Consider the following 121,768-nt stretch of genomic DNA (forward strand, 5'->3'; position numbering starts at 1 on the left):
TCAGCCACTTTGGAAGACAATTTGGCAGTTTCTTACAAAACTAAATGAACTCTTACCATATGATCCAGTAATCACACTCCTTGGTATTTACCTAAAGTCGCTGAAAACTTCCATCCACACAAAAACTTAACACCCGCGTGTCTACGGCAGCTTCATTCATAATTGCCAGAACTTGGAGGAAACAACACGTCCTTTGGAAAGTACAAACTGTGGTACATCCAGACAGTAGAATGTTATTCAATGATAAAAAGAAATGAGCACTTAAAACAAAAAGACATGGAAAAAAAACCTTATGTGTACTATACATTTTTTAATGTTTATTTATTTATTTATTTTTAAAATGTTTATTTATTTTTGAGACAGACAGAGACAGAGCATGAACGGGGGAGGGGCAGAGAGAGGGGGAAACACAGAATCCGAAGCAGACTTCAGGCTCTGAGCCGTCAGCACAGAGCCCGATGCGGGGCTCGAACTCACGGACCGTGAGATCATGACCTGAGCCGAAGTCGGACGCTCAACAGACTGAGCCACCCAGGCGCCCCTATTTATTTATTTTTGAAAGAAATAGAAAGCATGAGCAGGAAAGGGCAGAGAGAGAGGGAGACAGAGAATCCCAAGCAGGCTCTGCGCTGTTAGCACAGAGCCTGACCCGGGGCTGGAACTCACGAAGTGTGAGATTGTGACCTGAGCTGAAATCAAGAGACAGATGTTCAAACTACTAAACCACTCAGGTGCCTCTTAAGCATATATTATTAAGTGAAATAAGCCAATTTGAAAAGGCTACAGACTGCCTGATTCCAACAATGAGACATTCTGGAAAAGGCAAAATTAGGAAGACAGTAAAAAAGGTCTGTAGATGCCCGAGATTCAGGAGAGAGGCAGAGAGGGTCAAACAGGTGGGATGTTTAAGGCAGCGAAACTGTTCTGAATGATACTATCATGGTGAATACAGGTCAGTATACATTTGTCAGAATCCACAAAATGTACAACACCCAGAGTGAACCCTAACCTAAACTATGGACTTTAGTTAATAATATATATATTGGCTCATTGATTGTGACAAATGTACCACACTAAGGCAAGATGCTGATACTCGGGGAAATAAACAGGGAAGAAACATTGGGAGGGCATATGGGAATTCTGCTTTGAAATTTTTCTTTCCTGTAAACCTGAAGCTGCTCAAAGAAGGTTAAATAACTAAGACTTAGCAGTTTCCCTTGATCTCATGAATAAAAGGCTAATTTGTTAGGATATTCACAGCAATAAATGGCACAGATTCAGATGATTAGAGCATTCACCTGTAAACCTATTTGCATTTCGCAACTATAAACCTTTTCAGGAATTATTACTGTTTTGCTGTTATTTTATGGGTAATATCACTTTCCATAATGCATTCTAATTTATCAAGAGATCTTATCCACTACCTTATCTTTATCTTCCCTGTAATCCTGCAACACAATCATGGTCAATATTGTCATCCCTATAGGTGAGCAAACTGAGACTCAGACAATCTAAGTAACAGGCTTAAGGGGTAAATGATATATATGGAATAAAGAACCCAGATACGATCTGTGTTTTCTAATTGGAGGTTCATGCTATTTCCACTACACCAGATGCACTCCGTATGAAATATCCAAACTGAATTAGTTCATTAACAGTGTCTGACTCTCAACTTCTGGCTTGGAGAAGACAGAAGTGAAACTTTCTTCAATGGTCTGGCATCCAGATTCATCTGACACCAGCCATATTTATCACCACACCCCAAGGAAATCCAAGTTGTTCATTCTATCTGTGATGATAGGGAAGGGGGTACCACATCATCACTGGATCCCAAATCAACCGCTAAGTGCCCCTAGAGAAAACCTGGTGGTGACATCAACATTTCCAAGGGAATCAGCAACAGGAATCATCTGGGTTCCAGTGAAATTGATCCTTCAGAATGGGAAGACCCCAAATGAGGTGGCACCTGCCTCCTCTGCCTCGGCCATCAAAACTCTGGAACCACCCAGAGACAGAAAGGGACAGTTGCACATTAAATACAATGAAACCATCATCTTTTTTTTTAGTCCTGGAACTATCATCTTTGATGATATTTTCAGAAGCACCTGACGGATGCAGCATAGGCCTTTGTGCAGAGAATTCTCCAGCATCAGTTAAAGCAATCCTGGGGACTTCCCAGTGTGTGGGCTTCAGTGTCGATGGCTCCGTCCTCATAACATCGTAGATGGTATCAGCAGTGGTCTGGTGGACGCCCAGTTGGCAAAGAGCTGTAAAGAAAAGGATTTTATTAAAGGATAATTTCACAGCAACAAGAAAGCAACAAAAAGAATAAATCCAAATAATCTAAATGTGCTCTGCCCAAGTTTCATCATATAAATTCAAGGTTTTAAACAGCAATTAATATTCACTAGCTCTTCTGTTCCCATAGGAGCGACAGTGTATTTCTTGGCTCTTTATGTAAACACTTCCAAGAGAGAACAAATCTGAAACCCAAGTGAAATCCCTTCCCACAACTGTAACCCAAAATAACTACATGGTATTTTAAGAGTTCAATAAAATTGTACTAATTCAATCAAAAAAGGATTGTGAGTACACATCAAAATATTAGCAGATTAACATTATGTCTCTGGATAGAAGCAATATGTATAATCTTTATTTTCTTCTTCTCAGCAATAAATGTATTTTGTTGTTATGTGAAAATTTATTTCTTTAAGTGTATTTCTTTTGAGACAGTGTACACGCAACAGCAGAGGAAGGGGCAGAGAAAGCCAAGCAGGCTCCGCGCTGTCAGCATAAGCCTGACGGGGGGCTTAATTTCACTAACTGAACCCTGAGATTGTGACCTGAACAAAAATCAAGAGTCCCATGATTAACTGACTGAGCCACCCAGGTGCCCCATGAGAAGTTATTTTTAACAGCATTCAAGGAGCTTTTCAAATAATGAAACCTAGACTTATTTCTGAATTATGGTGTATAATATGCACAGAGGCTCATGGTGTAGACCTTGTCACAATTACTGTGGTCTGAATTTCTTGATAAAATTCAATAAGCATTTGAGGAAGATTGATTGATTGATTGATTGATAGTAATCGTTACACCCAATGTGGGGCTCAAACTCATGACCCCAAGATTGAATTCCATGGTCTTCCAATTGAGCCAGCCAGGCATCCCTCATTTGAGGAAGATTTAATATGTTCTAGGCTAGCATTTCCCAAATTTTCCTCATTACTGGGTTTATGCCTTTTAAAAATATCTACTCCCAGGCTCTGTCATGGCAGTGACTCAGTAGGGCTGAGATGGGCCCAGGGTTTTGTAGATTTAAATAAGAAATACTAATGCCTATGTGCAGTGTTTAGAGAATTGTTGTAAGGGAAGACTGATTATTTCACTGTCATGAAATAGTTGACTCTTGAACAATGTGGGGGTTAAGGGCACCAACACCCTCACTGACAGTCAACCATACACATGTAACTTGATTTCCAAAAATTCTTAACTACTAATAACCTACTCTTGAGTGAAGCCTTACTGTTAACGTAAACAGTTGAGTAACACACACTTCATATGCTGTATGTATTATATACTCTATCCTTTCAATAAAGTAAGCTAGTGAAAAGAAAATCTCAAAATCATAAAGAAGAAGAAATACATTTACAGTACCGTATTGAAAAAAATCTGCACAGAAGTGGATTTGCACAGTTCAAACTTGTGTTGTTCAAGGTCAACTGTATTGTGGGTGGGAGGAGAATTCAGGCTTAAGATAGCAGAATGATCAACTTTATATCACTAAGCTCAAGAGAGGGATGAGTAGATTAGAATCACAAAACCATTCAATGGGTCCTTCCTGGGCCTTTTGGTTCCCCCACTGGGAGAGACAGAATAGTGCACAGAATTTAAGAGCCAGACTTCCTGGATCCCTAGCCTGGCTCTGTCCCATTCTGATATGGGACTCCAGTAAAGTTACTTAACTAATCCGTGCCTCAGTTTCCCCAAATATGGTACATATGTCATAGAATGTTTTGATTATTTAAAGACTTAATATAAGTACTTACAACAATGCCAGGAAGATAATAAGCACGGTGTAAGTAGAAATTATTATTTCGAGGGGGCAAAAACATAGGGGAAACCATACCCAAAGGGTATCTAGAGTTAGAAGACCTAGATTTGAATCGTGATTCCATGCAAGTTTACACTAGACACTTCACATCCCCAGCCTCAGTTTTGTCATCAGAGCAGGGGTTGACAAACTTTTTCTGTAAAGAGCCAGAGAGTAAATATTTTAGGCATGGCAGGACATTCATGTCTGTAACAATGACTCACCTCTGCCATCTCTGTTGTCGAAAGTGACAATAGACAATATGCAAACTGATGGATGGACTCCAATAAAACTTTATTTACAAAACTGTAAATAAATAAGCACAGCTGTATCCCAGTAAAACTGTATTTATAGGTGCTGACATTAGTGTATCATACAATTTGGTGACAATATGTATCACCAAATAATATTTTCCTTTTGGTATTTCTTAAGGTTCTTTGAGATACAATTGACCTCTAACACCATATTAGTTTCAGGTGTGCATCAAAATGATTTGCTATTTGTACATATTGTGAAGTGATCACTATAATAAATCTGGTTAACATCTTCACCATACATAGTTACCGATTCTTTCTCTCGTGATGAAAGCTTTTAAGATCTACTCTCTTAGCAACTTTCAAATATACAATACAGTATTATTAACTATAGTCACCGTATTGTAAATTACATTCCCAGGACTTATTTATTTTAAAACTGGAAGTTTGTCCCCTTTTGATATTTGTCAACTATTTAAAAATATAAAATCCATTCTTAGCTTATAAGCTACACCAAAACAGATAAGGGGCCAGTTTTTCCTGATGTTTATAGTTTTAAGACCCTTCGTGTACAGAATTAACCAACGTCAAGCATGGGATAACTCAGAGTTTCCTAAACTGGAAAAATGTGTGTGTGTGTGTGTGTGTGCGCACGCGCGTGTGTGTATCCTTTATAACTTCACTTATATAGAATTTTAATGGTTTTGTACTATATGTTTATAGTTGACTAGATTTGACATATGTGTCCCCATTTCTGTAATAACTTAGACATCAGTCTCTGGGAGAAGAATGAACTTTTCTTTAATATTCTTGACTATGGGAAATTATATTTATCTTCTATTTCAATATTTCCATCTTTCCCAAGAATAATCTAGGACTAATAAAACCCAGTTTTAAAACTTGTTACTACAGTACAGTTAGATGTATTTCAACACTTTAATAGTAGTCTAAGGAAAACATGAACTTCTTGTCAGCTATAAACATCCCAGTATCTACCCCAAAGGACAAGAATACTCCCTTCTCTAACACATAGAATAGTGCTATCATACCAAACAACAGCCCCCACAATTGCCTGACATCATTAAACATCCAGATAGCATTCAAATCCCCAATTTCCTCACAAGTGTCTTAAACTATTTTTTCAGTCCATTTTTTAATATATATTTTTTTAATTTTTTGAGAGAGAGAGAAAGCGTGAGCAGTAGAGAGAGGCAGAGGGAGAGAGAGAGAGAACCCCGATGCAGGGCTTGACCCCACAATCCTGGGATCATAACCTTAGCCAATTTTAAGAGTCAGAGGCTCAACCAACTAAACCACCCAGGCGCCCCTCATTTTTTTTATTTTTAATCAAGACCTAAACAATGTCCAAATATATGAGTGGATGCTATTTTTTTCTTACATTTTTTAAATCTATAGATATCACCTCCAATTCATTTTTTGGTAATTTATTTATTTTAGAAAGCCATTGAGCTCCCACAATTGTTAAACATGATTCCCTTTGCTCTAGACTCCCTGTAAATTGACAGTTGGATCCAGAAACTTGATCAGATTCAGGTTTGATTGATTGATTGATTGATTATTACCTTTTTTTTTTTTGGTGGGGGAGAGGGGAGGAAGGACTTCATAGGTAGTCAATACTATTCTTTTTTTATTAATTTTTTTAGTATTTATTTATTTATTTTTAGAGAGACAGAGAGAGTGCAAACAGAGGAGGTGCAGGGAGAGAGAGAGAGAGAGAGAGAGAGAATCCCAAGCAGGCTCTGCAGAGTCAGTACAGAACTCAATGTGAATACCATTATTTTAAAAGAAAAAAATATTCTCCAATAGTGACTTAGATCATTTTGATAAAATGTTACTTAAGTAAGTACAAGCATAAAACTATGGGTAAGCTTCTTATGAAACTCTTATTAAAACCAAATTGATGAAGCACTTATAAAAACAAGTTTACAAATTAAATACAAATAAAGCAAAGTTAGAATAGAGTTTAACCACATCAATTTAATGTGACAGAATGCTTTCCTGGAAATAAGAGAGTACACACAGCTTGAATATAGTACTCATTCTGTGGGGTATGATTCATCAGGGTTCCTCCCATCCACAATGCTCCAAATGACTGGTTGCTTATGGACTCTTCCTGTGTGACCTGCCTGATTGTTGCCCATGACTTCGGTCCTCTGTGACCACTCATGCCTGATTGTTGCCCATGACATCCTTGCCCTTCACGCAATAAGTACACATGATGAAGAATGTGCTGAGCATCTGGTGTCTGCAAACATTGGTCTCCTTTTGTTTCTAACCACAACTTACTGTTTCTTTTGTACCATATTAGCCCGTGAACACAGCCTGTTAAAATTAGAAGGGCTAAACCGATATATCCTGAATGCCTTTCTGACATTTCTCAAACGAGCTTGTTTTAAGGTCTTTACTGAATTTATTAACAATTACTAATTAAACAGACTCACTGAACTATTACTAAAAATCCCTGACACTGAGCTGTATGGTCCATTAATGATTGTGGTTGTCTGTCTTCTTGGTGTATGTCTTTACTTTGAAAGCCTCCAACTGGGAGAGTGGACCAAATGCCAGTCCAACCTCCTGTGTTATTAAGGGGAAAGAAAAAAGAAGTTTTAACTTTAAATTAGGCAGGATTCTTTCGGATATAAGAGTCAAAATCCAATTTAATATTGGCTCAAATAACAAAAGGTATTTATTGGCTCATCTAACTAGGAAAACCAGGGACCTTCTCATTTAAGAAGTGGATTTATCCAAAGGCACAGAGACATCAAGAATCTGTCTCTCTTCACCTCCTGGGCCATCTTTCTCTTGTGTTAATTCCATTTTCAGATGGAGTCTGCCCCTGAGGGGGCATCAGCTTTCTAAACTCACATCCTATCAGCTTTAAAAACTCAATCAAAAGAGAGTATCTTTTCCTCAGAATACTTGGGCACAATAGTCATTGGCCAAGTCATTGGCTATATCCATCACTGTAGACCGACAAGGAGTAGAGTATTTGGACAGGTGAGGCCTGCATCACAGGCCCACCCAGAAAGTTGGGTAGAGAAGAAATTATTACCCAAACTGATAAATTGATGTTGGATATACCGCAAAATAAAGGAAGGAAAGAAAGAAAGAGGGAGGAAGGGAAAAAAGGAAAGGAAAGCAAAGGCTGCTTAAAAATCCTATGCTAATACTTATGGAAGTAGGATGTGTTAGTGTCCCAAAAGGCACTCGGATTTCAAGATGTTGGTGAAAATGACCTTGATGGGGCAATAACTATATTCCAGACACTCAGCTAGCTTCTTTTCATACACATGACATCATTTAATGCTCAAAACACTTGTTTAAGATACCTACTGTCATTTCTGTTCTACAGAGGAATAAATTGGGACTCAAAAAGTTTTAGTAATTTGCTCAAAGTTCTGGAGCTAATAAAGTACTAGACTTTTTTTTTTTTTTTTTTTTTTTTTTTGCCAAAATAAATCGCTTCATCTACAAACCAAAATCCTGTTCAAAGTATATGGCTAAAGTTGCCTTTGTAGGAGATGCCTTTTCCCATTACCAGACTGGAAGTCTCAAAAAGCCAATCCTTTATGAAGGAGAAATGCAAAGTCTTGGAATATACAAAGTATTAGCTCATTAACAATACCAACAGATACAAATCTGTTCACCTCATCCAATGAATTAAATGAGTTATTTCTTCTGCAAGGAATCATTAAGAAACCTCCATCATTAGCATTCAGAGAAACACAGAATATTAGACTAGACTAGGATCTTTATCTCCTTCCTGGGGAAACTGAGGCCCAGGAAAAAAAGGGTATGCCTTTGAACGGGAGAACAAAAAGTAAGGAGATAAGCACTAAAAGTTCACACCTGTTCCAGGAGCATCATCCTCTTTATGAGCTCTAATTCATATGGGAGTACAGATATACCAACCAAATAGTACTTTTGAAAGCAGAATAGAACTCTTATAAGGTAGGGATTTAGAACATTTAAATTTTGAAAGAAAGAGGTGAGGCAGGAGAAATTTCTAATCTCACTGATCCTTCTCACACAGGACTTCCTTTCCCTCACTTCTGCATGCAGAACTGATCACCAAATTGGGTGATTTCTTCCCAGCTATGTTTCACAACATCCAGGTGGTGACTCAGTCACTGAAACTCCTACCTTGACTCTCCTCTAGCTCATCTGCACACAGTCACCTTTTTTCACCTTCCTTTAAAAAGAGGAGGGGGGCCTGAGGCTCCTGGGTGGCTCAGTTGGTTGAGCATCCAACTTAGGCTCAGGTCATGATCTTGCGGTCTGTGAGTTCCAGCCCTGAGTCGGGCTCTGTGCTGACAGCTCAGAGCCTGGAGCCTGCTTTGGATTCTGTGTCTCCCTCTCTCTCTGCCCCTCCCCCGCTCATGCTCTGTCCCTCTGTCTGTCAACAATAAAGAAACATTAAAAAAAATTTTTTTTTAAAGAGGAGGGGGGCAGGCTCCTGGGTGGCTCAGTCCATTAAGCGTCTGGCTTCATCTCAGGTCATAATCTCGTAGTTCATGAGTTCGAGTACCGTGTCAGGCTCTGTGCTGTCAGCTTTAGCTGGAGCCTGCTTCAGATTCTGTGTCTCCCTCTCTCTCTGCCCCTCCCCCGCTCACACTCTGTCTCTCTCTCTGAAAAGTAAATAAACATTAAAAAAGTAATTTAAAAAAAAGAAAAAGAAAAGTGTGAATCACTATCATACTCTGGTGAAAAACATCCGTTGAACAGAGGCAGCTTTTGGGAACCCTCACTCCCATAAACTCCTTCCAAGAACCTGGAAGGGGCCCTTACAATGGGTTCACATAGTCATAACGTCTTTGTAGAATCTGCAAAAGTGAGATCGTTTAACTGCGCTGGTTGAGATTTCCACGTCTTACCAATCCGACTTCCCCTCTGTCACACTTCCTCTAGGGTTGAGTGGAAATGAGCTACGGTGGGAATGTGGCTAAAGGGAAGTTGAGTTAGAGATACATTTATTATCCATATATGTATGTGATTCCCTGTCTCAGTACAGAGGATGTTTCTGGCTGAGCCAGTGTAGGAATGTCTTCCATTATTACCCCACCACCAACTCACAGTGCGACAGCATCATCGTACAGAGCTACTGGTCATCTCATGGTATTAGTGTGCCCCCCGAGGGCACGCATGATTTTCTAGACTATCTCTCCAACAACACCCATGAACTTCAAGCCCTACTAACCAAGATCCACACCCCTACCTCCAAAGGGACTTTAGGTAAAGATGGCAGCTTAAACATTTTCTATTTCTAAAGCCCTACGAAAATGATATAAAGTTTTGTTGTTGTCATTGGTTTTTCTTTTTATTGGTTTTGTTTTTGGTTTTAGGTATAAATCCACAAGGATGGGGAAAATAGGAAAAGACACAAGAGGAACAAAATTATGCAAGGCTGGAAAGTAGGTGGAAGAGGCCTGGGGAGGCCTGAATCAAACTTTAGCAGGGAAAGTTGAGAATCGAAATAGATTATAATCCTTGTAAGCGGAGGAAAAAAAAAATAAAAGAATCAGTGGTCAGAAGTGTTTCTGGAGCTCTCAGTAACAACACTGAAAACCACAAGGAAATGGAGCTAGTCTTAAATATTCTAAAGAAAGAATTCTTTCTAACCTAGAATTTCATATCTGACCAAACCATCAATCAAGACTGAGGATCAAGATCATAAAAAAATAATTTATATCCCGTGCGCTTTTCCCAGAAAGCTACTGGGGTAAACCAGAAAAGAGGAAGCCTTGGATGCTGGAGACACAAGAGAGAGTAAAATACTTTCAGGATGACAGTAAAGATTTAAATGATCTTCTACGTGCAAGAAGCAGAGGGCTGTCTCCAGTCCCCACAGTGGCAGGTCCAAAGCCCACAGGAATGGCTCCTTAGGAATAGGAAATGGTTAGACTTTATTGGGACTATATGAGAAGAGATTTATACCATTGGTGGAAGGGCAAAGACATTTAGGGTTGAGTTAGTGACAATACATGAAAAGAAAAAGCAAACTAACAAGAAAATGAACTCAAGAGGCAGTCTGTAGCAAAGTAAAAGTAACTGTAGTTGACTATTTGCCTCTTCTGTGACTAGCATTTACATGACCTTAATAACGTAAATAATGAATATTTATTTAACCAAAATCCTGCTGTTGGAAAGAGGCGGTATAGGAAGGGTGCTTGTGCACATGATGGCATCAGGGTGCAGAGAGAAAAGAGCCAAATCCTCATCCTCCATGGTGGGAAGCCAGCAGATTATGGCAGAGACCAAAAAATGCAAGAAACTGTAATGCAAACACAATAGGAATGAGGAGGTAAAGACCAACATCATTCTAGACAGTGGATACCTCTGAATGGAGAGGAAGGGAAGGAGGGCTGCTGGAGGGGTTTGCAACAAGCCTTGGAGAACTACTTGACTTTTCAGTGTACAAGCATGTCAAACTTTGATAAAAATGTCTAAGTTTCCATTTGTGGACTGAGCCTTGCCTAGAAGATAACATTCAGCATTCAAAGACCTTCCCAATTTGGCCTCTTTGCCTGTGTTCATCTCATGTACCTCTCCCCACCACCACAAGGGGGCCACACTGAGACATTAGTGTCCTGAAACATAGCTACAGGGGCGCCTGGGTGGCTCAGTCCCTTGGGCGGTTGACTTCAGCTCAGGTCATGATCTCACAGCTCATGAGTTCCAGCCCTGCGTCAGGCTCTGTGCTGACAGCTCGGAGCCTGGAACCTGCTTCGGATTCTGTGTCTTCCTCTTTCTCTGCCCCTCCCCCTGCTCACGCTCTCTCTCTCTCTCTCTATCTCTCTCTCTGTGTTAAAAATAAATAAACATTAAGAGAACAAGGGAAAAAAAGCATAGCCTTGGTACCAACGTTGTGCCTTTGCAGATCAAGGCCATTTCTGCTGTCACCTCCTCTGTGCAGCCATTCAGCTCACTATTCCCAGAGCCATTTGTCCCTTTGCTAAAGCTAAAGGGACTAAGCTAAAGCACTCAGCAGCACCTTGTGGTTTTGTTCTCTTTACACCTTTGTTCCCTTCCCGCATTAAACCACTAGTGCAAAGGCACATGCACGGTGCCTGGTTCATAGCAGGAGCTCAATAAATATTTCTGGAACTAAATCGAATCCGGGCTACAAGTGTCTAGTGGGGACAGCACCCAGAGAAGCCAGGGGTATTAGGAGAAAAATTAAGAGATATCAGTTGACTCTGCCAGCATCTCCAGTTTTGTCTACTGCCAGACCTGAATCCAAGATAACCTCTTAACTTTAGATCTGTTGCTGTGAAGAATCAGTAACCAAAAACCCACAGCTATGACCAAATGAATTGAGGCACCCCTGCCCTTAAAGTCGTGCATAAAGAACATACCAGATCATTGTTTACCAGGGGCCTTTGTTTTGCTGAGCAGCATAGAGTAGTTCCCCAACTTATCACCACTTTTGCTTTCTTTGGTTTCTGTTAACCCCCCAGGCAACCATGGTCCAGAAGCAGATGATCTTCCTTTTGACATATATCATCAGCGGGTCAATGGTAGCCTAACGCTACGCCCCAATGCCTGTGTCATTCACTTCACCTCGTCTCATCACATGGGCATTTTGTCATCATCACAAGATGGGTAAGTGCAGTACGATGAGATTTCGTGAGAGAGAGAGACAGCATTCACATAACTTTTATTACAGCATGTTATTATAATTGTTCTATTTTATTACTAGTTATTGTCATTCATCTCTTACTGTGCCAAATTATAAATTTAGCTTTATCATAGGTATAGGAAAAAAGCATAGCATACATAGGATTCGGTACCATCCGTGGCTTCAGGCCTCCACCGAGGGTCTTGGAACGCACCCTCCAAGGATTAGGTGGATTACCATTCACTCTTTAGGCCAGAGCTGAGGGGCTCCAGAAAACAAAGGGAATTGAAAAAGCTGTGTGAGAAAGAGGAAGTGAAGAAAGGGACCGAAAACAGGATGCCAAGAAGAGAAACATGAGATTCCCAAGGGACAGTGTACGTTTTGGGGGGCAGTATGTGATGAAATCATTCTCTCTATTTCCCTAGGAAACATTCAGGAAAATCCACTTCTTGATTAATTAAATACCACCACTACCGTCAACCAGTATTTCTGGACGTGTGTATTTTGAGGATGTCAAAAAGTAGTGAGGGGGCACTTGGACGACTCAGTCAGTTAGGCGTCTGACTTGGGCTCAGGTCATGATCTCACAGTTTCATGAGTTCCCACTTCAGGCTCTCTGCTGTCAGCACGGAGCCTGCTTCGGATTCTCTCTCTCTCTCTCTCTCCTCTCTCTCTCTCTCTCTCTCTCAAAAATAAACATTTAAAGAATAAATAAATAAATAAATAAAATAAAATAAAAAAGTAGTGAGTCTGAACTGAAAGGTGCTTGTGAGGAGACAACAGAGATTACCCAATGGGTACGGTCGCTTTGGAGGATGACACTATTCCTGAGTGGTATCACAAAGGCCAATGACACGGAAAGCTGTAGGATTCATCTAAAGGGGAAGCTGCTGGTATGGAAAAATGTCGTTAATGGTGGTGGTGGTATTTAATTAATCAAATCGCCAACTCAAACTTTTCCATTTGATTATCGGCTCATGTAGATTCATGTTTTCAGAGGTGGGAGGAAAGTAAAATGACTTGGAAGTAAGGTAAGGATGAGAGTGGGATATGGCTCAGCAATTTGCCTTTTTGTAGAAAAAGTCACCAAGGCAAGAATAAAGGAAAAAAGGAGTCCACAGAGTGTTTCAGTAACCTTTTCATCTTGGTTCCGCCTCCCACTCACTTAGCCACATCGAGATGGTTACTGCACATCGCTGGGCTACAGTTTTCCTCATCCGGAAAGGAGAGATTTAAATTTTAGGCTCTCTAAAGTTCTTATAACTCCAAACCGTTCATTTTAGGAGAGAGAGCAGCCCCCAAAAATGAAACAAATAATTATCCTCAGGATTCCTTCCCCAGTTTTGAGTAGTAAAGGGTCAACTGGTTTGTAATAAACCAAAAATACATTTTACAGCAACTGTCAAGAAAAGAACAGAATGAAGATAATCCCTCTTCTTTTTCCTGTTGAAGCCAGTTACCAACACCACCCCCAATTTTACTGCCAAACCCATTTAGTCATCAGATATTTCATACCCCAGCAAAATCCATTCAGTCCCTGATTATACTGTGAAACCGGAGGAAAGTGACAAGGAAGAGATCATGTTTTGTTCATCAAAACATTTTTCAAATTAAGCCATCACATCCCAAAATAGTGGACTAGAATCACCCAGCAGGACTTCTTCCTGAAAACATGCAAATGCACAATCCTTGTTTAGAAGTGGAGTGTCACCTACTTGTGCAGATACAAAAATGACTAATAGCTACAGCCTAATGAGACACCTGTCAATTTCCCTTTTTTTAGCTTAGCTACTTTCAATTCATAGAAGTCGCCCAACACAAACAGCACTTTGCTGACACTTCTGTGTGTGCTTAAGCAGTGATAGCATTCAAACGAAAATGGAGTTTCAGATATCTCCATCCACTTCTTAAAAATACGTCTTAAGAATTACAGTATTAGCCACAAACGAATGGCGGCCTAGCCTCTCCAATGAGATGCAGAAATAGCATTGTTAAGTCCATCAGAGAAGCGACAGCTTCTCATCATTGTTCCAGCTACATGAGAATGAAGAAAATTTCCTAGAAGAGTCTACAAATAGAAACCGACATGTTCCTGGAACTGAAAAATCCTAATGAAAAACAGGAGATGATCTCCTTTTGAGATTTGATTATATATTAAATATAAGAAACCTACCAGTAGTTACGACAGAGTTCACAAATGCATTTGTGTTGGTGATAAGAGTTTGCATCATGAACAAAAAGCCTTATTCAAAGTGAGCATGACCAAGACAAGAACCAAAGTGATATTTCACAGGTTGCCAAATTAGTCCAAATAATTCAAATTAGACAAGTCGGTAGTACAGAGCCTTTTATGGCCTGAGTTCCATGAAAATGGAAGTTATTTATCAGGAAAACATTCCTGAACATTAAAAAAGCTTCTTGCTCTTTTTTTAATTTTTTTAATGTTTGTTTATTTATTTTGAGAGAGAGAGACAGAGACAGAGAGAGCATGCAAGCAGGGGAGGGGCAGAGAAAGAGAGAGAAAGAATCCCAAGCAGGCTCCCTGCTGCCAGTGCAGAGCCCGGCATGGGGCTTGAGCTCACGAATAATGATAACATGACCTGAGCCAAAATCAAGAGTCGGATGCTTAACCTTCTGAGCCACACAGACACCTCCCAAAAAAGTTTATTGCTTTAAAAAGTCTTCTGAACTAACTGTAGCTACTTCATACTTTGCATGTTAAAATTACATATATATATATTCAAACTTTTTAATTTATTATTGATGTCTAGTTGACATACAATATCAATTATTAGTTTCAAGCATACAACGTAGTGATTCAACAATTCTATACATCACTCAGTAATCCCTAGATGGGTGTAGTCAATTTTTAAAGAACTCTTTGCAAAGCCTTATTAACATGCTTTTAGGATTCCATTTCCAAATTTAGATTCTGAAACTCACATGAATCTGAATTATATTCCCTTTACCAAGAAAAGGAGTAAATGAAGATTCATGAGAATATAGAATGAACAGTATTTTGTATTCCACTTAGGGTCTTTAGACAAGATTTTAAGAAAATTTTATCTGCCATTGATCTGAGATGTTTTTAATAATTTTCTTTAAGGACACATTAAGAGCAAAACAGAGTAATTTTAACTAGGTCTTTGCAGTTGTGTCTACATGAGCGTTAACAAATCTGGAGCACATGTGATTACATCACTAATGCTGGAACTAGATTTCTTTTAAATCATCTAAATCATCCCCTGGTTGAACCCATGAAGAGACTGACCCACCATTTATATTTACATTTATATTTTTTAAATAATTTACACTTCTAAGTTCTGTTTATATTTTGAGGACAAGATCCCAGTGTCGTTTAGCTGACTCTTCTAAATTGATAAAGCTTAATAAGGTAAGAATCCCAAGGCCCAACCAATGACAGTTAGTATAATTGAGGTCTAGTCTAGAGTGCTATGCACTGTAAGTAAAAAACAAAACTCATGAATGACGTACTGCTACAATCTCCCACTGTGCATGGAACATTAAAGCATTCGAAAATGCTGATTGAATGAATGACTTTCGCTGAAAAAAAGCATCGAGCATATTATGTAAATAAACTATGAAGGAAGCAATTGGGCAGACAGAGCCTGAGCCTCGATTTACCACCAACCCACTGTTTCCCTGAAGTAGTGACAACCTCTTCAGTTCCCAGATCACCCAGCTGTCATTTTTCACATCTAATATTTACATAGATGGTATATATGCCAAATGCTACTTTAAGAGTTTTAAGAACAATAATTCATTTTATCTTCACAACAATCTTAGATCAGGGCCAGCTTCCTGCAGTGACACAGGGTTCCGTGCTCAGAAGGACCCCATGCTTGGTTTAATGCTCTGCTGTCGCTATCTTGAAATTGGAACTAGAGGCCCAGCATTGTCATTTCACTGAAATTTGAACAAGGGACTCTGCAAATTATGTAACCGGTCATGTCGATGAGGTTACCACTCCCATTTTACAGATGCGGGAACTGAGGCAAAGAGGTGTTAAGTAACTTGCCCAAGGTGAAACAGCTAGTCCTCACTGAGCTGGGATTCACACGCTGCACACCTCTGAACTCACCGGGGAGACACTGGAAGCCATTGTGCTCAGTTCCTAGCTAGTTCTACAATTCTAACTTAGGTCCTTTACTAAGAGGAATGTTGATTTCACTCTTCCCTCCCTCAATCAAGGCTTTTTATAGATGCAGAATTGCAATGGAAAAAGAAAAAGAGATGTTGCATTCACAAACAAGCTGAATTTGAAAAAAGAACTGCTTAGCTAAATGAAAGGCGAGAGGGTTTGAAATGGTCATGGCAGGGGCTTAGCTATTTAAATGACAAGCTAAACAGGATACCTTTGGGGCTATTTTGGGCTCTGATCCCCAAATTAGAGCTTTTAGGAGTGGGATCCAGAGCCCTACATGGGAAAGACCAAGTTAGCCAGCAATGGCGATGCCACAACAGAGGCGGAACACATCAAAGGAAGCACTCTGTGCTGCCTTTTATAGACGTGAAGACAGACCAACTGCCCCGTTGTCCAATGGGCAAACATAAATAAAAGGTTTGCATCAGCTGAGGATCAAATACTCAAGAAAAGGGTCATGATTTCCTGAGGACTCTGAGTCAAAGGTCGAGTGTCCTGTGGGGAGAAGCATCTGGCCTCCTTTGGCTGAGTTTCCTGCCAACCCCCTCCTATCCCCGTCTTCTATCTAAGGTAACTGTGGGTGTTTCACTTTGACTAAAATCTGTGAGCTCAAGGGTATGGACTGCAGACATTCCCCATTAATCTAGGGCCTGGTCCATACCACCTAAACTCTGAGAGTTCTTATTGTTTTTATTATGATGATTATTTGCTATTATTTAGTTTTCTGTCTGCATTCTATGTTTGATTTTTTTTAATCAGAATAAAACTCTTGTTTTATTATTTGCAAAACTAACTTTGAAATATAGGTCAACAAAAAAGGCCACCCAGATTTGAACAGAAATGGTGAGAACCCTGGAAACTGCTGTTTGAAACTCTGCACACTTCTTATTGCTAAATGCCCTTGCCCAGTGCCGACCAGAACCATGATATGAATGGTTTTAAAGCATGTTCAAGTTCTCTGATAAAACTGCATGTTTGACGATTGGATTATGTAAGGGCAACAGGGTCCCATAGTTCTTTGACTATTGTGATTTTCTGATTGGTCAACAGGGTCTCTACACCTTGTAATATTTAGTCAATTGGCCTACAACAGTCTTCTTAGGAGGTCGCCCAACCTCTGTCTCCCTTCTCAGAACTACCAAGGGCCAGATCAAAATTCCCAAAGAGGCTTCCCTGTCCCCAAATACAATCTGCATTTGGCTGTTATCAGATAACCTGTCCCTCCCTCCTGGAATTCCTTTCAGTGACATCATTGTTCCATGTGCAACCAAAAGCCAGAAGCACTGACCCTAAAAGAGCAAAGTTGAGGATGCACCTGTGAAGGCCATAGTTGGCAGCAGGGGAGCTTGGAAAGATGGTGCCTGACCCAGACCCCTGAACACAAAAACCATCCGCATCCACACAGGTCATTGTCTACATCAATGTCACATTACTATTCCAGGAAACTTGAAAGATGAAGTGTAAAGAAGTTGAGTGTCTCAGGAACTTCCCTAAAATTCATTTATCCAAACACCTAGACGATTCATTGGTCCTCATTAGAGTAAATAACTACCTCTCGGAACAGTACGGCCCTCATCCAGACTCATCAAATGATTCTTTATGCTTTATTACAACTTTCATTTTCAGTTTGTCCACCAGTTCTGAACTATTCTATAACAAACTTTGCCCAATCCCATCAATCCCCGCCATGTTGAAAGACTCACTTTAAACCAGAAGCTATAAATATTCCACCTCTACCCTCTCACTGCCAAGAGGCTACAGACTCTACTTTGTTTATCAACATTTTTATATTTGAAGGCTCTTTTCAGGGAGTCTGTAACCAATACTCCCTTCTCCTCCACGACCAACTCCAACCCATTTGTCTCCCATCATGGCACAAATGCCACATAATCAACAACTGGATACAAGGAAGTCTTTGGGCTCTGTGCAAGTTGCAGAGGAGAGAAACTGATACAGGCTTTCTCTCCCATGGGTTGGGAGAGGATCTGGGAATCAGCACTGCAGGGATCTATGGAACCACAAGGAATGGTCTCCTTATCCCTCGAAACAGTGAGGTAAGCCCTCCCCAACCTGGAAAGTAGGAACGCCTAAGAGAAAAGGAAGAGAGACTTTCCCTCCAGGTGTCTCAGCAATGAGTTAGCAACCTGCCTGTGTCTATTCTACCTTCCCAGGACATTTGGGGGCCACCATTTGGAGGCCCCAGTGGGCAGAACTACCCCACAGTGAGTGGGCAAAGAAATACAGACACACATATAAAGAGGTTCAGAGGGAGAGAGCAATCAGATTGTTCCAATTTAGCACATGCCAAGAGAAATAGAGGTGGAGGAGAATACCAAGAGAAAAAAAAGAAATCCCAATTCAGGTCCAAAAACAGGTTGGTGGGGTGCCTGGGTGGCTCAATCAGTTGAGCGTCCAACTCTTGATTTCAGCTCAAGTCATGATCCCAGGATCGTGGGACTGAGCCCAGCATCGGGCTCTGTGCTGAGCAGGGAGCCTGCTTAAGATTCTCTCTCTCTCTCTGTCTCTCTCTGCCTCTGCCCCTCTGTCCCGCTTGAGCTCTCTCTCCCTCTCTAAAAGAAAAGAAAAAACAAAAACAGGTTGAAGCTAAAAATTGTACTTTTCCAACTAACATTTAATGAGATGAGCTGGAGGAAAGGAAGGCCATGTTGATATTCAAAAGAGTGGTGTAAAATATCTAAGGAAATGAATATCTTAAGGCACAAGGCAAAACTATAAATAGAATCACGAAAGGAAAATACAGAATTTTGAAAGAAAATGGTTAGAATCCAAGAATCCTATGCCCAAACCCCTGTGAGTACAAATTATAATGAGGTTTCAAGGCACAGAGGGAAAAGAGAGGAGGGAATAAGAAATAAACCTTGAATATAGACACGCATTCAAACAGATAGATACACTCAAACATACACACATGTATATAGATACATTCATGTATGGCTTGATGATATACATGTAAATTAATAATGATATAATATTTAAGAATGTGCATGAATGTATGAAGAAGTTAACGTTTATTAAAGTATGAAAGAGGCAGTGTTTCAAGCACTTGCCATGCAGTAACTAGCATAACCCTCACAGATTCCTCATAAGAGTGGTACTGGTATGAACCCCATTTCACCAAAGAGGCACAAAGTGATTAAGTAACTGACCCTATAGACATAAAACAAGGAAGGGGCAAAACCAGGATTAAACCCAGACAGTCTGGGGGCCCCTGGGTGGCTCAGGCAGTTAAGTGTCCAACTTCAGCTCAGGTCATGATCTCCCTGTTTGTGAGTTTGAGCCCCGCATCGGGCTCTGGGCTGACGGCTCAGAGTCTGGAGCCTGTTTCAGATTCTGTGTCTTCCTCTCTCTCTCTTTCTCTCTGCCCCACCCCCTGCTCACTCTCTATGCCTCTCTCAAAAATAAATAAACATTAAAAAACAAAACAAAACAAAACAGCAGTCTGGCTCCCAGATTCTAAGTTTTTAAACATAATAACCCTGAATTGTTCTCAAATAGGGACTTTTGAAGAAGAAACATACTGCAAGGAGAAATTCTAACAAAACCATAGAATCAGAAGTTAAGTGTTTCATTAAAGAAATATTGGCATTGAGAGTTATATCGGGGGGGGGGGGGGGTAGGAAAATGTTAAAGTTCCAAAGGTCTCCTTTGTCAGAAGAAAAGGCAGAAGGAAGAGTAAAAAATATTCTAGGGGCCCCTGGGTAGCTCAGTCAGTTGAGCGTCTGATTTCGGCTCAGGCCTTGATCTCACAGCTCATGAGTTCGAGCCCCACGTCAGGCTCTGTGCTGACAGCTCAGAGCCTGGAGCCTGCTTTGGATTCTGTGTCTCCCTCTCTCTCTGCCCCTCCCCCGCTCATGCTCTGTCTCTCTCTCTGTGAAAAATAAATAAACGTTAAAAAAAAATTTTTTAATATTCTGGAGTCAGCTAATCAAGATGGGAGGGACATATAGTGAAGTATAAAGAGCGTCTTGATAAGGGAAATTATTGGTGTCTTGTTTTTAGCAATGGTAGAAAAATAAAAAACAATTATAAGAAACAAAAATGGAAAATAGAATGGAAAAACAGTAATTTTTAGAGTAAAAAGAATGAATTACGATTTGATCAGACCTACCAAAGAAGGGAAAAGAAGAAAATAAGCATCTAACAAATGTAACAAATATAAAATCAGAGGTAAGGAATAAAATCTAATACCTATCAATCCTTAACCTACAAAGCAGAGAATGTCCAACTGGGTTAACAAAGAAATCCTAACTGTATGGAAATAATTACAAGGAAGACACGTAAAACAAGTGATAAAGAAAGATTTGCGTTCATAAGGACAGCGGACTGCATTTAATTTCCATCTTTCCAAAACTACAGCAAAAGATTTTGTAACGAAAAAATGCGGAGCCTTAAGGAGACAGAGAAGGAGAGGAGGCAACCCGAAGTTTGGGTCTGGAAATATCCAGACGTCAGAGTGACAGATTCTGTGTCTCCCTCTCTCTGCTGTTTCCCCACCCCTTAAAAATAAATAAACATTGAAAATATTTAAAATAAATAAATGAATAAAATAAGGTGGATGGGTTGAAATCTGTTTGAGGCAGTCAGACCCTGACATTTCCTGTTCTACCCCATGCTGCCAGTAGAGGACAGTTGTTTTATTCTCCGGAGAAGGGAGAGGAGAGGATGAGCAGGGTCACCAGCAAAGGGGGCAGGGCAGGGTTTGGGGGGGTGTGAGTTAAGTGAAAGTATGGGTCTTCCTGTCCTCCCCTCCACAGTACAGGCAGGCAGGAGACTGGAAGATTCTTCTCAGGAAGATGTGACAGGCCCAAGAAGACAGGTCTAAAAGATACTAATACCAGGAGGAGGAAGAGTTGCCAACAAACACAAAAGCCAGATCACCCTAGGGTACACAGGTCCCCCTGTGCCTTCACAGCTTCCGGCCAGCGTTTAGCTCCTTATTTTTATTTCGTTTCGTTTTGTTTTCTCTTTCATGTTTTGCTTGTTTACATTTTTTGCAATGTTTATTTATTTTTGGGAAAGAGAGACAGACAGAGCACGAGCAGGGGAGGGGCAGGGAGAGAGGGAGACACAGAATCCAAAGCAGGCTCCAGGCTCTGAGCTGTGGGCACAGAGCTGGAGGCGGGGCTCGAACCCCCGAAACCGCAAGATCGTGAGCCCAGCCAAAGTCAGTCGCTCAACCAACTGAGCCATCCAGGTGCTCCTTAAATTTTAGTTAGTTGGCATACAGTGCAATATTGGTTTCAGACACCAGAGACCAGCAGACACCTCAAGAACATCTCTAACATGGAAAATAAAGAGGAGAAAAAAAAGCAATTTGGAAGGTACAGAGACTGCTGAGAAAGGAAAAACATACTTCTTAAAATATATGTAGCTAGGGCAGGGGGATGGGTGGAATAGATAAAGGGAATTAAGAATACACTTATTATGATGAGCACTGAGTAATGTATAGAACTGTTGAATCATTATATTGTGCACCTAATATAACTAATATAACACCATATGTTAACTATACATCAATAAATATATGTTCAAATTTGATATACATATTCAGAATATATATATATATATTTATTTATATTCAGATTTAAAAGAGGAAACATGCATGAAACAAAAGTAGAAAAGCATTTTTTTTTTTTATTTTTGAGACAGAGAGAGACAGAGCATGAGCAGGGGAGGGGCAGGCACAGAATCCGAAGCAGACTCCAGGCCCTGAGCTGTCAGCACAGAGCCCAACGTGGGGCTTGAACTCACAGAGTGTGAGATCACGGCCTGAGCTGAGGTCAGACGCTTAACCGCTTAACCGACTGAGCCGACTGAGCCACCCAGGCGCCCTGGAGAGCATTTTTAAAAGAAGCATTAAGGGGCGCCTGGGTGGTGCAGTCGGTTGAGTGTCCAACTTCAGCTCAGGTCACCATCTCGCGGTCCGCGGGTTCGTGCCCCGCATCGGGCTCTGGGCTGATGGCTCAGGGCCTGGAGCCTGCTTCCGATTCTGTGTCTCCTTCTCTCTCTGCATCTCCCCTCTTCATGCTCTGTCTCAAAAATAAATAAAAACGTTAAAAAAAAATTTAAAAATAAATAAATAAAAGAAGCATAAGAGGGGCGCCTGGGTGGCTGAGTCAGTTAAGCGCCCGACTTCAGCTCATGTCACGATCTCACGGTTCTTGAGTTTGAGCCCCGCATCGGGCTCCATGCTGACAGCTCAGAGCCTGGATCCTGCTTCGGCTACTGTCTCTCTGCCTCTACCTCTGCTCATGTTCTGTCTCTTTCTCTCTCAAAAATAAATAAATGTTAAAAAAAAAATTTTAAAGAAGCATTAAGAGAAGGAAAAGAAGTTCTTTGAAAGTAAGAACATGAGAGGTGCTTGGCTGGCTCAGTGCATAGAGCATGTGACTCTTGGTCTGGGGTTGTGAGTTCAAGCCCCATGGGGGATCTATAGTTCACCTACCAAAAAATTAAGCACATGAAAGTCGAAATGAAAAACTCGATAGAAAGGGTGGAAAAGAAAATTAAGGGCCCACCGGCAAGTAGAAAAAAAGGCACAGAGAAAGAAAATGGAACACGGGAGGGGGGGAGATAAGGAAATTAGAGGACTAGACCCACTTTCAGAAAGGGAAAAAGTAGAAAACGTACTTCAAAGTTAATGGCTTTAGTTAAGATCTGGAACTAATTAATCATGGGTGATTAAAGTACATAATGGCAGAGAAATAGGAATGTATGTTCATATAATGGATGTGAGGTTTTTTATGAAGGAAAAAGATAAATTTTGCGTTTAAAGTAAAATGTCTGGGCCCAGGATATAATTTAAGATAGTAAAGGAAAAAAAGCTGAATGAGTACAAGTTGTAGAAGTTTTGAAGAAAAGTAAAAGTGCGCTCAAATTTATTGAATCAAGGAAATTTAAATCAAATACACAACATCGTGTCACTTTATATGTCATTGTCCTGAAAACCTCTTAAAAACAGATAGCATGGCTTATTGGCAGGAGTGCAGGAAAAACACACAGCTGTGCATTGCTGGATTAATGTCTTCTTGGAGAGCAACCTGACAACATCAACTGAAATTAAAAATTCTGTATACCCTTTCACCCGGAAGTCCCGCCCCTGGAAGTCTACCTTACAAAAAATGAAAGCAACAGTACAGAGAGTAAACGTACAAGATTATTTGTTGGGGGGCGCCTGGGTGGCTCTGTCGGTTAAGCGGCGGACTTCGGCTCAGGTCATGATCTCACAGTTTGTGTGTTCGAGCCCTGTGTCGGGCTCTGTGCTGACAGCTCAGAGCCTGGAGCCTGTTTCATTCAGATTCTGTGTCTCCCTCTCTCTCTGCCCCTCCCCCACTCAAGCTCTGTCTCTCTGTCTCAGAAATAAATAAACATTAAAAAAAAAATTATTTGTTGGAGCATGGTACATAATGGCAAAAATGGAAACAAAGTGAGGGCCCATGAGCAAGAGAAAGCTAATTCAATCACAGTACTGTCATACAAGGGATTGTTATACAACCATTCAAAAGAATGAGCTAGAGCAGTGCCTACGTGGCTTAGTTGGTTAAGAGGCCTACTGTTGATATTGGCTCAGGTCATGATCTGGAGGTTGTGATGTCAAGCCCCAAGTAGGGCTCTGCGCTGACAGCAGGGAGCCTATTTGGGGTTCTCTGTCCACCCCTCCCCTGCTCCCATACTCTCTCTCTCAGAAATAAATTTTTTTTTTTAAAAAAAAAGGATGAATTAGAGCCATTGAAGCTGGCTTTGAGGGATTATTCCAGAGGTTGTTGAGTTAGAAAAACAAGATGCAGAAAAGCATGTATAATACAATTTCTTTGTGTAAAACATATAGATACTCCTAAGTAGGCTTATACATAGCTATGTTTGAATATGATTATGTGGGCATGGAGAAAAATTTGAAAGAACACTTTTATTAACATGAGTTGGTAGCAGGAGCAGTGGGGAATGTGGGGAATCTAAGGATGGGGAGAGAAAAAGCCAAGCCAAAAAAAGAAAAGAAATTTACTTAAATACGGAGGCAAGTTTTGATCATATTTATTCATTTATACATAGGTATATGAAGGTTTTTTTAAGTTATATGGAAAAATATTGTTTTATTTTCAACAAAGGAAAAGCATTATTTGATACAATTAATTGTCACTTTGTGAAGCACAGTCTGAAGAGGTAGACGTGTTTCCAAAGACGTACGATGGCCAGCAGGTGTGTGAAAGAGAAGGCATGAACACCTCCAGGAAGACCGAGAACCATCAGCGAGAAAGGCCTTCTTGAAGCACAGAATTCCCCAGGACAAGCTCTACTTCCTAGAGACAGAAAGCAAAAGATCTGGACTGGCCCAGAGGCTAATCCGTAACTTGGTCCCACCATGAGGCCAGGACCAGATACCTGTGTAAAAATCAAACGGCCCCTGGGACAATAAGAGGAAGCCAATGAGAGCTCCTTCCCTTCTCTTCAAGAATCACGCACTTCTCAGCGTGAGAAGTCCAATCTCCAGACCCCTGTGGGTGGTCCTTCATGGGACCCAGAGTTTGGCTGGGGAGAGCTGGTTATTCACAAATAACTATTAAGTGTATTGAGTCAGAGGCAGAGACAGGCCGGTGTGCCACCACGGGATTGATCAATGAGTCGCCAAGGCATGAGAAGACTGTAGGAAGCACCGGTTGAGAAGCCGCATGCAGAAAGAGAATCTCCACCTCGGTTAATGAGGATTAGCTGGAGGACATGGTGTGGTTCATAGCAGTCGTACTTTCGGGGTGATGCTTCCTGGAGTGCTGTAATTAGAGATGGCCACACACACATTCTGTCATTTAGGCAGGTCAACAAATACGCAGCCCTTTCCTGTGTGTGATTCCAAATACTCCCGGCTCAGGACAGTGTCAAGTTTCTACGCAGGACTTTTCTAATCCAGACAAGCTTTCCCTTTGAGCAAAGAAGGTTCTCAAATTCACGGTGTGTGGGTAAGGCAGGTCAGCACAGAGTGGAAAACAGCAAAGCTCGCCTCCACGTGGAGGAGTTGATTATTGTTCAGACCGCTGTGCAGTTGGAAATAAAATGACCGCCGTGGGAGTCCCAACGCAGACCACACACAATGGGAAGGGAAGAAGGGAACACATTTAACTGTGGAAAGGGGTATGTTCTGCTGGGACAATGAGAGTTTAAACATAAACCATCGCTCTTTGCTAAGAGGAGACCTGGAGAATGTTTCTGGAAGGAGAACAGAAAGAACCTCAAGGGAAAATAGTGTACTGTTTTTAAAGGATCATCTGGCACAGTGCTGATGCTGCTGATCCAAGGACCACCCTTTGAGTAGCAGGTCCTTGGGGGACACAAGCCCTTGCACAAGACTGATTTGCAAAAAAAACATGTGTCAGAAAGAAAAACATGTAAATACACAGCATCATGGCTGGAGTTTGTGCTGAAGGGAGCTCAGCACAGTAGGCCCGTTGGGCTGCAAAGCCATGAAGGATGAGGATAGAATGGCCCTTTTGAAGTAACTTGCCCCACAGTAATAAGTTCTTAATACAAAGGAATTTGGCAAAAGTTCTTAAGAAGAACATACAGAAATAGCCTCATTACCTTGATTTTGTCATCTGACCCACAGAACTCAGAGTCAGTTACCAAGAAAGCAAGCAAGAGATGCCCTATGCAAAAGAAGAAATCAAGGAGCTGCTTTGTGTCAAAAACGAACCCAGAAATGAGAAGAGGAAGTACATAATACAAAGCCCATCCCCACTTGGTCAATGCCAGGCTAACGGTGGGAGTGAGTCCCCACAGCACAGTTTTGATCCCACCAGACCAGGCCCACTCTGCACTCCCTGGACCACTCACTGGTCAGACTGGGGGCAGGCGATGAGGCCATCATGAAAGCAATGGACTTGCCACAGGCAATCAGTGTGTTCTTTGGGCCCATTCTTCTTTGGGTCAGATCTTTAACTTATTGTGAGTGGCCTTCAAGGCACCAGGAATCCAGGGCAGTCCAATGTGTCCGGGCTCCCTTCCCTGAGACTGGTGCAGATTTGGAGGGGAGGAGGAAATGATGGAAAGTGGGAGGTGATTTGAGGTGGGAGCAGTTGGAGTTTTGTTACCAGGAGCCAAGCTCCCCTGACACATTCCCCAGTTGCCTTGACAAATTAATATGCTTTTGAGAGGGTTTAGGCTCCTTTCGCTTGCAGAGCCACTTTGTACAAATATGCGGTCACATAATTAAGATGATTTTAGCTGCAAGTAACCAAAACCCCAACTCAGAGAACTAAAACAGTAAGAAAATCTGTTGGGTACAAGACAGAGTTGAGGTAAGCTAGTTCCAGTATGCGTTAATTCAGCGGCTTGATGACTTCATCACAGACCCGGTGTACTAACCAGGATGCTCCAGAGGAAAAGAACCACTAAGATTCAGAGATATATAGAAAGGAATTATTATAAGAGATTGGTTCATGTAATTATGGAAGCTAAGAAGTCTCACAATTTGCCATCCACACGCTGGACGCCCATGGGAGCTGGTGATGTAGTTCTACTCTAAACCCAAAGGTTTGGGATCCAGGACAGCCAGAGATGTAAGTTCCAAACTCAGACTAAAGGCCCAAGAACCAACAGCACCAGTGGCCAAGAGCAGAAGATCCATATCCCAGCTCAAGCAAGACAGCAAATTTGCCCTTCCTCTAACTTTTTGTTCTATTCAGGATCTCAGAAGATTGGATTATGCCCACCCTCATTGGTGAGGGTGATCTTTACTTAATCTACAGATTCAAGTGCTAATCTCTTCTGGAAACACCTTCCCAAACACATTCAGAAATAATGTTTACCAGCTATCTAGCCACCCTACCCCAGTCAAGTGGACACATAGAATTAACATCACACCCAGGTTTTTGCTATTCTCACTGTGTTGGCTTTATCCTTCAACTGACTCCTGTCATGATCACAAGATGGCAGTAACTGTTCCAGAGATCATAGCTAGATATGCCAAAATCAATACAAAGAAGAAAATGTCTATTTTTGTCTATCTCTCTTAGGAATCTCTTCTATATTCCTCTGTATTACATATCTACACTTGTGTTTAAAAAAAAAAAACGAAAAACGAAAAACATTACTCCAAAAATTAACACTTATGGCAGAGATTGGCAAATTTTCTTTCTGTAAAGAACTAAATAATAAATATCTTTGGCTTTGTGGGCCACATAACCTCTATCACAATTATTCAACCCTGCCATTGTAGAGGGCAAGCAGCCATAGACAATATGTAAATCAATACACATGCTGTGTTCCAATAAAACTTTATTTACAAAAGCAGATAGCAGGATGGATTTGGCCTTCAATTTATAGTTTGCCAATTCCTGGCTTAAAACAACAAATATCTGTTGCCTCACACTGTTTCTGTAGGTGAGGAATCTAGTTGCAGCTTCGCTGGGTGTTTCTGGCTCAGAGTCTCTCATGAGGTTGCAGTCAACCAGTTGGCTGGGACAGTGGTCATCTGAAGACCTAACGAAAGCTGAAGGATCTGCTTCCAAGATGGCTATTTCATATGGTTTTAGCAAGAGGCCTCATTAAATGTACCTCTCCGTAGGGCTGCTTAAGTGTCCTCACAACATGGCGGCTGGCTTCCTCCAGAATGTGAGATCCAAGAGAGAGTAAGGAAAAAGCCATGATGTCTTTTTATGACCTTGTCATACATATTTTGCCATATCTTAGTCTTTGAAATTGAGTCATTTGCCCAGCCCGCACCCAACAGGCAGAGGATTAGTGTCTCCCTTTCGAGGGTTCAAAAGATAAAAACAAGATGATGGCATCGATTCAGTCTTAATGTCTCAGGCCAAGTCTGCTCCATTTCTAATAATTGAGAATTAGTCTTATTCCTGAGGATTGTTTCTACGATGTACTCGATTTCTCTGTTCCCTGGGCCTCAGTTCATTTACATGTGCTCCTGGGAAGCAAGCCACAGGTCTGCCATGCCTGGTTGTACAGTTTGAACGCTGTGTAAGGGGCCCAGATGAGATAAAAAATTGGGGCTGAAATCCAGCCTGCACTCAGCTCATCAAGCCTTGTTCCCTGAAGGAAACAACTTTTGTCATTCTTTTGCTTGGAGGGGCCACCTCTGCAAGGATCTACATAAGGTGACTTATGTGCCTGGGATATTGATTTTGTACATGATTTGTCCCCAATCTTGGTATATTTGTCTGTTACTCCAGCCTGTTGAGATTTATTAGGATCCTGGCTCTGACATTCACCACCTTCCCTATCTCTCCATCACTTTCTTTTTTTATTTTTTTAATGTTTAGTTATTATTTTTGAGAGAGAGACAGACAGAGAATGAGCAGGGGAGGGGCAGAGAGAGAGGGAGACACAGAATCCTGAGCAGGCTCCAGGCTCCGAGCTGTCAGCACAGAGCCCGACACAGAGCTCGAACACATGGACCACGAGATCATGACCTGAGACAAAGTCAGACACTCAACCAACTGAGCCACCCAGGTGCCCTGTCCATCACTTTCTATGTCAGTGGGTTATACATACCCAGAGAATACACGAGACAATCCTTTCAGGTTCAGGTTTAGACAAAAACAAACTTCTATTTCTAAGAGTTGTTTTGCTTTGTTTTGTTTTTATGTAGAGAAAGAAAAAAATTAAACCTTACTATTAGTTGATTAATGTTGGCAGATGTTTATAAATTAATATTGGTAGATCTTTAAAATTTATAAATAAACATGTGTATATTGAGGTAGATGCTGTGAAGTTTTTATAGATGCATGATCAAGAATTGCTTTGTATCATCATCTAAGTCACTGATAAAATTTTAAATGAGGTCAGGCTGAGAACAGAACCTAGAGATGAACATTGATCCTATAGGCTGTCTGGGTACCATTACAATTTGACCAGCATCTAACCCAAATCAACCATTATGTAACCATTATGTATGTACTCCTTGCTGGGCAGCCTCTAAGATGATCCCCAGTGATCCAACCTCCTGCTTTTCACACCCACGTAAATGACATTCTGCACGACATATCATGCAGCTTTGTAAAAATCCTGAGCCAGACGTGTCCAGCTAAGCCACCCCCAGATTCCTGACCCACAGAAACTGTGAGATCAAAAATGTTTGCTGTTTTAAGTTGCTAAGTCCAGGGGTTATTTGTAACATGCAATAGATAACTAATACACTTTTCTAAAGGTTTGTAATAGGTATCTCTAAACTTGCGACATCCAGCAGCCCCACAATCCAGATATTATCATCCTGGTTTCATAGATGAGGAAACAGAGGCTCAGAGTATTTAAGTGACTTTCCCAAGTTTAAAACAGCTAGCAAATGACAGGATTCAAATGTTAAATCCAGTTTGGCTCTAAAATCCACACTCTCTCCACTAACAAGAAATGATTCCCTTATCTAGCTCTATGACCCTGGGCAAGTTACATCAATCTCTTATTTTCCTCATCAGCAAAATTAGGGACTGAAACAAATTCTTCATTTCTAATATTATACAATTTCATCCCCCTCCTCTGCTTCATGCACAGCCCAAGAAGCAAGCTAAAATAATTTCTATACTGAGGAACGCCTGGGTGGCTCAGTCGGTTAGGCGTCTGACAGGCTCAGGTCATGAGCTCACGATTCATGAGTTTGAGCCCCACATCAGGCTCTCTGCTATCAGCACAGAGCCTGCTTCGGATCTTCTGTCTCTGCCTCTCTCTCTCTCTCTCTCTCTCTCTCTCTCTCTGCCCTTACCCCACTCATTCTCTCTCTCCCTCCCTCTCTCTCTCTCTCCCCCCTCTCTCTCTCTCAAAAATAAATAAATAAATAAAAACATTTAAATGATTTTTATAGTAGATAATGTTGAGGGTGAGAGGCAACGGTTTGAAGATCACTTGATTTAGCTGAAGAAATACATAGAAGTCAAAACCCACTGAGGCTTACGTCTCCATTTTTATGTCGCTGATGCCAGTGGCTTCTCTGATGTCCCAGGGCTGCCACTCAGAGGATAGAAGGGGGACGAGGTCTATTTCTTAGGAGGAAAGAAAGAGGCTTCTGCTCTAACAGAGATCCCCCAGCTGCAATAAATGTAATGAAAGTAGTAAAACTTATACATTTGCTGTAACTCAGTGTACACATTCTTACTAGAGCGATGTGACAGAACGTGTGAAACAAAGCAGGGAAAGAAGCAGTGTGGTCTCAGAGAGGGACGCCATGATGAACAGTGTGATAACGGTAGATTTATTTACATGTTCCGAGATTCTGCTTTACCTCATCATACTTTGCTATCATTTTTACTGGCTTTTTCTGTGTTCCATTTTGACTCTTCCAATCTGTCCCAGTGTGCCTTCAAAAGCCAATATTTTCAGCTAAGCCTCAAACCCCAAACTGTGGAAGCCACTGCCCTAAGCCCTAGGACAATGGCCCAACTTGGTCAGAATGGGGATCCTTCCAGTAAAAGCCACTTCAAAACTCCATTCACTGCTTTGGCATCTTTGGAAGTTAAAGGAATAGAAAACTTCTACTTTAACCCGATGAGGAGACTATGGTCCTCATAGCTGAGGGTGCAAAGTCCAGATAAACAAACAGGTAGATAAAGGTAGATAAAGATATATATAGTTCCTCTCTTCCTCGATGGAAGGAAGCCCAATAACAAATCTCTCTCATGGTTTAATAGTATTTGGCAAGACAGTCTAGTTGGAAGCCTATGGACTTTGCTGTCTGATCATTCATTAGCTTCTTCAACGGCTCTGCCACTTAGCTAGGTGAACACAGACAAGTTATTTGCCTTCTCTGAGCCTTAATTTCCACCTTGCAAAAATGAGGGCATTACGAGACTTCCCTCATGTATCACTGTGAAGGTTAAAGAAGATAGAACAGTGCACAGTGGTGCAAATAGTGGGGATTCAGTAAATGTTAGATTTTCTTCTTTTGCATGCTTTTTTTCTCTCAGGGAATGTAAATTTTTAAAATCACCATGACTGCTCTAGGAAACCATATATACATGCAAAGAATGGAAACAAGGAGATGAGTCGGAAGGCTACTGCATTTGTACAAAAAGGGTTATAATAATGGCTTGGACTCAGGATATCAGTGGAAAAGAGGAGAAGTGGGTAAATCTAGGATGTGTTTTAGGAGTTGATAGCACTTACTGGAGGGCACAAAGAAAGAGAAAAACCGCTGTTAAAATTTATATTTAGCTTACTTCATCCCAAAGAAAGGGAACTTGACCCAATTCTGTCTAGATTAGTGTTGTCCAATAGAACTTTCAGGGATGATGGAGATGTTCTTTGTAGGCACTGTCCAATATAGTAGACATTAGCCCATAAGCTTATTGAGCACTTGTGGTGTGGTTAGCATGACTAAGGAACTGATTTTTTTTAAATTTCATTTAATATTTGTTATTAATTTTTTTATTTTAATTCCGGCATAGTTAACATAACAGTGCTATATTAGTTTCCAGTGTACAATACAGTGATTCAACAATTCTATACATCATTACTCAGCACTCATCATGATAAGTATACCCTTAATCCCATTCACCTATTTCACCCATCCCCCCATCAGCTTCCGAACCCCCTTGAAATTAAGCATTTTTCTTAAAGGCACTATGGCCAAGTTTATGTATTTACCATATTGCACAGTGCAAGTCTAAGTAATATACTCCCCAGATGGTTTCCCCCATAATCCCTTCAAATTATACTGACACAATTTACAGAAACTACAATTTGCTCTCACATACATTCTTATGATCTTATCCAGTTTTAACTACTTGACCAGTTTCTACTGACTGAGGTAAAACCTAGAAAAAATTATCAAGACTCCACTACTTCTGCTAATCTCAATATTATAACATTAATAGGTAACCCATTTTGATCAACTGTAAGCATCATCATAAAAATTCTATCTTTGCATGTTTTAATTAAGCTGGAATATTACTCTTATGCCTAAATTATGTGAAATCAAATACAGTGGAAACTATATATCATGTTGCTTGGCCATGGTGCCTCTAGGAAAAATGATTAATTTCAGGGGATTCAGAAGGATGGCTGTGACCTAAACAAACTGGTAATAAATTTCACTGTCTTCTAGCCTAAGAACTGAAGGTGTCATCATATCACAGGTACTTACCAGGCATCTCAAGGTTGACTTACAGGGAATTGCAGTGGTGATTGTTAGCATTGAGAAATGTTAATTTTGTTTACCTCATATTTTATTCATAATAGTAATATTTCCAATTTCCTTTTCTCCTTTCTTCCTTTCTTTTCTTTTCTCATTTTCCTTAGGTGAGTTCCAAATATCTGTTGGCTACCATTTAGTCCATATACACGCAAACAATGTGTTCAAAATCAAACTTATCATCTAAGCTGCGTTAAAAGTCCAAGGTCTTATCATGACAGGCACACTCCCTCCATGTTCCTACTAGATGCTTGTGAATATTTATTCTGGTTCTGCCTGCCCCATATCACTTTGCCCTTTTTTTCTGCTAATTGCATCTCCTTTCTCTCTCAGATGATATCCCTGTCCCCCACCTGTGATTTTGATGGTGCAGCCGATCACAGTACTCCTCCTATTCCCCAGCTATAATCAGTGGCCTAGAATGGTACATGATGTGATCAGAGTTCTTATCTGAGATTTTATACGCATCCTAAAAAAAAAGGGAGACCTCGCTTTTCTTCATAGTAGCTAAATGAGATGCTGTAAACCTTGAGCTAATCACGCCTCTACTCATTCCTTGTCATTCCCCAACCATCTGGAGGAAGATCCTCTGAAAGGGAAGAAGCTAAGGCCAACACATAATGGGAGGTAGAGGACAATAAGAAAGCAAAGAGACAGGCCTGATGGTTTCATTCCCCTTGAGGCCAACTTCACTGATAGACTTCCCAACCCCATAAGCTGGAGGGAGGAAGATAGGAAGGGCTAGAAATGGGAAGGTGAGTCAAGAGAAGTGTCTTAATCAAGACAATAAATAGAGACATCTGAACTAGGAAGGCGGCTGTACATATGAGCATGGGGGAACAGGGGCACCTGAGTCCTTGAATGCATCTCCCTCCAGAAAACTGTAATGTACTATCTGTGCCCCATCTCTGAGGTAGGGAGGCCTGCCAGGCCCCACATAGATCACACAAAGGATTTAGACCTGGAGCCAGACTCCTCGACTAGCTAATATGAACTTTGCACCATTCAACAAGTAAAGACACTGTATTGCTCTATTGACTAAGCAAAGAAGCCTATCAAATCAACCAGTGCTTATTGATGGAATTGTTTCCAGAAATGGTTCTGAAAGTATGGTCCCTGGACCAGCAATATCAGCATCACCTGGAACGTTCTTAGTAATTCAAATTCTTGGCCATCACCTTGGACCTTCTGAATCAGAAACTGTGGGGATGGGGCCCAGCCATTTGTGTTTGAATAAGCCTCCCAGGTGATTCTGATGCATGCTAAAGGTTGAGAGGCACTGCTCTAGAGGAGAGTTTCTCCAACTCAGCACTATTGACATTTTAGGACAGAGAATTCTTTGCTGTAGGGAGGTGTGTGTTGTAAGATGTTTAGATGAGTCTCTGGCCTCTACCTGCTAGATTCTAGTACCAGCCCCCTAACATGACACTCCAAAATATCTCCAGAATAAATCTCCACTGCTAAATATCCCCTAAGGAGGCACAATTGCCCCCAGTTGAGAACCACTGCCCTATAGTAACAAGTATGGCCTAGACTGGTCCAAACCTAAATCATGATATATAAACAATCATGTCAATAACATATATGTATTCGAGCGTTCACAGGTATGTGACAATGTGACATAAACTAAGGTTTGAAGACTTTATAGTTTACAAAGCGCTTTCATATGTATGGCATTTGTTCCTCACTTTAATCCTACACAGAAGATAATTATCGTTCTTGTATTACTGGTAAGAAAACTGAGATTCAAAAATGTCATTTGATGTGCCCAAATTCACTGTCTACTAAGTAGCAGAGCTGGAACTCAAACCCAGATCTTTCCTTTTCATAGACAAAGAGAAATATCTTATTAGAAGGGTTATAGAGGGAATATTTCTATCCTTGAAAAATATTGCTTTTGGAATAAATTCAATATTAGCTGAGACATAATAGGTGTAGAAATACTTAAGCAGAATGTTCAATATGAAAAATGTGCTGTGTATGAACGAGTAGGGTAAGCCCATCCATAAACAGCAAGGGCTGTTACTTAGAAATAAAATCCTTGTGACAGTTTGCATGAGCCTTAGAGATACTAGGGAGATTTACACTCATATCAGAGAAGTAAAAAATAGCACAGCTAAACAAAGTCAGGAATATTCTTCCTCCCCTAAACCACATCTTCTAGGAGAAAGTGAAACAGAATCAGAATCATTGGCCGAAGGAGAAAAGGAAAGAGAAAGCCCAGAACACCAAAGAGCCGTTGTCCCCCTGTGACCCAGGTCCTTGCAGAAGGAAGTGTTGTTCAACCAGCATTAGGTTCCTAGGGAGCAGTGTGCAAAAAGCCTGCAAAGCTCACAGCTTCCAGAGAGTGGATGTGATACTCATCCCTCAGCGAGCTGGGGATTTCCATGGGCACAGTAATAGACTTTGGCTTCTCAGTGAGCATCCAATCACCAACAGCCAACTCGCTGACCTTTGGACGGTCCTCCAACAAGGCCAAACTTGTTACAGAGCATAAAACTGAAATTCTAAATAAAGATCAAGGCCAAATCAAAGTCACAATGAGACAAATGACCCCAAAGAAACCTTTTGATGTCAGTTCTTTTTTGCTCTGAGAATTTGAAACCTCTTGCCTCTTCTTTAGAGAGGATTATTAATGGTCCTATAAACTGGAGTTTAAATCTGGAAATATTTCTAATCAGAGGAAAGAGCACTGGGCCTGGAGTCAGAAGGCCTGGGTTCTGATCCTGGATGTTCAATGGAGAAGCCAATCAGCCTCCTTTAGCCTCAGGTTTGGGTTTTATTTTTTTCCATAAAGCAGAGAGATGTGATTACAGAAAGCCTAGGATTCCTTCCATTAGTATGATTCTCCTCTTTACCAACATCGTAAACTTGCAGTTAATATGCCCACAACTTGGGAAACACCATGGGTAAAGTTTAAAAAGCCAGGCATTAGAGTCACTGAGACCTAACATGAAGTCCCAATTCTGCCATGTTAGCTAGGCCACACAGGACAACTCCCTAACCTTCCCATCCTCAGATACCCCATCTTTAAAATAGAGGTGATGGTAATAGTACCCAACCCAAAGGGCGATTGTAACTTTTAATGTTTATTTATATTTTTGAGAGAGAGAGAGAGAGAGCACTCAAGTGGGGCAGGGGCGGGGAGGGAGGGACAGAGGATCCAAAGAGGGCTCTGTGCTGACAGCAGCAACCCCGATGCGGGGTTCAAAATTGAGAACTGCAAGATCATGACCTGAGCCAAAGTCAGACACTCAACACGCTGAGCCACCCAGCTACCCCCAGGTCTACTATACCTTTTAAATGGAAGACTACAGGGGCGCCTGGGTGGCTCAGTCGGTTGGGCGGCCAACTTCGGCTCAGGTCATGATCTCGCGGTCCGTGAGTTCGAGCCCTGCGTCGGGCTCTGTGCTGACAGTTCAGAGCCTGGAGCCTGTTCCGGATTCTGTGTCTCCCTCTCTCTGACCCTCCCCTGTTCATCCTCTGTCTCTCTCTGTCTCAAAAATAAATAAACGTTAAAAAAAATTTTTTTAAATAAAAATAAAAAATAAATGGAAACCTACAGATAAACAATTAGCACACAATCCTTGGCACATAGGGAGTATAAAATAAATGGTAGTTGTTTGAAAGTGGACACCCAGAAAAATAAAATTGAAGGCTTTGATTAAAATCTATACCTCATATTGTTGAGGCGCCTGAGGGGCTCAGTCGGTTGGACATGTGACTTCAGCTCAGGTCATGATCTTGCACTCCGTGAGTTCAAGCCCCGTGTCGGGCTCTGCACTAACAGTTCAGAGCCTGGAGCCTGCTTCAGATTCTGTCTCCCTCTCTCTCTGCCCCTCCCCTGCTTGCACTCTGTCTCTCTTTCAAAAATAAAGTAAAAACATAAAAAAATTTTTAAACTATACCTCATGTTGTGACAGAAGAAATTAGAGCCACTTAAAAAGTGACTAAGACATATTATTTACATTCTATTAAAAATCTCTCAGAACTGGTAGATGAAAGTCTCTCAAAGGAGCACAGTCCATTTCTCATGTTTCCTGCTTCCTAATTAGTAGATAAACATAAAGGGTCCCTGCATACATAGCACCATTTTGTAATACACTTTTAGTTATGGATACCCCCCTACCCCTCCCTCACACACACAAGTGAGGAAAAAAGCAAGCCCCAAGGATGTAGCTAATTTTTTTTTAAAAAGACTAAGTTCATGAGGGAGGATACAGGCTTGATGATCCTAGCTCCACATAAGGAAAGGAAGACATCAAGATTGATTTTTCTATTAGCAAAAAGGTAATAGAGGTATGCCTTTTACATATTCCATTTTGTAATATTTGGTAGAGGAAAGAAAAGAGAAATTGTACCTCTCTCACCTCTTTTTATTGGATAAGTTTTCTTAATTTTTATTATTGAAGTTGAGTTCACATGCAATATTACATTAGTTTCAGGTGTACAGCCTAGAGTTTTGAAAATTCTGTACGTTACACAATGCTCAGCACAGTAAGTGTAGCAGCCATCTGTCACCATATAGCATTATTATATTATTGACGATATTCCCTATGCTGTGCTTTTCATCTCTGTGACTTATTCATTTTATAAATTGGATATTTGTACCTCTTAATCCCCATCACCTATTTCACCCATTTTCCCACACGCACACCCCTCCCCTCTGTCAACCACCGGTTTGTTCTCCGTATTTATGAGTCCTTTTCTGGTTTTTGTTTGTACATTTGTCTTGTTTCTAGATTTCACATGTAAGTGAAATCATATGATATTTGTTCTTCTCTGTCTGACATATTCCACTTAGCATAATACCCTCCAGGTCCATCCATGTTGTCATGAATGACAAGATAACAGTTTTTCATCTTGTAGAACAATTTGTTCTCGGTGGGTCAGGAAGTCTTTGAAAGGACTAAATTGAGGAAAGTGCGCCCTCTGCAGGCTGTTTAGTAGAATTTTAAAAGAAAAAAATAAGCCCAGGGAAGGAATCTGTAAAAATCTTGTAGAATGAATAAATGAATGAATGAATTACGTGTCACATTATTGCTTTTACAGTTTCCACCATGGATTCAATAATGATGAAAATAAAGGCAAGGGGCGTCTGGATGGCTCAGTTGGTTAAGCATCCAACTCTTGATTTCAGCTCAAGTTATGATTCACAGTTGGTGGGATTGAGCCCCGCATCAGGTTCCGTGCTCACAGCATGGAGCCTGCTTGGGGCTCTCTCTCTCCTTTGTCTCGGTCCCTCCCTCTCTCTCTCTCTCTCTCTCTCTCAAAATAAATAAAATAAACTTTAAAAAAAAAGAAAAAAAAGGCAAGAAAAGAGGTTTGATAATGTAGAAACTAGTTATTAGGTCATGCCAACTCTTTCTTCTTTTCTTCCCTCCTGCCTTTATCCCTCCTTCCTTCTTTCCTTTCATTTTTTTTCTCTCTTTCACTCTGAGCCCTTCAGACACACCTTTTATATAAATCCTGTGTAAAGACAGAAGCCATAAGGTCAAATTCAACTTAGAGATGCAATGTCAAGATACAATGTCTTCCTGAGGTTAATACCTCGTTTATGTTTCCAAACCCAGCCACACAGACAAAGTCAAGACACAGCAAGACCACAAACATTCACCAGCTACAAACTTAATAGGGTCTAGTGCATCTTGGTAAGCAGCCCTCAACTTAGGAAGGGGTTATCCTGTTCCAAAGGCAGCTTACACACTGGCAGTTTACAATTGGAAAACTTTTTCTCATTTACTCAAGGGCAAGCTTGAAAATATACAAATACACATTACACTAATAACACCATTATTTCTACTCCGTCAAATAGTAGTATATCAGTATTTTTTTTTTTAGTGGGGGAGATAAATACAAGGCTCAACTTGGTATCTCAGGAGCCCATCCTCCTTTCCCTGAACAGTATGAGCAGCTCTCACAACTCTTGGATTTAGAGATGAGAGGTACATACCTCTGGGATACCTATAGCAGATACCTTGAGCACCAGTGTCTTGTTAGCTTTCTACATTGCCAAAAAAGGGAGCTCTCTCATTGGCACAACTACACCCCGAGATTTCTAAACTAGAGAAAAAAGGAAACAAAGGGAATTTCTCATCTTAGTGACATCAAAGAAAGCAGAACTACAAAGAAAGAAAGAAAGAAAGAAAGAAAGAAAGAAAGAAAGAAAGAAAGAAAGAAAGAAACTACAAAAGGTAGATTGCCCTGCCTTCTCCAACACACACACACACACACACACACACACACACACACACACACACTTTTCCTTGTGTCACCAAAATTCATCCATAAATTGGTCAATTGTAGGCTAAGACTGTCTGTAATGATAATAATAACTGGGCTTCAGTAGCCTCAAGAAATATAGCATTAGTGTTATGGAATATATTTCCTATTAGCATTTTTATTATTTGCAGTGTAATTTATTTTAAAACCAATTTAATTCCTTTTAACCTATCAAATAAAACTAGCATGGTTAAATTAAACTTTGCAGGGTGTGAAATAACTTAAGGAGAGCTTCAGAGAAGGAGATTGGGAGAGCCCAGAAATTATATTTATTTCTTACACATAATTCAAGACATGATGAAAATGTAATGCAAGGCTGCAAACTTGTACACTTTTTGTCAAATACGGATTACGTATCTTAAAATAAACAAATGCAGAACAATGCAACAAAGATGTTAGCATTTGTTAGTTGGTGTTTCCTGTGCCTATATTTAAACTTCTTAAGCAAGAATATTTAGAACAGCCTAAATTGTGTGTCTAAACATTTCAGCTTTGCTTCCCATCAACTACTGAAAAAAATGAAAGCATCTATCTTGATCAGAAAGTGAAATATTTTCACAGTTTTGCTCTCTCCTGAGTGCACAGTCTTGAAATCCAGCACTTTTGAGCAATATAGGCACTATTTAATAGTGGTTCAGAAAAAAAGTGCATAGCGGTTCAAAAAAGAAGCTCTGAACCCACTCAATTAACTTAGTAGATTAAAACACAACCAGAATCCCCCTCATGGGCATCTAAGTTTTGTTTTCACTATAACCTTTGTATGAGTCCAGGTTTGATGTAAAGAGATCTATTAATCCATGTCATAGCACAGTGGTTAAGAAAACGGGTTTTGGAATTAAGCCTGGATAAATCCTGCACGCGTCTTTAGGATTTGTGTGGCCTAAGACAGATATCTTAACCTCTTGATGGTTCAGTTTTCTTGCTCTGGAAACTGTAGTTCATTCATTTATCCAATACTTACCATGTGCCAAGCACTGTTGTAAGAGCTGGGAACATAATAATAAAGAGCATGTGTGGTCCAAGTTCTCAGGAAGTTTACATTAGAATGGGTGGGGATAGAGAGTTTTGAAATTATCATGAACATTGTCAGAGAGTATTCGGTGTTAGGATGAAAATAAAGCATAGTGACTTGAAGGATGTATCCAGAGGTCCTTTGGATGGAGTTGTTGAGCTAGCCCTCTCTGGGAGGTGAGATTTCATCTGGGACCTGAATGACAAGGTGAGGCCATCTGTGCTGAGGTCTAGGAGAAGAGATGTCCAGAGAGAACAGCTGGTAGAAAGGCTCTAGAGAGGGAATGAGGTTGGCGTGTTCCAAGAGCAAAATGAGGCAGAATGAGTGAAAAAGAAGCAGGATGTGAGATAGAGACAGGGAAGATCATGCCGAGCCTTAGAGCTCCTGGTTTAGGGTCTGGCTTTTGTTTGAAGTCCAATGGGAAGTCACCAGAGGATTTGCATCAGGGTGGTTGCAAAGATTAAATGAGATAACCTCCATGAAGGGCTCCACACAACAAACTCAAGGCACGTAGTGAGGACTCACCTGGAAGTGATGTCGTCATCATCATTGTCACATGAATAACTCTGACACATGATACCGTAAGTGAGGCCCAAAATGTTTATTCCTATAAAAGTCAGGGTCAAGGCTGCAAACTTGTATACTTGGTGGCTCAGTCAGTTAATCAACTCTTGATCTCAGCTCAGGTCTTGATCTCAGAGCCATGAGCATTGGACTCTGCACTGGGCATGAAGCCTACGTAAAAAGAAAAAAGCAAAGTCAGGGTCAGTTTATTGTAAGATTAATTGAGAAAAGGGCCTGATCAGAGGGTAGAAGTCAATTGCCAAGCACCATAAAGTCAAATTCTCATTATAATGAGGCTTCTCATTTTTGTGCGGCCTCTTTTACTGTACTGTCTTTCTCATCATGACTATCATCAATTAAACTGAGGTCCAATCTTAGGCCAGCACTTTTCACCATCCTTGACTTTTGCCATCCGGAGTGAAATGATAATGTGTCTATGGCAAAATCAATCTGAAGGAGCAATACTTAATGCTATGAAATGACATAAACATTCGTTAATTTCTTCCAGAGCATCGTTGGGTAAGTGGACTTTCTATTTCCCAGGTTTGGTGACAATCCTTCTACCCATTTCCCAGAGCTGGTAGGGAGCAAACACTTAACTGGGCTGGGAATATCAAGAAGTCCATTTCAAGTTGCACACATGGGTGTGCCAAAGAATTATTTTTTTTTTCCTGGCCACACTTGACCATCTGTGCCTTCTCTTTCTGTGACACCACCATATAAAGTCATCCTTACTATGTGGACCATTTAGTTTACTAAATCATGGTTTATTTTTTCCTCAGGATATCACATGCTATTTTAGAGAAGGTTTTCAAAAGGTCTTAAATGACTTGGCTGGAAACTGGTTTTGTATTAAAGGAAAGAACCTTAGAGTTTCAATTGGCACTTCAACAAACAGACAACTAACCTCATGCAGATTGCCCACAGTTGACCAACAATGATAGTTGGCTATGAGACTTCTGGGTTCACTTCTCTCTGCTGCTTTTCTACATTTTTCATACCCTATTTTTAATGAAAACAAGACTGTGGCCGAGGGTCTTACAAGGAAGGGGTGGGGAGAGGGCCGCCATACGGTAAGGTCTGTTGTCACATCCCATCTGACTACTAAAGGTGCAGTGATTGAACGACTTGGTCTCTTCACATGCAAGTGATACTAACTACCCCAGTTGTCTTTCACAAAGAGTGGTAAAGAGTTAGGGTTCTACATCAAAGCCATCACAGCGCTGCTTCAAACAACATACTAACCAGTCATTAGCATTCGATACTGTTAACCATAGTCACATTTCACTCATATATAATATGGGGGGGAATGAGGTTTTCTACAGACATGAATTTTCCAGACAAGTGAAGCTTCCCCCCATCAAGGATCAAAAGATGTTTTTTCATCATTTTTGATAGAATTTAAATGTATTTTACATATTCAACAACCACTTAAACAAGATGCAAGAACCATTATTTGTTTTGTCTCATTTATTTATTTATTTATTTATTTATTGGAAGAAAGAGAGTGAGGGCAGGGCAGAGAGAGAGACAGAGAGAATCTCAAGCTAGCAGTGTGCAGCCTGAAGTGGGGCTCGAACTCATAAACCATGAGATCATGACCTGAGCCAAAGCCAAGAGCCAGTCACTTAACCGACTGAGCCACCCGGGTGCCCCTGTTTTATCTTTTAACAGCCAGTGATCGCTGGAAGCATAACACACTGCTGCAAAAGGATGGCTTCACCAGATAGCCCCACTTGACCTCCTCTGTTCCTTCATGTCTCCTTTCAGCATATCAGCTCCTAGGGCACCTGGGTGGCTCAGTCGGTTAGGTGTCCAACTTTGACTCAGGTTATGATCTCTGGGTTTGTGAGTTCAAGCCCCATATTGGGCTCATGGCTGTCAGTGCAGATCCAGCTTCAGATCCTCTGCCTCCCTCTCTCTCTGCCCTTCCCCCACTCGTGCTCTCCCCTCTCCCTATCTCAAATATAAATAAACATTTAAGTATGTCAGGTCCTTGTCCGTCTGGCTATTATCTGTCACTCCTCACTATTATCAGTAGGACTATTAACTTGTGCATTCTCACACCTGTTCCAATTTGCCGTGTGTGAGAACCTGGGCTATGGCACAAAGTTTATGGGAGTGAGTGGCATTTTGGGACAATAATTTTCAGTCCAAAAGGCCCCAGCTAAGGGCCTAAGAGTCATTTCATATCTTAAATGAGAAGAAAGTGGTGGGCTTGAGGTTGCATTTTCCTTGCTAACGTGTTTTCCTCTGTCCTTTGCAATGTTTTGGCACCATTGGAGAGTCATCTGGAGATAAGTGACCGTGTAGTATTGCATTTTCTAAACATATTTCCCGTATCTTTCATTTATGCATAAATTATCTTATTCATCTCAGAAACTTAATTTTGGGGCGCCTGGGTGGCTCAACAGGTTAAGCATCTGACTCTTGATTTTGGCTCAGGTCATGATCTCACGGTTTGTGGGTTCGAGCCCCACATGGGGCTCTGTGCTGTCAGCTTACGATTCTCACTTTCTCCCTCTCCCTCTGCCTCTCTCTCAAAATAAATAATAAACTTTTTAATAAATAGAAAGTTAATTTCTAAGTGTTGTTAGGCTGCATTTTCCTAAGTTGTCAAAAAGATTCCTGTATGGTGATGTAAGGGGATAGATCTTTTAGAAGGGATTTTTGGTAGCCATTACCCTTCTTCTTCATCAGGATCTCTGATGTGATTTAACTCTGGCCTCAGTAGTACAATTTGGCACAGTCTGAAGAGTGAATATCTGTGAAGGAATAGAAAACAGTTAAATCAAATAGCAATGAGAACATGTAATTTCTCTAGCCAACCGCTACATAAATAGACACATGGATCCGTTCTTACTTTTTTCTCCCTGAAACTGACCCTAATGAAAATCCTAGTGGAAATCACTGCAATAAAAATAGCCAAAACATTAAGAATAGGACAAGCAAACATGACGATGGCTGATAAGCATTTGAACCATCAAGCGTCCTTACTAATCCAACCACAAAAAATAAATACTGCCTCATGGGCTAAGTACCCCAAAGAAACCAGGGACCATCTAATATGAATCAATCAGTGTGCGTACCTTGAGGAAAAGAATTCTACAATGTTCCTTTAGCTCCCCTTATTATTTTTAACAGAATCTATATATAGTAATGTGAGAGGTTCTCAAGCTTGTTTTATACCTTGGTATTGTCATACTCGTTGTTGGTTGTTTCTAGCAAAAATTGTAAATTCTTCTCCCTAAACCAGTGGCGAAAAAAAAATTCTGAAGTGAGACTTCTAACCCCTTTAATCATTCTCAAACCATGTGTAAGTCCATAAACTAGCACGTTAAATATATTTTTTTATCCCATTTCATTCCGTAAAGGATTTGTCGTGGCTTATAAGAGCAAATAAAATCAATATTTTTTTTTGAAGTTGAGACAGTCTGGGCAAAAATAGAAAGAACAAGCAAGAAAATAATAAAACTAAGTAGTGGAGCACCTGGGTGGCTCAGTTGGGTAAGCAGCTGACTTTGACTCAGGTCATGACCTCACAGCTTGTGAGTTCAAGCTCCACATCAGGCTCTCTGCTATCAGCATCCTCTGTCCTCCTCTCTCTGCCCCTCCCTGCACTCTCTCTCTATCTCTCAAAAATAAACAAACATTTTTTAAAAAATTGAAACATTGAATGAACAATCATCAAGTAGTAAGAGTAGTATACAAAATGGTGTACCATTGGCCCCTATGGTTGGCAAAGCCAGGTTACACATTTGGCTCAAAAATTCCAGCAGTTTAACACAACAGTTGTAAGACTCATAGAGGACATAAAATAAAAACAATGGTTGAATAATGAGATAAGTTTTCCTGACAAGTCACATAAAAAGGAAATGTAATGGGACGCCTGGGTGGCTCAGTCAGTTAAGCATCCGACTTCGGCTCAGGTCACGATCTTGCACTCTGTGAGCTCGAGCCCCGCATCGGGCTCTGTGCTGACAGCTCAGAGCCTGGAGCCTGCTTCAGATTCTGTGTCTCCCTCTCTCTCTGACCCTCCCCTGTTCATGCTCTGTCTCTCTCTGTCTCTAAAATAAATGTTAAGAAAAAATAAAAATAAAAATAAAGGAAATGTAATGAAATGTTTGACATCCACAAAAACAGTCCTAGAGACAACAGTCCATTACATTTGGCTGTGCCTTTTGCTATTCCTTATTAGAAGACAATGGCATGATACCAAAATGCAATTTGTCAAACTCAGTTCTCCAAAGAACTAGAATTTTGGTGGTCTGGCTTGATCCAATGGCAAATTTATTATCTAAAGGAGAATGAGCTGCCTGGTATTCAGGGGATTTCTCTCAAACATAAATTTTTGCAATTAGGCTTCTGATAAGGATAAAGGATGATTAAAAGTTATATTCTCAAACTAGAATTCCAAGGTGCAGATATTCTGTGTAGCAAAATAAAGCAGAGAAAACTGAAGAACTAACCAACACCCAAGTACCTTTAGAATGGACTAATGTCGTGCCTGCAAAAAATCTCAGAATTCACTTCAAAATATAAATAAATAACAATGATACCAAGGCTCAACAACACAAAGAATGACCACACTAATTTTTTTTTATTTTTTAATGTTTATTTAATTTTGAGAAAGAGACGAACAGAGTGTGAGTGGGGGAGGGGCAGAGAGAGAGGGAGGCACAGAATCAGAACCAGGCTCGAGGCTCTGACCTGTCAGCACAGAGCCCAACGCGGGGGACGAACTCACAGACTGAGAGACTATGACCTGAGCCGAAGTCAGACACTTAACTGGCTGAGCCACCCAGGCATCCCAGCCACACTAATTTTTAGCTTGAATCTTTTCAATACAGATATTACAATCATTCACTGTGGCTCAAGAAAAAGAGAGAAAAATCTGTAAAACACTGAAGAAAACTTTAGTTCAAGTAATAATGCTTTCTAGTGAATCCTACAAAACAAATTCATTCTGATATATTCCTAAGATGACTTTGCTGAGTAGAATTATTGAATAAAAAGCCAATGAATGTTGGAAAACTCTTACCAAAAAAGATTATTAGAGTTTGAGTGGCTATGGTAGACTGCACCATTATCCTCAGTTGTCAGACTTCTTTGCATCTACACTCTCTGATACTGTCCTTCCATACTGATTCTAGACTGGGCCATGTGTCCTACTTCAGCGAGTGAGATAGTAGCAAATTGGACAAAGTGCTTGCACATTTCTGCTTGCTCTCTTGGAACCCTCCATTTCAACGAGCACAAGCCCAGGTAGCCTGCTGGAGGATGAAGCCATGTAAAGCACAGCTGAATTGTTCTAGTTAACCTCTTAACCTGCTGACTCCCAGCCTACCCAACAGCTGACTCACTAGATACATATGCAGCCCTTGCCCTAATACAACAAAGCCTGGCCCAGTTCAGCCAAGGTGCCTAACCAGTCCTGTATGTGAGAGGAATGATAAGTGGCCATTGTCTTAAGCCACTAAGGTTTGGAGTGGTTTGTTATTGATAACTGATGAAGCAATCATTAACTGCTACAGTGCCTGAATTCGAGCTATTCTTTTATGTCGTATTAGAAAATAGGACCAAGAGTTGGTAAAGTCATTTCTTGAGCTTGGTAATATCAGTAGGTAATATTTCCTACTTTTATTCTCAATGGGAGTAGGGAGGGATTCAATTAGCTCATCCAAAAGCAATATTGAATATTAAGAAATGAGTAAAAAGAGGGGCACCTGGGTAGCTCAGCTGATTAGGCATCCAACTCTTGGTTTCAGCTCAGGTCATGATCTCTCGGTTTCCTGAGTTTGAGCCCTACCTCGGCCTCGGCAGCTTAGAACCTGCTTGGGATTCTCTCTCTCCCTCTCTCTCTGTCCCCCCACTCACACTGTCTCTATCTCTCTCAAAATAAATAAAAATTAACTTAAAAATAAAAGAAGGGGCACCTGGGTGGCTCTGTCGGTTAAGCATCCAACTTCGGCTCAGGTCATGATCTCACGGCTCGTGAGTTCGAGCCCCGCGTCAGGCTCTGTGCTGACAGCTCAGAGCCTGGGGCCTGTTTCGGATTCTGTGTCTCCCTCTCTCTGACCCTCCCCCGTTCATGCTCTGTCTCTGTCTCAAAAATAAATAAACGTAAAAAAAATTTTTTTAAAGAAAAGAAAAAGAAATGAGTAAAAAGAAAAGAGGTTCTCATACATCGCTGCTTCACTCATCTTTAAATAATTGTTTAATTGATCAGGAAACTGTTCTTCCAAACCCAGATCTCTACATTGGTAATTAAGATGCAAATTCTATGGAAGATTCAGGACTGGGTCCAAGGTTGTACAGTTTAGACTACAACTGGTTCCTATCCTCAAAGCCAAATACTGAGTAAGGATCAATAAGAGATGTGAATGATCTTATCTTGTTCTTGAAAGATTTCTGCATAAACTATACAGAAAGGAAAAATAATTTACTGTGGAATGGCCTTGCCATAAGCCTGTTCCTTCCATAGAATATTGGTCTGAGAAATCCAGATTTGCAATTTGTCATGAGAAACTACCTAAAAAAATTTTTAAAGAAACACTAATCTAAAAAAAAGAAAGAAAGAAAGAAACAGTAATCTGATAAATCCATAATTAGGAAGGAGTAGAGGATTTATCTTTTTTTTTTAAGTTGGGGTGGAAGGGTGGGACATACTATATTCTTGGTCCATCTGAGCAAAGTTACAGGGGCATCCGGGTGGCTCAGTAACTTAAGTGTCCAACTCTTGGTTTCGACTGAGGTCATGATCTCATGTTTCATGAGACCGAACCCTGCGTCTGGCTCTGAGATGACAGCTTGGAGCCTGTTTGGGATTCTCTCTCTCCCTCTCTCTCTCTCTCTCTCTGCCCCTTCCCTACTTGTATGCTTTCCCTCTCTCTCTCTTAAATAAATAAACATTTTTTTAAAATAACAACGTTAGAAAGGCCAATCATCAGCAGACTGTAAACTATTTTAAGAAGAGAAAATCTTCACCAGAGAACTCATTAATTTGATCTTTTAAATCAGCAAGACTATGAAAAGGAATGTTTTCTGAATATACTGGAGAGAGCAATTTATCTCAAACTATAAATTTGAGAAAAGGAGGACTTGGTCTCTTGCATCATTTGTTATTGGATCTTCTTCAATTATCCACACCAGGTTCATCTCAAAATCTCTCCTGACTCAGCTGCAACTGCCACGTCTGAGCCAGCCACAAGAAATTAAGTTTAACAAAACAAAAATTTTTTTAAATCAAGGGTAAAAATTGGATTTGGCAAGATCCTGAGTGACTTCTGAATTTCATTTGCTATATTAGATCACAAGGCTGGCCATGACTGCTTTTAGCTAAAAATCACATACACAGGAATTTCTCAATCAACATCCCATGTGAGAAACAGAAACCATTCCAGGTGTTCTAAGCAGAAAGGCTTTAATACAAGGAATCAGATGCTTCAAACAACCGTGAGGGGATTGGCCTCTGGGAACCAATTCCAGATGTCACAGAACTGACTCAGCCTTAGGAGCTATATTTTCTAAATGATGGGAAAGTTGGGAATCAGGAAACACCACTGGATGGATGGACTGAGACCAAGAGCATCCCCACTACAGCTCTAATGCAGAGAGCAAGAGGCCAGGATGAGGAAGCTGTCACCCCACCACACATTTTGCATGAAGAGTAACTATGGAATCGGGATGCCAAAAATGCCACCCATCATGACTCTGTCTGCTAAAGGACACACCAAGGACTTGTGAAAATAAACCGGGTTTCCTTCCCACCTTCCAGCCTCCTATGAATGTGTCTAACTGCCGGGGACTCATTTACATCCAGAATCGTAACTGAGAGGGAATCTGGGAAATGCAGTTGGCTTCCTGGCCTCTGCAACACAGGCCAGTCTAGCATGTCTATTGGGAAGCTATGGCAATAACTCCTAGTTTTTCTAAAAGAGGGACTGATGAGCACAGTGTTAGTTTCTCAACAATCTCTTCGTAAAAGCCAAAGGCAAACTTCTCTCCCAGTCCCCCGAGACAGAGGTTTCATCAATCTCCCGAGATCCAAAGCATCACCAATAGAATTTAAACATGTCTTGCTCCATTTCAACCTTCTCATCCCCATAACCTAACCAGTGTAATCCTGGCTAGGTACAAATCAACCCAGGGACAACTAAGCCATCATTTAAAGTAAGGGGAAATGATCAGGTTCATAGCATCCAAGATCTCCATTCTCAGAATGGTAATAATCAGGGAGTGATTATCGCACATTTCATTTCTTTATTCTCTGCTTTGGATCCAGAAAGACTTTAGGGGAGCTATTAACTACAGCACTGCCTTGGACAGATTGACTGGCCTGCTTATGAAACTCTAAATTTGGATCACATGCACACCCCATTTTGGAACAAAACAGCCATAAAGCATCCTTTACACTAAAGTTAACAGATGATCCCAGCCCCTGGTCACCGTTAAGTATGCCAGCAGTTGTTGCTGAGGCCAAGGCAGCCATAGAGGCTTATAGTATCTTTGACTTGAGAATTCAAAAGAGCCAGAAGGCTTTTCTTTAGATAGCAATTAACTGAACCAACCAGATGTTCTCTTTTGGGATGTTTAAATATGAGACACACAGATACCCACCTGAGGAGGGCAGGGAAGCTAAGGGACACATAGAGGAAAGGAAACAAGCTGAAGCTAAGACGTAGAGAGAACAAAAAGTTAAAGGAGGTGAAGAAAGCAGATGCCACCTTGGTAGAAGCCATAAGAACGGAGATAAACTAAGGTATAAAAATAGTAACTCAGAGACACCCAACATGCAGCAGTATACATGAAAAGTCATCCAACTCTGGGACAGATGTACAATTTCTTACTTTTTTATAATCCTTAATAAACACCACCCTTGGGGGGTTGGGGGGTCTCAGTTGGTTAAGCATCTTGATTTCTACTCGGGTCATGATCTCGCCATCATGAGATCCAGTCCCGTGTCGGGCTCTGTGCTGACAGCCTGGAGCCTACTTGGGATTCTCCTTCTCCCTCTCTTCCTGCCCCTCCCCCACTTGCTCTCTAAATAAATAAACAGATAGATAAATAAATAAACAAACATTGAAAAAAACACAAAAACATCACCCTCCAAAGTGATCTTGGCATGTAGATTTTCTTTCCCGCAACCTCAGAAGCCTAACTCCTACAATAACCCTTCCCAGGATAGAGGGAAATGACTTCTCCAGGTTTATGCCTTGTGTTCCTGTTTAGAATGAGTAGCCTCTGTTTGAAAATGAAGTTGGTGGGAAATTTGCCATTCAACATCCCCTTGGGGGCCCCAGAGAAATGGCTCATGGGAAATTAAATCTGTCTTTTGATGTTTTGAGGTTTGAGGAATGTCTCCATCTGTTCTTTCACAGACCAGGTGTTTAAATAGTTCTTCCTGCTAGGGGGTTCATAGAGTAAATGAACATCCAAAGATGACAGAAATGTGGCCCAACACCCAGAAGACGGTGGGAAGTCTGCTAAGGGCAATACGTGCATTGAGGGGAATCTCATCCGATTTATCAGAGAAATTAATCAAGACAAAAAGTTTCTATAAGAATGGAGAATGCTACGGACTGAACTGTACCTCCCTCATCATTCGTAGTTTGAAGCTCTAGCTCCCAATGTAACTATATTCGGAGATAAGCCTACGAGGAGGTAATTAAGGTTAAATGAGGTCAACAGGGTAGTGCCCTGATACAATAGGATCGATGTCCTCATAAGAAGGGACATCAAGGATCTAGCATACAGCAGGATGACAGCCACCTACAAGCCAAGAAAGAGTCCTCAGGATAAAACCTGCCTTGCCTGTGAGAGACTAAGAGAAAAATTACCAGGTGTACTCACAACTGCAAAGAAAAGACCTCCCCCCTCCCCCCCCCCCCACCCCCCCATTCCCAGAACCAGCCAGGGCGTGCCCGGTTGTGGTCTGACCTAAAGGTGGGAACCAACCAAGTTCTGCTGAGTGTTCAAATTTAAATGTCAACCAATAACAGCTCTGTAACCTCGAAAAATCCCTAACTTGTTTGTGCCTGTCTATAAAAGAAGCTGTAAGATCCTCGCTCGGGACCTCTTAGCGTCACCGGTAACGAGTGCGTGGAGGTCCGGGTTCGAACCTGCAATAAACGACCCTTGCCGCTTGGCTTTGACTCTGGACTCTGGTGGTTTGTTCTTGGGGGTCTTTCGAATTTGGGCATATCACCTGCACCTTGATCTTAGACTTCCCTGCCTCAAGAACTGTGAGAAAATAAATTTCTTTGGCTTAAGCTGCCCAGTCTGTGGTTATATTGTTATAGCAGCCTGAGCTAAGAGAGAGCATGGGAGCAATATCCCTGTGCCTCCTGTAAGTTTGAAAGACGTGAACATAAGTAGCACCTCCTTGTCTCTGTGAAAGTTTTTTCCCCCCTCAACTAGGAAAAGAGGGACCTAAAACCTTGGATTTAAGCCTTCCTTCCTTCAAATGACTAATAGTGCGAGAACACATATAGTAAGTTTACTTAGAAGTTTTTAAAATAAGGTCTTAAGGTCCCAATTATGCCACCTGCTAACAGAGGAATTTTATTCATTGGAAGGGAAACAACATCCAGCTAATAGAGAAGAGACACATTGGTCATGGTGTGGGGAATGGTGTCAGCCACAGCTGCCTCTGCCTGTGATAGTGCAGCATCGATCCAGCCCCCCTTCTGATTCCAAACATGGCCTCCCCCACAGCAACTGGATCAAAGGAAATGCACAGGCTCTCTGAACCAATAAACCATTCCTGCTGCTGAGCTCATGGGAGATTTAATCATCTGGAGAGGATCTCCTTTGACTGTCACTAGATAAAGTGTCAGGAGTGACAACTGAAACCATCTCAACCCACACAGTGTGACGTCCACATTAGCATGACTTTACTAGTCCCGATGTCTTCATCAACATAACTATTCCAGGAAACACTGACCCAGGAAGATAAAAACTGCAAATAGCTTTATTGTTTATTCCAGGAAGTTCCTGAAATACCCACCAACTCTTCAAAAGAAAGCATCAAATGACAGTTTATGCTTCGAGATTCTTTGAACACCTTGCCTCTCAAATCCTTACCTTGCTGTGCTCATCAATCCTGTATCATGATCTTTATTCAGACCGACCCAAACCCCTGCACTGAAAGACCTTCATGACCCAGATTTCAAAAACTTATCAACATCCTAACTTTGCAACTCCCCCAACTGAGGTCTTACTAAGACTGTCAAAGTAGTACTCTCCCTGACTGCAGGACAATAAACTGAGCTTTGTCTCATAAACATGTGGTCTTGGTGATATTGTAGGACGCCAGTAAACTACAGGCATAAGAAAATAATCAGGGGTAGCCAAAGGCTATAAGATCTCTCACAACATGGAGCTAGGGAAGTGTTATTTCAGACGAGCAGGGAGGAAGAATAAGCATTCAAAGGATGGAATGGTAAGATGGGCCTCATTGAGGACCAGGAATCCCAGCTGGAGTGAGCCCTCTAAGGATAGCCACAAGGAAAAGCAGTGCCAAGGAACTCTAGGGGAATGGCTCTGCCATGGCACCATGGCAATTTTGCATGTATCCACATAGACCACACAGGCTAAGGCTCATCCCAAACTAATCTGAGTCTTGGCAGTATGCCTTGTAATCCTTTTGGAACACAAGAGGAGGGGAGGCCTGCAAAAAGCTTCTCCAAGGCCATTTCCCTCTCACCTCTGTTTAAAAAAAATTATTAAAGAAGACTATTTAGATGATAAAAACAAACTTTATTTAACACTTCATGAAGCAGTCACCTTTATGAAGAACTGCAAAATACAGTGCAAGACAAGAAGCTCTTATAGGATAAAGAATAAAGGGGCTCCTAGGTGGCTCAGTCAGTTGAGCACCTGACTTCAGCTCAGGGCGTGATCTTACGGTCCATGGGTTCGAGCCCCACGTCGGGCTCTGTGCTGACAGTTCGGAGCCTGGAGCCTGCTTCGGATTCTGTGTCTCCCTCTCTCTCTGCCCCTCCCCTGTTATGCTCTGTCTCTCTCTGTCTCAAAAATAAATAAACATTAAAAAAAAATAAGAAAGAGACAAATAGAAAATTTCTGATTGTATTGTCTGGGGTCACAGATTCAACCTTGTTGGGGGTGAGAAAACCCAGGGTTGGCTTGACATTTGGGGACTGGCTGAAACTGGATATACTGAATTTCTGGTCAAGCAGAGCATTTCCAGGGACACAAGAGCAGTCTAAGTTTCAGGTTGCTGATATGCCAACCTGCACAGGAGTGGCTCCATCTTGGGTCTAGAAAGTTCACCACCTCCCCTCCCCTCTGGGAAGTTGTCATGAGGCAGTTTCTCATCATCTCCAGCATTCTGATGAGGTATGGATCTTCCTATTCTACTCTCTGCAGAATAGAGGGGCAGAATATAAATCCAATTAGTCTAGAGTTAGCACCTCAGCAAGTGAGTATCCCACAACTTCCCAGCCATTGAAATCTCCCAGCCCCTCTGTGGTTCCTTGTATCTTTATCATCCAAATCAGTCAGGACTTGGCCTTGACCTTCCCTTGCCTCAAGTGTGCTTGACAGAAACCGGAAAAGCCGTGAGATTGACATGGTAGTCTGAGGCCCAATCTCGTGCAACCATGCCCCCAACCCATAGATAGAAGGTTAGGAGTTGGAGGTTTGGAGGGAGGTGAAGACCTGAAAGTAACACAGTGGGAGGAGGGTGTTTCTTTGCATTCCTCTGGGTCTCCCCAATCCCCCTGGTCTGCTGTTTCGCTCCTTACTTCCCCTGATTAGAGGGAGTGATCTGGTTTGATAGGTAACTGACATGGAACCACCTCTCTTGATTACATGGAATTAATCCATTAAGAGCTTGTCTTTTGTCATCCTCTTTTCTGCTTCTGCACTGCAATTCAGTGCAATGCAGCAACCATGAACAAGCATGTCTGGGCTTTCACACCAAATCATATCCTCCAAAGTCCAGTGATGCTCCCAATCCCAGCTGCCTGACTCCCATCGGATTATTTCCAAACTTGGAGAGGGAACACAGATTCCCTAAGACCAAAGAAATTTGATTAAAACAGAAAAAAAAAGTTTTAATTTACAAAGGAAAATTAAGAGATTTTAACAAAGAAAAAAAATGAAGGAAAATAATAAGCCAATACAAAATGAGTCATAAAATCCCAAAATCAAATAAAAAGAATTAAATTTTAATAGAAAATAGTGAAAAGTAAGGTATAGTAACACAAAATAGATAATACAAATAGGTGGGAGGGTATAGAAATAAAGCCAGAAGATTAGAGACCTAATGGGAATCGGTAAAATTAAATAAGAATACCAAAAAAGAAAAAAGAAAAATCAAAACACACAGACAAAGCAAAAATGTTAAAACAAGTCTGAAGCAAAAAGGTTAAAACTTTAGGCAAACAAAAGAAAGAGGAAAAAATAGAAGTAGCCACAGGAAACAATTAATGACCTGAGTCTGTATCAAAGTTCTTAGATGGCTTAGACATCCCCAGGCCAACAGTGGAGTTCCTCCTGAATGGGGAGCTAAGGGGGAGGCACCCCTTATCCTCAAGGCATCTGTGGAATGCCTTGGAATGGAAGCAATGTGTTTCCATTGCTACCTAACAAGAGGAACCTGGACTCTTAAATCAAAGCAGAAGAAACCTACAATCTCCTTGACCGTTTGCAAACTCCTGGGCAAACCCTTCTGATTGCTTTTTGTTGTTGCCTGGTTTTACAGCACATTTGTCCAGATGGGACAAATAGAGACTTCACCTCCACGTTCTTTGGTCTCCTATTCTTGACTTGGCATTTGGTCATCCATTAGGTCTCTACGCCATGTCCAGTAAGGTGCTGGTGACACAGCACCACCTACTGGTTAGGAAAGATTATAACTAATTTTATCATTACAGTTATGATAAGGGTGGGCAGCCTGGGTGGCTCCGTTGGTTGAGCCTCAGACTTTGGCTCAGGTCATGATCTCTCAGCTCATGGGTTCTAACCCCGCGTCGGGCTCTGTGCTGACAGCTCAGAGCCTACAGCCTGCTTCAGATTCTGTGTCTCCTCTCCCTGTCCCTCCCTTATTCACTATCTTTCTCTCAAATATAAATAAACATTAAAAAAAATTTTTTAATTCTGATATGTGCTATGAAGGGGAAACACAGAAGTTATTAAAATAACCAATGGAAAATGTCTTGAGCGTCATCAAAGGCTTTCTAACTTGTGTCTGTTTACTGAAGTAGAATGAACTCAGCCAAAAGAGAGCAGAAGCACATTCTAGGTAGAGAGAACAGCAGAGGCTAACACCTGAGGCAGAAGTAAAGCAGACAGGAGGAACTATTCAGGCAGTTGTGGCCAAAAGACAGAGAAGAAGGCCAAGAGGGAGAAGATACATGTGAGATAAGCAGGGACCAGAACCTAGGCCTTGAAGCCACATTAAGAACCTATGTTAGGGGTACCTGAGTGGCTCAGTTGGTTAAGCATCTGACTCTTGATTTTGGCTCAGGTCACGATCTCACAGTTGCGAGTTCGAACACTGCATCTGGCTCTGTGCTGACAGCGTGGAGCCTGCTTGGGATTCTGTCTCCCTCTCTCTCTGCCTCTCCCCTGCTCATGCTCCCTCTCTCAAAATAAATTTTAAAAAAGAATTTGTTTCTTTTCTACCCCGAGTGAAGAATATTTGACCTGCTATTTGGATCCTGAGGAAATGTTGCCCTCGACGTTTTGATTCCATGCTGATGAATACACAGTTTAACCCAAATAATACAAAGACAATGAATTTTCATCTAAAAAGCATTTTTCTTAGCAATTAAATCAATTTAATTTTTTGGTACATTACCATACAGACAATTTTAATTGATTTCAGTTATTTCCATTTCCTTTTCAATTTACTAAAATTAATGTGAGATTGATTTTTTATTACAAACTTTCCATGGAAACTTGGTTCATCAATAGTTGTCCTCAAGTTTAATTTTCCATGGTCCTCATCAAATTTGATTCCTTAGTCATTTTTAATAACATTCATCAGTGTCATTTTTAATCCCTTTAAGTTTTATTTTGTGTTGGTTATGTTTATATGTAATCCTCAGGTGCAGATTAATAAAATTGTTTGTCTATTTTATCTAATCCATGAGAAAATCTCAAATGGTTCTATGGCTCGGGACAGATCTATTGCAATGGGCCTCTAACTTTTCAGTCTCAGGACCCCTTTACTCTTAAAAATTATTGAAGTTCTCAATGAGCTTTTGTTTGTGTGGATTATAGTTATCAATGTTGGTTGTATTATAAATTAAAACAGATAAATTTTTAAGTATCTTAAAATAACAGTGATACCCCATCACATGTTAACCTACAGTTTTTAGGTTAATCCATGTTTATGGATTGGGAGAATAAATACTGTTAAAATGTTGATACTACCCAAAACAATCTACATATTCAATCTACATATTCTATTTTTCAAAACCAAATAATCGGGAGTGGCATTGTTTTATGTTTTTGCAAATCTCTTTTATATCTGGCTTAATAGAAAACTGGCTTCCCATGCACTTTACATTCAAACTGTTTTTGGGGTGCCTAGGTGGTTCAGTCAGTTAGGCATCTGACTCTTGATTTCAGCTCAGGTCATGATCTCATGGTCTGGAGTTCAAGTCCCACATCAGGCTCCATGATGACAGCAGGGAGCTTGCTTGGGATCCTCTCTCTCTCTCTCCCTCTCAAAAAATAATAAACTTTAAAAAATGCTTCAAATTGTTTTAATCACACACACTGTGTATCTCTGGAAAACTCCCAATAAAAGAATGGGAAAGGAGATGTCATAGTCTTATGAAAATAGTTTTGTCCTGATGGACCCTAAAAAGGTCTTGGTGCATTTCAGAGGTCCCTGAACCACACTTTGAGAAGCCCTGGTGTCTTGTAATGTTTCCCAACAGATGGTTCACAAACCATTTGATTTAAGGTGGGAAAAAGTTTTTATTTCAATAATTATGTATTTTAAGTGTTTATTAGAAGTTATAACTGGTGATACACTGAACACATCTGATTATTACATAAGGCACACCAAATCTGTCCCAATTTAAAAAAAAAAAAAGAAGCAATTTGCAAGTGTCCACGTCAAAGAACAAATATTGAACCAAAACATTCTGCTTCACATTTTCTGTATTTTCTACAAGAAGAATGGATTACTTTCACAGTGTGAAATTATTCCTAAAAGAGATTTCTATTTCCAGGAAGAAGCAGAAGAGAGGAATATAGGTAATTGTTAAAAACTTGCATTTTGTGGATGAAAGACCTAAATCTATAGAAGGTTTATGAAAGAAATGGAAGAAAACACCAAAAAAAAAAAAAAAAAGGAAAAATATTCCAAGCTCATGGATTGGAAGAACAAATATTGTTAAAATGTCAATACTACCCAAAGCAATCTACATATTCAAAGCAATCCCTATCAAAATAACACCAGCATTCTTCACAGAGCTGGAACAAATAATCCTAAAATTGGTATGGAACCAAAAAAGACCTCGAATAGCCAAAACAATCCTGAAAAAGAAAACCAAAGCTGAAGGCATCACAATTCTAGACTTCAAGCTGTATTACAAAGTTGTAATCATCAAGATAGTATGGTACTGGCACAAAAACAGACACTCAGATCAATGGAACAGAATAGAGAATCCAGAAATGGACCCCCAAGCGTATGGCCAACTAATCTTTGACAAAGCAGGAAAGAATATCCAATGGAAAAAAGAGAGTCTCTTCAGTAAATGGTATTAGGAAAACTGGACAGCAACATGCAGAAGAATGAACCTGGACCACTTTTTTGCACTGCATACAAAAATAAACTCAAAATGGATGAAAGACCTAAACATAAGACAGGAAGCCATCAAAGTCCTAGAGGAGAAAACAAACAACAACCTCTTTGACCTTGGCCACAGCACCTTCTTACTAGATATGTCTCTGGAGGCAAGGGAAATAAAAGCAAAAATGAATATTGGGGCCTCATCAAGATGAAAAGATTCTGCACAGCAAAGGAAACAATCAATAAAACTAAAAGGCAACCCATGGGATAGGAGAGGATATTTGCAAATGACGTATCTGATAAAGTTAGTACCCAAACTCTATAAAGAACTTATCAAACTCAATACCCAAAAAACAAATAATGAGTGAAGAAATGGGCAGAGGACACGAATAGACACTTTCCCAAAGAAGACATCCAGATGGCTAACAGACACATGAAGATGCTCAACATCACTCATCATCAGGGAAATATAAATCAAAACTACAATGAGGTACCACCTCACACCTGTCAGATTGGCTAAAATTAACAACTCAGGCAAGGACAGATGCTGGGGAGGATGTGGAGAAAGAGGAACTCTTTTGCACTGTTGGTGGGAATGCAAACTGGTTAGCCACTCGGAAAACAGTATGCAGGTTCCTCAAAAAATTAAAAATAGAGCTACCTTACAAGCCAGCAATTGCACTAGCAGGCATTTATCCAAAGGATACAAAAAATGCTGATTTGAAGGGGTACAGACACCCCAATACTTACAGCCATGCTATCAACAATAGCCAAATTATGAGAAGAGCCTAAATAGCCATCAACTGATGAATGAATACAGAAATGTGGTACATATATACAATGGAATATTACTCAGCAATCAAAAAGAATGAAGTCTTGCCATCTGCAACAACGTGGATGGAAATAAACAAAATAAGTTATACTAAATGAAATAAGTCAGTCAGAGAAAGACAAATATATGATTTCACTCGTGCAATTCAAGAAACAAAACAGATGAACATAGGGGATAAAATAAGATAAAAACAGAAAGGGGGGCAAATCATACTCTTAGGTACTCTTACCTACTCTGAAACATAGATAACAAACAGGGTTGATGGCTAGGAGGTGGGGGTGGGGGGCATGGGCTAAATGGGTGATAGGCATTAAAGAGGGTACTTCTTAGGATGCGCACTAGGTGTTATGTGATGAATCACTAAATTCTACTCCTGAAACCAATACTACACTATAACTATCTTGAATCTAAATTTAAAAAAGAAAAAAAAGAACTTGCATTTTGTAGTCAGTCAATCCATAAAAGAATCCTACGTTTAACATTAGTAGCGCTGTGATCTTGAACAAAGTACCATTTATAAACTTTTCTATGTATCAAATGGAGACAGCAATAGTTAACTTGTAAGATCGACCCTTAGCTAAAATGTCGCACCTAAATAACACAGAGCCCGGCACATATGAGCATTCGGTGTGTAGTTATTCTTACAGATTTTATTTACCGCCTTTAAGTCGCCCGCGCTTCTCACAGACAGAGCAGATGCCCAGAGAAAGATTTTGAAGGCGGGGGGGGGGGGGGGGGGGGGAAGGCAGGTGCTCTGCCTGGAGGTGAGGGGGGAAGGGCACACCAGCCCTGACCTTGTGGGTGGGTCTGGAAGATTTCGTGCAAGTTAAATCTTAGGAGGAGTGGGTTTCAGGTCACAGATGGCAAATATCACATATCCCGACCTTGGAGTCTTGGCAAAGGGGTTAAATCGGAACGAGTCATAACGGCCCGACCGCTTGCGCGTGCGCCAGCCAGAAGACCAAAGGCCCGCCCTGCGAGTGCCGTAACCGATCGACAAGATCGAGGATCGTCAACTCAGTTCTGGCTGCGGGAACTGCTTTTTCTCGCGAGGCTTCTGACCAGGAGGCTAAGGAAGGGGCAGGCTCAGCTGGAAAGAAAGGAGGAGCGTAAGGTCGCCGCACGCTGCGTTCCCAGGAGGCTTTGCGTGCCCCTCGCTTCCTCCGGCATCTTCTGAGCGAGCGCGTGAACGGCGATTTGCAGAGGCCATGGCGCTTCACGTCCCCAAGGCCCCGGGCTTTGCCCAGATGCTTAAGGAGGGGGCGAAGGTAAGCAATGGAAGAAGGGAGAGGGAGGAGAGTCGACGTAGGGCTGCGGCGGCTAGAGGGAAGAAGGGCCTGGTAACGGGCCGGGTGTGCTCCCTGGGTACAGCGGTCGGAGGCAGAGAAGATTCCAGAAAGGGAGGTGTTCGGTGAAGGGGGGCGAAGGAGGGGATTCGGCCACTAAGGCGAGCGGGTATTTTCTTTCTTCCCCGATGCAGGGAAGGGTCGACGGGCAGAAGGAGCAAGAGAGAGGCAAGGCCGCAGGATTCGTATTCTGTGTTTCCTCGCTGGGCAAAAGGAAAGCCGTTCGTGCATTTTCCCTCCATCCCTAAAACCGGGCTGACTTGCCACTCTACCCTTAAAGGGTGTTTTGAGGGTGAAGTCGAATAATGTAGGCTTGGGAACCGCGAAGCCAGTTGACACTGTTCAAGGAGGGGGTAATCCGGAGAGAAGAGGGACAGGGGCCAGTTCTCGACGGTTTTCCTTCAGATGAGCATTAGAGGGCTCCCCGTTTCGTTCGCAGCAGTGCGTTGTGGTAGGACAAACGTTACCCAATCCAAATGGATTCTTTCCCAACTAGGTTAGCTGGCTTGATGTAAAACCAACCCCCAGATCTTCCTTGCCTCGTCTTTAAATTGACCAAAAGATGGTACCTTTGACTTGTAACTATCTGACTTTGTAAGTGTAAGAGACACCCTGGGCTAATTAAAACGACTTCGTTTTATGCCCAGATTATGAATGTATTTCAAGAGCATAATTTGTGAAAACATCTTAATATATACTGCTGATAAATTTGTCTCTTGTGTTCAAATCAAATCTTGGCTTTATTTGTCCCCCAAATTCCCTATGCCTCATTAAAGAGATCTAATTTATTGTCGTGCAGTTTACAGTAACAGTTTTAGGGAACTAGGTCATTGTTTGCAGAATACACTTTTGGGATAACAACATATCACATATCAGGGTTTAATGTAAATATTGGTAAAACAGCTTTGCAGGTAATGACATGGACTGCTCACTTTAATTTTTTTTAACGTTTATTTATTTTTGAGAGAGACACGCACAGTGCAAGCAGGGGAGGGACAGAGAGAGGGAGACACAAAGTCCGAAGCAGCCACCAAGCCCTGAACTGTGAACGCAGAGCCCGATGCGGGGCTCGAACTCACGAGCTGTGAGATCATGACCTGATCCGAAGTCAGACACTCAACCTACTGAGCCACCCAGATGCCGCATGGACTGCTTACTTTAAAAAGATTGCAATTTTTTCATAATTTTTATTTTGAGGCTGAAATAAACGGTCAAATCAGGATAACTTCAAATAATGATAAAGGAAATAAAGAATACTGTAGTAAAAATAAATAAAAAGATTAGATAGAAAGTACTGTAGTAGAGAATGAAGTAAACGAGTCTGCCTCCCCCAAAAAAGGGAAGAGTCAGGAATAGATAGAACCAGTAAATAAGATGTTCAAGGAAGAACTTTTAGCTTAGTCCTAAGCGACAGAAAGAATCAGCCAAGGTTGAAGAGGGCAGTATTCCAGGCTGAAAAACCAGTAAGTATAAAGGCCTTGAGGATGAAATGAGTTTGACCTGTTAAAAAAGAAAACAGCAAGAGAGGTAATGAGGTTGAAGCTCATCAAGGGAAAGCAAAAATGGTGAGAGATGACTTCAGAGGAGCTGTAGGTTAGGACCAGAACATATAGGACCTTGTAGCCTTCAGGAGGGATTTACATTTTATCCTAAGAGTGACGGCAGACCGTTGATGGGATCTGATTTATGATCACATTGCTGTTCCTCAGAGAACGGGTAAAGGGAAAAAACTAGAGTGTAAGCCAGGTCAGACTAAATGCTTTCATAAGAGTCCGTCAACCCTTGACTCTGAAGACACTACTTCTAAAGTAATGATTATTCACCTCGTTTGGATGACAGTTCCTTTTATGAGTAGTATAAAAGCCACGTCTTATGGCCTAGGATAGAACTGTCTCCTAGAAGCTCTTCAATGATGGAAGTATTCTCTATTCATTCTGGTACAGTATCCATGAGCCGCATGTGCCTACTGGACACTGGAACTGTGGCTACTGCAGTGGAGAAACCGAATTTTTAATTTTAATTACTTGCAATTTAACCACAGGTGACCAGTGGCTCCTTTATTGGGCGTAGCAACTGTATAAAAATGTTCACATGAACAAACTGGAAGCTCATGAAACCCATCTGAAGCTACATGTAAATCTCAATTCTAAAAGAAGTCCAGTGTAAAATTTGAGAATTTTCGTATTGTGAGCAGTTGCAGCAATTTTTCAATGTGTATGCATTGGAATTGTGTTGCAATTCACAAGAGCGTTCAGCAGTCAGGATACTAAACATTTGGGCAGCAGGTGTGTTAAGTGGGATTTCCCAGTGATCGGAAAACTGATGGTTTTATGATGCTCAGGCTCCTAACAATAAAAGAAATATACCATATTTCAACTTTTCAAAAAGTAATGATAAACTCTGAAGAGGTATTTTTACCTAAAATATCTTATCTTTTGCTGATCGATCGTAGCATTCTTTCTTGTACTTTTCACAACATTTAAAAATATGTACATGCTTTACATTTTATATATATATATACATATATATATACATTTTTATATATGCTTTATGTTTTGACGTGTAAGTAGATACATGTGGTCTCTGAAAATTTCATTATATTCAACCAGTGAGCAAATTTACGGATCATTTGAAGCACCATGCTTTACATACATAAACTTTGCTTGATTTTTTTTCAACAGTCCTGTGAGGTAGGTACTATTATTATCCCCATTTTACAGATGAAGAAGATTATTGTGTTTCACTGTTTTGTCTAATCAGAAGGGTTTTTGTTTTTGGTTTATTTTACAGCATTTTTCAGGATTAGAAGAGGCTGTATACAGGAACATACAGGCTTGCAAGGAGCTTGCCCAAACAACTCGTACAGCATATGGACCAAACGGTAATTTCTAAATTCATGTTTTAAAAGATACAGTACTAGAATTTTGTGTGCTAGCTTCTTCAAACTTATTCTGTGAGAATATGATACATAAACTGAGTTTTAGCTATAATACAAAAGTAATTGTATAGTTTATTGCCACCAGTGTAATGTTTTCAGTTTTTAATCAACAACTCATATCTCTTTAGAAAAGTAGGAATCAAAATGTTAATTTTTATCATATTGAGAGGATAGAAAAATTACGGAGCTTTCACCATTGAGATATGGTACCTAATGTAAGGGAGAAAATCTCTCTTGCCTCCTATCGTCAACTGAGTTTAATTGACACAAATGTATGGAAAGCAGTAAAACTATACTTTTTTTTCTAATGTTTATTTATTTTGTGGGGGGAGGGACAGCAAGAGAGGGAGAGAGAGAATCCCAAGCAGGCTCCACACTGTCAGCACAAAGCTTGATGCAGGGCTTGAACCTACAAACTGAGGTCATAATCTGAGCTGAAATCAAGTCAGACAGTTAACTGAGCCACCCAGGCGCCCCAAAACTAGATTTTTTTGGTCTTTTCTACACGTTAATGTAATTTACATTTATTGAACAAAACTATGAGAAGATTGACATCCTCCCAGGTAAACATTATAGGAGATTAGAAAGGACAGGAATAATGACAGGGGTCCCATTAGGGTGCCAGAGTAGATAATATGTGTTGAGTTTTTACAAAGTTACCTTAAGAAATAGATACAAGTTTATATTTCTTGACTAAATTTTGGGGGGTATTTGGAGACGGATTTGAGCTTATTTTTCCCCCCCTAACTTTTTTTTTCTGTGTTTTGTTTTTTGTTTTTTTAGGAATGAACAAAATGGTTATCAACCACCTGGAGAAGTTGTTTGTGACAAACGATGCAGCCACTATTTTAAGAGAGCTAGAAGTAGGTCATTACTTTGAAGCCAAGAAATGTTTTGGTGATGTCAAAAATTGAGTGTATATGTATATATTTTTAAAGTTTATTTATTTATTTGGAGGGAGAGGGGGAGAGAGAGCACACAAGCAGGTTGAGGGGCAGAGAGAAGGAGAGACAGAATCCCCAGCAGGCTCCATGCCATCAACACAGAGCCCAATGTGGGGCTTAAGCTCAGAAACTGTGAGATCATGACCTGAGCCGAGATCAAGAGTCAGAGAGACGCTTAACCAACTGTGCCAGCCAGGTGCCCCCAAAATTAAACCTATTTTAACATAGAAGAAACCTCTTAGGATAATAAGGGACTATTTTTTTCCCAACTTGAAAATTTATTATGTAGTTTTAACTTTTTAGCTGCTTAAATTTAAAAATCTCCCAAGTTATTAATTCATGGAGGCTTGCTTGTGATAAAAATACATTTGCTAATAATCATATCAAATTGAGTATGCTGTCTCGTTCTGTAGAGTATAACACCGAAGTGAGTTATTCAAAAATGCAGAAACAGCTGATACTTAAAACAGTTGTTTAAAAAAAAAAATTAAACCAGGTCTTTGGCTTTGTGAAAATGAAACACAAAAATGGTGGCATTTTGCTTTGCTTACCTGCAGTTTTGATATTGCAGAGTGTGTAGAATAGATTCTGCAGGCAGAATTACAAGTAAAGTCTGGCACCTGAACATCAGAGAACTCTTCCTCATCTAGCTGCTCTGTAGTTGAAAGATGTTTTCAACTTCAAGAAATTGTCCTGAACTTAGCTCTTAGAGAATTGTAGCTTAATCTTTTCAAATGAAACTATAGGTGTGTTAACATTTCTCTAACTGCTTAAATAACTAAATAATATTGTTAATGTAGTGAACAAAACAAATTTAATTCCACAAGGAGGAATTAGTCTTTGTGAGTGTTAATGTTGGACGCTATGGTGGTCTCAGGAGTTATTCAGCCATGATGGAAATATTGCCTCAATAAAAACCATAGTGTCAACTTTGTAGTATTCTCACCGCTATCAGTGGTTACTCCTTGCTTGGTTTTTAAACCCTAAATCCAAAGGATAGACTACTTAAAATCTTGATACCTTTTTTTTTTTTTTTTTAAGAAACCTCTGTCTTCTAAAAAGCCACAATTGATACTCCTTACAATAGAAATGTACATAGGCATTGAGACTCGTGATTAAATGGGTGGTTATTTTGGTTTTTAATGCCTAGGTTTGGTTTTTGGAATTACTTTTTTAACTTAGTGGACATGTAATTTTCTGCACCTTATGTGCAGAGATGTATGTACTGGGTGACTGGCCATCAAAAGAAGATACGGTTTCAGGTTGTTTGCATTTGTAGTGATGCCTTTGTGCTGATAGTCTCTGAGGGATTGGGACTGTCTTCTGGCCACCGCACTGAATAGTATGTAGCAGTGTGATTTTGGAGTTACCTGGCCCACAGGGAGATTGAAGTGTATTAGCTTAAGAAAAAACGGAAAATGAGGGGCACCTGGGTGGCTAAATTGTATAAGCATCCAACTCTTGGTTTCAGCTCAGGTCACGATCTCGCAGTTGGGGAGTTCGAGCCCTGCATCAGGCTGTGCTGACCGCTCAGAGCCTGGAACCTGCTTTGGATTCTGTGCCTCCCTCTCTGCCCCTGCCCTGCTCGTGCTCTGACTCACTCATTCTCTGTCTCTCTCTGGCAAAAATATATAAATATGTAAAAATTAAAAAAAAATTTTTTTTAAAGAAATGAAAATGAAAAACTTCACATTGCTTTCAGGATCAAATGTTTTGCACTTTAAAATTCAAACCCCTTCTACCAGGTACAGCATCCTGCTGCAAAAATGATCGTAATGGCTTCTCACATGCAAGAGCAAGAGGTTGGAGATGGCACAAACTTTGTGCTGGTGTTTGCTGGAGCCCTTCTGGAACTAGCTGAAGAGCTGCTGAGAATTGGGCTCTCGGTTTCAGAGGCGAGTGTTCATTTTGTAATGTACTTTTATTTAATTTGTGCCTGTATAGAGTCATCGTTGTAGTAATAGTTAACATTGAGCAGTTTACTCTGTGCCAGGCATTGTAGTACATGTGCTGTCTATGCAGTATCTTAGTCCATCCTTACAAGAATCGTGTGAGTAATTAAAAATTAATAAAAATTAATTCTCTTTTATTTTAGATGAGGAAAGTGACACTTAGAAAAATCTTACTCAAGATCTTAACAGCTAATAAGTGACAGCATTCAATTTCGGGCCATCACAAAAGCCTACACTCGTGATGAGCACGTCCTGCCACGAATGCTGTTCTGAAAGTGCTTTGTCATTTTATATGGAAAATAAATACCCATATTCGTTGGGGTCCCAAAATAAGCTATATTTTAAAGTCATGTCAAAATTGTGTCTTCTGAAGAAACACTTTGGGTTTTTACATTTAAGGTCATAGAAGGTTATGAAATAGCCTGCAGAAAAGCCCATGAGATTCTTCCTGATTTAGTTTGTTGTTCTGCAAAAAATCTTCGAGATGTTGATGAAGTGTCCTCTGTGCTCCATACCTCCATAATGAGTAAACAGTACGGCAATGAAGTGTTTCTGGCCAAGCTCATTGCTCAGGCATGTGGTGAGTAAATCTCAGTAAATGAAAAGATCCAAACTAAAAATGTTCTAATGAGACTAAGATATTTTCTTTGTTGTCTCCATCTTTTGACGTGTCTCGTTTTCTTAAACAGTGTCTATTTTTCCTGATTCCGGCCATTTCAATGTTGATAACATCAGAGTGTGTAAGATTCTGGTAAGTCTAGAAAATGCATAAGTGTTGTCTAATAGGTCCATTATATTTTGCAAAAAGAAAAAATGTATGTGTTTATCAAAACCCAAATTTTACCTCAGAGTTTGAACATTTAGGACTTTGTTACATTTGTAACATTTTGGTATTCGGAGGTTGTAATACTACTATTAAATTTTAAAGGGTGTTTGATGTATTATCTCCTTATGAAATCATCATTTTTCCATCACAACTTTGAAGGTTGAGAATAATGCATCAAATATTACGTGTTTTGAATTCTTCATGTGTGCTGAATTAAAACCATAACCTTCAGAACCAGTTTTGAATGAGATGTTTTGTTGATCTACAGTAATAGAACTTACATGTTACTGTTGTTAGTATTGAAATAAGAGTATTTTGTATTTAAAAAATTTAGTGCTTCCTGTAGTAAAACCTGTGATTGCAGTTGAGTTTAGCCTACGTAAATATAAGGGTGTGTGTGTATCTGTGTGCACGCTCATGCATGCATAGATGCTATGCATTTTCTGACACTTGTACTGCTTTGTTCCGTCTCCTGTCCCCAGTGCTAACAGCTGTGCCTAGTACATTGGCACCAGGTATTTGGTGAGTGAGTGAATGAATGACTTAGAAGAGTTATTCTCAGTCCTTGGTTGTTCCGGTACCCTGCAGGCCCCCCTTTCATTAATAGCTCATTCTCAGAGTGGTTTCTACCTTAAGTAGACTGGTGTGTTTTACATCCACCACCCCACTCCTTATTCCCAGGAGTCACCCCTTGGCATATTATGTTATGTGGAAAACGTTATTTTTGGTACATGAAGAATTAACAACTGATCCCTGATGTTATTTTCATGAAATCACTGATGATTTGGGTATTCAATCCCTTAGGGCTCTGGTATCTATTCCTCTTCAGTATTGCATGGCATGGTTTTTAAGAAGGAAACTGAAGGTGATGTAACATCTGTCAAAAGTGCAAAAATAGCAGTGTATTCTTGTCCTTTTGATGGCATGATAACTGAAACTAAGGTATGTAGACTTTAAAACCTTAAAAGTAAAAATTTGGGGTTGCCCGTTCGGATTAACATTTTATGATTTTTAAGTTTTTAGGTGGAGATTGTGCTCTTCAGTGAATACTACATAATTATGGAAGATTGTACCATCACACACACATACGCATACACATATATACACTCATATGTATGTGTATATATATGTTACAGGAGTATTTATTTACTTATTTTGAGAGAGAACAAGGGAGAATCAGAGGGAGAGACAATCCCAAGCAGGCTCTGCACTATCAGCACAGAGCCCGACATAGGGCTCGATCCCCTGAAACCGTGAGATCATGACCTGAGCCAAAATCCAGAGTCAGACACTCAACCATCTGAGGCACCCGGATGCCCCAGGATTATATATCTGCTTTAAAAAAAATTTTTTTTGACGTTTATTTATTTTTGAAGGAGAGAGAGACCCAGCGTGAAGGGGGAGGGGCAGAGAGAGGGGGAGACACAGAATCAGAAGCAGTCTCCAGGCTCTGAGCTGTCAGCACAAAGCAGGGCTTGAAGTCACAAACCGCGAGATCATGACCTGAGTAGAAGTCAGATGCTTAACCGACTGAGCCACCCAGGCGCCCCTGTATCTGCTTTTTAAAGTCAGATTCCCTTTCTTTTCTGAATACCTAATTCAGATACTAAATTTGAAACGTGAAATGGTGGCAGTGTTGTTTATGTTCTAGTATACAGCTCTTCTAGTAGTTCTTACATGCTCGGCAAGTAAAATGCTCACTGAATACAAATACTTGTGTGCTCTTCCTTAATGTATTTTAACATTGAGGTCCTATAGCATCCTGAAACAAAATATGCCAATGTAATTTGAAGTTGATAGGTTTTTTTTTAAAAAATACATGTTACGAAGTTTGAAGTTCTTGTTTATAGGTCACTTCTGTCTTGGTCCCTAGAATTCTTAAAATCTGAGTTCATAGTTGTAAAAGTTCCACAGGTTGGCGATAGGCCAGGAAGAGTCATTGAGTCCATATTCTAGAAAAAAAAAATTCAGAACCACGGTGTGGTTGTTTTGGTACGCTAGTTGATGTTTGTCAAAAGACAAATGCCAAGACACCTGCCCAATATATCTAAAATAGGTGTCAGTATTTCTCCCAACTACTCCATCAAAGTGCCTGTCAAAGAGGAAAATGCATCGGTTTTGGGAGTGGGGGGGTCTAGGAATAAGCTGAGTTTCATACATACTTTGTATTTCATAATGCATGTATAATCTCATTATTTTCCCCAAATATTTCTTCAGTAAAATGTTACCCCCGTGCCTTCGGACACCAAGGTACTAAAATGGTTCTTAAGAGCATGTTTGTCTTACTAGGGAACAGTGCTGATAAAGACTGCTGAAGAATTGATGAATTTTAGTAGGGGAGAAGAGAATCTCATGGATGCACAAGTCAAAGCTATAGCTGATACCGGTGCAAATGTCATCGTAACAGGTGGCAAAGTGGCAGACATGGCTCTTCATTATGCCAACAAGTACAATATCATGTTGGTGAGGTAAGACTGCTGTATTCCATTAACCTGTAAATGGCCCTTTGCTGGTGAAACACAAAACACATTCAGTACATGGAGAATTCATGCCTGTTACAAAAGGGCAAATATAACATCTTGGCTCCAAAAGCAGGACTTAACTTGATCTAGAGAGACAGGAAACACCTGTGAGAATGCTTACATTTGCACTGAGAGGTGGAGCAATCAACATGTTATTTGAAGAGGAAGAGGGAAAAGCATTCCAGACAAAAGAAACATTAGAGACCAGACGCAAGCCTGGTACACACTGTCAGAGTGTGGGATCAGGAATGTCATTTTTAACCTTTGAACCCATTTGTGGGGCACACCAGACACCTGACCTACCCGTTCCCACCTCCAAACCAAATCTGCAGCATAAATCACTCCTCTTCCTCACAGCTCATGCGCTTGCCCAGAGTATAGCAAGTTTTCTGTATCCCAGGCCTGCCTTAGTGTTTTAGAACTAGAACTTGTGACATTCTACTGAAACTTGAATTTTCCCAATTCTAGAACACTGCCGTATACACCTGTGTGTGGATTACACTGTGCTGTCCAAACCTGTTCTGAACTTAAATTCAGGATCAAAAGAATGTGACTTTTGGGGACCAGTGTACAGTTTCCCATTTCATCTCTATTTTATTGTGGCGCCTAATGGTGTTAAAATTTTCATTAAGGTCTTCGGGTTTTTTTTAAGGTTGAATTCCAAATGGGATCTCAGAAGACTATGTAAAACAGTTGGTGCTACAGCTCTTCCTAGATTGGTATGTATTTTGGACAACATTAAAAGATAGTACAATGTATTGGAATTACTTTGTTTTACAATAGTCCCTTTCTTACAGACTCCTCCTGTCCTTGAAGAAATGGGACATTGTGACAGTGTTTATCTCTCAGAAGTTGGAGACACACAGGTGGTGGTTTTTAAGCATGGTATGTGGAGATGGCAAAGTATGTTTATTTAAGTGGGGGCTGTTCATTTGCTTGTAGTAATATTTTTAAATTTATTGACAGAAAAGGAAGATGGTGCCATTTCTACCATTGTGCTTCGAGGCTCTACAGACAATCTGATGGATGATATAGAAAGGGCAGTAGATGACGGTGTTAACACTTTCAAAGTTCTCACAAGGGTTAGTATTAGCAGTGATCTTAATTTTAACTGTTAAAGGTAGTTTATGGTTGTTCTTGAGTTAAATGTACCTTCAGTTGCTTAAGCATGTTCTTAGTGCTGTGGACATGCAGATGAGGTATTGTGTGCTGCTCCCATTCCCCACTTTGGTTCTCCTCTTTCATATACCAGACCCTACGTACAGTAAGGTAATTTGCCCAGATTATTCCATTTTTACAAAATTTGTAATTAGAATTTGAGTAACAGTACCTCTAGTCTGGTTGGAGTACTGGAGTCTGAGAAGATTAGGAAACTATAAATTGCTTCTTCGTAAAAAAAAAAATTTTTTTTTTTTTAACTACATATTGTAGGATAAACGTCTTGTTCCCGGAGGTGGAGCAACGGAAATCGAATTAGCCAAACAGATCACGTCATATGGAGAGGTATAGCTTTCTTTGTATAAATTTCCTTCCTTCGTGTTCCTTGAATAAAATACAATACTAAACACGTTTTTCTTGTAGACCTGTCCTGGACTGGAACAGTATGCCATTAAGAAGTTTGCAGAGGCATTTGAAGCTATTCCCCGGGCACTGGCAGAAAATTCTGGAGTGAAAGCCAATGAAGTAATCTCTAAACTTTATGCAGTACATCAAGAAGGAAATAAAAATGTTGGATTAGATATTGAGGTATTTGGAAAAAAAAAAACTATGAATTTAAACTTTTATTTCGTGAATGTGTAATATAAAAATGGAAGTAGTAAGTTTAAAAGAAAATCAAAAATGTTCTGATTTTTTAAGCAAATGATTTTCATAACAAAGAGCTCTGACAGTTTGTCTATGGTTTTCCTTAAAATAGTCTTTATTTTATATTGTGTGTAGGAGAGGACTTTTGCCTGGCAACATCCAGGCAAAGAGCCCTGGGGTTTTGTTACTGAGTTAATTTTCACATAAGAATTTAGAGTGAAGGAGTGAAAATTGTTTTGTACCAACAGGCTGAAGTTCCCGCTGTAAAGGACATGTTGGAAGCTGGTATTCTAGACACTTACTTGGGAAAATACTGGGCTATCAAACTGGCTACGAATGCTGCTGTCACTGTACTTAGGGTGGATCAGGTGAGTTACAAGTGAAATTTTGATCTTTAAAAGTACTAATTTTCATGTGGGTCAGTAGTGTATTTTTATGGAACCAGAATATAGCACAGTTCTCATTCTACTCAAAAGTGTGTTTCTAAAGTTCCCCCCCCCCCCGCCCACTTATTTTTTTCTGTTACAGTTTTAAATTGTATTTAGTATATTTCAACGAATTTGAAAGGATCTTTCCAGTGAAAGAAACTTCTGCCATTTTTAAACTGGAATCGTTAAAACAAACTTAAGGTTTATAGTTTTCGGACTTTTTTTAGCCTAAGGATCTCTTTATACAAGCAGTCTGGAGAGGGAGTTTACTGTGTACTAATGTGGAATGTGGAAGGCCCATAAAGCCCTGAAACACATGTGTGCCACCAACTTTAAGGAAAACGAAACCTCTACTTGTGCATGGAGGTAGAATCTATGTGTTTAAAGTTCTTCTGGGTGTGACAAATTATATCTTGAAGGAACTGAAAGAAAAGTGTTAAAAATCATAGTATTTTTGACCTTTTTTTTCCAAGAGGGTAGTGGGAGGGAGATTGTGGCACAGAGGAAAATGGTAGGTTCAGATATAAGCTTGAATTCAAAGTTTTTCCAAAAGATGTTTTCTAGTAAAACAGTGAAATCCATTTTCTTGCAGATTTCTCAAACTGATTATTAAGCAATAAACTATTCGTAAATACTTAATGGAAAATTGGAATTGCAAGGGGCCTAGGGCAGATCCATTAGGTGGAAATCATGCCAAATTAATTTTGGGAGAAGCAAGTTGTAGGTAAAAACTAAACGAGAAGGAAATTAGACTTACTCTAGGCATAACAAGGACTAGTTCGTGGTAATTACAGCAAACATTCCATCTCAGTAAGAGAAAGAACAATTTTTTCCTAGCTTGAGATGACCAGAAAATGGAGCTGGATGTCCAATTTCAACCCATTGGAAATAAATTGGATGTTCATGTACTGGATTTACTAATAGGTGTTTTTATATCAGTAAATTTAGGTAATTTTCAGTGGAAGAATGCGGTTTTGGAGTTCTGAAATGATAATAGAAGCCTAAGGAAATGGTTGTTTTAAAAATTAGCATGTGGCTAATAGGGGAAGCTTAAAATAGAAAGGGACAGGGGAAGCTGAGTATATTGAAGCATGAGGTAATCCGGAATTGTAATAGAGGAACTTTTTTGAATGTCCATTACCCAAATGACATAATAATTGTAATAATACAAGTTCCTTGATCACAAAGACACTTGTCAGTTTTGGTTTTAAACTGGGAAGTCTCTGTTACAGTAGAGGATGTTCGTTGTTATGTGTCCCTGGTCTTTGCTAAAATACATGATCTGAAGAACCCATGACTATCAATAACCAGTTTGTTAATAACTATAGTGAACTTGTACTCTTTAATAGTTCTAACTAATTTTGTATAGTATATAGTCTGGAAAGGGACATGTAAATCAAGTTTTAAGTGTTGGATAATGTGGAGCTGGGTTCATCTTTGTTCGAGTGTTTATTTCACTAGTTGTCAAGATATAGTCCCCAAATCAACAGCATCAAGATAACCTAAGAACGTGAAAAATTATATATAAATCCTCAGGCCCCTAAGCAGTCCCACTGAGTTAGAAACTCTGGAAGAAGGCCAGGAGTTTTCTATTTTTTTATTATCTTTTTTTTTAATGTTGGTTTCTGAGAGCATGAGCAGGGGAGGGGGAGAGGAAGAGGGAGACGCAGAATCTGAAGCAGGCTCCAGGCTCTGAGCTGTCAGCACAGAGCACAACGCGGTGCTCGAACTCACGGACCATGAGATCATGATCTGAGCCGAAGTCAGATGCTTAACTGACTGAGCCACCCAGGCACCCCAGGAGTATGTTTCAAATAAGCTCTGCAATGATTGGTGCCTACCAGCTTGAGAACTGTTGTTCTGGCTGTCTTTTTTAATCAAGCTACACTTAGGTTCTAAAATTGTCCTTAGTGCCTTTAATTCAGTCTGAACTTAATCTCAATTAGTAAAATGTTACTCCAAGGATTTCAAGGTTAGATTTCCTCTAGAAGCTTCTGAAAAGGGGTGCTGAATCTGTTGGAAGTGGTGGTGAAGATGTTTTACAGTTTAGTGTTGCTTGAGACACATCCCCAACCCCTTGATGTTGTACAGAAAGATCTCAGTCCTGTCAATTTGGGAAGCAAAGAATACTGTTTATAGTTTTGAGATTCAGAATGTAGATTAGAGTTTGAGAGTTCCACTTTGAGGAAGCTAATTTAGCTTCTCCCAAATTTATTTGAACCCAGAGTTGCCACCACCCTTTTTTTCTCCAAACGAATCCTTTAAAAAATGCTAGATGGTTATATTTGCAAAGTACTTGGTTAATGCATTCTAGATAAATTAGAGGTTTCCTGCTGTGTTCTTTTAAGTTACCAGGGAAGTCTCCCTACTTGGCTAACGTTTTTTGAATACACACTTCCTACCACATGAATGGTTTTCATTTTACAGGTACTAGGAAATTTCAGTATTAAATTTTTATACATATTTGTTTATGTACCAACCACTTTAGATTATAATGGCAAAACTGGCAGGTGGACCTAAAGCTCCTAAACCACAAGGAAATTGGGATAAAGATGGTTGGCAAGACGAACTTCATATATAAGTAGCAAATCAGGTGCCGAGCTGACGGATTTATACTAGTAATGCATGCAGATATTTTTCACATTCGGCTCACAGGGCCATTGAGTTCTTGAAGTGCGTGTCTCAAAATGCCCTTCACTAACGTGCGTGGATCGTGTGGCCGGCTGTTCATGTCCATAAAAGCAGGAAACGCTTTGCTGGAAGCTAACAACTTGATGTTGATAGAGCCTCATATGCAGTTTATAACAGATAGCTTATGTTGAGATGATTGCTTCATCTTGAATCAGCCTCAGAAAAATATTTTCTCTTCATTTTAAAGGTTGAGTTTATAAGTATGTGCTTATGGTTTTGTTTTCTCAGATCATCATGGCAAAACCAGCCGGTGGGCCCAAACCTCCAAGTGGGAAGAAAGACTGGGATGATGACCAAAATGATTGACTGCCTTAGTTTTTACTGTAGGTGAAGACTACGTTTGTAGTAATAGTCTAGGAATTGCCTGATGTTTTCATATTTTCCTTAAATTAAGAAGTGTTTTGTGTTTATATCCTCAGCTGGATGATAAATAAACAGGTTGCTATCGAAGCCTCATAGTCTGATGAGCACCGTTCTTGGATGTAAATGACCTGTTTGTCTCAACCTTGGTAATGAAATTAGCTGTGGGACTGAAGGCAAGCCACTTAAGTAATTAGGGACCTGTTCCTGTGTGTATCTGGCCTGCTGCCTTTTTGGAACACAGCCGTGCTTCTGTATTTACATATAGTCTATGGCTGTTTCCTGCAAGGAAATGGCAATGAAGTAGTCATGAATAGAGACCAAGTGACCTACAGGGCCAAAAATATTTGATATCCCTTACTTTGCAGGAAGCCTGTCAACCCCCAGACTGGATTTCAGGGGTTTTTTTCACATCTCTGCTCTGGGAATTCTAAGATTTGAGAGGACATGTTTTTAATACCCATTTGTTGAATGGCTTAGTTAAAATAGTCTAGCAGTGTAGTATAAAGACAGTTGTAATACCACTGAAAACGTATCTGCTAATAGAAATTCGGTTTTTGTAAAGTAGATCTTGTTTTTTCTTAAGATCAAGTAAGGAGTTTTGAAAAAACTTAACATGAAAGGTCAACTGATTTTATGGGACATGTGCTAACTCCTATGTCTTGGTCACGTAATAATCTTTGGTCTTTGAATAACATTTTGAAGGCGCCTGGGTGGTTCAGTCGGTTAAGCATCTGACTCTGGATTTCTGCTCAAGTCCTGGTCTGTTTGTGAGATGGAGCCCCGGGTTGGGCTTGGGGCTGACAGCACAGGGCCTGCTTGGGAGTGTGTCCCCCTCCCCCGCATGCACACTCTCAAAATGAATAAACGTTAAAAAATAAAAAGTTACATTTTTTAAAAAAATTGTTTTTGGTATTTGAAAGGAAATTTTGGAAGCAGTAAGACTCACTGGGTCTTAGGTAGTAAGTGTCGAGAGTAATGGAAGTTTAGAGAACGGAGGCTGAGCCTTAAGGTTTAGGATTGCACGCAACTTCCAGATGCTGGCGCTCGCTTGGGTAAAAGGACAGTTCGCAGACTTTCTCTGGCATGCTGGCATTAAGGGGACCTGGTACTGAATTACTTAAGAGTCGCAGGAGTGTCTACTTTGGGTCTGTTCACAGAAAAAGAGCAGAGTCAGGCCTACACCCCAGCTTATGTACACTGTATGGTGTCAGCAGAATTGTAGGTAAGAGACTTCTTCCAAGTATGTACTACTGCCATTATCTAATGTCTGCTTATAAAGTCAACACTTTTTAAAAATACATTTGAAGTTTCATTAGCCAAACGTATTTTAAAATGTTACGTGGTAGAGTAAGAACACAACTTTACATCTTCCAAGTAACAAAACAAGGTTTGGGGGTAAGTCGATTTATTGATGTGTTACAACCCATCAACCAGACATATTTAAGCACAGAGGACTGGGGTTCAAAATCCTTTCCAGAAACTGGAAGCAAGAATAAAAACCACTATGACAATACAAAACCACTGTAAATTTTTAGGTATTTTCCCTTCAATATTTTAATAAACATTTCTTCTGGCATGTATTTAAGTGAACATGATCTTAGAGCCTTCGCTTCTTTATTAAACATGATTTTACAGTCAGTCTTCGCTTATTATTAATTAGAGCCACTTTAAAAGCTATAAACTTGTTTGTGGAGAAAGCACTTTTCGAAACGATTACAGTACTCTCTCATAAAATAGGAGGTACGCCTGTGAGTTCAGGACTTTAGTTGTCGGCACAGCTTGCACGTGCGTGTCACTGATGTGAAACCACTGCCCTTTGGTTGACTGCATTTCAAAATCTGTCAGGAGAAAACAAATGGGAAGTTCCGTTATTTTTTGGTTTGGCCATAATCCTCTGAATGCCAGAATTTCCCACGCCCTCCTACCTTGTGGAATATCACCGTGGAGAACAAGATTAGAGAGGTGACTGTTGGCAGCTCTTGCCTTTGCATAGGCAGTATAATGCCCTGACCTCATGGTGCCACTGTGTTCAACGACTCCGTATAAGGAATAAAGTACCCTTGTGTTTTCTTCCGCGACATTCTTTCAAAATGAGAATTCAGAAGTTAGTTCTAGTCCCGTTTATAGATGCCATGGGCAAGGTAATTTAAGCGAAGGCTTTCTAACCTTTGAGAATGTAAAACCATTCATGAGTCTGACCTTGACTACTATTTTCCCCCTACAGAGTAGTGTCACACTTAGGTTTTTATTAGAAAGTCACCGTTGCGGTCTGCCAGAATCACAAACCAGAGGCCACTTGCCTCAATTGCAGCTTCCCGGCCCAGATACTTCAGTAACTGAGCTTGCCAGTTTCCATAGGAGTCCTGGGCTCTGATAATTGCGAAATACCTTAACAGCTCTATCGTTCCAGTTCCTGCCGAGACTGTAAGCCTTTAACAGCAAGAGGATCGCGTTTAAGTCGTGCCCAAACCACCCCTTATGTTTACAAATGTTCCTCAGAGATTTGGCTCCTCAAGGGTTCACTTCCGCTAGCTAGATGGTGGAGGCTGCTTATTTTAAGACCCCATATGCTACATGGTTGGTGACAAGGACAGGCATTCTCTGAGCTGGGGCTGCTTTCAGACAACTATTCCACTTAGGTTCTCTTGTAACAAGTCCCCCTGAATGGGCATCATTATCCGTCAGTAATACTGTCGTCTCTTTAATCTGTGGCCCCCTCTTCACAGAAGAACTTCATCCTGCACTCCAAGTCCTGTCTGCTTCCTTAGGGACTTCAGTGTCCTTCAGTGAGCTGCTCAGGATTTCTCCTGCCATCCCACTTTAAGTGCCAGGCCTATATTCTGCAATTGATTCGGCCCAGAACTGTTCGACTTCAAGTCTTCCCACTTTTCTAGTCTCCGTTCACAAGGCTTCCACTCTTCCAGTTCTCCTCTCACCGATCTCCCCTCTCTCTAACCTAACTGGATCCTGGAGTCCTCACTTTCTCCTGGCCGAGGAAGCCTCTCTTGGCCTCATTCCCCTATCAAGTCTGTGTCTTCACTGCTCAAGATGGCAACAGAACGGCAGTGTCAGCATTTACCTGAGGGCTTATTAGAAATGCAGAATCTTAGACCCCCACCCAAGACCTACTGATGCCCAAAGGACAAGCATATTAAAGCTGGAGAACTTGAACCATGTGTATCAGTCTTACAAATAATCTCTCTTAACACCCACCACCAGCCTTGCCAACACACTGATCCTAAAACTCCAGGGGCGGCTGTGTGGCTCAGCTGGTCGAGCCTCTACTTTGGCTCAGGTCGTGATCTCACGGTCCGTGACTTCGAGCCCCACATCAGGCTCTGTGCTGACAGCTCAGAGCCTGGAGCCTGTTTCTGATCCTGTGTCTCCCTTTCTCTCTGCCCCTCCTGTGTTTCTGCTCTGTCTCTGTCTCTCAATAATAAGTAAACATTAAAAAAAAAATTTTTTTTAATTAAAACTCCTTTCTGAATCCTACGATGAGCCTTCCCAACCACACACCCAAACAGCTGCTGTTTGGTGTTGCCAGAAAGCAAAATTACATATCCCTGCAGACTGATAAACTCACTGAGGACTCATGAGGGTCCCCCATGTGACTGTGTAATCTTGGAACCTGTTCCTTAGTTAGCTCCTTAGTTCCACAGCTATCCTTCACAGCAACGGGCCCAGACTTTAACCACTCCTATAGCCTCTCCTTATCACCTTTATTATTCTCTGTAGCTGACCTCACCTCCCACTTCAGGAAAACAGATAAAACCTACCCAACCGTAAGTTGCCCATTCTCAGGAAGATGAAGTATCCTGTCCCTTTTGTTCGGAAACAACAGTCCAACTTAATGTCCTCATCCCCGCCCTTCTGGCTTCCTCCAGGGTCTTGCTCAGTCAAATCTCTCTCTTTTCTGTATCTTTAACTTCTAGATTTTCCTCTTGCTCTGCAAACCCACCTAAGTTTCCCAGACTTAAAAAAAAAAAAAAAAAAAAAAAAAAAAATTGATCTACCACTTTTCCTTTTCAACAATGCCTCAAACATACCTATATGCTTTATTTCCAATATTGTCATTCATTGCTCAATCCACTGAAGTCACCAATACTTCTTAAAAATTTTACCATGACCTCTATACCTTCTAATCCACAAATACTTTCTAGGTCTTTTTCTCTGATATGCTGACACTTGAGGCCACCCAGTCTTCTCCCTTAAGCTTGAGCGCAGGGCAATGTAGGCAAACAACGGATTCCTAATACCCTTGTGTTCAAACTAATCCAACCAAAGGTATTTCTGCTTACTGGCAAACGTGGCCCTGCACCATGGTGATAATATAAAAACAATTACAATTCACTCTGCCCACCAGCTCTGAAATACCTTTCTTGGAGAAAATTTTAAAATTTTAAAAATTTTAAATTTTAAAAATTTTAAAATTTTAAGTTGGGAGGGAGGATAGGAGAATTTCTATCATTTCAAATTCTGCACACAAATTACTGTTTATACTGAAGCATTTGAAATCCGAATATAAACATACAGCTTCTCCAATTGTCCAAATTCTTCAACACGGAGATCTGTCAAGATCGTTGGTGGTGTCCTCCTCTTGTACATAGGCCTCTTACACCCCTATGCTCACCAGAGTTGTCATTAACCATCTCTTCTCTTTCTCCATGCTCTACACAGGGGATCCTAGCCTCATAGTTTTAACCATCACCTATGTACTGATTTCCAAATCTTTATCTCCAGACCTGACCTCTCTGCCCTGAGCCTCAGACATGCACATCTAAATGTGTCCCCCTGAGTATTTCAAAAATACCTGAAATTCAGTGTATCTAAAACCAAATTCATTATCCTTTCTCTACCTCCCAACCTGTTCCTACCTCAATGAATGGTACTCCCATCTACCAGATGCCTCGTCACTCAAGCCAGGCCTCAGGAATCATGCTCAGCTCTTTTTTGCGCTACCCTTACCATCCATTTCAAGGCCTCTTCCTCAGCTTCCAGAGCCTGTATAAGTCATGAGTCTGGATAATTTTACCCCATGAAATATTCTCTCAAGCTTGCCCTCTCCTATCCTAAATTAAGCTCTCACCATCTATTGACTAAATTAATTCAACAGCCTCCAAACTAGAGAGCTCCTGCCTAAAATCCAACGTCCATGCTTCAGCAAGTAACTCGTATAATAACACAGATCCGGCTGTCGCCCCACTGCTTTAAACTCTTCAGTGGCACCCCACTGCATACCTAATAAAGCCCAAGTTGCTCACCATGATAATCTTCCAAACCTCATTGCATCTCACTGCTCTGGCTTCACCTCCCAACATTCTCTAGCTTTGTACCAGAAGCTCTACAACTGCTTCTACTGCTAGTCCCTAGCCCCCACCATGTCATTTTACTTGTCTTTGCTCTGGCTGGTCCCTCTGCCTGGAAAACTGAACTTCCTCTTGACCCATCACACTAACTCTTACTCCTGTAAAGAGTGGTTAAGGTGTGGTCTACTTCACAGAGCATTTCCTGAACCACCAACATACTGGGTTAAGTGCATACCACCCCCGCTCTGTGTCTATAACACTCAACCATATTAAACTGAAATTACTTGGGGCGCCTGGGTGGCTCAGTCAGTTAAGCCTCTGACTTCGGCTTAGGTCATGATCTTGCAGTTTGTGGTTCGAGCCTCACATTGGGCTCTGTGCTGACAGCTCAGAAACTGGAGCCTGCTTTGGATCCTGTGTCTCCCTCTCTCTCCCTCTTCCCTGCTCGCTATCAAAAAACAAATAAACATTAAAAAAAAATTTCTTTTAACTGAAATTACTTAATGTATCTGCTGATCTTTAGTTTTGTGTCCTCAGCTCCCAAGACAATGTCTGCCACAATTAATAGAGATTCAAAAAATTAACTGAAATTAACAACCTAATGTTCCAAATGATTCATCACAGATCTTGAAATTGTAATGGTACAAAGATCAAAGACCCACTCTATTCATTCTTATCAACCTCATACTTCAGTGAGTTACTGTTGGGAGTATCTGGTAAATAAGCTATGATTTCCCTTTAAAGGATTTTCCCAAAAAGACCACTTTCACCTACCTTACATTTAAGGGTACAAAAAGGAGCCAAATCTAAGATTTCTGGAAATTTTATGTGTTTGTTAACTTTGCGTAGGTTAAAACCAGCCTAAAAAAGAGAGACAACAGATTGAGTTATTTTCCTAGAAAAGTTGTACACATTAAGTAAACTGTAGTCCCACCCAATGCACAAAAGAACACCAACATCAAACCCTAGCTCAGTCTTCTCAGGAGACTCTTTTCTTTCTGACCACTAAATGACTTTTGCGAAGTGCACACCAAACACACACCCCACACCCCAACAGATTAAGAAAGCTGCTCCCAGGGCACACGGGCTCAGTCGGTTAAGCATCCAACTCTTGATTTCAATTCAGGTCATGATCTCGTGGTTTGTGGGTTCGAGCCCCGCCTCAGGCTCTGCACTGTCAGTGCAGAACTTGCTTGGGATTCCCTCTCTCTCTGCTCCTCCCAAGCATGCATGCATGCTCTCTAAGTAAATAAATAAACTTAAGAAAAAAAAAATCTACTCCCATGAGAAAATTCTCAGTGTTTCTGCTTTAGCCATCCAGAAAAGCCACATTAGACCAGAGGTTTTAAGTGCTTAAAACTCAACAACTGGAAAATACTTTCCTGTACAACACATCCTCTCGAGCCTCCCTCCCTACCCAAGCTTAGTGCTTATTTCAGAGACACCCACCCAATTAATCAAACCATATAACAACCACAGGAGGGAATACATTCTTAAGGTTCTTTGGAAATTTGGAACTGAGTTTAAAACTTGTACTGCTTACAGTAAAAGTCTTCCAGAAAAAAACAGGGTCACCAAAATGATGAAAATCCAAGGTATCGATGTCTTTTTTATCAAGGGTCAGTACAAATAACGTACCACACACACAACAGAAAAATAGCACTAATTTCTTAACTGTGAAATACAGCTAGTAAACTGGACTTTTTTTTTTTAACCTGAAATTAAGGATAGAGTGAGATACTAATTTTACTAAAAAGAGCAACATGAATTCTAGTAAAATCGAGGAAGGATTGTGCCTAAGTTTCTCCTCCACCTTGACAGGTATCTTCATCTAAGCTTTTGTCACACCCGTATATATTTCTTCTCTACTTTTTGAAAGTTAGAATTAAGAAATAACAGAAAACCAAAGAAACACAGGAATATAGTGAGACAGTAACAAATAAAGCATTAAATATTTAAAACAAATTTGAGGTAACCAAAGGGTACCTGCTGAAATCTCTTTAAATGGAGAGTGAGAACAGGAGGAGCAACAGAGATTAGCATCTGCTTTTTGGCATTGGTATAAACATGTTTCCTTTCACCTAAAGAAAAAAAGAAATTTTAGCAGTGTGGAAATGGTTTTAGATTTCTAAAGCATTCACATTTACTGTAAAATCATTTCAAACATCTCAAGCAATCATCTTTAAACTTTCTGGAAAGGGCCAGATAATAAATATTTTGGGCTTTGTGGACCAAGAGGCAAAATTAAGTATATGCTGTAGGTATCAGTAAAAATTTCCACAAATTCCCACAACTTTTCACTGATGTAATTCTAAATACAGTAACAAATGAGTACGACTACAGTCTACTGAGGGAAAAAATGAAATCATTTTTGGGCAGATACCATTTAATTGGGACTCATACTTAGTACTACCATCGGATCACTTTCAAATGCTCATCAATAAAAACATGTCGAGACCCCATACAAAAACAGATGGCAGACCAAACTCGGCCTGTGGACAACAGTTTGTCGATGTCTGCTCTAAGGCGAACAGAACTGCTATAAAATCAACACAATTTACTATTTGTATTGACATTCAAATAAATAAAAAACTAGACCTTTAAAATGTTTCAACAACTCTAGGAAGAATCCTTAGGAATCCACAATCCCGCCTTACCCCACTTACTCAAGCTCAAAAAAAGGTGGGGGGGGCTGTTGGGGAGAAAGGGAATTGTCAGTATTTTTCTGTTGTATATTTGAGGGAGGTTAGAAGAAAGCGCTGTCCTCCCAGTACCTGGCACTGGGCATATCTCATGAGTACACTGATGAAGTGAAGCTTCCTGGATACAAAGGAGATGAGGGCCATCACAAATGCTGACAGGAAACTGAGGATGCAAAGAAGTAGCCACTATCTGTAAGGGTAAGGACCCTGTTGTGATAAATCCCAGGGGGATAATTTGGCCACAGAAAGAGGTGTTGGAGAGGGAACTGTCCCGCTCTATCTGCTGTCAGGCTGCCACACAGCACCAGCCACTTCAATCTGTTTGTCTATCCTTCTACCAAAATATTTACACAGGAGAAGGAACTTCCAGATGCCGTCCAAATCCTGATACAACTACAATAGCAGTACTCTACCTATGCGGTGCAAAACGGGCCCCTGAACATGAATTTCACTTTCAGTGAGAGACTCCAAATACCTTTTACGTTTGCCTTTGGTCCACTATACTGTCTCCGGGTGCATACTTCACAAAGCAGTTTATTTGCATCTCGAAGTTTCTCATTTCGGGTGAACTGATATAAACAATGTTGGATTGAACATTCATCAGTATGGAAAGCTTCCCTGTTTGCAAGAGTACAGAAAGCAGTTTCTGGATCTTCGTTTACAACTTCATACACCTTGGTCCCAGGAGAATGACTCTCATTCAGAATCTCTATATTTATTTCATCAGGTCGAAGAGCAGCATTCAAGTTAAGGTTTTTGAAACCACTGGAAATGTCCACTTCTCCACTGTTCCCTTCTGTCAGATAGGCACCCCTTAAATTCCTAGGACATTCAGTGGGAGAAGAGGCCAGACCCTCCAAATCATTATCCATGTTGACATTTCTCATATCTACTTCCTCTGTGGATTTTTGATTGTCAGTTTTGTTTTCTATCATTTTTTCTGGGCCATTCAAATCTTTCTGATTAACGCAATATTCTTTATGTGTGATTTCCTCTTCTGAGATATGGTTGGATTTAACATCCACTTCTCCCTGAAGTGACATTTCAACCTCACATTCATTATCTTCAGGATGGTCAATGGTACAGATATCATTTAAATGAAGAACTTTTCCTTGAATTTTTTGTTGCCTTCGTTGGTTCTGTGCAAAAAGCATAAAACGTTTTTTAAAAATAGGAAGAGAAAGAGTATGCATGTACCACATCAGGTTTTCTTGCTTACCAATCCAAAATAAGTTTATAAGGAAGAGTTCATTCCCAGAATTCTGATCCTAAAAGTTCCTTTACTATCAGGGATCAAAGAAATTGTGAAGAAAGTTCTTTAAAGCAGGAATAAACCATCACCAATCATCAAAATACTATTACACAGGGCAAATAAAACTGTGCAAGGCATGGTCTGTGCTCTAAGAGAAGTGATCTAGACAGATCAGTGGATGAGACGGTAACTGGTACACCCAAGCAGACTAGTATGGAACCAAGCAGGGAGTCTGACTATACACACAACAGGAAGGGGTATACCCGTGCGAGTTATGATTATTGGGTCAAAGGTTCACTGAGGGAAGAAAAAGCAAACTGAAAACTCAAGGATGCACAAGTACAGGACTGCTTTGGGCAAGATGGAGGAGAACATTCCAGGAAACAAATACCCCAAAATTAGGGAGGAAGCAAGGAAGCCTCATGTACAGAGGACGACAAAGGACTTCCTTCCTAGAAGCATTTTATTTCCCATTTGCAGCCTATTTCCACATAGAAGGGGAAGGCATTTCAGCACACTCTTGTCACTGGAATGCCTGAAGACTCTAGGTAAAATGACAGTCCCTGTGAGGCTAATCTGTAATTCCAGACGGCTGAAGGACAATACGCAGGACACATTTTCCAATGTGTTTTGGCTAAAAACAGTTAAACCATGAAAGAAAAATGGAGAACGGACAGAAGACAATACTGCAAAGGAAAGGGAACACAAATGACTCAAACATAAAAACATACTTCACTTATGTTAAACGAAATGGAAAATAAAACTGCACTGAGATAGTATTTTCCATCAGACTGGGAGAAGTCATAGAACATAACTGCTGTTGAGGATGAAGAGAAACAGCAAGTCTCGTATGCTGCTGGTGGGAATATAAATTGGTACAACCTTTGTGGAGGATTACAAATGCAATCCCTCTTCTCAAAATGTGCTCTACAGATGACAGGTGTATAGGATTATTCCCTGCAGAGCACAGGTTATTACCTAACAAAAGACTACAAACTAAATCAACAGAGAACAGTTAAATGAACTATGGTTACATCTATAAAACAGAATAGCATACAGCTGTTTAAAACAACTGACTCTCTGTGTCCTGATGCAGAAAAATCTCCACGAGTCTAATTAAGTAGAAACAAACAAAACACAAGGTCCAGAACAGTGCGTATAATTTTTTAAAGGAGGAAAAACCAAGACTACGTATTTGTATTTAATCCTATTTCCCAAAAAACTGTGGAAGGACACGTATGAAACTAAGTGGTCATCAACATCGTAAGAGGACAGGCTTGGTGGGGGCCTCTCACTGTACATCTTTATAGATTTTTAAATTTTTAAATTTTAAGAACTCAAAAAACTGTTTAAGATGAACTAAAATTCTTAAAAGTTCTCACAAGTAATGCAAGATAAAAAACAAAAAAGCACAACCTTTTCTTTCAGTCACTCAGACTTCAAACGTAACAGTAGCAGATACAAAATTAGAAAAGCATAGTTTTCTTCCCAGTTACCCACCTTGGCTTGCTTTTTGGCTTGCTTCTTTGCTTTTTTCTGTAAGTGCTTACTTGTTCCTGAGGGAATGTCATTCCTCTCTTTCATGTAACTGTCATTATCTTTCTCTTCCTCGCTGTCTTTATCTTCATCCTCCATCGTCTTTTTCAAATTTTTATCATTTATACTTTTCTTACCACTCTTAAAATATGGGCCAAAAATAAAATTTTACAACTACTATTTGGTGAAAAGATTTCATGTTACCTAAATATTTTTCTACTCCTATTTTACACTACGTTTACTTTCCACAATGTTTGAAAATACATCCAAGACAAAATTCATTCATCTCAATTACTAGAAAGCAATCCTCACATACTGAGAAAACAAGCAACCAAACAAAACAGTACAAAAGACAACTTTACATGCAAGTTAACTAGAAAGGAATATAATGAATGTTATTAGGTACATGCTCTATCACACTGTAACTGTGTCTGTTTCTAAATGCACTTCGTGTTTATCAGTGATGTACTTGTCCCACTAAGGCAGCCCTTTTTATCTTTCTCCTTTCCACGTTAAAGAGTTTTAGAAAAAGAGAAAATAAAGTAAGTTTGGTAAGACTTTAATCACTAAGTAACAGTGATTAAAGGGACCCCTCATTCATATTAATTTGAATAATGATTTATCCAATATTCATAGCGTGTTTTCTTTCCTCCAACTACTACTTGATAGGAACCAAATTGATACGGCTGAAAATTGACATACTCTTATTAACATGTATGAACTGAAGACTTTAAAGGATTTGTGTTTATTCTTAAATAATGAAAAGAAATAGTAACTTTTAATATGAAGAAAACACTTCCCTATATGTATACCAATCAAGTTAATTATCTATAAAGAATTCTAGACACACCAACTATCCTCTTTAAAAAAAAGATATTTACCCTAATTTTTATTCAAATCTTTAAAATTCTTCTATCTTAAATATATGTTTAAAAATTCCTACAAGGGCTAATGTACAAACTTGGAAAAAAATTGATGAGGCTTCCGTTATAAAAGCTAACACAGGGGGAAAAAAAATCTACTTAAATAAAGTAAGTTGAGTAAGTCTTACCTGATCATCTAAAACTGGTAGAGACAAATCAAGGAAAGATTCATGAACCAAAGAGACCTTAACCAACCCAAAAAAAAAAAAAAAAAGTAAAAAGAAGAAAAAGATTCACTTTAGACATTATATAGTAAGATCATGGGGGGAGGGGGACATTTTAAAATAAAGACTTAAGAAAATGAAAAATTATACAGCATTGAAAACTTAGGGTTAGGGGAAATAAATTAAAATGTTAAACTAACTCCTTTCAGATCTAAGGGGCGGGTTCATAGTCCCAGGACAGAACTATGCCGATTTGGGCAGCTGAACCAAGAACAGCTTATAAAACTAGATACTTCTGTTTTTGAAGGACACAACTCACAAACTACACTGCATTAATCTTAATGTGTGGATCCAGTCCACACCACAGCAACTTACAGTTCTGCACTCATCACACATGATTGTACTAGTTAGTTCACCACCAAAGATGCGGTCCACAAAACTTGGTACGGATTTTTTCTTTTCATAATCTATAAAGGGAAAAACATTTATCAATTACCCTTATATAATTAACTGAATAAGTTAAAACTATTTACTTACCTAACTTTAAAATTTTATTTTTAGTTCTGATCCCACAGGCTTTTTCCGTTCATAATTACTATAATTTTTATTTTTATGCTATCATCAGCAGGATATATTCCAATTTTGAGCATAAACACAATGTAACACAATCGTGTCTTGTAAAAAGAAAAAGTTCTCACCCTAGATCTAGTCAGTGCAAAATAAACCATGCAAGTCAGTGAGACTTTCTATCTATCAATATCCCCACTAGTGACATGAACAGATGGGGCTAAGCTACACGGTATTCAAGACCACTTCTAGCTCTACCATTCTAATATTCAGCAGCAAACATAGGAGAAAACGCATGTAACTTGTTTTATGAACTCTAAGACTGAACTCCATTTAAAATCAAAACAAAACACAAAAAAAACCATGAGAAAATGTTTCAGACAAAATCTTTCTTTTGATTTTTCTATGTTCCCAGAAATAATCTTGGTAAGTTAGTGTAAGGTGACAATTTTACTACCTGGTCACCCAATTTTCTAAACACAAGAAATGCATCACCCTTATTCAAATGACAGGTGTACCCATTTGTACAGAAACACACTTGATGACAGATAGTGCCAACAGGGCAGGATTCTCTCTGTCACTGGCCTGGCCCTAAAGGACACCAAGGAGGCAAACGGGTGCTATGTGTTGATTCTAAACTGTGATTTACAAGGGTGCCTGGCTGGATTAGTTGGTTGAGCATCCAACTCTTGATCTCAGGGTCGTGAGAGTTCAAGGCCCACATTGGGCATGGAGTCTACTTAAAAAAACAAACAACTGTGCTTTACAATATGGTAGCCACTAGACCTTGTGAATATTAAATTTAAATTAATATTAAATAAAAATAAAAATTTAGCTCCTCAGTCACCCCAGTCACATTTCAAGGGTTAAATGGCCACATGTGGCCAGTGGCTACTGTATCAGACAGCATAAATATGGAAGAGTTCCATTATCACAAAAGTTCTATTGGACTGATCTGTCCTAAACCTTTAAATGCCACACAAAACAGTAATAATGAAGTTGGTTGCACAATTAATAAGCCAGCTACTGACAACTCACAGACAAGTCTAATTCACATATCACTGCTCATTAGAAATACAGTTGACCTTCGAACAACACGGGTTTGAACTGTGCGGGTCCACGTGCGATTCTTTTCAATAAATATAGTACAGTACTGAAAATGTATTTTAACTTCCTTATGATTTTAATAACATTCTTTCCTTTATTATAAGAACACAGTACATAATATATATTACCCATAAAATATGTGTTACTTAACTGTTTATCAGTAAGGCTTCCAGTCAACAGTAAGCTATTAGTAGTTAAGTTTTTAGAGTCAAAAGTTATATAAGTAGATTTTTGACTGTGTGGGAATGGCTAGGGAAAGGACTGGTACCCCTAACCTCTGCATTGTTCAAGGGTCAACTGTTTCAGCTTTTGAAATATAAAACTGTGATGTCATCTTAGCTCTACCTTTAAAAATTTCACTACAATAGTGCATAAAAATACACCAAAAGTTAAATTTTTCCAAAATATTCACCCCTGGAATTCTGAATATTTTTTTTAAATCAATGGTGATAAAGAAAAATTTATGTTAATAACTGTGAATTTGAAATACACGTGCCAATATCTTGTCCTAAGATACAGAAGAATTCAACTACAGTGTTTTAGTTCAAAAAGTCAGACATTACCTTTAACTTTATTTTTTAGTTCTTCATCCAATTTTTCAGTAGAATTACCAAATGCTTTAAGAATTCCTTTACTCACTCTCTAAAAGTAATAAAATGGATATATATATACTATTAAATTTTTAAAGGTTTATAGTTTGTTTTCCTTAGAAAATATGTAATCAAGTCAAGAAAGTGATCAAGAATTAGCTCCCCAAACTTTAATGAATAAAAAATAGTATTTCTAAAATCACATTTTCAAAATTAATTCAAGGAGCTAAAAAGAATTATAAAACAAGCACTAACCCCTGAACAAAGGCACTGTCTTACTTCAAGATTTTAATCTATTCAAACCAAAGCTTTTCAGCACATGCCCACCTCCTTTGGAAAGACCACTGAAATATCATGTCCTAGAAGCAGACTGTTTAAATGAGAGCTACAGGGGACTCTGGTCCTCAAAGCCAAGCACCATCATTACTGGGTGACCCTCAACCAGGTAATGCACTTTTTCTACATCCCAGTTTCACAATCTATGGAGTGAGAAAATGATTAACAGCATCTACCTCACAGAAAGGTTGTGAGGACCAAGTATGGAAATGCACATAGGATTCTGAGAACAGTGCTCGACATAATATAAGAGCAAACTAAATATTATCATTAGTTATCACTTGTTATCACTAGTCTTATTATTACATTCATTAGTTATACTCAACATCCCCAAATACTTTACTTTATATCCTGGCAATCTGCAGAAATTTCTAAATGTAACTATGCTCCCTGACTCTTAAAAGTGAACGCACTTCCTAGATTCAAAAAGCTGTGTTAAATCACACTCAGAACAAGAGTAGGAATGCGCTGCAACTGGGCACTGTTTTGGGAGAAACATTTTCCAACGCTTTGGAGCTCTCTGGTGTAGGCTAGTACGATAGAACTCCCAAGGAACAATAATGCTCTAACCAGCAAGGAAAACAGAGCATCATGAAAAGGAGAATCGTTTCTAATTCTCTTCATTCATTCTAGTGATAAAACATACTGGTTGAAAACACTGGTATAGAAAAAAAATGTTAAATACGATGGCCTCAGTAACTAGTTTTCATTGCTTTAACAATCCTTAAGACCTCAAATGACAGACAAGTTAACGAAGATGGGATCATAAAATATACGGGTCGAAATATGCTAACTTGTTGTTCTTCTGCTCTCATTCCATCCAATAAATAGCGAAGCAGCTCCTGGCTGTCTTGCTGCTGATAGCCTTTAAACCGTACTGCTCTACAGAAAATAAAAGATAAAGAAAGAAAACAAAACAGAAAAAAGAAAGAAAAAAAAGCAATGATGAGTCTATTAAAATATGAAACTATTTTTACAAAAATCTTAAGATTGTATCCAAAATCTCAGAGTGTTCCAGTTTCTCAAAATATCCCTTTAGTTCACCAACATCCTTGGCAGATTTAATTCTCACATAAAGTTCATATTTTTTAATCCAAAAGAAATAAACCACACTATAATACATTTACTGGGTTGACTTCTAACGCTACTAAGTTTTTCATATTAATTCTCAGCATCTTACTGAGGCACTGAAAACAGAATCAAGGCAGATACTCACTTTTTACAGACCTGAGAAAAGAGTTCTTTAGGTGTCACGATTCCTTTTTTGGTCTCTTGCATCTCATTCAGAAACTGGCTCATGGCTAAAGTAAGAGGGCCTGGAGGCTCAAGGTTTATTTCTAAGGGTTCCTGAATATGGGAATAAAAATTGCTTTCTTCAGTCAAATTTTGGAAACATTTATTTTACCAAAATGTAGCTAGTATTGCCTGCATTTGCCAGTGTTCCTGACAAAACTGTCCCATTTCAAAATTCAAAATGTACATCAGGAACAACAGAGAAAGTTCCTGGTCACTGACTATTGATGAAGAATTCAGTTCTACTATTTTAGTTTTAGAGTATCAGGAGCTTACCACCTAAGAACTGAAAGAGCCAGAGCAAAATATGAATAATTAAAAAAGGGTAGGAGACACCTAGGCACCTCAGTTGGTTAATTGTCAGATTCTTAGTTTCGACTCAGGTCATGATCTCACGGTTCATGAGCTTGAGCCCAGCATCGGCCTCCATGCTGACAATGTGGAGCCTACTTGGGATTCTCTCTCTCTCCCTCTCTTTCTCTCTCTGTCCCTCCCCCACTCGCGTTATCTCTGTCTCAAAATAAATAAACTTTAAAAAAAATTGATAGGGTAAAATTCATTTGGCTACACAGCATTTAAGTCACCTTAAAAGCTGTTAAAAAAAAATAACGTATGCCTAGGGCTTCACGCATATCAACAACTTTCCCAAGAAGGACACTGAACGCTAGAGCACAGTAGAATATGACACACACATAGCAAATAAATCTAAAAGCTAAATCTATTAGCCTGAAAATGTTTAACTCAGTAGCCTAAAACAAAAGCAAACAAAACAAACAAAAAAGGTGAAAATGAGCATCAATTCTTTAAAATAGCTTAGAATGGCAGGATGCCTGGATGGCTCAGTTGGTTTAGTGTCCAACTTCAGCTCAGGTCGTGATCTCACAGTTCATGAGTTCGAGCCCCACATTGGGCTTTGCACCGACAGCACGGACCCTGCTTCGGACTCTCTGTCTCCCTCTCACTCTGCCCCTGCCCTGCTCATGCTCTCTCTCAAAAATACATAAACATTAAGAAGTAATAATGATAGTAATTTAGAATGTGTATATTCAGAGAGGAAAATTACTGACTGTAAAAGAAAATCCTGGGGCGCCTGGGTGGCTCAGTTGGTTAAGCGTCTGACACCTGATTTCAGCTCAGGTCAAGATCTCCCAGCTCATGAGATCCAGCCCAACATTGAGCTCAGCCCTGGCAGGGCTGAGCCTGCTTGGGATTCTCTCTCTCTCTCTGTCTGCTCCTCCCCTGCACGCGCCTGCAAGCTCTCTCAAAAATAAATCTATAAACTTAAAAAACAAAAAAACAAAAAACAAAAAAAAAAAAAACTTAAAGTACGTACAGTTAGTGCCAAATCAGGTGGTTCAATTTTTACAATTGTTCCAGACATTTTTACTTCTTTTAGTAGTTCTCTCAGCACTGGTGTTTGTGACAAATTCTGAAATGTAGAATGGAAAAGAAAAGGAAAATTATTTAAAGGCAAATCAAATATTTATTTCATCATTCAAGTATTTAAATAATTCAAGTATTTCTTAATGTTTGTTTATTTCTGAGAGAGACAGAGACAGAATGCAAGTGGGTTAGGGGCAGAGAGACAGGCAGACACAGAATCCGAAGCAGGCTCCAGGCTCCGAGCCGTCAGCACAGAGCCTGATGTGGGGCTCTAACTCAAAGAGCTGTGAGATCATGACCTGAGCCGAAGTCAGACGCTCAAGTGACTGAGCCACCCAGGCGCCCCTAAATAATTCAAGTATTTCTTAAGTGTCCATTCTATCGAAACAGAAAATCACTATCAACACTGCAGCCTTTATTATATCTATCTCAGGAAACAAAAAGTAATGGCATGCTATTCTCCCTACTTTATTTGGCTCATAAGTACTTCAGTTTAGAGTTTACTCATCACTTCAAAAGGGCACTACCGGGGCGCCTGGGTGGCTCAGTCGGTTGAGCGTCCGACTTCGGCTCAGGTCACGATCTCACAGTCCGTGAGTTCGAGCCCCGCATCGGGCTCTGGGCTGATGGCTCAGAGCCTGGAGCCTGCTTCCGATTCTGTGTCTCCCTCTCTCTCTGCCCCTCCCCCGTTCATGCTCTGTCTCTCTCTGTCTCAAAAATAAATAAACGTTAAAAAAAAAAAAAAAACAAAAACAAAAGGGCACTACCTACTATCCAACATGAAGTAGTTACCCTACCAAGTATTTGTTTTTGTACTAGGTTATCCTGTGTTTCCCCCACCCAAGTGCAAGTTCTATGAAGGCAGAATTCAAGACCAGCATGGCCTCTAACACACCCCAATACTTAGCACAGTGTTTTATTGTCACGCGAAGTCAACCTTTCCTTAAGTGTTCTTTAAAAACCCAGAAATAAATTACTTGGGGGAAAAAAATACTGTTAAGTAACAAGCATGCAAAAACATCCTATATTATGAGGGGAAAAAATTTCTTAATAGGGGAAAAATTAACATTGGCACCTGCATAACTGCATTGAAGAAACATGTATTTCCCAAATTACTGAGTCCTTTCACAGTTATTTGGGAAGCAGAATTCGTGGAAGGATTTTCTTTAGCCAAGTTTTCCTTTTTTTCTCGCTCTTGTTCATTTTTACTCTCCTTTTCTAATTTTTTATTTTCAAGTTCAATGTTACCATCTTTTGCTGCTTTAAAAAAAAAAAAGGAAGAAAAAGGATTTGGCAAAATGTGCAGTACAACTATACCAAATGCAAAGTAATACTTGGGACAGAGTGCTAGAATTCGTGAATTTTACCCAACATCATTATTCACCAGCTGTTTCATTTTAAATGTTTTCTAACAAATATAAGTAAATTACCATCAAAAGAGAAAAATCAATAAAAAAAAAATTCAGAAGTGATGTAAGCAACAGTTTGACAAATAAAACCGAACAGTTTATGTCTGGCACAAATCTTTCCTTTCTTACTACACAGAAGCTTTTTGCAAATGAGCAAGCACATCCTACTTTATGAAATTAGAGTATGAAACAATCAAGTGAAGAATGCAGACACGAAATAAATTTTTAAATGAAATTCCATGGGTCAAAAACAAATACTGAAGTTAGGAACAAACAATTCTGGTTGTGCCAAAGATACTTCTGTGACTGTGAAAATCAAAACAAGCTTAAAGCAGCAGATGATGTATGCCAACCCAATTTAACTATGTATGAAGAAAATCTGTGAAATATCTGGCCTTTTGAAGGAGTTACAAGCACTTCACTTGTATATCATCCAAATGTAACAAAATACATTCAGTATGAGGCAGGTGTACCTCGAGGCCCTGACAGGGCATCACTGTTCGTTACTTACTCCAGACTCATCACAGACTCTTCATCACATCTGACTAGGTTGTTCCTCAGATTTCCTTCTGACACATACTTATCTCTATTCCCACTGTTTTACATTCTTAACCAAAAATAGTTTCATAGTTTGAAATCAACCACAATTAATATTATTGAGGTTTATGTAATGCCAAGTAGTATGGTAAATTAATCTAAATACATTCATAAGACAGGTAAGATATACAAGTCAACATTACAGAGTATATTGAGAAATAAATAATTTTACCTGATTTTGGAGTTGTAATTCCAGCTTGTTTTCTAACATAATCAACCACCTGACCCAATCTGTTTGAACTACAATACTGGACCTCATCATCACATAGGTAACACCTGTGTCCCAAAAGATCACAGAGAAGAAAAGTGACAAAGTGTCAACCAAAAAAGGGGACAAATTATAATTCCTGGAACCCAAAGTGTGTAACAACCAATTTATCCTATTAAAGAAAGTGAAAATAAAAATTCTGTGTTTTCTTGAAGAAGACTATCTATAGTGTCCAAGATTTACTAATAGGAGACCATTAGTAAGGTTAGCCAGAACCATGGCTATATACAGACAGGGTGAAAAAAACTCCAAATATTTTACTGAAATGGCTATTTACAATGTTAAAGTCAAAAGTTTTTTTCTACACAGATTTCAAAATATAGATCTACATCATCAAAATTAACAAATCTTATAACTGACAGATGATGTTCAATGTACACCACTGTGTAAATGGTTTTTAAAGATGTGAAAATTTGTTTTGATGATGGTACAATACAGGAAATACACACACCAGCCCCACGTTGATTTTCACGCAAATTAACTGTCAAAATTTTACTATATTCTCACTTCATCTGAAATTTGTTTTCAGTGTCCCAATTTTTAAATAATAACCGACCACATGCCATTTATAGTATCACAAGCAAGAAAAACAAAAGAATGAAAGATTTATGTCTTCCACACGCAACCATTTCTATGTGTGTACAATACTAAGCAAAAGGCACGCAAATATGACATTCTCTAGCCTTCCATAAGTGATGGTATTTAAACAAATTCTACAAAAATTTAAACCTTCTTGCTCCCAAGACATTTCAAACACTCCCATTCTCCAATACTTCAAACAGTTTCCAGTCAACCGACAGGCACAAGAGTTGAAACTTACCATACACTCCAGTTGTCCAAACTGAGAACCAGACAATGAGGTTCGGACCTTGGTGTCATATAGTGCTTCAATGCATGCTGCTCCTGAGAATCTCTGCCACAGCCCTAGAGAATCATAATCATAAACCTCAAAGCCACAGTCGTTCACCAAGAGAATTCATAATCCCTAATGCACAAGGAAGTGGCCTGAGAAACTGTCATTCTTACAATTTTGGAAATAAGGTGTTAGATTCTAGACAGAGTCCAAATTTTGTGAAAACTTAAATAGGAACAGGCAACTGAGGACAACTCAGGAAGAAGGTATTTAGGAACTGTGCACTCAAAGCACTCTTCGTCTCCAACTTGTCCTTTCTAGTCCCAACTACACCACGCTAATGAAGTCTTTCACTAGGTATGGTGTGAGCAACTTAACGGCTTCCTAAGCATTTTCCTCACAATCATATTTTTCAGTTTATTGGTATCTAAAACAAAGCTCTGTTCATACACTCCATTCAAAAATTACAAATTGCTTTGAAACCCCTAATTAACAAACCTGATACCATCTGACCTCAACCTATGTTTCCAGGGTTGACTCCCATATTCTCCTGTATCAAATCCCACCCAGTCTTCAGGATCTAGCTCAAAGGCCACCTCCTCTCAGAAGCCTATGCTTATTCTCCCGGATGAGAAAACACTGTAGTCTTACTGTAAACAAACTCCTACAAAACATGGTGTAAATTCCTTGTGGCATTCTTTATCTTCCACTTTACATTAAAGTGAGCACTGGGTGTTGTATGGAAACCAATTTGACAATAAATTTCATATATTGAAAAAAAATAAATAAATAAATAAATAAAGTTACCAATGTTTGTATCCTTTCCTCCCCTGGACCATAAATATTGAAAGTCCAGAAAACAGAATTAATCTTTCTGTTACCCAAAAAATGTAGCAAATGGAAGGAGGTTAATAAGCATTAACTGAACAAGTAAATGGGAGATTTCCACCTACAAGATGTAGAGGCCTATTCATAAAAGAACTTGACTGGATTTTCTGCTTTTTGCTGGTCAAATCACTGCTAAGATATATCTTCCCTGTGTATCTATCTGAACCAGGCCACCAACTAACTCCACTGGATTGCACTACAGAAGTGGTCCTGTTTCTATAATAACGAAAAATATACTTTGAAGGGGAAATGTTCGTCAATGGTTTCTAATCTTTTAACTATGATATCAACACTAATGATTTAATTTATCCCACTCAACATTCGATTCTAAAATAAATGAGTTGAAATTTGACATTAATTTTGAAAAATATAACACCATTTGAGATCACCTGAAACCTAAGAATGAGATGCCCTGTCTTGAGAGAATCACCTGCTAACAGGGCAAAAGGTAACTAGAGTAGGACAAAAGTCAACACTTGATAGTGATACTGTCTTACCCTTAGGAATTAAAAAGATAGCAAAATAAAATATATAATAAGAAATGTATCCTGGAAAATTTGAAGTAACAATTCTCACCTATATACTTAAGACCTTCAGTGAAAACCTTTCAAATACAATAAATATGTTCTTTGCTAACATTCAGATATCATCAAATTGTCTGACCCATGAGCTATCACTATTCCCCTATTGGAATGGTTAAAATAAAGTCATGACAATACTAAATGCTAGCATGAATGAAGAGAAAGTTGATCACTCATACACTGCTGGTAGGAATAAAAAAACATTACTCTGGAAAAGTTTGGCAGTTTCTTAAAAACTAAAAATTCAATTAATATATGACCTAGTAATTGCACTTTGAGGACATTTTTCCAGAAAAAGGAAATCTTAAGTTTACACAAAAACTTGTACACAAATGTTCATAGCAGCTTTATTTGTAATCACCAAATCTGGAATGGGATCAGCCCAAATGTCCTTCAACAGGAGAGCAGTTAAACAAACTGTGATATACCAGGTATATCCATACCAGGAAACACTACTCAGCAATAAAAAAAAGAACTACTGATGCACACAATTTAGATGACTCTTCAGGTGATTAGGCTGAGTGAAAAAAGCCAATCCAAAATTGCTGTATACTGTGTGATTCCATTCACGTAAAATTTTTGAAATGACAATATTTTAGAAATAGGGAACACATTAGTGGCTGTCATGGGCCTGGGCGAGAGATGGCAGTGGAGAAGTGGGTATGATTTAAAAAGGGCAACAAAGAGATCCGTGTGATTTCAAACTACTTGGTATCTCGACTGTGGTGGTGGATCCATGAATCTACTTAGGTGACAAAACTCTACAGACATCTATGACGTTTGTAAAATGTTGCCACTTGGAGAAATGGGGCAAACTACATAGAGATATCTCTATTATTTCTTATCCTGCATGTGAATCTGTAATTATCTCAATAGAAATTTCAGTTGAAGAGGGAAAACAAAAGTTCTCTGCCTCATCTTAAAGCTTCATGACAGGAATGCCTAGCAGCCCAGTTGCCCAAAATATGAACCTGACTTGCCACCACTAACAGAAACTAAGAGTCCCTGACCTTCAGCACCCTGGCAATATCTGTCAATTGTTCTGTTACCTAGATACCCTCCATCCCCCACGATGAAGTTACCCATCCCACAGCTGCCATAAATGTGGCCTGCTCACAGCTCACAGCTCAGTCTGTCCATCCCCAGGAATTATCCTCAGTGGAATGGAGTTGCCTTGCCTAAAGTTAGTCCCCCTTCTCAGGGGCATCCCGCATCCAATGCTTAGCCTACGCACAAGTACAAAAGCCTGGCCCCTTGCCTCAATTCAGAACCTCTCTGAAGGCCAGAGTTCATCATGGGATCAGGTGAGGCCCCATCGCACTTCCACTTTAGTTCAACTTCTCTCTGTGCTTAACCCTGCTTCCCTAACTCTCCTCCAGGTTGTGGTACCAGGAAACACTCTGCAGTAAACCACCTATACACAAACCTCAGTCCCCAGATTTGTTCTCCAGGGAACAGGGCCTATGCCAGCTGGCAGCCTACTCACCCAAACTGCGATTTTAGGTAATACCTTCGAAAATAAATTCAAAGAGTTTTACAAAACCCATGTTGATCAAAACCTAAGCATACCTGATGGCCACATTTAAGACACAGCCAAACTGAAGGGTTTTCTTCCGTTTCTTCTTCAGATTTATCTTTTACTTTATTGTCCGTCTTACAATCTTGACAAATATTCCATTCCACGTTCAACAAGGCCCTTTTCAAATTACCTTGTTCCAATCCTTTTCTAATGTGTCTGCACGTAGGTTCTATTAAGACAAATAAAAAGGAGTAGGTGAGGTAAAATATGGCTTTCTGCAGTTAATCTCAAAACTTACCATTCATGTGAACATTAAAAATGAATTTACTCCATTAACAGACTGTTAGATAATCTAAAAACTTAAATTCCTGTTTGATGTTTGAATATTATGATTATGTGAGAAAGAGAGTTTACACAAATCTGAAATTTTGTTTTTTGAACTCCTAGGTACAACCATCACCATTCCAATTCCAATCACTTCAATTTATTTAACTATTTCCTTTAAAATTAAGGCTTTTATCATATTAATTATCCCCTTTATCTTAAAAGGTTCACGGAGAAGGTCCTTCATTCAGTCAGCAATAAAACTATCACAGGGCCAGCACTGTGGTAAAGGCCAGGGAACCTAAAAAAGACCAAGTCGCAGCCCTTCTCTTTGAACAGCTTATATTCTGGCAGAAGCAGATAAATAAATAAACACATAAGAATTAATAAAGTTTACATACAGGAGGTAACATCTGTACAGCCTTAATAACAGTAATAAAATGTTCTGATATTAAGTACTTACTATGAGCCTAATACCGTACTAAATGTTTTGCATACACTATCTCATTTAATTATCAGATCCCCCCCTAAAAGTGAGACACTACTATCCCCAAAGACAGATGAGAAAACTAAGATTTAGTGCCCAAGATCACATAACTACTAAGTGGCTATGCCAGAATTTGAGCTCACATCTTTCTGACCTCAAAGCTCACACTTGAAGCTATGAACTCGGGGAGTGAAAAACAACTGAAAAGGCCACATCCCATGAACAGAGTACAGAGGTATAAAATGTCATACTGTCTCCTCAGACTGGCAGTCACATGTGTATAAAAATGAGACCTGAGACCAAAAACCCTGTTGGGACCAGATCAATAAAGAGCTCTGCAAGCCACTCTAAAGCGCTTCAGTTGTTTCAAGGACCCCAGAGGTTCAGAAACCAGTCAAGTGGCACATTTAGCTTACGCACAATGAACTTGCACCAAAAGAAAATAAATATAAATGAGATCATATTAAAAAACTACTAAATCCCAGCAAGTGGCCAAAGGAACACAAACTAAAAAAAGAAAATACTCTTTTTCAACTAGCAAATCAGCAGGTTTTTACAAATGATACCAGCCAGTATTGATAAAGGTTGGGGAAACTGGCACTTTATTTCACTACTAGCGGGCCTGTAAATTACTACAATATTTTTGGAGGGCATTTTGGCAACAGAACCAAAAGAGCCTTGAAAATACGTATGCCATTTATTTCAGCAATTCTACTTCCAGAATATGTACTAAAAAGAGAACTGGATGTGCACAGAGATTTAGCTACAAAAATGTTTAAGATCAACCCATTCGTATCACTGAAAACGTAAAGATTACCTAAATGTATAACAGTGGGGAATTACCTAAATTATGAAATAAGAACCCATGGTCCTTACATCAATGGAATATCATGCCATTAAAAATGTTGTCAAGGGGTGCCCGGGTGGCTCAGTCAGTTAAGCATCCGACTTCAGCTCAGGTCATGATCTCATGGTCCGTGAGTTCGAGCTCCACATCGGGCTCTGTGCTGACATCTTGGGGCCTGGAGCCTGCTTCAGATTCTGTGTCTCCCTCTCTCTCTATTTCTCCCCCACTCATGTTCTGTCTCTCTCTCTCTCAAAAATAAATAATAACCATTAAAAAAAAATTTTAATGCTGTCAAAACTATTAAATAACATATAGATATAAACATTAAGTTAAAATGCAATTACAGAATGATAATGTACACTTTGATCCCATTTGTACATATTAAAATATATGTCCATTTAGGGATATAAACATAACTTTAAAGATTCAATTGGTGAAATATACCTAAAGATTCAGAAGAATCATCAATTGGAACAGTTTTTCCCTTTGTCCGTTTCTTTCCCATGTTGGCACTTTATGGATTACTTACTGACACAAAATAACAATCTAGAAAACAAGATAAAGTTAGCTTGACAAAAAAAAAAAAAAAAGGAGGTTTTATATTTCTCTAGGAGACAGTAATAGTTTAACTAAGCCACATACTTTGCATGTCCATCACACTTTGTAACATACAAAGACCATTCACATATTATCAGTAAGAACTCTGAAGGAGACAGGATAGTATTACCCCTGTTTTTCATAGCTTAGAAAACTGATTCTTAATAAGGTTTAGAGTTTGGCAATGAATGTAAAGGTCAGGAAAGAACCTGTCTTTCTTGAGAAATCTCAGCACGTTCACACTACTGGGAATTCAATTTCTCACTACATAAATGTGTAATGGTGGTAGGCACTTTGAAACAGGATAATGCCCCTTCCTTCTAAACTATGCTTCTTAGGTCTGCAGTCTAAACTGATCATTTCTCCAAGAAAGGTTTAAAACAAGTCTGAAGATAATCTTCTAAAGGGAGTCAGAAAATTTACAAATTTCAAAGCCAAATATAAAAAGCCGAAGCCAGGACACCTGGGTGGCTCAGTTGGTTAAGTGTCCGACTTAGGCTCAGGTCACGATCTCATGTTTCGTGAGTTTGAGCCCCGCATCTGGCTTTGTGCTGACAGCTCGGAGCCTGGAGCCTGCCTCGGATTCTGTGACTCCTTCTCTTCTCTGCCTCTCTCCCACTCATGTTCTGTCTCTCTCTCTCTAAAATAAATGAATGTTAAAAAAAAAATTAAAAAGTGATCCACTGTTCCGCATTTCCCACACCAGGACTTCCTATGGATAATAGCTGAGAATTTATTACAACCACATTCTCGACTGTTTACATTATTATGTTATTGCCAAAATCAGTTTGGATGACTATGACAAATCTAGCTGCACATCAAGTCTTCACCTCCTTAGTCAACAATTCAAAATTAGAAAACATCAAGAGCGCTGAAAGTACATTCAGGTCTACCTAACTAAATAATAATGATTTTAAAAACTTGTTCTTCACATAGGATAACTTAGTGCCAAAGTCAATTAAATGACTATAATTGTTATTTTACCTGGAGTGCTTATTAAAATTCTGATTACGTAAGTGAAAAGTAGGACCTGGAAGATATATTTTGAAAACACTTCCCAATTAATTCTGATACTTAGCTGTCATCCTGTCCTGGCTTAGCATCTTAGAAATATTCGTCTTCTAGCTCTTAATTGGTTAGTGTAAATATAGTTAATTCAAAATAGTTAGTGGAAAATGAGTGCCACATCAAGGAATTATTAAACTTTCCAAGGATCATCTAAAATGTAACAAGTCTCCATGTCCACAATATACGTGAATTAACTAACAACTAACAAAAGAACACAAAGTATATGGATATATATAAAACTAGGGTATACTTTGTGTACATTTTGTCATCCTAAAATAACATGTTACATAATTTATCTTATTCAGAATTGTAGATTTTAGGGGGGAAAAAAATAGTACTCAAGTTCTTGCCTCCAATCCAACTGCTCTAATCTGTGCTGCATCCCAGTACCAGATAGATCTAATAATACCATTTTCATCACATCCATGCTCCTGAGCTGTACATTCACAGTCCTTTATAAACTGTCCCAATGCTCTAGTAATCCTGACTCTCATTACTTCCCCCAAAAAACCACTGAAGTGTAATTACACGGTGCTTTCCATCTTCCAAGCCATTTCATAAACGTTATCTTATTTGATTTTCACAACAACCCTTTAAGTGGGTTATTTTGTTATAAGAAGGAACTCAGAAAGAAAATGATGAAAGATCACAGGGTGGCAGAGACGGATTGAAAACACAGATCTTTCGATTCCAAGACCACCACTATTTACATTCCGGTCAAGCCACTGTCTCCCCTAGTGTCCCCTCCAAAACACCATGGCCCCACCTCAAGGCCTTTGATCTCTAGCTGGGAGTTCTCTCCATCCATCCAAATCTCATCAATCCTCCAAGCTGTCCCTCTCAATGAAACTGTAGACAACCATTCTACTCTAAATAAATCTCTCAACTGAATTTCCCCAATCTTTATAATGTGCACTACTCATTTTGTCCCCTAACCTGATACAATAATGGGCGGCTTCTTAAATCTTTGTTCTGGACATGTGTTATTTCTGTCTGGAATCTAAAGTTCTAGGAGAAAAAGAAAGGTTTTAGGTATTACTTCCGAATTGCCTAAAGCATCTAATGATTGTTAGTACATAGTAGGTCCTCAGAAATACTTCTTGCATCGAAATAGAAAAGAGCATAGTACCTGAGACATAAAGGTGATTACAAGGCGCAAAGGTAGGCACACATTAGAATGAAGCAAACAGGTTCCTGGGAAATCAAAAAGGTAAAGAATGAAGAAGTCTCCAGTAGTGAAGACAACAGAACTAGTAAATCTGGTTTGAGGAGTGCAGTAGCCCAGATTCCAAAGAAAAACTTCAAAGACTAATTGTAACTAGTACAGGGAGAGGACAGTAGGGGGTCACTGCAAAGCTGTGGAAAACGCTGCAGTAAATCTTTAGCAGCTATTAAAGGGCATCAAATGAGTCGAGAGAAGAGAGTGGTGAGTACCATCAGCTATAAAACATCAATAAACCTATTAAGTTTTTCAGGCGAGTCTTCAGAGGAGAGTCAGCTTCTTAGCCAAATTACTCTTTGCAGGACTCCACACAAAATGTAAATCAAAGCTGGTCTTGCCAGCTCGCATATTAATCCAGTTCCCTTCCCTTCCCAGTCTTCCCATGCCTGCTCGATTCCATTAAAAAAAAAAAAAAAAATGGAAGTATTTAGAAAACTTTGTCAGCAAGTCTTTAATATGGCTTTCAAGTTTGGCACAGGTCTGACCTACCCTAGGTTCACTGACTCAGAGAGATGACAGATCCTGCTTTTCCTACTAACCACCATATGGACACGGCAGCAAACCCAACCCCAACCAGTAGGGTGCTCCCGGCCGCGCGGCGCCCATCACACCTCCCCTTCCCTTCCAACTGCTCCGCACCCACGGAGAAACCTTGGGGTCCGGGGTCGAACAGGGCGCCAGCACCGACAACTCATTGGCCAGCTCCTGGAACTGACAGGACATGAAACCAATGAGAACGCGGTACCGGGCCGAGGCCAGGTAACGTGCTTAAGGAAGAGGAGCCTTCGAGAGGAGAACGAGGTCAAGGCAGGAAATTCGGGCTCTCGGAACGCAGGACGTCCTGCGAGCGGTGACTGAGAGTCAGTGGGAACAGAACTCACCCACGGCGACAGCGCCCATAGCTGCATCCCCTAATGGGCCTTTGGGCTGGACAGCCAGCTCCGTCTTCCTCCTGGTGACAGAGACAGCGACAGAGCCGAAGCCAGAGTGACCGCTAGAAAGCAACAACTTCCGGTACGCGGCATTATGGGAAGTAATTTATCCCCAGGGGCCGGCGGAGCCCACGCTATTTTATTGGCGCCTGCGCGCGGCTCCCTCCGGAAGTTCAGATGCAGCTGCTCGGAGGAGTCTAGCAGTTTTCCCCACTCTGGTTAACTATGGGGTTGTTTAAATGCTTCGGAAGCATAAGTACCTGATGGTGGTCAGAGTATTGGAATCTCCTTGATGGGTTACCTTATTCATATTACATCTGAAGGCTGGCCAAGAGGGTGACATTTACATTTCATGCAGTTCCCCTAATTCTGTCCGATCGACTTCTAAAGTTAAGTACGTATAGTGTCTTGAACTAATCTTGCCGAGAGAGGGTAAATTTTTCAAACATTTACTGTGTTCGTTTTCAAGAGATGTACGTGCCGAGCCCCTTGTGAAGTGAGTTAAACACACAGGCTCGCTGCCCTGGGGTTTATTTAGTCTTCTACAGAAGACACAGTTATCGCTTGGGAAAAAAAAAAAAAAAAAAAGATGCAAGCGCCAGTAGAAAAATAGGCAAGGGATATAAACAGGTAATTCACGATAAAAGGACACTTGGTCTTAAAAGATATGAAGAAATGTTCATCCATATTAGTGAGCAGATAAAGTAGGTTAAGATAGTGGCGTCCTAATCTGTCGAATTGTCCAGAGTAACAATGGTTACATTTGGCTCTTGGCGGGGTAGGGGGGGATCTGGCTTTCCTGCTCTTTACTGCTGATATAATTTTTTAAGCTTTATTCATTAAGGTATCTTAGCACACAAGCATTTTTATTTTTTCCATTCTAAAACACAGCCTTGGGGACATTGTACCACCTGCTCTCTCTGCCTAGGAATGCTGCTCCCCATGATATTCTGTGGTTGGTAATTGTAATTCTGTTCACACCTTAAAAGTCACTTTCTCACAGAGAAATTGGCTGGGCAATCTAGGTTATATAGCCACCTGATCACTCACATCACTTTATTTTATGCCACTACCCAGCAGTTGTCACTATCTAGTATTTTTTTCTCATGTTTACTTATATATTTCTCCTCCCCCCCCCCCAATTCCCATACCTACACAGAAATGTGCAAATGTAAGCTTTGAGAGATGAAACATCTTTGTCTTGTTCACGGTTCTCCCTTGTACCAGAAGTGTTGGCAACATAGTAAATGCTTAATGCTTATTGAAGGTCATTAGAAATGAAAAATTTTACAAGAGTATTCATAGTAGCCTTACTCATAATAGCCAGAAAACTAGAAACAGCTCATGTTTTGAACAAAAGAATAGGAAAACTGTGGTATAGTCTTATAATGGAATTCTAAGCAATAAAATTGATAGACACAAGAATATGGACGAATCTTCAAAATATACTGAAAGAAGCCTTATACAAAAATACCCACTAATTCCGTGCATGTGAACAGGCAAAACTAATTATGGCAGGAAAAACTCAGAACAGTGGTTCCCTGTTGGGGGTTTGGAGGGGGACTGACTAGGAAGGAGCATTTCTAGGGTGCTAATAATGGTCTATATCTTAATAGGGTTTGAACTACAAAGTCGTATGCGTTTGTCAAAACTCAACCAATATACATTTAAGATGTGCATTTCACTTTTACCCCAAAATAAAAAAATCAAATATTTAAGTCTGTTATACATGCTGAAGTATTTAGGGAGAAGTGTGCTAATGTCTGCAAATTGCTTTGAAATGGATCAAAACAGATGGATTGGATGAATGGATTAGATACGTAACAAAGCTGGTAGAATAAAATGTTATGATAGTGTGTCTAGATTCATGATAGTGTCAGTGTCTTAACCTTAGCACTATAGACAGTTTAAACCACCAAATTCTTTGTTGTAGAGAGATGTCTTGTGCATTGCGGAAGTTGAGCATCATGGCTAGGCCCTACCCATTAGATGCCAGAAGCACTCCTCCAGTTGTAACAACTCAAAATATATTCAGACATTACCAAATGTCTTCTGAGACATTTTTGCCCCCCCGGGAGCAAAATCGCCCACCCTTTTTTTCCACACCCTTAAGAATTGCTCCTGTTTCACTGTAAAATTCTCTCAACTTTATGCTTGAAATTTTTCATAAAAGTTGGAAAAAAAATACATTTAATGACATTGGAAAATGCCCACAAACCACCAAGTAAAAGATGACGCCATGAAAACACATGGACTAATCTTATTTGGGGGGGGGGGGGGAGTGCGAGTTATTAATACCCGTGAATATCAGCGTTTACCAAAAAATCTTGAGATTTCTAAAAATAAATAACATCACAAAGAAAAAAGTGCATTACTGACATTTAGATTGTGAAGAAAAATCTAAAAATTACTCTCAGGGTGGAGTCGCCTTCAAACTACCCTTTTATTAGCCGAGATAAAGTTCTATGCATGCACATGGCATTTCCTAAGGTCGTCAGCCACAACCACCATCCAGGCTCACCTCTCCCTAATGCCTTGCCATTCAGGGGCCAACAGCATCCCTATTGTGTGGGAAGATGTTAGGAACGCAGAACAGGGGGCCCTATATCTACGTACCGAAACCCAAGCTACATTAAACCGAATGATTCCTACACAGGCTTGAATTTGAGGAGCGTTAGTTACTTTAATAGACCATTCCTTGACCCAGGAAACAGTGCTAATACTTCTCCGTGACAGTGGCAGCAGCTGGCAAATCCCCATAGGGTAGAATAAGAAGAACTCTATGACTGAGAACAGAGCGGAGCCAAGAATCCCAGCCACCCAGCAGGTGCCAGGACAAACCGGCCAGCATCACTGGGCTTCCGGGGCGCGCGGCCCCGAGCGCGCGCATGCGCCAAGCCGGGCGGGTGTCTTCTCACTTCCCGTAGGCCGCCCCGCTGGAGTTTGTGGGCTTCGGATTGCCTAGCTCTGGAATTCTGAGGCTCCTTCTGGATGAGACCTGAGCTGTTCGTGCAGCCAGAAAATCCGGGGTTCCAGCACGGAGGGGATCCAGCGCTCCAGGTGAGGTTTCCGTCTCCTGCCACCCAGCCGCACCGGGGGTTTCCCATGTTGCGGGCCTGTCTTACCCTAAGGCAACTTGGCAACGTAGTGGCACCGCCTTCCAGCGGGCTACACGCTGCTCATTGGTTAGAGCAATTCCTGACACCGCCCACAGCCGGGACCACCCCCCGCTTCTCCATCCTCGCCACTACCCCCCGTGCCGGTCAGGTGTTAGGGGCGACGGCGCCTGCGCACAGGGTTTCGGTTACCGACTCCAGCCGCTTGCCCAGTGTCAGGTCCTGTGCAGCCTGGCCCCCATCCCCTCTGTAAAATAAACATCTGCGAGGTAAAAAGAATGACTCCACTTAGGAAACTCAAGTTGCATTCTACGTTTGTACAGCATTCATTGAAATCTTGAGTCAGAAAATTCTCTTCAAGATTTTTTTGTTTGTTTGCATTGAAATCTCATCTACGGAAATAAGTTTGACAAGTAAATTATATATTTGTGACATCACTCCCAGAGTTGTCCGCACACGGGTCTCAAACTTCTTTGCTGGTTCCATTTCATCTTCCAGACCTCCAGACTCTGTGGGACTTTCTCCCAACTTCACTCACTCCCTGAGTGACCAAACAAACATGCCTTTATTGTATGTTGGTTACTCCCAAAATTACATCTCCACCTGGATACCTCATAAAGTGCATAATTACATCCAACTGTCTGCTGAACATCTCTACTGAATAGGTGTCTTAATAGGCACTTCATTCCATATTTTCTTTTTTTAATGTATTATTAGAGAATTTTTTATTTTTTTAATGTTTATTTATTTTTGCGAGAGAGGGTGTGTGTGCGAGGGGGGAATGGCAGACAGAGGGAGAAAGACAATCCCAACCAAACTCCATGCTGTCCACACAGAGCCCCACACGGGACTGGAACTCACAGACCATGAGATCATGAGCAGAAATCAAGAGTCAGCTGCTTAACCAACTGAGCCACCCATCAAACTCAGGACTGTGAGATCATGACCTGAGCAGAAATCACAAATCACAGGCTTAACTGACTGAGCCATCAAGGCACCCCCATTCCATAGTATTTCTAAAACCAGGCTTCAAGTTTCCACCATTTTCCCTACCTAAATAAACGCCAAATCCATTCTTCCAATCTCTTAATGCTTTAGATTCATTCTTCAGTCCCTCCCAGTCTCTTCCTTGTGGTCACCTTTAGCAGAGGAGTGGTCCCTGACTACCCTGTGTACAGTTGAAAAACCCTCTCCTCCCTCCTACCCACTTGTTCCTTATCCCCTTCATCTTCTTCAGTCTTTATCCACTAGCCATACATATTTGGTTTTTGTTGTCATGGTCTTCTCCCACCGAATTAAGTCTCAATGATAGCAGAGATTTTTGCGTGATTCTTGTTCACTGTTAGAGTCTTAATGCCAAGGACAATGCTTGACACACAATAGGGACTCAAGAAACATCTGTGAATGAATAACAAATAACAATCATAGCAACCACTTTTATAGTACTTGCTGTATTGCCACACATTGTTTTCAGCACTTTCCACACATCATCATTTAATCCTCAAGTGACCCTATCATTCCCATTTTGGAGATGGGGAGATTGAGGCACAGAGAAACTAAGCCACCTGCCTAAGGTCACACAGTTGGTACGGGCACGTTGGCAGTCTAAGTCACAGAGTACATCCTTAAGCCACTATGATAAAAAGCCAAAGTAAATTCATTTCCTCTAATAGCCATCTACCCAGTTGTTTCTTGGATTCCTTTTAAAACAGATTAGGGGTGGGGTGCCTGGGTGGCTCAGTCGGGGGGCGCCTGGGTGGCTCAGTCGGTTAAGTGTCTGACTTCGGCTCAGGTCATGATCTCACGGTTCGTGGGTTCGAGCCCCACGTCGGGCTCTGTGCTGACAGCTCGGAGCCTGGAGCCTGCTTCTGATTCTGATTCTGTGTCTCCATCTCTCTCTGCCCCTCTCCTGCTCATGCTGTCTCTCTCTGTTTCTCAAAAATAAATAAATGTAGAAAAAAAATTAAAAAAAAAACGAACAGATTAGGGGTGCCTGGGTGGCTCAGTCAGTTAAACATCTGGTTCTGACGCACAGGTCATGATCTCACAGTTGGGTTCCTGAGTTCGAGCCCCATGTTGGGGTCTGCACTGACAGCACAGAGCCTGCTTAGGATTATCTGTCTCCCTCACTCTCAGCCTCTCCCCTCCGTGCACTCTCTTTCCTCTCTCTCTGTCTCTCTCAAAAATAAACATTTAAAAAATAAAACAGACTAGAAAAGATATTCATCGAATTCCAGTGAGGTCAGGGATTTTAAATACTTACATGAATATTTTTTTTTAATAACAAAGCAAATCCTTAAGGTAGCATGTCAAATGGAAATAGGGTATAAAATTATACGAAGTCACTAGTAAAGGAAACATTGTGTTTAAGGGAGGGAGAAGTGTTTGCTGCTGTAACAGTTTTTGAAAAGGCCTAAAGATGGTGAGTAGCGCTGGTAATATTTAAACTACTTAAATTGGGGTGGTTTGAGGACAAACCAGGGATTCCTGATCTGTGTAGAAGGTCTAGGGGAAAAAAAATGTTCTGGGGTCAAATAGGTTTGGGACACTCAGTATCCTAAACTTCTTAGAAATTCACAACGCATATTGGAATGTAACAATAAAGACCGAGATGCCACACACAAAAAGTGTGCCCATATAATTTACTTTCCAAACGGGGTTATTTTTGCCTAAGATAAATGCTAAACTAAGTTGGTACAACGGCATGACTCATGGTCACCCTAAAGAAGCTTGTTAAACTTTGTGTCATTCAGCATTTCCAGAACTTATTTAAGCCCAAAATTCTTTCTGTAATTTTTTTTTCCCCCAGCATGGCAGTGACACCCTGATAAACCATGTTTTAATGACTTTAAGTTGAAAAAGCATTGGGATTAGGAATGATGTGTTGGCATTGATTTATACTCTGATCTGTGGAGACAGCCCATTGTGTGCAAGAGTGCCTCAAATTTTCCTGATTCCTATCCAGTTAATCCTAATGAACTTAACACCCCACCACATTTAGTCATTCTCATAATCCTTGAAGTGTTTGTGACAGAACCCATTACTGTTACTGATCTGCCACCTGTGAGTAATTGACATTTCTCTTTAAGTAGAACTTTTTTATTCTTTAAAAGCACCATACAGTGAACTAGCTCAATTGTCAACCAAATACCATTTTCTGATATTAAAGAAATGATCAGTTATATTGGATGGAATAAAGAAGATTTGAATAACGGAAGAGACATGTTGCTAGAGGGCTTGATAATGGATCATCCAAGGCACCTTCGTGACCTGGATCCCCTCTACATGTGCTGGTGTTTTGTGCTACCAGTCTGTGAAACTAACAGCCCGATCACGAACTGGGATGAATTCACTCCACTAAGTAGCTGTCAGGGTCTTGGGCTAGTTTGCCATCAACCGAGGGAAACCTAACACACCCGGACCCCTCCTGTCAGACTGCAACTCTCTCACTCAGTCACAAATTAGGTGAACATTTCTCTGTTAGATAGTCAGTACTCTCTGGAGTGTCTTCATAGACCTCTGGTAGACACTGCATACAATACGTATAATGACAGTTCAGAGCATGAGTTGATGGAGGCAGAGTCCAGGTAAGAGAAGTCAAGGTTCTAGAGGGAAACTGATATACACTCAACTTTGAAATTTTGAAGAGACCGCTTAATGAAGGGGCTGTTTACAGAGGTGTGGCCAGGTTTAAAGAAACGCTTACTATCCCGAGGCCTGAAAGGTCTGCTGGCACTGAGGAAGAAGGACTGCCCACAAAAGCTATGGTCTTAAGGGGTCATAGCCATTGTTAGAATCCCACCCAAACAGGAAAGGGGTAGTGAAGAAGTGCCCTAGCCTCTTTCTCCTGCCATCCTCCTCCTTTCTAACAGGGCATTAGCTGAACCTAACCATAAGAAAAGCAGAAAAGTTGAATGGTATAGGCTGCAGAAGTCAGTTTTTCAGAGTCCAGAGCAGGGAAAAGAAGGACCAAGCATGTGTTTAGGGGACAAACAAAAAGTAACTAGCACAAGAGAAAATTGTCCAAATGATGAGCCCCTAACCAGGCCTTGGTGGTCAGGGTTGTGAGGAAGGGACAGGTTCAGGCCCATACCAATTTAATTGTGCTTTCCTGCCTCACAGACCTTTCTTCTCTCCCCACTATGTCTCCTTCTCCACTGGTCTCAGCCTCTCTTCAGGGTTCGACTCAGATCCTGTCTCCTTCCTTAAATCTTTCCTGATAGCCCATTTCATTGATCATGCACTCCTCTTAATCCCCACGATAATGCCTATACTGGTCATTTAACGCTTAGCCTTTTTATCTTCATTGTTATATATCTTCTTAGATAATACGTCCTGATCCTCAAACTAAAAAGAAAACCCCAGGAAGGAATGAAGGATGAAGCTCTACATATAGTAGTTACTCAATAAGCGTTTATCAGAGGTGAGAAGAATTCCATGAAGACAGACAGGATTAACCAAGATAATGGTGTTTGATTTCACAGAGTAAATTCTCTTGGAGAAGGTAAGCCATGTTTCCTTTGCAGCAGTGGGACTGAGCTCTGTTTTTCTTTTCAGATGTGTAATCTTTCTTTTTTTCTGAATTCAGAAGCACTAAATAGTAATCCTAAAACTTCAAACAATACAGAAACATACAAATCAGTCCTTCCCTTCTTCCCTCCACCCACATTTATCCAACTGTTCATAGTTTGGTAAATTCTCTTTCTGACTTTGTTCATGTATGTGTAATGATATAACAAGAATAGTAAGACCATAATTGTTTATATCCTTCTACAATCTACTTTTTTTAGGTAACCATGTATCATGAACATCAGTGTTAATATACATTTTTTTAATGATCTCATGATTTTCTACTATTTAGATACATATTTATTTAACTGATCTATTGTTGAACACTTAGGTCATTTCTGATTTATTGTAAATAATAAGCAGTGAACATCCTTACAAAAAACTTTTTTTTATATAATGTCTGATTTTTTTCCATAGGTCAGCTTCACAGAATTGGAATATTTAGACCAGTTTTTCCTATAGCAACTTTTTCTTCTGTGACACTTACCCCACATTAACCACCTTTGTGTGTGTGTGTGTGTGTGTGTGTGTGTGAACACATGCCAATTTGATAAGTTAAAATTATCATGTTGGGGTGACTTCCACTTTTGGTACAACATAATAGGTATACTTTTCCTAAGTTGTCCTGCTAAATACAACTAGGAATCTTGAACATTATTTCTAAAGGCAACACAAAAGAAGTGGAGAAGAAGGCAGATCAACTAGGGACCTTGGGACCCAAGGAAAGACACAGTGGTAACTTCCTTCAGTATTCTTTTTTGCCTCAAATATCCCAGACTTGATTAAAGAAGCAGCAAACCAGAAATACCAAGGGTACAGACCAAAAAAGAATTTTAAAGCCCCCAAAAAGCCTGCTCTCTCTAAAGTACCAAGAAAGGTGCAGCCAAGCAAGATGGAAAACATGTAGATAGTTAAATGCTCTACACCAAGCAAATAGCACAGAAAATACTGTAGCCTCTACCTGACCCACACCAGCAAAAGGAGCCTTGATTCCATCGTCACTGAGCTATAATAAGCACTCAGTGCCCACTCCTTGTCAGGATGGTACCAAAAACAATCTGATTAGGGACCCAGGACTTTCCTCCCTGCCTGGTGATAAGAAGGACCTTACCACAGTTTTGGTGTTAGACCTGTGTCACATCCATGTCAGACCACATGGGGAGCCTGTACTTCCACTCTCATGCAGCGATAACAAGGCATCTCTCCTTCACCCAGCTGCAGTGATGTCCAAAAGGCCTAGTGGGGAGTCCAGACTTTCACCACCGCCTGTCAGTAACAAAGGATCCCCTCAACATGGTGTTAGCAGAGGCCACATGGGTAGCAATAAGGAGGCACTCCCACCCCTCCTTATAAGTCCCCCATTTTTTTACCCTCCTTTCTGGAGCAGTGTCAGAAAAAGTATGCTAAAATGGAAGATTTGAGTAGTGTTCAGTCTCACAATACCTAAAATGTCCCGATTTCAATAAAAAAATCACTCACATACCAAAAACAAGGAAAATCTCAAACTAGGTGACAAAGACAAAAAATAGATGTCAATGCCAGGATAACAGAGATGGTAGAATTACCTGACAAAGATTTTAAAACACCCATCATAAGTCTGCCTAGCTGGCTTAGTTGGAGGAGCATGGGACTCTTGATCTCGGGGTCATGAGTTCAAGCCCAATAGTGGGTATAGAGATTACTTACATACATACATACATACATACATACATACATACATACATAAATCTTAAAAAATAAACGAAACACCTATCATTAAAATTTTTCAGTGACAATTACACACTTCAAGCAAAAAAAGCAGGGGGTGGTGCAGCTGGATGGCTCAGTTATTTGAGCGTCTGACTCTTGATTTCAGCCCAGGTCATGATCTCACAGTTAATGAGATTGAGCCCTGAATCAGGCTCTGTACTGTCAGTGCACAGAGCCTGCTCAAGATTCTCTTCCTCCCCCTCTCTCTGCTCCTCCCCCGCTTCTGTCTCTCAAAATAAATAAACAAGAGTCTCAGTAAAGAAATAGAAGATATAAAGAAGAACCAAATGAAAATGTTAGAGCTCACAAATGCAATAACCAAAATTAAAGACACAGTAGATAGACTCAACAACAGAAGGAAGGAGACAGAGGAAAGGATCATTTAACTGGAAAACACAATAATAGAAATTATACAATCTAAACAATGGAGTGAAATAGGCCAAAAATAAATGAACAAACAATTTTAAGAACATGTGGGACTATAACAAAAGATCTAACATGTCATTCCAAAAGGAGAGGACAGAGCTGAAAAAGTACTTGAAGAAATGATGGCTGAAAATTTCCAAAATTTGTCAAAAAGCATAAACAGATTCAAGAAATTGAATGAATGTCAAGCACAAAGAACTCAAAGGAATTCAAATCAAGACATCATAGTCAAACTTCTGAAAACTAAAGACAAAGAAAAGGTCTTGAAAGCAAGCAAGACATGAACCTTAGCTATAAGGTTCAAATAAGAGAATATTTCTTGCCAGAAACTGGGGGCCAAAATAAAGAGGCATAATATTTTTCAAGTGCTGAAAGTAAAGAATTGTCAACCTAGAATACCACATCCAGTGAAAATATCCTCAGGAATGAAGGGTAAATCAGGACAATTCTAACATAAAGGAAAACTAAGAGAATTTGTCACCAGCAGACCTACCCTAAAAAAATGGCTCAAGTAAGTTCTCTATATGGAAAAGAAACAAAAAAAGAATTATTATGGAGGAAATGTCATGAAAAAGGCAACAGTATGGTCAAATAAAATGGGTTTCCCTTCTGTTGAGTTTTCTAAATTATACTTGGTGGCTGGAGCAAAAAGTATAACACTCTTGTGGTTCTAAATGTATACAGAAGAAAATTTTAAGGTCGTTATATTACAAATGGGGGAAGGTAAAGGAACATAAAGTAACATAAAGTGTCTGCACATCGAACTGTTAAAATAAGACACTGGTCATGTTTTACGGGTGTGTGTGTGTGTGTGTGTGTGTGTGTGTGTGTGTGTGTGATGTTTTATATAGGTGTGTGTAGAATAACCACTAAAAGAGTTATAAAAAGAAATGCAAAAACATTATACATTAACCAAATGGAATTCCAAAATATCTTCAAGCTACAAAAGGCAGGGAAAAGAAAACAAAGAAATGAAAAATATAGAAAGCAAACAGAAAATAAAATAGTTGACTTAAGCCTTAACATATCAGTAATTGTATTAAATGTAAATTGTCTAAATACAGTAATTAAAAGGCAGAGATTTTTCCCCCTCACCCCCACACAAACCCATACTTACAAAGAATTATCTGGTCTGAAATATCAATAGTTCCAAGATTGAGAAGTCCTAAACTAGAATCTAGTTAAGTCTAGACTCTAGACTTTCAACAAATTCATGTTTTCTAGCTGCTTTCTAAGGTACTTAGTGCTGGTTCCTGAGCCTTCCTAAAGTTCTGCAACTTCCCTACCCACCTGACCAAGCAGCTAATAGAGGAAAGAAAGCTGAAATCTAAGTTATAACTCACTTGCCACTTTCCACCTTTCAAAATTTTGTTAATAGCTTTTGTTATTCCCTTTCCCTTTGTCTTTGAGAATTTATCCTTTTACTCTCATTTTAATGGGGTCACAGAGAAAGGGAAATATTTATACAAGGCTCATCCTCCATGTTTTATCAGAAGTCCCCACACTTTTTTGGGAAAATGCAATTAAAATTATCTTTTAAAAAATCCTACTTGGGGGTGCCTGGGTGGCTCAGTCAGTTTAATGTCCGACTTTGGCTCAGGTCATGATCTCACGGTTTTTGGGTTTGAGCCCCAGGTTAGGCTCTGTGCTGACAGTGTGGAGCCTGCTTGGGATTCTCTCTCTCTCCCTCTCTCTGCCCCTACCCCACTTGCACTTTCTCTCTCTCTCTCTCTCAAAATAAATAACTAAACATTTTTTAAAAATCCTACTTGATTAGCATCTCAGTAACCTTTATAAGCCTGGAATGAGGAAGACTTCTCTAACAAAGATTCAACATCCAGAAGCTATGAAAGCAAAAGTTGATGAATATGCCTACTTAAAAACTCATGAGTGGTACACACAGACACAAACAAAATACCACAAAAAAAGACTATTAGAATTTTCTTAGGGTTGCCTGGCTTGCTCAGAAGAGTGTGCCACTCTTGATCTCAGGGTCGTGAGTTCAAGCCCCATGTTGGGGATAGAGATTACTTAAATAAATCAAAAAAAGAATTCTTTGTTTTTAAACAGGAGAGGGGTTACTATGTAAAGACTTAAGCTTTAGTATGGCAACTTTTGGAAGACAACTTGGCAATATCTGCCAAAATTTTAAATGTTGTACCTATTGCTCCAGCAAGCCACCTCTACAAACTTACCCTTGAGTACACAGTATTAACAGTTTGCCAAACTGTATATCTAAAAAGAACTTCTATTGTAGAAGCGTTCATAACAGCAAAAGTGTGGAAACAACCCAAGTGCCCATCAATAGGTAAAGAATGCAATAAATCATGACATGTCTGCATGATTCAGTCTGACAGTCAACCACTAGAAAGAATGAGACAAACCCCTATGTACTGACTGTGAATAGATCTGCAACATATATTTGGAGGGGAAGAAGTGGGGGGAGGGGGAAGATATGTATATGTGATCCCTGTGGGTATACTTTGATTATATATCTCACTTTTTACATACATTTAAACTTTATACCACCATCTATTTTCTATAGAGGTATATATGTCATGCCTAAAATGTTTTGTTTCTGAAATACCAAAACTCTTTGTCTTGGACGGGAGACTTAGGCAGATAGAGGAAGAGATCACCAGCAGAAACTGTATCTTCATTTTTCAACCTTCTACCATTGGACTTTTTTACCTTGTCCTTTTTTTTTGTTTTTTGTTTGTTTGTTTGTTTAATGTTAGTAGGGGTTACTTGCACTGTGGATTATTAGCATTTATTTTCTCTTCTTCACAGTCTTCTGCTTTTTAAAAACCAGTAAACACTAATATTAAGAGAAAAATATTTACCATCTACATAACTAACTCTACTCTATTCATTCTAGGTTTCCAAAGTAACCAGTCATAGCCTCTCTCCTGGCTATATCATTGATATGACTTTTGACTACATAATTAGTTTACTTCAAGGAAATTGCTCATTGTGGTAGCTCAAGATGCCAGATCAACTATCTAGATACAGAGGAATTTGGTGCCTGGTTATTATTAGAGTTTTATGGCTTTCACTGGACTGGCCTATGGTTTGGATCCTTAGTATATTACATGTTTAAATTTCATGTTTTATGAAGAAATCAAATACGCTTTCAATAAGTACCTCTGTTGATCTATTAAGTTCTCCCAAGATTGTATTTATAAATTATCTCTCTTATCCTCACCTCCTTAGAATTTTACAGATATCCAAAAATGATTGAGATTGAACAGGCAGAGGCCCAGCTCTCTGAGCTAGACCTGCTCGCCAGTATGTTCCCTGGTGAAAACGAGCTCATAGTGAATGACCAGCTGGCTTTAGCAGAAGTGAAAGATTGTATTGAAAAGAGGACAATGGATGGACGATCTTCAAAAGTTTACTTTACTATCAATATGAACCTGGACATATCTGAGGAAGAAATGGTAATTCAGTTTGCTTTTGGAAGAACTAAAATATATCAAGACTTAAAACAGCACTTAGGACATGTTCTTCCTTTTTTATCAGGTGATGTTTTCTCTGGCCTGTATTCTTCCCTTTAAATACCCTGAAGTTCTGCCTGAAATTACTGTCAGGTATGTTACAGAAATTGGCCAACATTAGACTTCAAATTTATCTGAAAATGAAAGCAATTCTTAAGTTTGTTTTATGTTGCAAGAAAATTGATTTAGTTTTTGTATTCCATATCTTTTCCATCAGATCAGTATCACTAAGTAGATCTCAGCAGACTCAGCTGAACACAGATCTAACTGCATACCTGCAAAAGAACTGTCTCGGAGATGTCTGTATATTGAATGCCACAGAGTGGGTTAGAGACCATGCTTCTGGCTATATCAGCAGAGACACCACACCTTGCCCTGCTCCAGGAAGTACAGTCCAGCCAGTTGATCTCATTCTCACAAGACTGTGGATCTATAGCCATCACATCTACAACAAATGCAAAAGAAAGAATATTCTAGAGTGGGCAAAGGAGCTTTCCCTCTCTGGATTTAGCATGCCTGGGAAACCTGGTGTTGTCTGTGTGGAAGGCCCACAAAGTGCCTGTGAAGAATTCTGGTCAAGGTTTGCTTTCACAAATTTTGTATGCTGGGTCAATAATTTTAGTAGTAAACAGGATACTAGAGATGAGGGAATTAGTATATCCCTGGGATTGTACCTTATGGGGATTCAGTCTCAAGTCAGTGGATAAGACAGAATTTACACATGGTTGGCATCACCCCCCTTCCCTGACACAGTGCACATAGGAGATGTTCTATAAATAACTGTTGAATTGAGCCGCTGCCCAATATGCTATGATCCCCTCCAGTTCCATTGATCTGATTCTTCTTACTGATGTGACAAACTGTGCGTACCTATGAAACAAAGGGATTTCTAATCTTCTCATTTCTGTACTGACTTCCTAAATGAATTTCTAAGACGTCCTCTTGAGAATCTGAGAGCAGATTCCACATTTCTAAAATGTTGATATGAGGCAGTAGCAATAAATGAGTTTGGGGATAGGATGGTGACCAGCATCATATTTGATTAAAACAAATCCCTGTGAGATAAAAGTAGGTTTCTTTACTTCCAGGAAGAGGCATTGCTAAGTCTGTTATATAACTTGTATTTTCAGTGCTCTAGAAGGCAAAACAAATTCTCAGTATTTCTACTTTGAAACTTTCTTTTCAGACTCAGAAAATTAAACTGGAAGAGAATTTTAATTCGCCATCGAGAAGACATTCCTTTTGATGGTGCAAATGACAAAATTGAAAGAGAGAGAAAATTTTCATGTTTTGAAGAAAAAGTATTCAGCGTGAATGGAGCCCGAGGAAACCATATGGATTTCGGTCAGCTGTATCAGTTTTTAAATTCCAAAGGTTGTGCAGATGTTTTCCAGATGTTCTTTGGTGTGGAAGGACAATGACTGGGCAGAGGAGTAGTTGAAAGTATTTTGTCACTGTTGGCCTTTCGACTTTTCCCCCCACTGTCTCTTGAAAGATGAAGTAATTCTTTTTTAGCCCCCTTCCAGAATGTTAGGGGGGAAAAAAGAGGGGAAAAAGGTAGTATAGCTGAAATGTATCTGTTAAAAAGATGTCATAACTGAAAGGAGAACTGTTTTAAGTATAATCTTAAAATCGTTGATAGAAAGTTCTTGACATAGAAATTACCCATTTTGAAAGAGAAATTAATTACACCAGAGGGAGAGGCAGGTCCAGCTTGCCATCTGCTCCCACCTGTGCCCCCAGCCCTGCTTCCACTAAGAACCTGGAAAAGCTAGATGTTCACTCTCCCAGCCTCTCTTCCGCTAGGGGTGGTCTCAACACAAGGCTTTGGGTGGGGGACTACTGGGGAAACTTCTGCTTTCCTGGTCAAAAGCGCAGATGCAGTGAGGGCACCTCTTCTTCCCCTTCCTGTCACAGACACTACAGAAAAGGCTGAAGCTGCAGTAGGGCAGGAAGGGCCAAGAAAACCACAGAGATGCCCGTCCCCACGTTGTTGAGCTGCCGATCCAACACCAGCCCCTGCCTATCTCTAGACAGCTTGTTATGAAATAAAACCAGTTTCATTTCATTTTCTGTGCCTGTTACTAGCAGCTGAAAGCCAGATTGCCAAGTAGACTTTTCCCAAAGTCTTAGTTTTGCATCTACCCAGCCATTTGATACACAAACAGGTGGAAGTTTTTCTTGAACAGAGTTGGCAGTTCCTCTCTATTTTGGTATACTTCCCTTGTCCCTGTCCCTGGGCTCACCTCACAGAAGGCTGAGGCACCAGAGCTCAAACTTTTCAACAGATTTCAACAACTCATCAGATTGGTAATTTACAAAATTTGGTCTTGGCAAACTGGATCAACACATTTTTCATACTGGAAATGGCTTTCTATAAATTTAGTTTCAGCAATTGACCTAGAGTCAAATAAACACACTACCTGGTTTTTGTGGCCCTCCATAAGTCAGTTCCCAAAATACTTATCAAATAATACTTACTAGCTGCCAGCACTCCAGTCAGTACCATGCAATGAGTATTCCTTGAAGATTCAAACTTGGTTAGAGGAATGGGTGGGGGCGGGCGGGGGCAGACACAATACATTATTTATCTTAGTAAAAAGTTGGAGGCAACCTATGTGCCCATCACTACGTGAATCAGTAAGTGCAATATGATACATATGATGCAATACTATGTAGAATTCAGAAGGAATAAAGTAGAACTAACAAGGCAATGTGAGTAGATCTTAAATGTAAAGGTGGTTAAACACCATTCTGTAAAAGGAAGGGAGGTGTATGCAAAATGACCTCCAAAAACCAAGGCCCTAAGACTGAAGGACAATGAGTCCAGCTTGACAAGAAATGGTTTATTAGGGGGACTTAAGGACAGAAGGGACAGAAGCGTGTCTTGGATGGCCACAACATGAGTACATCTCCACAAGTCCAGCTTTCCTAGGACCTACTTTTTTACAGCCCTGGAGGCTGGGAGTATATGCTGCAGGACAACTCAGGAGGAAATACCTGAGAACAGTTGTATCTCCAGAGGACATCAAAGATGTTATGCCCCAAGGATCTACCTAAGGGTGTAGTTAGGCCAAGAGAAAGAATGGGGAAAGATGGCCTGCGCTCAAAAAGGCTTCAAGTCACAGAGTGGTCATCATGGCAGATTTGTCCAAGATGTTTTAGTCTGCTTCACACAAACACAAATAAGAATCAGAAAGGTATTTATAGCATAGGGCCTATATTGGATGAACACTTATGCACCTCTCCAGATTCCACCCCTACTGCCCATTGTCGTGTCAGTTGCCCTGTAAATACCAATCTTTCCTTTGCTGTCACAACAGTCAGATGGACCAGCTGTTCATGTAGAGTGAGTCCTCCAGTCACTTCCAGATGTGAATGAAAAAGCCTATAGAGCAAAGGATCTGACATCCCTAGAAGCCTTCAAAGGGGCCAGATGATGCAGTTACTTTTAGCAGGACCAAAATGCTGAAACTTTTTCAGTCTTTGTACATTATTTTAATTTACATACCACATTTCTATGTACAGATAATCTCAAGTGTAACATACAAACAATGAAATTAAGTAGCTTTATAAGTTCTCTTCCTTGAGACCTTCTGTCAAATTTAGACATTAGATTATTAAGATATAGCAAGAGGGATGCCTGGGTGGCTCAGTCAGTTAAGCAGCCCACTTCAGCTCAGGTCATGATCTTGCGGTTTGTGAGTTCAAGCCCCACATAGGGCTCTGTGCTGACAGCTCAGAGCCGGGAGCCTGCTTCAGATTCTGTCTCCCTCTCTCTCTTCCCCTCCCCCACTTGCACACGTGCTCTCTCTCTCTCAAAAATGTTACAGAATTTTTTTCGGTAAAAAATGTTAGAGGCATAGGAAACATGGCTTCCTTAGACTATTACCAATGATTACATACTTGATATATAAACATCCTTAATAGGAAAAACTGCTTGTACATTTATTCCACAATGACAATCTATCACTGTATTAATTTGATCTATATCTTGAACTGGACATAATCTACAAAGAAATAATGTCAAATTCTGAAAATAAACTATTAGTACCAAATCAAACTAAGGTTAAAAGTTCAAAGGATTATTAGAAAATAAAAGTGTGGGCAGGAAACATTGTCCACATGTCCACTTTTACTTGTAAAAGTAATTCCTGTACAAACAATTCTTAAGTAATTTTTTTTTTAATTGTGAATTGTAAAATTAATCCCGTCAATCTTAGTTGAATTTGCACTAACAAAGTCAAAGTCACTGTTGTCATCTGCACATTAATTTGATAAACCGCCTTTTAACACAAAACTGCATCTGCTGCTGTGCAGAACTGATGACCACTTTTAGCACTAATATAAAAACTTCCAGACCTTTTTTTATGAAAGCTGTAGAGTAGGGTATGAGAGAAACCCAAAAATATGTCATTCGTGAAACTCCATAAAGACTGCAAGGCAGCTAAGAGTTTATGGCATTTCAGGACTGATGCGTGTTGCTTCCTAGGCACCCACCCCCTACAACAGCGATTACAACTATTTAGAACCAGCTGAGCCCATAAAAATTCTGCAAAGGGACACAATAAGCCTTCCGCGCGCGTAAGCACAATTTGGCAACCTGCTCCCGGCAGGATGGGGGCGGGAGGGAGGCACGTCTTTTGCCATCCCCACCAAACATCAAACATCACAGTCGGAACCCTTCTAGGAGCACGGAAGGCGAGCGACTGGCTACCTGCCGACACCCAGATCTCCAGAGGCCTTCAAATGCTCCGGGGCTTTGACCGACACCGTGGCCTTCCACTGACCCTGCACCTGGAGCGCGCGGCTCACCTGGAGCGCGGCTGGGACGGACCTAACGACGCTTCGCGCAGGCGCCCCACCCTTTTACCCACTTGCCTGGAAACTGCTAGCCCGGTGTCGGGGACCTTAGTGAGTGTGGGAGCCCGTGGGGCCGGTCGCGGAACCTCAGCTACCAGCGCTGCCTTGCGGCTGTGGGCGGAGGTTTTGGACCCAGGGCTGTAGTCCTAAACTGCGGGCTCACCCTTCTGCTGGGGATCTCGCAGCCAGACGGGGGCGGCCGTGCTGCCAGATGGGGTGCTGTTGTTATTGTTGTTGTTGTTTTGTTTTGTTTTTAACACTTAACTATCTTTGGGAAATGAGGTATCGGTCTGCATTCTTCTTCTGGGTGTCTCCAGGTTGCCGCAGCCGGGAGAATTGGTGGAACGATGCTCTCCGGGATCCGGGCGGTGTGCAGTCGAGGTCCACCATGTCTCCAGATTTTAACTAGGGAATTACCTAAATGGAGGTTTAATCCACCTCCAGCCCCTCACCCTACCCCCCACATTTGGCTGTTTGGATTTTGTAAATCTCTTCTGTCTTGCTCCCCACCCCCATATATAAATGCGTATGTAATACATTTTTATTAGAAAAGATGATCATTATAGGAAATGTAGACATAACTGGATATAAAACTCACCCTAAGGGGCGCTTGAGCGGCTCAGTCAGTTGAACCTCAAACCATTATTTCTGCTCAGGTCGTGATCCCAGGGTCGTGGGATCAAGCCCTTCCTTGGGCTCTGAACTGAGAGTGGAGCCTGCTTGGGATTGTCTCTCACCCTCACACTCTGCCCCTCTCCCCCACTGGCACATGCCTGCATTCCATCTCTCTCTCTCTCTCTCTCTCTCTCTCTCTCAAAATAAATAAAACCCACCCTAAGTCTGCCCCCAAGAAGACAACATTTTCTATTATATATATATTTTTTACTTATGTGTATATGTAGTATATTCTTTTTTTTTTTTTTTTTTTTAAGTTTATTTAGTTTTTGAGAGAGAGAGCGTGAGCAGGGCAGGGGCAGGGAGGGAGAGAGAAAGAATCCCAAGCTGGCTCTGCACTGTTAGCATTGAACCTGATGCAGGGCCCAACGGCACCAATGCTGAGATAATGACCCCCAACTGAAATCAAGTAGGACTCTTAACTGACTGAGCCACCCAGGCGCCCATGTGTTACTTTCTTTTTTAAGCAGTTAAATTATACTGCACATACTGTTTTGTATTGCCTTCTTTCATTAAACAATAGATTTTGGGGCATCTGGGTGAC

The 121,768-nt window shown here is 40.1% G+C and overlaps 3 protein-coding genes and 1 long non-coding RNA gene across 11 annotated transcripts; 2 read left to right on the forward strand and 2 right to left on the reverse strand.

Moving 5' to 3' along the window:
- The first annotated feature begins 58,885 nt into the window (after positions 1–58,885).
- CCT8 (chaperonin containing TCP1 subunit 8) lies at positions 58,886–73,665 on the forward strand. The gene is made up of 15 exons (XM_019467817.2): positions 58,886–59,033; positions 61,902–61,992; positions 62,833–62,912; positions 64,739–64,888; positions 65,345–65,525; positions 65,635–65,696; positions 66,576–66,713; positions 68,061–68,239; positions 68,946–69,012; positions 69,091–69,178; positions 69,260–69,375; positions 69,725–69,796; positions 69,875–70,039; positions 70,345–70,464; positions 73,444–73,665. Exons 1-15 carry the CDS (start codon positions 58,974–58,976, stop codon positions 73,519–73,521), a joined length of 1,647 nt encoding a protein of 548 aa, XP_019323362.1. The 5' UTR covers positions 58,886–58,973; the 3' UTR covers positions 73,522–73,665.
- A 1,301-nt stretch (positions 73,666–74,966) lies between these two features.
- On the reverse strand, positions 74,967–102,391 carry USP16 (ubiquitin specific peptidase 16). Of its 7 annotated transcripts, XM_053903166.1 has the most exons (19): positions 102,279–102,391; positions 101,305–101,369; positions 98,955–99,056; positions 96,903–97,081; positions 93,832–93,935; positions 92,916–93,019; positions 91,813–91,997; positions 90,688–90,783; positions 89,278–89,408; positions 88,856–88,943; positions 87,699–87,777; positions 85,837–85,928; positions 85,426–85,482; positions 84,339–84,515; positions 82,062–82,725; positions 80,871–80,965; positions 79,659–79,745; positions 75,504–75,660; positions 74,967–75,416 (listed from the first exon to the last, which is right to left on the reverse strand). In XM_053903166.1, exons 3-19 carry the CDS (start codon positions 99,013–99,015, stop codon positions 75,292–75,294), a joined length of 2,481 nt encoding a protein of 826 aa, XP_053759141.1. In that variant the 5' UTR covers positions 99,016–99,056; positions 101,305–101,369; positions 102,279–102,391; the 3' UTR covers positions 74,967–75,291. The 7 variants fall into 7 exon arrangements, with proteins under 7 accessions (XP_053759141.1, XP_019323356.1, XP_019323355.1 ...); XM_019467811.2 differs by lacking the exon at positions 101,305–101,369 and having other exon boundaries at positions 91,813–91,994; XM_019467810.2 differs by lacking the exon at positions 101,305–101,369.
- RWDD2B (RWD domain containing 2B) lies at positions 102,296–117,754 on the forward strand. Of its 2 annotated transcripts, none has more exons than XM_019467814.2 (6): positions 102,296–102,411; positions 109,771–109,949; positions 115,403–115,629; positions 115,712–115,779; positions 115,904–116,266; positions 116,873–117,754. In XM_019467814.2, exons 3-6 carry the CDS (start codon positions 115,423–115,425, stop codon positions 117,105–117,107), a joined length of 873 nt encoding a protein of 290 aa, XP_019323359.2. In that variant the 5' UTR covers positions 102,296–102,411; positions 109,771–109,949; positions 115,403–115,422; the 3' UTR covers positions 117,108–117,754. The 2 variants fall into 2 exon arrangements, with proteins under 2 accessions (XP_019323359.2, XP_019323358.2); XM_019467813.2 differs by lacking the exon at positions 102,296–102,411 and adding an exon at positions 104,653–105,389.
- On the reverse strand, positions 105,734–111,416 carry LOC128777237 (uncharacterized). The gene is made up of 2 exons (XR_008422427.1): positions 111,126–111,416; positions 105,734–105,986 (listed from the first exon to the last, which is right to left on the reverse strand). It is a non-coding gene; the product is annotated as an uncharacterized LOC128777237 (long non-coding RNA).
- Positions 117,755–121,768: the final 4,014 nt, after the last annotated feature.

Source organism: Panthera pardus, unplaced genomic scaffold (genome assembly GCF_024362965.1).
Source record: "Panthera pardus isolate Hobbes unplaced genomic scaffold, ASM2436296v1 HiC_scaffold_16, whole genome shotgun sequence".
Lineage (NCBI taxonomy): Eukaryota > Metazoa > Chordata > Mammalia > Carnivora > Felidae > Panthera > Panthera pardus.

Bases quoted from the DNA above. Each gene is read 5' to 3' on its own strand.
- USP16 (XM_019467810.2), bottom strand. From the start codon at position 99,015: ATGGGAAAGAAACGGACAAAGGGAAAAACTGTTCCAATTGATGATTCT. The intron at 93,936-96,902 runs GTATGCTTAGGT...ATGATTCTCTAG, and splicing joins GTCTTAAATGTGGCCATCAG to GGCTGTGGCAGAGATTCTCA. The intron at 79,746-80,870 runs GTACCCTTTGGT...TCTCTTTTTTAG, and splicing joins ATTTAAAGAGATTTCAGCAG to GCTGGTTTTAACCTACGCAA.
- CCT8 (XM_019467817.2), top strand. From the start codon at position 58,974: ATGGCGCTTCACGTCCCCAAGGCCCCGGGCTTTGCCCAGATGCTTAAG. The intron at 69,376-69,724 runs GTTAGTATTAGC...TACATATTGTAG, and splicing joins CTTTCAAAGTTCTCACAAGG to GATAAACGTCTTGTTCCCGG. The intron at 70,465-73,443 runs GTGAGTTACAAG...TTGTTTTCTCAG, and splicing joins CTGTACTTAGGGTGGATCAG to ATCATCATGGCAAAACCAGC.
- RWDD2B (XM_019467814.2), top strand. From the start codon at position 115,423: ATGATTGAGATTGAACAGGCAGAGGCCCAGCTCTCTGAGCTAGACCTG. The intron at 115,780-115,903 runs GTATGTTACAGA...CTTTTCCATCAG, and splicing joins CTGCCTGAAATTACTGTCAG to ATCAGTATCACTAAGTAGAT. The intron at 116,267-116,872 runs GTTTGCTTTCAC...CTTTCTTTTCAG, and splicing joins TGTGAAGAATTCTGGTCAAG to ACTCAGAAAATTAAACTGGA.